Source organism: Excalfactoria chinensis, chromosome 1, assembly GCF_039878825.1.
Source record: "Excalfactoria chinensis isolate bCotChi1 chromosome 1, bCotChi1.hap2, whole genome shotgun sequence".
Taxonomy (NCBI): domain Eukaryota; kingdom Metazoa; phylum Chordata; class Aves; order Galliformes; family Phasianidae; genus Excalfactoria; species Excalfactoria chinensis.
Window position 1 is genome coordinate 175,550,445 of NC_092825.1, and position 144,179 is coordinate 175,694,623.

General features: G+C 39.6%; 3 protein-coding genes across 4 annotated transcripts; 1 reads left to right on the forward strand and 2 right to left on the reverse strand.

Moving 5' to 3' along the window:
• Positions 1-30,070: 30,070 nt before the first annotated feature.
• On the forward strand, positions 30,071-43,457 carry CHORDC1 (cysteine and histidine rich domain containing 1). Its single transcript, XM_072326831.1, has 11 exons — positions 30,071-30,301; positions 34,987-35,036; positions 36,771-36,827; positions 37,281-37,441; positions 37,933-38,033; positions 38,874-38,932; positions 39,973-40,043; positions 40,266-40,371; positions 41,516-41,635; positions 42,160-42,222; positions 42,741-43,457. Exons 1-11 carry the CDS (start codon positions 30,238-30,240, stop codon positions 42,882-42,884), a joined length of 996 nt encoding a protein of 331 aa, XP_072182932.1. The 5' UTR covers positions 30,071-30,237; the 3' UTR covers positions 42,885-43,457.
• A 9,343-nt stretch (positions 43,458-52,800) lies between these two features.
• NAALAD2 (N-acetylated alpha-linked acidic dipeptidase 2) lies at positions 52,801-83,847 on the reverse strand. Of its 2 annotated transcripts, none has more exons than XM_072338088.1 (19): positions 82,984-83,205; positions 81,964-82,075; positions 79,801-79,987; positions 78,393-78,494; positions 77,490-77,615; positions 75,228-75,414; positions 73,784-73,877; positions 73,406-73,504; positions 71,403-71,488; positions 70,266-70,385; positions 69,738-69,820; positions 67,292-67,355; positions 65,038-65,105; positions 61,888-61,979; positions 60,414-60,504; positions 59,497-59,761; positions 56,391-56,472; positions 55,152-55,244; positions 52,801-53,803 (listed from the first exon to the last, which is right to left on the reverse strand). In XM_072338088.1, the coding sequence occupies exons 1-19, from the start codon at positions 83,063-83,065 to the stop codon at positions 53,614-53,616; spliced, it is 2,223 nt and encodes a 740-aa protein (XP_072194189.1). In that variant the 5' UTR covers positions 83,066-83,205; the 3' UTR covers positions 52,801-53,613. The 2 variants fall into 2 exon arrangements, with proteins under 2 accessions (XP_072194189.1, XP_072194197.1); XM_072338096.1 differs by lacking the exon at positions 82,984-83,205 and adding an exon at positions 83,728-83,847 and having other exon boundaries at positions 52,816-53,803.
• Positions 83,848-87,724: 3,877 nt separating this feature from the next.
• LOC140247310 (putative N-acetylated-alpha-linked acidic dipeptidase) lies at positions 87,725-115,550 on the reverse strand. Its single transcript, XM_072326832.1, has 19 exons — positions 115,376-115,550; positions 113,561-113,669; positions 111,045-111,231; positions 110,130-110,231; positions 105,076-105,201; positions 103,935-104,121; positions 102,995-103,088; positions 101,699-101,797; positions 100,816-100,901; positions 98,497-98,616; positions 97,123-97,205; positions 96,795-96,858; positions 96,193-96,260; positions 94,815-94,906; positions 93,917-94,007; positions 92,858-93,122; positions 92,683-92,764; positions 90,217-90,309; positions 87,725-89,162 (listed from the first exon to the last, which is right to left on the reverse strand). The coding sequence occupies exons 1-19, from the start codon at positions 115,491-115,493 to the stop codon at positions 88,973-88,975; spliced, it is 2,256 nt and encodes a 751-aa protein (XP_072182933.1). The 5' UTR covers positions 115,494-115,550; the 3' UTR covers positions 87,725-88,972.
• Positions 115,551-144,179: the final 28,629 nt, after the last annotated feature.

Genomic DNA, 144,179 nt, shown 5'->3' on the forward strand with positions numbered 1-144,179 from the left:
GGGAGGATGAGGAGACAGCCAGTGCATCCAAGCCTTCAATAAACTGTTTTCTCCTGCTGACACAAGAGATATCAGGAAAGGAAATTGGGAAAAGCTCTGGGGGATCGTGTGAAAGAAGAGAGGCTTGCCCTGGGCATCACAGGAGGTTTCTGCCTTTCTCAGAATCTCCTCTGCAATGCTTCCTGCCTACTCTTCAAAGGTTGGTTTGGTAATTTTTTCTCAGGGGCTGTAATGGATGCTGTATTTCCCTCTGTTTCATAAGGGATGAGTAACTTGCTTCTTTACAGACCTTTCTTCCTTAAAGGGATTTTTCTCCCAAACCCAACAATACTATAAACTCAGAAGAATCAGAGCCAAGGTAACATGTCAAAAACATCAGCTCTGCTTAGGGAGATGCTGTAGAAAAAGGAGCTGTGAAATTTTAGGGTTCATGTTCTGAACTCAGTATCATAGAAACATTAAGGTTGGAAAAGACCACTAAGATCATCTAGCCCAAACATTCTCTTATCAGCAATTATTGCCCACTAAACCATGTTCCTAAGTACTACATCTTTCCTTTCCTTAAACACCTCCAGGGATGGTGACTCCACCCACTCCCTGGGCAGCCTGTGCCAATGCCTCACCACTCTTTCTGAGAATAAATTCTTCCTAATATCCAACCTGAGTCTCCTCTGGTGCAACATAAGGCTATTCCCTCTCATCCTATCACTGCTGCTTGGGAGAAGAGGCTGACCACCATCTCACCACAGCCTCCTTTCAGGGAGCAGTAGAGGGCAATAAGGACTCCCCTGAGCCTCCTCTTCTCCATACTGAAGATTCCAATTCTCTCAGCTGCACCTCTTAAGACTTATGCTCCAGACCCTCTGTTGGCATTCTCTGGACACAGTCCAGAGCCTTGATGTCTTTCTTGTAGTGAGTAATATGACTGTCTGTCTGTGCATATACAGATCTCTGCATAAACAAACATGTTAATACAAGCAATGATTCATAATAACTCCAGTTTCCCTTCTGGGACTAATCATGTATCCATTGACAGCAGAAGAATAGCTTCCATTTGATAGGAGTTTGTTCCAGTACTACATAAGGATTGCTCCTATTCCCCCTCTGTGAGAAATGCTGTGCTTGTGTGGTACCTTTTCTTTAGTGAATTAACCAGTAGTCTCTATGAGTTTGCATGTGAACGTTTCCAGTTTCTCTCACTGTGACATAGGACATTTGCATACATACAACAAGCAATGCAACATTATGAGTTTAAGACAGAAACTGCATGCTGTGCTTTTCAGTTCACCAGAAGCCATATCCTTTGGCAGGGATAAATCTCCTGATGCTTTTCCTCAAGAGCTCAGAATACTGAACAATAGAAAATTAGCAAGGTAACTTTCCCCAGATGACAGGTGAAGTTACATTCCTTAAGCTATTTTTTCCTTTCCAAACTCATATATTCAATGTGCAAGCATGCTATGAAGTAAACAGCGGTGCGGCTGAGCACTCATACAGTAAATTTAATGTTGCATGAACTGCTGTTTTCTGCATTTGTTTTGTAAACTGCCTGTGTTTAGTCCTTTTGCCCTTGTTTGGTGGGATTGACAAGCTGTGCACAGAAAGTATCCAGAACTAAAACAGCGCAGAAGCCAAAGGTCTACACTGAGAAAGAGCAGAGTGTGTGCATGGCTGCAATACACACTAAGCTGTGATTACTGCCCAAGACTTTCTTAACCAGTACCCACAACTCCTCTTTGGCACAGCTATACTCTATCCTTACATTCCCCAGCTTGTACTGACCATAGGTGTTGCTATCGCCCAGGTGCAAGACCTTGCTCTTAGATCTGTTGAATCTCATAAGGTTCTCATGGCCTGTTGCTCAGCCTGTCTAGGCCCCCCTGGATGAGGCCACTTCTCTCTGCTGTGCCTATACTACAAGATCCTACTCCAAAGTTTACTTAAATTGATTTAATAAACAAAACAAAAACAAAACAAAAAAACAACCCCACAACTATTGACTTAGTGGTCTTTGAACTTAGATCCAGGAATAAGCACACAGTTTATTCACAAATTTCACAAGCATCTACGAAAGGCAGCAAAAATACCTTACTAGTTTTATACTCATTAACTTCTTGTAACATGCTTGATTAATTAGTGTGTGTCTGGAGAATGCTGGCATTAATGAAGCTGACAACCTTTCACTCAGATCAGAGTGCTATGGATCTACTGGGGAACTGCCTGGGGGAGGCATGGGGACTTGTACCTTGTCAATATTTATTAAATATATTAAAAAAAAATGTATTTGAAAGCAGAAAAATCATGCTAGTGTGTTTTCCCTTCTTTGTATTCCTCCCCACTGCTTTCTCCATGGAAGATATTGTGCCCCTGGTCATTGCAGAAGTAACATAATCCTCTGTATCAGCAATGAAACTGGAGCCCTGAAAACAGCCTCACAGAGTTCTCCATTCTTCTAGGCAAGAGAAAGTTCATGCCCATGGTTTTGCTGCAAGCCACTCAACAAATGCATTAATAGTCCAGAAGTAGGTAATCAATCCCTGCAGGTCAGAGATGAGAGGGAATGGTATGAAGACTTAACCAGCAGCCCTGCAGCACCTCATCTGGGATTGGCTTTGGATTATGGTGATTCAGCTGTGAAGCTTAAAGCTGGGCTTTTTGTGTTCTGTCCACTCTTCATAATCCTTGGCTGTGATTTACTTTTTTTCTTTTTTCTTTTTTAATTTTTAAAGGAGAAGCTCCATAAAATGCAAAGAAGTACAATCAGATTCCTTCCGGAGGTAACTGGCACGTATCATGACAGAAGAAACACCTAACCTCTGACATGCAGGCAATGCTCGAAGCATCTGAATAAGATGTCAGTGGAGCACAAATCCCAGGGAAGGTAAAGGGCAGTGTAAAGTGCTTGATGATGTTTTCCATACTTGAAGGCCAGAAGTCCTCTTATTCCCAGAAAGCACAAAATCTTTTTTCTTGGAATGGGCAAGTGCTGAATGAAGCTTCAGTTTCCCTTAGCATTCTGTTTCACCAGCACTGACTGACATTAGCATCCACAGTGCCCTCTCCAGCATCAGCTGCGAGCACCCCACAGTAACGAACACTTGTAGCTGTAATAGGATAGCTCTTCCTTATGCACAAGGCACTGATTTAGTATACTGGAAGGCTGCATAAGAAAGTTCTGCTTACATTCTAGTAGATTTTTAGCATTACCTGTATTATGGCCAGTAGGGAAAGGAGATAGATTGTTGTTCCCTTCTGTTCTGCCCTCACGAAGCCCTGTCTGGAGTACTGTATCCTGGCCTAGGGCCCCTAACACAAGAAAGACATGGAGCTATTGGAGTGGGTCCCAGAGGGAGGCCATGAAGATGCTCAGAGGGCTGGAGCACCCCTCCTGTCAGGCTGAAGGAGTGGGGCTTGTTCAGCTTGGAGAAGAAAAGGCTTTGGAGAGGCCTCATTGTGGCCTTGCAGTACATGAGGAGAGCTTATAAACAAGAGGAGGACAAACTTTTTGCTTTGTACATAGTCTGATGGTGACAGGATAAGGGGAAAGGCTTTAAACTAAAGGATTGGAAATTTAGATTATATGTTAGGCAAAAATTCTCTGCTCAGAGAGCAGTGAGGCCCTGGCACAGCTGCCCAGCGATCTGTGGTGCTCCATCCCTGGACGTGCTCAAGAACAGGTTGGATGGGCCCTGGGCAGCCTGAGCTGGTGTGGGGCAACCAGCCCATAGCAGGGGCTGGGGCAGAGTGGGCTTTAAGCTCCCTTCCAACCTGAGCTATACTATGATTCTATGATTCTCTGGTTAATGATGGCTCTAGAATGGAGTCTTAAATTATTCTACTTACTGGTGAAAGGAAAACCAGCATGAATTACAGGATGTGGAGAATTTAACAGAAGAGGTATGCAGTGTCTAAGAGCATAATTTCTTTCCAAATAACTTGGTGCTGGTGGACCAAAGGAGTGACCCTCCCAGTTTTCAGAAAGCAGAGCCCAGGGCAGATGCTGTGGGAGGGAAGCGATACAACCCCAAACCTTTGGGGACAGCTGTGGCAGCGCTGAGTGGCTCTCAGTGCCATGACTTCCAGCACCTGCACATCTCTGTCCCACTAACAGCTGCCAAACAGAGGCAATAATGCTCTCCCCATTGCATAGATCTATGTGTAAAATCTCATATTTGGAGGCTGTGAACAAGAACATTTTTTCAAATGAAATGAACTTGTTTGTCCCAGCTTATTTCAAGGTAGAGAGAACTGCACATTCAAGGCATAGGTATCCATTTGGTTTTATTTTTCAGTTTTTAACCAAATCAGCAGAGAAAAAAAAGTTTTTTAAGAAGTCTCTTCTAAATGAATGGCATATGCCCACTGACTCATTGCATGTAGTGGTAGTACATGAGTAAATAAAAGCAGTAAAAAGGTTGAGTTAATTCAGCAATCAGATGCTCCAAGCAAAGCTGAGGCCATCAGACACAGAGAGAAAAAAAAAAATAGCTCCAAGATCCATAAATACTGTCCTGCATTTGCTGCAGAGCAAACAAGTGAAACAGACCGAGTGTCATTCTGCTAATCTGACACTACAGTAGCAAAGTGTAGAATCACAGGAGGAGATCAGGAATCTTTTATATGATTTAAGACTGCTTTATTATTATTATTATTATTACTATTATTATTATTATTATTATTTTGTCTTTTTAATATCTAGTGAAGATTTCAGAGCAGAACTCAGACAATAAACTGATCCATAGATTAAAATACGTGATAGTGCCATGAACACTGCTAATCTCAGTTTACAAGCTCACACAGCAACTAAATCCCATATCATCCCTTACAAAAATGAGTCAGGCAGATTAAATCTGACAGGACAGCATGGGGTAATTTGTGCTGTGGTAGCATGCAGTGTACTAGTTTTCAGATAATTTCTCATTTCCAGGGCATTTGAACATTTCGCTTTGAAACTCTGACACATAAAAGGGAGAAAGCATTAGAGAAAAATTGTTTTTTCCCTTTCCTCCTCACCTTTAAGTTCACTTTTAAAGAAGCAAATGGAAGTGAAGATAGATTGCCATCTATTGGTGTGACCGAGAAATGCCACCAGTGAAAACTTCCTGGACACGTTCAACTCAAGGACCTGTTTTCCAGTAATAGGGATCTCACACCCTCTAATGTAGCACTTCTGAAGCTATGACACGCTTACAGACTACTTTAATTAAAGGACACATTAAGATAAAGGTAGATTTCCTTCTTTTTCATCTTTTATTTCTCCCAACCAGTATACCTGGATTCCTCAACCTTAAAGTAATTAATAAGCTTAAGAGATTGTGTCCACTTTCTGTGGTGATTTATAGAGGCCTTCCAATCTGCATCCTGGCTTTACCAAAAAAGGAAAAGAGAAAGAAAAAAGAAATAAAAGAAGACTAGAACTAATTTAAAAACAAAGATCTAGCGCATGTTTAGCAGAGGAAATTTAGGTACACTGGGATGAGACTGGTTTCTTTGCCAGTGAAAATACTGGAGTAGAGTGGAGAAAGAGGAATTCATGGTTTTAAAGACACAGAAATGTTCTGGTTCACAGGAAAAGGAAAGATGTTATCACTTAGAGGGGTGAGAAAGGAAGGACAAAGGGAATGTGTGAGTAAAGGAGTAAGGAGAGTATACGTGGATATGCTGTGTTTGTAGCAGCTGTACCCCTCATCAGCCTTTCCGCCATGTAATATGCATTTTTTAGCTAACCTCTCAGTTTCCTTAATCTTCAGAGTGATGAACAGACAAGATTCCCCTTTGTGTGATGCTGCCTTTATTGCTGGTTTCCACACGCTGGAAATGTTACCCTCTCCATTCACCACTTGAGCAGTTTCTGTGGCATTTTTCAATTTCCTTCATGCTGATACTGTTGATCTACATAACATTGCATATTCTAGCTCAGCTAATGTTTCCCAGCTACAATTACTTCACAAGAGAAGAAATGCAAAAGCCACACTCACTAGCAATGGGAATGATGGTGATGATAACCTCTTCTATCTTGGGAATGGTGGTAGTGCTAACATCTACAATCACAGATGGATCTAGGGCAGAACCTGTGCTCTGGCATTAATGGCAAAGGCTCTCTATGTCCATGGCCCAGGGAAATGTGTCAGGTCTTAGTGGGGATATTCTTCCTCTTTCTTCTTGCTCCAAATATTCCATATATTTTCTGCATTCAACAGTACAGGTTAGGGGGTGACCTGCTGGAGATGAGCTCTGCAAAGAAGGACCTGGGTGTTCTGATGGACAGCAGCAGTGTACCCCTGTGGCCAAGTAGGCCAATGGGATCCTGGTGTTCATTAATAAGATCATGGCCAGAAGGTTGAAGGAGGTGATCCTCCCACTCTACTCTGCCCTGGTGAGGCCACATGTAGAATACTGTGTCCAGTTCTGGGCTTCCCAGTTCAAAAGAGACACAGATCTCCTAGAGAGAATCCAGTGGAGAACAACAAAGATGGTGAAGGGACTGGAGCACCTCACATTTGAGGAAAGACTGACTAACCTGGGTCTGTTCAGCCTGGGGAGAAGAAGACTTAGAGAAGATCAGTGTTTAGAACTACCTAAAGGGAGGTGGGAAGCAAACAAATGAGGCTAGGCTCTTCATAGTGCTATGTAGTGACAGGAAAAGGAGCAATGGCCTAAAACTTGAACATAGATAGTTCCATATAAACAGGTCTTTCTGGTAAGGGTGATGGAGCAATGGAACATGTAAGTCTCCTTCTGTGAAGATACTCAAGTCCCATCTGGATGCCTACCTATACAACCTACTGTGGGGAACCTGCTATAGCAGGGGAGTTGGGCTTGATGATCTCTTTATGTCCCTCCCAACCCCCACAGTTCTGTGATTCATTTTACAATACCTTTAAATGTCTTACTTTGTTTCATTTCCTCATTCATAAAAGGGATGTGTTGGTATAGCCAAGAAGCCCCATACTGGTGCTTTTTATGCTACTTGTAGCCATGAATCTTCATTTGCCTTTAGATGAGGTTTCTGTTCAACAATGACAACACCTTGACACAATATCCACTCCTTCCTACCATGTAGAGCATTTTTCCATCCAGCACTGCTATTACATGGAAGCTGAAGAGCTGTGCTCCCCAGATGCCTTGAGATACTTCTGCACTGAGCTGATCATGCTGAGTTAGGCTGCAGTGTTACATCCCTGAGATCTGGGTTATCACACTGCCTGAAGTAAGTCCACGTAGATGCTTTACATTTAATAGAGTTGTGATATATTTGTACTATTCAAGCACTATCCCATAGCTTCCAACACTACCACCGCTCCTGGGCACCAAACAATTCTCCAAAAGAACTGAAATGTAAACAGCTCTTCAGCACTTCTCTATTTCCAGGAAATAGACTTTCTGTAACTTATTTCCTCTGTCACTAGAAGGTTAAAAGAGGCTGGTGTTAGTATGGAAGTAAAGCAGAGTACCAGGGAGCTGGGCAATAAAGAATCTCAGAGCTGTTTACAAGGTGGATTGGTTGATGTTAATGCCTGTTAGATCAGCATGGAAACAGCCTCTGGGGGTATAAAATAAACAATACTATCAGAGCTGGAGTATGGGGAATATCAGATTCCATTGCTGACTGACAAAGTGAGAGATGGGTTTATTTACTATTAAGAAACCAATTTATAGTGCTGTGGGGTTGCTGAGTCTCTGTTTACTAAGAAATAATATATAGCTCTCATGTTCATTTGTTGTGTAAACATGTCTTTGTTACTTGATCCCCAAAAGGCAGACAGTGATACTGTTACTGTATGGGAAGACTTAGTTGCACAACAGCATTTGCTCACTGTGGTTCTGGGAAAAGTTTATATAAAGTATATTGCAGGTAAAAAGTGTAGTAATTCCTGTCTAAACCCTGAAATGAGTTTTTTAAAGTAAGAGAGTTTAATGCCCAGAGGAAGATTAAGAGCTAGATGTTGCCCAGAGGTGGTGGATGCTTGATCCCTGGAGACACAAAAGGCCAAGCTGGATGGGACTCTTAGCACCTGATCAAGTGGTAGATGTCCCTGTTCATTGCAGGGGAGTTGGACCAGGTGACATTTAAGCATGTCCTCCAACTCAAATAATGTTATGATTCCATGATTTCATGACCTCTTGAAATCCACCTTTAGATTTTGTTATTGTCAGTTATTTTCAAGGGTCCTGTTCAGACGGCCTAATCAAGGTGCTGAACTTGACAATGTAAGTACGACGGTGCCAGAGCACAAAAAGATTTGCAACTTTCCAAAAGTAGTGGCAATCTAGCAGGTGGCTAATTCACATCATAATCCACAAGCTCTAGTCCTTGAATCCATATACAGTGATGACAGAAACATACTCTGAGTGCCTTTTGGGCAAAGCATCCAATGCAAGAGTTAAAGACCCAAGACGCTTTCATGATGCTTAGCAATAAGAAATTGGTGAAATCATTACTGTGGAAAGACCTGTGAAAGGTGAGACATGTGGTAAACACTGTGACTGGCTATTGTTGATACCAGTTTAGAGTACAGAATGACTGGATTCAACACACGAGTACAACATTCATGCCAGTGTTACAGATTCAGCAATGTTTTGGATGAGTACCTATTTTGTGGACTCCTACAGAATATCCAAAGACTATTATAAAGCAATGCCTATAATAACATCAGAGTTAAGGTGCTTCCCTGTATCATCTAATGCCTTTGTGTAAATCATTCTATGCTTGTGTCAATTCCTATATTTAAACGCTTTGTCTTCCAAATCTCCACCATCTTGAGCATTCAAAAGCCTCGGTAATAACTTTGGATCACTACCGTATCATGTCAGCAGTGACAGCGCTCTCATTAACATTATTCAATAACTATCTTTGAGCACTTGAAAGAAATCATTTAAAAAATCATAATGAGTATAAGAACAGGGTCCTGAAAGTGTGCAGTGTGGAAGGCTGTGAGCAGTGACTTCTGAAACTTTGGATTCCTGGGAGCTAGTTTAAAAGTTTCTATGCTAGCATGAGATTAATCACATCCTGAATATAAAAGCAGACCATGATGATTTGTTCAGATTTGGTCTTTAAATGTATGTCCTTTCCAGTTAGGGCAGGTGAATTACCCCATTTTCCCCTCTGACATTCCACTGATTCCATAGGTTTTGGGTTGGATGAAACATTTCAGCTCCACTGCCATGTTTTAAGTTCCCATCCACAGTTTTAAAGTTCCACTTTAACAATGCTGGTAAAGTTCGTTATTCTATGAGGACAGCCAACAGAGCACCTCCAGTTATTTAAGTCATGCTGGTGGCACGGAGTAGTTTACATGATGCTCATAGCTTTTATTGGCCATTTGCAGAAATAATTCCCTCTCCACCCCTGCATATTTTCCAGCATTTCTGACATGAAATGCACAGCATAATAACATCTAGACATTTTCTTTCCACACATTGGACCATAAGAACATAATAATGTTATGAAATCCAGACAGGTCCTGATATACGACTACCGTATGGATCCTTACTCTGTTCTCTATCAATATGCACTGTAATATAGCTCAGATTAAGGTTGGAAGAGAGCCTGTGATACAGCTTCTAGACGAGATTTGTTGAAGTGAAGAAAAGTTTGCCCTTAGCACCAGTTCCACACTCAGTCTCAGAATGATGAAATAATTTAAAGCTACTAATGCCCTACTCCTTCTGGGACACTACTCCTTGTGTATAAAATACTGATGGCATTAAGTATTGCTTTATTCAAATTGCGCTATTCAGAGTTCTGGGTATGGATGGAAGAAACTGGGGGGTCAATAATGTCATTTTTAATGACTATAGATTTGGGAAAAGGTTGGTTTAAATTTCAGAGCTTGTTCTTTCAGCCAGTTACCATTTAGCCATTGGCACTAATGCACTGTGTACACAAAGAAAGCAAGACCTGACCACAGACTGGCAAAGTTTCAGTGTTGAATACAGTAGAAGGAAGATATTTACAAGTAACAAATATGTAGTAATATTGACATAAGAATACTGATGCATTGCAAAAGGACCTGTGTTCTGCATTGCAGCTAAAACCACAGTATTTGACTTAATAGTGCTGAACAAGAACCTAATCACCAAACGTATGTTGTCAGTGGTGGGGCTAATTAAAGCAATAAAGCCAACACAATGGGAAACTTAACTGAGAACAGAAGTTCAAGGTCTTTCTCCTTCACAGTTTTTGTTTCTAGTTTTTTTTGTCAGGGCTCCTACACAGCAGAAGCTGCAAGTTCTTCTCTAAAAAGAGAGAACTGAAAAAATCCATGCAATCCTAACAACTAAGTTAAACCACATTTCTTCATCTACATACGGCACCTTTGCACAATACTGCCTTGAGATGATGGTACATACAAGGGGCAAAGCCATGGCATAATCTTAGAATTTACAGAAAAGCTGAATAACAAGTAGTGAAAACAATTTCATGCAGTGATATTAGTAGCTCTTACAATTCTTCATAAGTTGAATGGTCTTTGCTGGGCCTGTCTCTCAAATATGCTTCACACTGCCAGCATCTTGCTCTTGGGTTTTTGTGCTGTAGTCCATTTCCTTTTACTTGGGTAGGAGTCCTTTCTGCAGCAGAGCTCTGGGACTGAGCATGTTTCCAGAAGCTTTATCCTATGGGTAGGTTTAACACTTCTCCCACGATTTTCTCTCCATTTCATTTCAAATGCCATACTGTACAATCACTCCTTTTGCTGTCAGCCCTTATTCTGAAGGAGCCATAATTTGTGATCCCCCCTTTTCTTTATCAGTTTCAGCAGAATTTCACAGGAATAGAGAAAAGACTCAAGGACTAATTGCAATTTTGTGCAGCAGACTGACTTTGTGTTGCTGTGCAACTGATTATTACTTATCATCTGTGGTTGTAAACCAGTAAATATTAACCACTGTTCCTGATCCTACACGCTTTTACAGAGAACTCAGTTTTATTCCTGTAGGCAAGCTCTTTGAACACCACAAGAGGATGACTTGCTAGGCTCTTTTGTATGAAGAAAATAACATTAGAAAATAACAGAGGAAAGAAAAAAAGAAAGAATCAGAATTGGTTTATTAACATGCGTCACAGTCAAAAAATGAATAATGACAGCATTTGCAGGGCAGCATGGGATGGGATGTATTTGTGACCATCTTCACTGCATTTCATTTTGCTGAAATGTTTCCACTGAGCTTCTAATAAGAGCTTGTTATTTCTTAACATCTGGATCAGATCTAACAATAATTACACATGTTGGGGCTTGGGGTTTTGGGTCCCGAGAGGGTGGAAGGGTGGTTTTTGGTAGGGGAATGAGCCTTGAGTCATTCAAAGAGAATTCCATTCATGACAATTTACTTTCTCCTTTACGTTAGTGAAATCAGGCTCAAAGAAAACCCACTTTGACTGTTATTTTTGCCCAACAGTTGCATTCAGTTACCCAAATTAAGGCATTCGCACCATTTGGGGCTCACTAATGTATTCTAATGCCCTTATGGAGCTGTCAGACACTGGTAAGATCTGTGCCATTCTGTGGTATGATGTGAAAGAATGCCCTAAATGCCAGACACATCTAGTAGTTGAGCCCCAGCAGATGCACACATTAGAGGCAACTGAGTTAAGCTCTATCACCTCGTAAACAGAAGTGGGAGTTAAACTGAAGTAGCTCATCTCTGGAAACATACAATATCTCAGGAGACACCTGTTAAGTATGTGGCTGAATCTGAATTTCACAACAAAGGTCTCCATTGATGAACACCAAAACAAATACTATGACTTAATGTACCTGATTTTCAGATAACACTAAATATAAAGTCTCATTCAAAGTATTTCAGAGTAAGTATTGAAAATTAATAGTCACATTTGCAATTCTTGGCCATAATGCCATAAACAGGACTTGTACAGCCATTACAACTTAACAGCAGTGACAACAACAGGGTATATAAGAAAGACGTTAATCAGTTATCTGGAAAAAAAGGGTAAAATCCAAGTCTCAAGATTAGCAAGGATAGCAGTAGTTCAAAACAATGGTAGTCACAACTGAAAACTGAAATGCTAGAAATATAGCAGCTACAATGCAATTGCTGTGATGGGTGCTAATCTCCATTTGCTAGAGGAGCTGAACAGGTTATTGATTTAGTTACTGCTAAGATGAAAATAGAACACAAAATTCTCTCATGAGCAATCAACATTTGATTGACTGTTATCATGTAAAAAAAAAAAAAAAAAAAAAAAGTGAGAGAGAAATTCTGCATAAAATCTCCTTGCATAAATGGATTTTGTTCCCTTCCACTAAATGGAAATAGATTTAATTGCACCCAAAAGGAATTCAATCCTTCTATCCTACATCCATGGAAAAGGCACTTTAGTTCAAATTCTTTATATTCCAGAAATGTTTCCTCCACTGATATGACTCTTCAGGGGGCAGCTGGCAAGTTTTATTTTGTCCACACCTGGTCACAGTGGTAGTCGTGGGGCCATTATTATAACAGCAGACATCTGCGGTAATAGTTACTGCTTAAATATAAACTTCTGCATTTGAACTACTCTCTCTAGGATTCTTTTATAATAGGTAGGAAAAAAAGTAAATATTTTTAGTTTCTGATTTTCTTATGTTAAAGTAGGTGCCTAAAACAGGTCGAAACAACAGTGCCCTAGAAATTTCTCTTTACTAATAACATAAAATTTCAGGTGGGCAGCTCAAAAGTAAATGTCATCTCTGCAGATGTCCATACTTAGATGAGATTAATTCTGTCCCTAGAACATGGAGAGACGCTGATTATGTTAATACTTCTTAGCAGTAATCGCCCACATTATGAGGTATACTCAATTGTGGATTAAGAAACAAGCTTAATGTACCTTCTCCTCAAGCCCATAACTGCCTTACTATTGCAATATTTCTTCTAGAGGAAAATAATATAGCAGTAATGACATACTGATATTTAATATGGCAATTTATGACAAGAATTGAATATCAGTTCTGTAATGCCCCTATTAATGTATCTTTCAGCATCACAGTTCAGCAGAAATGTCTACATTAAATACTGGAGGAACAGCATCTGTCTCATGCTGTAGAGAGTTGCAGTAGAGATGTTTAGATTGATAGGAATAATGATGTATGGGTATGGGAATACCAGAATAAGCAAAAGGCAAGAGAAGGGCTAGAATAACAATGTGTTGATGCCACTTAGATTGTGAGATCATCAAGATTGTAGCACATCCTTGTGATTCTTTCCAGGATATCCAACCTGGAAAGCAAAAGATAGCAATCAAAACCTAACAACTATTAGGTGGGACAGGAGGCAGAGACCAATACAAAAACTGTATCAAAAATCACCACTGTAAGTTGAACTCAGAGGACCTGAAGAGGAACTGGCCTGTTTCTTTTTGCCTACTGCGTCACCACAACGAATCTTGGTCTGCCTGTCTGTACACCAGCATCTTGGTGCTCCAATAGTAGATAGACTACCCGACATGCATCTTGGTGCTTGTATGTTCTTATGGAAATATATGGATGAGTGAATGAAACCAGTTTGATTTTGAGATATAATCACCTTTCTGCTGTAGTATCTCCCACTGAGATTTGCTACACTATTGATTCAATAATGCAACATTATTTCCTACAAGTACTTCTCTGTTCCTGTCAAAAACAAACTGAAAACAAACAAACAAACAAAAAACAACAACAACAACAAAAAAACAGCTCCTCATCGGTCTAAATCTGCTGGTTTTGCTTTCACGTCATGAAATATCCAAAGGCAGAAGTTATCTCAAGCTACTGTAACACTTATGGTTTCATGAGCATTACACCAGGCTTTCGTAGGCATACAGAAGACTACAGTTCTACGTAACTTTTGAAGTCAGAAAAGCAGTATGAATAAATTCACAATTATAATATTTAATCTGGATGACACAAGAGAAAAATGGACAATGACAAACCCTATCCTAGAAGGCTCTGAATTAAGTGAGACAGGGAATTTTAAAACTGCTTCTATTCCACGGCTTTGTGAATGATCAGGTTGAAATCTGGCACTTGTAATATGAAAAACAAAGAGTTTGTGTATATTATTCATTCTAATGAAAAAGTGCCAAGCCCTTTGCTGGCATAAATTGCCACAGCTCTATTGATTTCAAACAAGAGCTGATTTGCATCGGATGAACATCCAAGCCATATTTTATAACATGCCCAAATTTGATTAATTGTTTATACAGTCCTGAGCAGGATTTTTCATTGCTCAATTATTTTAGTACCATACATAAAAAGAAAACAAAAAGCCCTGCTGCTGAACATACCATACTCTCTACCATAGGAAAATTAATAATACTTTCTCCAAGCTGTGTGGTGTGGTGAACACATGCAAGGGACAGGATGCTGAGCAGAAAGACCTAGCTCAAGAGTGGGTCAAGGAGAACCTCATACAGTTCTATAAATCCAAGCGCAAGGTCTCCCACCTGGGTGGCAGCAGGCCCTGCTGTCAGTACAAGCTGGTAGACAAAAGGATAGGGCACAGCCCTGATGAAAGGACTGAAAGTAATGATGATAGGAAGCTGGACATGAGCCAGAAGTGTATCCTTATAGCCCAGAAAGCCAGCCATATCCTGGGCTGTACCAAAAGAAGTGCATTTAGCAGGGCAAGGGAGGTGATCCTGCCCCTCTGCTTTGCACTGTGTGACCTCACTTGGAGCACTGTGTCCAGAGGTGGAGTCCTCAGTAGAGGAGAGACATGGAGCTGTTGGAGTGTATCCAGAGGATGGCCACAAAAACGATCCAAGGGATGGAACATCTCTCCTATGAGAACAGACTGGGAGAGCTGGGGCTGTTCAGCCTGGAGAGGGCTCCATGGAGACCCAAGAGCAGACTTTCAATATCTAAAGGGGAGCTATCAGAAAGTACACACTCTTTAGCATGATCTGTGGTGATAGGGCAAAGGGGAATTGTTTCAAACGAGAAAAGGAGAGATTCAGATTGACTGTAAGAAAATTTTTTACAGTGAGGGTGGTGTAGCACTGGCACAGGCTGCCCAGAGTGATGATGTGGACTCAGTGCTGAGTGAATCATAGACCAAAGTCAAGAGCTAGTTTCTCTAATCAGTTCTTCCCTATGAAAGTCCTTGTGGATAACAAGCTTATCTACACCTAAAGTGCTTCTCTCTGATAAATCTCTGCCTTATTTTTGTTTGTTTAACATGTTTTTGTCAGTGGCTCCATCTGGAAAACATTAGCATACTTCATCTAATTCTTCATGGAGCAATATGCTCAACACTCCTTCCTCAATTTAAAAAACATTTAGAATTATCTCACAACTTATTTTTGTGCCACCTAACATTATGATCTTTTCAGACTCCATATGCTAATCAGTTTTGGGCTACTTTTATACTTAGATGGAAGATCTGAAAAATACATCTATAAAAAAGGCCAGTAGTTCTGATAGTTCAGAAAATAAGCTTATTCTCTGTGAGTAGATAAGCTCAACTCTACAGAAAAGTGCTATAGAATTTGATATAGGATTAAAAAGTGCCATATAATTCTAAAGCTAGACTGTAAGATTAATTGCCAGGGAATCTCTGCCCCATTACACTTTATGGTCCTGGCCCCTCATGTTGATAAACTCTGACTGATTAAATATACCAATGCATATCTGCTTCAGTAAGCTGCTTTAAAAAATGCTATGCTTCCAAAATCAGGCTCTATTTTTAACCATAAACATGTATAGATATTTGTAAATATGGTTCTGCTGTCTTGAACACAATCAGAAAATTCCATAATACATATTATGGAAGCAACTAATTGAACCAAATTAAATAAAAATCTATTCCCTTTTCTTTCACAAAGTTGTACAAACCTAGTATCATGCAATCACAGAATGGCTTGGGTTGGAAGGGATCATCAAGATTCAACTTCCCTTCCAAGGCAGGGTTATCAACCACTATATCAAGTACAAGGTCAGGTTGCCCAGGGCCCCATCCAATTTGGCCTTAATCACCTCCAAGGATGGGTGTTTAACCCATGGTTTAACCCATGACAATGGGGCATCAAAAGCCTCTCTGGGCAGCCTGTTCCAGCACCTCATCGCCATCTCAGTGTAAAACTTCCCTGATGTCTGATTGAAATTTTCACCTCTTTGCTTTAAAACCATTTCCCCTTGTGCTATCACTGTCTACCCATGTAAAATGTTTATTTCCCTCCTGTTTATAAACTCTCTATAAATATTGGATGGCCATAATGCTGCAAGTTTCCTTGAAAATTATACATACACACAAACACATCAAAAATAAAAATACAACAGCTCCATTACCTTGTTATCTAATTTAACAAAGCTGGATAAGTAAGAGAAACTGTAACAGCAGGTATCTTTAATACAGTTTAAACTGAATATGTGGGGCTTTATATGATAGAGTAATTATCTACCTGGAATTATAGGAAATGTTATATTACCTCAGCAAAGTGTTATGTCAGTATGCTAGCTTAGCCCACACATTTAAAGACAGAGATAGGCAAATAAATGAAAGCAAGATTGGAGACTGTGACATAAACACAGAGAAAACAGGAGTCTAATATATAGTGTCAGGTAAAAAGAGCCTGAAGGGAGATGATAAAAACAGTTTAAATACCTAGAAGGATGCAATATCAAGGAATGAAGAGAACTATTTATACTACTTAAGAGAGCTAAACCAACTTGTGTTTACCAGGGCCCGGAAGTTTAAAACAAGATATTAGGGCAAGACAATATAAGCATTTTAGGGGAGCAATTTTGCATGACTGAGATTCCAGCAGGGAGAATGCAACATTACTCAGGTTTTTTGAGAGCTTTGCAATCCTACTGGTCCCTTGAGCACAGTCACTGGGGCTCTATCCCCTCAGTTGTCCCCTTTCTCAATGGCAGAGCCCACCTGCCACCCACCTTCATCACCTTGGTTGGGTTGGCTAGAGATCAGTTCAGCAGAGCTGCTCTCACTGGCAACGAGGGTGTTAACTAGGGCCCACAGAGGTCTCACCTATGACAGAAAGCATCTATTTTAAAAGCATGAATGCTGCTGTGCATCTCCATATGAAGACTCTGGCCCATAGTCAATGTTTGAAGCCCACTGTGTCATGGTCTGTAAGTACAGACCATCAGGAAAGGATCAGTAGACCAAAAGGCATGTGCCAGGCCTTGAGGATGTAATAACAGAATCACAGTATTGTGGGGATTGAAAGGGACTTCAAGAGATGATCGAGTTGAATCTCCCTGTTAAAGGAAGCTCCTTAAAATAGGTTACACAAGTAGGTGTTCAAACTTGTCTTGAATATCTCCAGAGAAGGAAACTCCACAACCTCCCTGGGCAACCTGTCCCAGTGCTCTGCCACCCTCATAAAGAAGTTCTTCCACGTGTTTGGTAAGGAACTTCCTATGATCCAGTTTTAGGCCATTGCCCCTTGTCTTATCACTGCAAACCAATGAGCCTCATTCATTTGACTCTCACCTCCCTTTAGATATTTACAAACATTCATATCCTCTTAGTCTTCTTTTCCCCAGGCTGAACAGATCCAGGTTACTCGGCCTTTCCTCATATGGGAAATGCTCCAGGCCCTCCAATGGACTCTCTGGGAGATTCTTGTCTTTTCTGATCTGGGAAGCCCAGAACTGGACACAGTATTCTAAATGTGGCCTCACTGGGGCAGAATAGATGGGGAGAATCACCTCCCTTTACCTGCTTGTCATGCTCTTTTTAATTCACTCCATATCACAAGCATTTCAGGGGCTTTCTTCAGCCTCTTTCTAGTCCAGCCCCATCTCATGTGTTCTCATCACCATCAAAATGTGTTAGACATGCTACCAGACTCCCATCCTGTGCTGTGAATCAAAGCATGCCAACGGTTTGGAGATTCACTTCCAAAGTGCACTCTTGATCCAAATTAAAATGCTAATGGAGATGAATCCAGTTCCAGAATTGGCATTTTATCTCAAGCAATTTTCTCCTTAGCCTTCTTTAGCTAGGTCAAAAAAGTCTGGCTTCCTTCCCGCAAAACAGCGTGGAGATGTTTTGTTTTTGCATTTTTGCATTTGCATTGCTCACCACTGCACTTTGATTTTCTGAACAAAGCAACATTTAGAACAATGATTTTCAAATTTTCCTATTTTGTAGAATACTATTCTCTGTTTTTCATCGGAAATGACAGCCCTCTGTTTCACACTGAAACAATATACTTGCCATACTCTTTAAACCTTCTCCAAGACCAAAGGAAAAGGTACAAGGACCCTTAGAGCCCTAATTTCTGCTCATTGTTTTAGATTATCCACAGAAAAAGATAAGTGTCAACAGTGACAGAATCCCAGTACATGTTGTCTATGCCCTACTTCTGGAGAGGTAGCTGTGCTTTATCAAACGCTTTATTATTCCATTTCATTGCATCTTTCCCATATGGTTCAAGATTAAATCAGAATAATCATACAAGGGGAAGAGAATTCCATGTGTATTACAATTAGATGAAAATAAAAAAAAGGTCCTTTTCAAAGCTCAGCATCTCAGCTCAGAAGATAACTTTGATTATAAAGACATTTTATTAGTTACGATACCTCCATCTAGGCCAAAATCTATTGCTATAATATGTAAGGTGACAGCATAAGCAAAAAATAAAAAATAAAAGAAAATCAAGGTTGGCACTGTCTTTATTATTCCTTTATACTGTAATATCTTCTGCAGGATACATCAAGTGGATTATACAAGCAGTGTGTTACAGCACAGATTCATTTTTCATAGCTTTCATAGACATTTTCTGCATTACAAGCAAACAACTGTCAAATAAAGGCTAAACTGTGCTTTTGGAGTTGAGCCATTCCTTGAGCAGTTTTGCATGAATCCCATTGTGCTTACTGGTAGCCTCGGACAAACAAGCAGTAGCCCTCACAAATTTTTAACAACAAATGTAATAGAATAATTATTCTTCATTGCTTCTGGAAAAGAGGACATATGTAGTATAACCACATTCCTGCTCAATCTGCTGTTACACATGTGTTTCTGTCACTGCCAGACAGGGTAAACATCCATTCCCAAATTATTTCCTAAGGAGGGAGCATATGACCAACAGCAAGCAAACTAGGTATGACACAGGTTACCTGGATTTGTTTCCATACCTTGACAAAGACTTTCTGTCTGATTCAGACAAGTCATGTTTCTGTATCTCTGTTCCCATGCATGATGCATGGAAATATTTACTGACTTCAAAAAGTATTAAGAAAATGTATATTGTATGTTCCAAGAGTCCATAGAAAGAAGAGCCAGTCAATCCAAGATCTTTCCCACATGGGAACAGCCTAATTGTTTTGAGATGCTACATACAATGACAGTGATACAATAGAAGAAAATCCTGATTCATTATTGTAATTTTCATCCTAGGAATACATGGAAAAGATTATGTGAGTAATATTTCATATTATTTTTCTTTAGAGCTTCAGAAATCACTGTGATATTTGGGGGAAAAAAAAAACAAAAAAATTTTCAGTGTTCTTTTCCCACAGCAAGTCAGAATGCACTGGATACAGTGCAGTAGCACCACCTCTCAGCAAATTTGTTACAGTGTTATCTAAAAGCAAATAGAAAATTGCCAGTGTAGACCAAAAAATGAAATGCTGTGATGTGACCTACAAAGTATGTCCTCAAGTGTGCCATCTTACTGCCAAGATCCTCGTGTGCAACAAGATCCCACAAGGGGTAGCCATATTGCCAGTGCCACAGAGCTATTATTCCACACAAACCATTCACTTACTGGGAGCCACATTTTCATGAGGCAGAATCTCACATGCTAACCTTATTTAATTCTGCAGCAGCAAAGGTTGCCTAATTTGCACAAAAGCTTCAGATTAAAATAAGGGTAGTTTCCCAAAGTGAGTACGCACAGAAAAGAGTGTTCCTGGAAGAGGCAAAGCCATCATGAGTGGCAAACAGTTTATCAAGCTGTCAGCAGTGTCAGTTCTGGCTGTGAAATCCAAAAGAGCAGCAAATCTAAGGTTAACGAGTGATTATTACTTCAGGAAGGGTGGCATTCACATAACTGTGAACACAGGGAAATCTCACAGCTCCTACTGATGAGATCATTTTTCCAGTGTGGAATAGTAACTGAAATTACTAGGAGATTGTAAGGAAAATACACACCTCATCACCTTAATCTCAGAAACAGGCTGCAGTGTGTAGATAAATATTTTGATTGCTGCCATAGAGGTGATCTTAAGCAGTGATTGTGGCACATCATAACAGAGGCAAATGACATGGAAAGGAAACTGTCATCAACTGTAGAGATCAGGAATCCATCCTCAGGCAGGTGCTGCTGTGCTTAGACTACACAGTCTAGTTCATACAAATATTTGTGCACACACTGCCAGGCACTGTTTTAATTTACAGCTCAACTTATGGTGCTGAGATAATCCTAAAGCAGATGTGACCATCATATCAAAATGTTTTCCACCTGAGCATCCACCCGGAAGAGCTGTTCCACAGCTTCTGTGGTCTTCTATTATAAGCATTAAGTCATCTTTCAGTGCACTTACATCTGCTGGGATCTGTTTTCCAACAAGAATGTGAAGACAAGGACCTCCAGCTCATTTTATAGGAAAAATATTCATCACCAAATCACATCGTAATTTAGTTTTAAAAATACCTTCAAGATAGTCAACATGACCTACCAAGTCTCATGACTATACCATGTCCCTCAGGTCACATCCACACATCTCCCATCCTGTTCCAAAGCCTATCCACTCCCTCTGTGAAGAAATTCTCCTTGGCCACCACTGGAGACCATTTCCTTGTGTCCTGTCACTTGTCACATGAGGCGAGATTGACACTCTACTCACTGCAACCTCCTTTTAGGTAGTTTTACAGAGCAATGAGTTCTCCTCTCAGTCTCTTCTCCAGACTAAACAGCCCCAGTTCCCTCTGACACTCCTTGTAACTCTTCTTTCCTGGTACCTTCACCAGTTCTGTTGATTCGTTCTGTACACATTTCAGTAAATTCATATCCTTCTTGTAAGGAGGGGGGCAAATCTGAGCACGGTACTGGAGGCGCATATCAGCAGTGCCATGTACAAACAAGAGGATCATTCCTTCCCAAGCCCTGGGATCACACTATTTCAGATGCAGGCAAGGGTGACATCAGCCTTTTTGGCCATCTGGGGACACTGCTGACCTGTGTTCAGCCAGCTGTCAACCAGCACCTCCAGGCTCTTTTCTGCCAGTCTCTGTTCTCCAAGCCTGTAGCCCTGCTTGGGGTAGTTGAGATCTGAGAGCAGCAACAAGCATTTCCTGAATGCCATACAATTAGATTCAACCCATTGATGCAGTTTATCCACATCTCTATGCAAAGTCTTCCTACCCTCAAGCAGATCAACATTCCCACTTAATGTGGTATCATCCACAAATGGTACTTGGAATACTTTGTTCTAGATGTTTAGTACTCAACTGCCCACTCATATACTTTATGCAGTAATTCATTATTTTTGTTATGGATTTAGTCTTAACAAGAAAGACACAGGACTATTTGCATCTTGCTCTGGATAACTGTGAGTCCAGCCAGGCACCTTAAATTACACACACCTTGGTTTTGCCAGTCCTTGTAATTACTCATGCCTGACAACATGATTGGCATCAGCAGTTTCAGAGCTTACTTTCCCATACTTGTTACATATGATCAATTGCACAGCTTTCCTACTTCTTTTTAAAATTTCTCACTGACTGACACATCCATTTATTTACAGTTAAACAGATACAGGCTACAGATTTCACTTTCATCAGTGCTATAAGAGAAATAAGACCAGTGTGGAGTAAAAGTAGCTTTTGGGTTTTCTCATGCCTCGCTTGGTCTCTCACCATCAACAGCAGAGCAAAATTTCAAAGGGTTTGATACAGGCTTTGCCTTCCTGAGCATGTATCAAAACCAGATAGGAAAAATCATTATAAAAGTGCTGCTTCCTCCTTCCACAGACTACAAGGATAAGGGCTGGCTGGTATTATATGCCTAACCTTTTCATAACTAAAGATAGGTATAGTATTTATTTATTTATTTATTTATTTATTGCATGGTCTTTCCCACACTTTACAAGAATAGGGTTTTCAGTTCATCCCTAGGAATCTCACTCTACAGAAGGTTTCTGCGTTCCAACCTCGTTGCAAGACTAGCAGTGCTCCTTACTCTCCAGATGGAAGCATTAGCTGCAAATAACTGCACTGACATTTTCTCCTCTGCCCTCTTACTCTCTTGACACAGCCACATTAATAAGTCAGTAAGAGCAGGAAATACAGACCAAGATGTTTCAGATGACTAATAGAGTTCAGGTACCCCAATTAATTTGGTGTCTGACACAAAACATCTTAAAAGAATCTCCATTTTTCAGCAAGTAGTCATTCAGCCCTACATGAAGAGAAAATAACCTTCAAAAATCTCAGAGGAGATCCCAAGTATCAATTTAAGGAATTGGGAACGTCTTTGGGTTTCATTAACACTTCTCAAAGACTTGGAGATAAAGAAAATACATATTATTTCTATTATTTGCACCTATCTAGAAATCCTACTTTTGTATTCTGTACATTTGAGGGAAAGCTCAGTCACTGCACACTGCAGTATTATGCTGAACTCATTTGCAAAATACTTTTGATTAATGTGGTTTCTTTTCCACTACACCATAAAAAAACACAAGAGGATAATGCATTTCTTTTATCAGTTCTGATTAAAGAAAATAATTATAAAAAAACAAAACAAAAACAAAAACAAACAAAAAAAAAAAAACAGCAGAGCATTGCACCAACAGCATCTTTTCCTTCATATCATCCTTCCTCAGCTCATTCAGCTCTCTAAATAAGATTAAATCAAGTCCCTTTTTAATTATAACAGTATTTATTTTCACTGTCTGAGTTTTGTTTTGGTTTATCCCTGTACTAACTACAGAATCAACACAAAGAAATAAAATAATAATAATAAAAAAGGGTTCTTGGCAAAACTGCCATTAGTCTTTTCAATTGCTCAGGTGTTACCTGTCAATCTACAGCCTATTCTACCTCAGATAACACCCCCTGCCCTGTGAGTACACCTTCCCTGCATATGTACACAACAGATCTAAATACCTTTGTATGTTTTCCATGTTGCATATATACATGCTTGTTCTTTTTAACTATTCTTTGTATCTCTGTATCAATAACCAAATATCCATAGCTATATCTATCCATTACTTACAAGTCCTGCAATTGTTTGCTGCCTTCGTAATCAGCTCATCCAGTCTTTTTACCACTATAATCCAACACATTCTGCCCTATAGGCACTACCACAAACAGTCTCGTATTTATACTGTGAAGAACAGGAAATGAGGAGAGGAGCACAATGAAATAACACTCTGTTGCTGTAACCTTTGCTGAACGCTTTTCTCTGTCAGAACTTTGGCAGGAGGAAACAATGAAAGCTGCAGGCACTGTAAAAAGCATCCAATTCTAAAAGACTGCAAAATTTTAGCAGTGGCAGGACTTGCTTTGGGCTTCTTCTTCTTTGCTTTCCTCTACAGTTCGGCAGCTCTGAGCTGCTTGTCTTATAAGCCAGGTAGGGAGACTGATGCTCTCTTGAACTGCTATTTCAGTTTACTTATAAATTAGATCAAATACAGAATACTTTGTTTTTCCAGCTTATTTCATCACTGCATTCCCAGTGTCACATTAAAACTCTGTTCCCTCCATCTCCAAACTGTCCACTAAGTTGGAAAAAAAACCAAAAAAACAACAACAAAACAAAACACACACACATACGTAGTTACCATAGAAACTATATCTAAGATACAGAAGAATTTCTTAAAGAAGTCTGCACAGGAGGACTGAGCAGCACCAGAGCAGTGATATACTGCTTCAGAAGGAAATGAAGGGCAGGCTGTGTATCACATGAGTATCACAAGTCCATCACAAATCAATGAAACAACAGTAAGAGCTATACCTCACATCTTCCAAGTGTAATAGTTGTTAAGCACACTAAGAGCGTAGTGTAGCATCAGTCCCAGCTCATAAGGGATGCTCTCTGACTTTGTGCTGGTATCTGGAAGAATAGAAAGCTGGAAATGAGGAGAGAATTCCTCTGGGTGGAAATAATACACTATCTGGTCTTCTCATAGTATTGACATCTTCCAGTCTTGTAATACTAGGACATACAACACGTACCTTGTCACGTCAGCCTGTAAATGACTCCTTTTGGCATTAAAAAGTCTGTAAAAACCTTAATTACAATTGCAAAGAAAAAAAAAGAAAAAAATAAGAAAAAAGAAAAAAAAAAACAGACAAAAAACAAGTAACAGATCCCACATACATTCCCCATGCATGACATCTCAGGGATAAGAGCAGACACTTTTCTACTGAACAATGCTGCCAAATGAAAAAAAGTGTCAATGCTATTTGTTCCTGCCACTAGAAAAAATATATATATGTTTTCTGAACTGCATCTCAAAATCACTTTGTATTGAGAATGCCTGCTGGAACACAACTCAGAGCTGTTCAGAGAGGATTCTGCTACCACCTTCTGGCTGCCAGAAATACTTAGCACTTATTTAACCAGTGCACAACTGAGTTCATAGTGTGTCTACCGTTCCTTCAATCTGCACACTTCACACAGTACTGCCCCATTTTCTTGAATATATAAATAAGAAATATATATATTAAAAAAAAAAAAAAAAAGTAACACCTGTAGCAATAATTTTGATGATAAACAAAAAGAACTCAGTATTTCAATACTTTAAATGACCTTATTTCAAAACAGTGTTGGACCCGGGGAACTATCCAAGGGAGCACCTTGAATGTCTTCTGGCAATACTGACCAAATGGGAGGGAAAATATGAGCAAAGAGTACAGAGTAAAGATGCTAATTTTCCATAACGAAGACCAGGTCTCTTCATCTAATATAAGCCTCCCCTGTTGCTGAAATAGGTGGTTTGAACTCCCCATCATCATCCACAAAAGCACGAGTTGTACTCATTAGTTCCTTCTAGTAAAAAGAAGGGAAAAGGACAAATACGTGGAGGTAGTGGAAGCTCAACCATGCAGTTTGGTTATACTGAACATGTTGAAGCGAACACACAATATCTTAATTGTTGCGGCACTGTTTTGTTCTGCTTTCTCTCCCATAAGTATTCATCTAATCCAACACCTTTATTTTCAAATCCCTTTGGGTCACAGCATTAGCACACTATGTGTACTTACAAAGTACATGATTTATCTGAGTATTTTCTCCCATCTAGGGAGCTGTATTTTTCAAATATTCATAGGTCCCATTGTATTTCATCATTGTTTCAGCTGTGGGAATGATAAAAAAGATCATTATAATATATGTACCATTGCAAGTTATTACAAAGCACTATTCTGCATAACGGCTGTAAAGAAAGGTAGAGATTGCATCAAAGAGGTTTTACTCCGCAACTAAGGCTTAGAAAAAAACAGATGAAGCATCACTGCATTATTTGTACTTAACCCATATCTTAGTGAATTCGATAAAGAAATTTCCAGTCTCCTGAAAGCAGACCACTGAAAACTGATTAAAAAATAATGTTTTTTAGATTTCAAAGACCCCTTGAGAATTCAGCCATAACTGTCTAAGCGTCTCTCAAAATGAGATGCAGGCATCTAGGTTGCTTAGATCACACCTTTGAAAATTCCACCTTAAATGAATTCTTAAAATCAAAAGGCAAGCCAGCAAAGCCAGATATAAAAGGCAGGTGGCAAGCTTTAATGAAGCATCTACTCAAATTCAGGCCATCTTTTAGCAGCAAGTGTTCAGGTAGATTATTAGAAGTGGGTGCTCTTTAATCTCTTACCTCCCGGGAAATAACTAGTGTTTAAAAAATGTTAGCAACAGCAATCACAGAAGGGATGAAAAAAGTCTGAAAAGCCAGTTTTTCTCTGTGAGTTGTAACATTTTCAGATGTTCTGCCCATCATATCTGACTATGTTCATTTGAACTGGACAGTGTTGTGCAAGCTCTGCAGGCTTATGACACTGTTTTTTGGGATGTACATCTCATTTTAAGCCTCCCCTATGTTACCTGAAGAAAGGATTTTTTTGAATTGTTTTTAAGTTTTATATTTCCAGATCTGAAACAGAGCTCCCTGCCCTGACTGCCATCGACTCCTAAGATTCCCTTTAAATTTCCACAGTTCCTTGTATGTTCCAAGGAAGCTGAAGGAAGCCAAATCACCCACTGCCACTAATGAGAAGTTAGAACACTCATGTGCTACCCACAGCAGCAGCTCTATCGTAGAAGTATAGAATGGTTTGGGTTGGAAGAGACCTTTCAGATCATGTAGTTCCAACTCCCTGCAATAGGCAGGGACACCTCCCTCTAAACCAGGTTGCTCACAGCCCCATCCAGCCTGGCCTTGAATGCTTCAAGGGAGGGGTCATCCACAGCCTCACTGGGCAACCTGTGCCAGGGTCTCACCACTCTTGGTGAAGAGTTTCTTGCTAATATCTAGTCTAAATCTACTCTTTTCCAGTTTAAATCCATTTCCTCTTGCCCTGTCGCTATCTGGAGGTAAAGCCTTGACAATCATTCCCCTATTCTCTGTCAATTTTATTCAGAACTGGCTTAGTCTGCGGTTCGGGGAAATCCTGTGATTAGCAGTTCTGTGTGAAAGACGCCCTGGCTTGCAGATAGCGAGACTTGATGCTCTCCCAGAAAAAAAATAGTAAAATATCGCAGCAGCTTCTGCATTTTGAGAAGTTAAATATTCCTTTTCTTTACAGATTCACATTTGCAGTGAAATGATTTTGCTTCAAATGCAATTCTTGTATGAGTTCCATAAAGTGTGTGTGTGATGGGATGACTTTTGACTGTTAAGATATCCAGAGTGAATTTTGGCAGAGGAAATGCATCTGCTATTAGCCAGAAAACACATACAGCATGTCAGGCTACATGGAAAGCATTCAGTGTCCAAGGGATCAATGCAGGAAATACTGACATGCTACCTTGCAGAGGCAGCTGACAGAGGATAACTTTACATGATAGACCTAACGATGCATTTTCAAGCATCAAGCACAATAAATAGACATTTCTGTCTGCCTAAAGCTGTCTTTGACAAAGAACTGCTCAGCATTCTGTCCTTACACAATTTAACAGCATCTTCTGCTCATGGGTTCTGTTCATTTCACCCACCTGTTTGTTCTGAAGCAGCAAACACAGCAAACAACACAAACTTTTTCCACTGTGTCATCGTCTAGTTTGACCCCCACAGTAACAAAGCACAGGTTTTTCCTGGAGCAAATCCTAACTCAGTGATCCCCGATGGTCCCTTCCAACTCAGGATAGATAATCTGTGCTTGGAAGACACTCTGTCTCACACACGTACACACTGTACATATAAAACAAATACATATCATACAAAGCCAAATATTATTTCAAAATTTCCAGTGATGGAAAAATAGGAATCCTTGGAAACTTATTCCATAGATGAATAATCACTACTCTTAAGAATGCGCATTGTTTCTGGGTTGCAAATGATGTACAGCTTCCCTTCCCAGCCATTGATTTTTCATATAAATTTTCACTAATTTCAGTGACTCTGTATCAAGAACAGCATTTTTCCATGGAATTATACAACGATCAAGTATGACCCAATTCTAGAATCACTTCAGAAATCCCCACTATCAGAACAATTCCCATATTTTGCCATCAACTCCGATCAGCAAAAGAAGTTGTGTTCTCACTGTCAGTATGGACTGGCACTGACAGATTATTTCCCACCCACTTTAGAACCCTACTGAAATGCATAATTACAACTCCAGAGCAGCAGCACTTTCACATCTGTGTACCTTTTCGCTGTAGAACACTGCTTCCAATTTCTTTTTTTTAGTGTAAAATTTCTGAGGTGAGAAATATAAAGTATGTGTTTAACAGTAAAAAAAGAAAAAAGAATTATATTAACACTTGAATCATTCACTGCTCCTCTAGTAAGACTTCTCAGAAAAATAAAAGAATCGGTCATTAAAGACATCATAACAGTTTGGAAGACTTTGTAAATCAAAGGATAAAACTCATCACAAAATAATATATAGCCTTTGAATGTTTTAAATGCTGGGGATCCAAAAACAGTGAAAAGATGTTATCATTTCAAATCTGCTAAAAACAGAGGTTTCTACAAAATAAATATTCTACAGTCATAAAGAAAGCTTTAAAATGTATCACTATACACACAAGATGACAGTCTATATCCCATTTGATCAGTTTACTCTCTGAATTTTCTAAAAGTGGATTGAAAATCTCTTGCGCCTTCCTCTAAGCACTGAAATTGCCTTTTGAAGTCATACCCAGTTCTGAGAGATGATCACTGCTTGCTGCTAACTCCAGTGCTTCATGTAGGCAGGTGATAGGCAACTTCAAAAGACCCACTTAATTGCAAAACAGTATTCACTTGTATGCTGTCCTTGGAAACAGAAATGAGTCCCATTAACACCGTGTCTACAGGGAAGACAAATAAAGCTCGGTAACCTTCACAGATTAAGTGTATGTGAAATTCAGTAACAAGAAAAAAAATCATACTTTTTTAATGGGATAAACTACAAAAGCTTGAACCGTGAAACAAACAGATTTTCAGTGGATTTCCTTCTGGAAAATCTGTGAGCAGATTTCTATGCTGCTGACGTAGTAACTGAGTGTGGAGCAGCACCACATGATACTTCCGGGGAACTACGGATTTTCTACTTCATTTTTGTCCATCTTTTGTTTGTTAGTGTTCATAACAAACTCCATTACTGAGGCAATGACAATGCTTCTGCTTCATGCAGCAAACGTAACGTCAGAATAATAACATGTTTTTGAATTGTTCCCCAAGAATTCTCAGGACAGGAATCAAAGATCTTGGTTCTTTCTCAGACAGAAACATGATGCACACAGTGGTTAAAATACAACCCCAGACACAGGAAGAGCACAACACTTCTATTGCCGTTGTAGGTCAGATTTTTATTCTCACGTGGTACTTTTGTTGACGGTGTATAAAACGAATTTCAAGTTTTAAGAACAATTCTTGGCTCCAATACAACCATACAAACGCCCTTAATTTAATCCTGCCATATGTTCCCATCAATCTTCTCCTTACAAACTAAGCTATCCAACAAACAGAAACAATTGAAATGCTTCCTACATGAATAAGAAAACATAAGACAACTGTATTCTTACTCATTTCTTTGTAAATTGTTATTACCACACCCTAAATTAAAATATTCCTGCTAAATACCAAGAGTATTTCTTTTATCCTGCTTGTTTCAAAGCAGTATATCTTATGGCAAGCCTTCATGGGAGCTTTATTTTGAGTTAAGAGCTGAAGCAACCTCTTGGTTTTGATGGCTCTACCAAGTATCTGCTTCAGGTACGATATATAACAAAGTGAACGGAGCACTCTTGATATCAACTTCCAATTGGTAGATACATTGGAAGAAATCTCCTGATGGTCTTTTGCTCAGCTTGCACATCTGCTTTGGGATGTCATGCACCTAATGAACATCTCAGCATTTCCACTGTATAGCAGATATGAAGTTAGAAGAAGCCTATTTGTATTTGCCCATAGAAACGTAGGCAGTGATTACTGCTGTGAGACATTAAAGAAGCCAAAGGGCCATCAGCTGACAGCAGCACTCAGCACAGCTTCCAGGAACGCAGAACAGTCCTTCCAATAAGAACTGATGTGATTGTCCTCATTTCTGCACAAAGCAGATGCTCCCTACCACTTAGTGTTGTAAACTAAGTGCACACATACCAGACACCTAACAAGCCGAACACTAATTACCACATGTTCACACAGCCATATATTTCTGAGGTGACTACACAACCCTCCAACATAATTAAACCACCAGAGGCCGAGTCCCGTGACGGAATCAGCCTCAGCCCGTTCCTGGGTGTCTCCTGACCACAGATGAGCGCAGCCATTTGACAGCACCCCTAAGCTCTCACCACCTCCATCCCACAGCCCTGAGAAAAAAACGCAGCCGCCTCCTCACAGCACCTTCCCGCCCCAGCTCTGCGCATGCGCCACATCACCGCGCGCCGGCTCTTTGGCTTCCGCTCTGCCCTCACGGCTCCCGCGCCGCGCTGCGGAGCATGCGCAGTGTCCGCCGGCCGCTCTCCCCTTCCTCCGAAGCTTCGTGAAGTTTCCGGAAGGCTTCGGCCGGCTCCTTCCGCCGCGCCGTCCCCCCCCACACACACACACCCCGCGGCTTCCGGTTGCCGCATCCCGTTTCGCCGCCTTGCCGCTGCTTTCCTCAGCACCGCGGAACGCCGCCATGTCCTTGCTGTGCTACAACCGGGGCTGCGGTCAGCGCTTCGACCCCGAGACCAACACGGAGGGTGAGGAAAGGGGCAGGGAGTTCCGTCACGGCGCTCCGTGTAGCTCAGCTTCCGGCTCGGGGGGAGCAGCGCGGAGACCTGATGGAGCCGGGGTGCCGGCAGCGGGCGGTGACGGGGCAGGGCCCGGCCGCAGGTTACCTGTGCTGCAGGCTGCTGCTGCCTGCTGGGCTCTCGTTAGCCTGTGTTGCAGCACAAAGGGTAAAACGGCGCTGCGGGCCTGTGGTAGCTGGACAGCGAAGGCCGATGGAGCAGCAGCCGGGATTTCAGAGCACACAGTCCGGCTGTTCGCTTTGGGGGGTGGACAGCAAATGTCACCCGGCTTGGGTTGGAAGGGACCTTAAAGCCCATCCGGTTCCAGTGCCTTGTTGTGAACTGGCTGCCCATTAAACAGATCGGACTGCCCTGTCTGACCTGGTCGTCCTCGTGGTTCCACAGAGGCTACAGGGCGGGGGGGATCTGAGTTTTCAACAAGCTTTGCACTCATCTGACTTGTGCAGATTAACTTCTAGGATGGGCCTTCTGTATTAGCATAATTTCTAGTGATGCATGAGTTTAGAAGTAAGCTGATGCGATCTAACGTGTGTACCAAGAAATCACTGCAAAAAATGTTAAGTTTTCTGAGATAAATGCTTCCAAAGAAATAGGAGCACTTTCTATAAGGCTTGCACATGTTAGGAACAGCAAAAGTGGGCACAGTTTTGGAATGCTGCCATTCAGAAATCCTATCCCACCCTATCTGGCCTCCAAAGGCAAAGTAGATAGAATTTAGATAGGTTTTCTTGTATCAGGAGCTTTCAGTAGGCATTTATGACCTGTTCTTATTATTGTAACAGCAGTTTTTCGCTGTGTTTTATGATGTGTGTGATATAGGTTGGAGTGAGTGGATCAGGCCTGATGGACATGGCTTTATGCTACTGACTGTGTGATGCTTTGATTGTGAGAGACAGCTTTCTAAAATGAAGTTTCTTCAGTAAGTGACTGGATCTTGGAGTTCTTATGTCCTAGCCTAAGCAGTACTGATGACAAATGTGGTTTTCCAGGAGTACTTGAGAAGACGGAATCTAACACGTTTTGCTGAAGGAGAGTAATTAAAGCTTTCAGCATCATTAAACTTCATTAAGATCGATAGAGAAATAGCTTCTTAGACATCTCGGACCCTATTTAGCTGTGTTTAGCTGTCAGCTTCAAGTGTTTTAGAGCATTTAGGAGGACATTTAAGCCTAACATACCGTAGGGATTAAGTGAAACACATGTTAAACACCAAAATGAGTATTCCTGTGATCTTTGATAAGCTTTATATTGATATAATCTATCACTTAAGCTTAGGATCAGTAGTTGTTTGTTTAGGAGTTTGTTTGTTTGTTTGTTTTTCCCAACAGAAATAGAAGATGAGGCCCACCGGCCTCAAAGCTGCTTTGGATGTATCACAATTTCAGCCTGCAGAATAGATATCCCATAGCGATGATTGATATAAGAGACCTTTAATATTCTCTTTAGAATCAGAGTGTTGAAATAATGTGCATTTTCTTTAGAAACTGTCATTGTTTCCAAAAAATGATCAGGTGGCAACTGGCTGACACAAAAGGACTCAGTGCCTCTTAAAGAGAGGCAGAAAAAACAGCCCGAGGGAAAGCATTAAAGGTATGACTACACAGGTGTGACTGAATGCAGTTATGAAATCATTTGTAGCATGTCTAACAAGGTACAAATTTAACATGCATTTCAGATACAGTAACAACTAGCTAGATCCATACAGCTAGAGAGCTGTGCAGTGTTGGACGCAGAGCTTAGCTTTCAAAAGGGGCAGTAGAATTTATTTCTCTTAATTAATGACCATATGGACATTTCTAATCCATTTCAATACCAGGACAAATTTTGCAACTAATGCAATGGTGTAATGTAATACTTCTGTGTAGGTTTGTAATCAGTCCTGCTTATCTACAGTTGAAAAGGTGGTGCTCACAAAGAGGTTGAAGGCGTACACATATGTTTATCCCAGTTTCCTCCCTTTATTGCAACACTTTGGTTTAGGCCACAGTTAGGATCTTTGTTACTGCAGAAGGACTTACACTTTCATATTCATTTGTCAAGCATATTGGTGTTGTACCTGCAGGACCGACGTGATCATAGAGCTGAGAAAAAACTTACTTTACGTATTTCTGAGGTGGGATGAGGTAGAGATGAAAGCAATGGTAGCTTAGGTTTTTGGAGTTTGTTTGACCTTTCAACTTTGTTTAACCTTGATGTCTGCTATTCAGAGTCTGTTACTTTAAAGTGCACCTTCTGATCCATTGTTTTCCTCACAGCATTTGTTTCTCAGACTGAATCTGTTTTTGTGAACTGTTTATAAACTCTTTGCACACAATATTTTTCCTGTTATCTACGTTTTATTCCAACAATGAGAAAGTAAGAGGAATTAGCACCCTCCTGAATACATTGACTCTCCCAAGGAGCAGGATGAAGCTCATCAAGTTAGAATCATAGAATCATAGAATTACTCAGGTTGGAAAAGACCTTGAAGATCATCAAGTCCAACCGCAGCCTAACCAGTAGCCTATCTCTTAAAAAACAACCACAAAACAATACCACAACAACAAACCTCTGCTAAATCATATCATATCCCAGTTAAATGAATTTCCATTGCTTCTTGGCTGTAAAGCATAGCTTGTGGAGTATTGGAGTGCTTCCACAGGGCTGCAGATCAGTTTGTAAGTTATATGTAAACACACCTCACTTTGTCATCAAGATTTCAGCAGGACTGCATCGTAATATACCTTTAAGCTTGGACCACCTTTACTGTTTACTTTGCCATGTAACAGAAAGTGTAAGAATGAGTAAGCAGGGATGTAGCATTAAGGTAATAGCAGACAACAGTGTGTGCACTGTTATACTGGGATTGATTCAGGTATCAAATTTTCACTTAAAGAAAAATGACATTTTGTGGTACTTGCATCTACAGAAATGATTTGAGCAGGAGAGAAATAGTTTGCTTTGGAAAGTGTATTAGCAGCAGAGAGTTGAAAAGATGTTGAATAGCGCCCAAAGGCTGGAAGCTGAACTCATACAAATGAGAAATAGATCATGCTTTTACCTGTTCAAGTGACTGCTGATGAGTACCATGTTCCCTTCTTTGAGTTATCTGATTCAGGATATTTTTTGAGTGTAAACTTCACTTAGACAGGTGGTGCTGGGCTTGGTACAAATGGTAACAAGGGATGTTCTGTTCTCTGATGCACCGAATGGTTGGACTGCTTAGAGATAATGTGCCAGTGCCTCTTCTTGAAGCACTGTAGAGCTGCTTGCCTCTGCAGCTTCTGTTGTTGAGTATGCATGGCCCTTTTGAGATAGCAGCAGAGAGTGAGTAGTTATTTGCTGCATAATATACTGCCTACCAAGGGGGCTTAAGAAAGCAAGGAAAAAGATCTGGGCTTGGCCAGATGGACAAACAGGTGCTTGTCTGCATCTGAGGTGTAAGGGATAGCTGCCCCTGAATTGTTTCTAACATTGTCTCCAAGTCTTCAGAAAGGTAGTACTAATAGCTCCTCCGTCTTTTCAACTCACATACTTTTCAGGGGTCAGAAATAATAATTCAGGTCTTCTCATTCAGAAATAATCTGAGATGCAGACAACTTTGTTCTGCTTCTATATTGCTTGTGATGGCATACTTTCATTCCTTTGGAAACGAGCACCCTCTATTTTTTAAGTATAAGAAAACTAAACAGCAAAGCCCTGGGCTCTTTGTACAAAATAAATGTATTTTGTTTTATTCTTAGGAGTTTTTTTAGCATTATCTCTTCATCCTGAAGTTGAAAGTATTGGTGGTAGTTTGAGGGTATGCAAATAAGTTCTGCTGAAGGACTGATGTCCTAAAATGTGTTCCTTTCAACTGAGGTAAGAAATGGTCATGTTAAGGCAATGTGTCTATCTGAACACATTAGTGCTTGAGACTTAAGCATTGAGTATACGATAAAAAGATACTAAGCAAAGAGGAAAAAGTTCTTCAAAATCCATGTGTTTATATATGTGTACATAGTGATTCATTTATAGCCCACTTAAAACCTTTGGGCAGAGTATTAGTAAAGTTGTGTATTGCTTATCTTATTATTTGAAATGTGGTATTATGCACACTTGTGTTCTATAGAGGCTTATAAAAAATGTTACTCTTTGTGTCATTTTTAATTTTAGCTGTTTTTACAAAACATAGAAATAAAAAAAGCAAACTGCTACAAAGGTTAGAAGGTAGCTGGTATTTCCCATCTTGTTTTTAATTCATATAATTAAACTATCCATACAGTAGATGTCAGAAATGTTATATAATGAAGGCAATTATATTACGCTTGAAAAATACACATATTAAGTAAAAAGGAACGGTTGCTACATAAAAAACTGTAAAGTTGATAAAAATCTGTGAGTATCCATAGTTCAGCTAATGGATGTGGTATTTTAGCTTAGTGTTTGTACAGAACCTGATAGCAATTGATAGTATTGACAGGACTAAATTGCGCGTGTTGAAGATTGGCCTTTGACCTCATGGCCTCAGACAACCTAGGAGACCACAAGCAGTGATGTATGAACAAGATAATTATTGTTGATTTCAGTGAACTCACAGTGCTTATACATTTGTGATCAAACAGATAAGAATTCTTGGTATGCCTAAATAATAAATAATAACCATTTTCTTCTAGATTCATGCACGTATCATCCAGGTGTGCCGGTCTTTCATGATGCTCTCAAAGTGAGTATGCAAATGTCTTTTTAAGTCTTACCTTTTTTCCATGTGTGTTAAACAGTGCACTTCTTTTATTCCTTCTCTTTTCAAAGGCTGTCAGTCTGTCTGTCCAGTCTACCATTTGTGAAATTCCACAAAGCTCCAGAAGAAGCTTAAAATTGTACCCATAAGGCTTAAATGTCATATAAGTCCACATGCTTTGTGTTTGTATTATTTGACTTTAGGTGTCTCAACAATTTAATTAGGTCCTGTGAATAGATCTCTGGATGTATTGAGAGGTATCTTACTCTCTGTTAATTAACCTGCTTGGAATTTAGACCAGCTGCATGCACTCTTATATCACTAGAGCCCTAACATGAATGTGACATTTGTCTAGTGTAGAAAATAATTGCATTGTGTTAATCTGATAACGTGATACATTGGTTAAGTTGGGACTGCTCACTCATGCTCCTGATGTAACCATCTAGTATTCTTAGGATAAATCTTCAGTAATGAATTAAATACATATGTGACTGGCGTGCATGCTTTGGCCAACTGCGTAGCCCACATTCATTCTATTGAACTGTTTTCCTGCTTCAGGGTCTACTCAGTATATGCTGAGTGCCTGTTGGGAACTATTTGACAGAGAACTGCTTAGGTAGGCCAAAACAGTACTGAAAATACTTCTTAACCATTCAGCAGGTCAGGAATTTGGTGTCCGGGACCCAGCGCTATTCAGAGTACTAATAGAGATGAACCATAAGTTGCCTTTCTTAGGATTTGGAATTGCTGTTTAACTGTTGGGGCAAGCAGTTTTTCATGGTATTTAGAAACTGCTTCTGCTCGCAGTATATCTCATCCATGTCCAGCCATGAGGTGGTTTGGAGTATGTGGAGGTATTTGTGTGCTGGTTGGCACATTTTCTGTGAGCTGATGATGATTTTGCTGTGCAATACAATACAGCTGTAGAAAATAAATTGCCATAGTCTAAATAAGCTTATAACTGTACTCATAATACAGTCTTAAGACTTGCAAGGACAAAAAATATGAAGATACCTCAAAGGACTTTGTTTGCTTTCTCTTACATGAGCATGGTTTAACTACTTCCCTCTCACCCCTGCTTTCCTAACTCTAGGCCTAATTAAGTATATCATAATTTTCTAGGTTTTCTTCCTAATGTGGATTGCAGGTAATCCAAGTGAGCAGGGGTTAACGTTTTACCTCTTGAACGGTGTAAATAGTGAATAATTTAAGGATATTTTCAAACTGTCTACTTAAAATCCAGTGCCTCACTGCTTCAGCTCTCTGTGTGGTGGGAGAGTATATCTGCAGTGCAAATCTCTAGAATTGTAGAGGGAAATGAGCGCTTGAGAGATCTGACTAATGCTCAAGGAAAGAAAAAGTCTCTTCGTTTTGTAAAGGGTACTAAAGTACCTTTTGCCACAGGTGAGTGTAGTCTGAAGAACAGTGTTTGCTCTTCTCAGATGTTAACTTAAGGGTTAAAATAACATTTCTACTTTCTCTCATATGGAGTTGGCACCTAACTTCTCATGGAAATGTTGCTTCATGTTCAGTGAATTCTCTTATTAAGGCAACATGAGTGAACTAGAAACAGCAGATGGAACAGCTATCTTTGCTTCTAAAAATGCAGGGGATTGACAATATTGTACCGTCTTCTAAAAGAATAGAACTGGGCTTTCAGAAGCTGCAGCTAAATAGAGTAGTCACACTTGTTCTATTTTTGTTCCAAACTGTTTATAGGGTTGGTCATGCTGTAAGAGAAGAACAACAGACTTCTCTGACTTCTTAAGCATTGTGGTATGTATTCATGTTTATTTACGGTTATTACACTTGTCAAATCACAGTGATGAATATTAAGTGGCACATCTGCTTACATGTTTAAAGTTTGCTTACTTGTTTTACAGCTATCTTAAATCTTGGATACACTGCTTTTCTTGCTCTAAAGTTGTAGCTGTGTCTTATGTTTCAGGCTTGAGTAGACATGCTTCGTGTTTTCAAAACTTATTTTCACTTGTTAGGAATGAAGGACAAATATTTTTTTTCCTTAATTGTGAAAAATACACATTTTTCTTCAAAGTACATCCAAATGAAGGTATTGTCTGTTATATGTGTAGGGTTACCATTAAAGCCAATGTTATGTGTGGGCTAAAGTGAAGATAAATCTGAAGATGTACTTGCTGCATTTTTTTTATAAATGTGCACAAAAAATAATGTATGTATAAGCATAAAAACATATGTTTTCCCTGATAGGGCTGTACAAAGGGTCTCCATAATAGTGAGAAACCTCCTGAGCCTGTTAAACCAGATGTCAAAAGTACCACTGAGCGAAAAGAGCTAGCTGAACTGAAACCCAAATTTCAGGAACACATCATTCAAGCACCAAAACCACTGGAAACAATTAAAAGACCAAGGTATTGTATATGTTTGTTTGATTATTAAGTGTTACTCAACTCATACAGTGTAAAAGTTCCCAAAGAGTTTGGTTTTGGCAGCAGTGATTATGTTATCTCTAACTTGAAAGTGAACTAAAAGAATCCTACTTAAGACAAGGTACTGATTGCTGAGCGTTCAGCTTCATGGCAAACTAAAATTGAAGTGTAAAGCTCTGAAGCTTAGAAAGTGCTTTGTAGTAGTGTTTATGGTTTCATATATTCTTAACACATGTGCAGGTGTTTGTATGTGGATTCCTTAATCTCTCTGAATGTTGTTATTGTACAGCACTTAGAATTTCTTGTTGTAAGGCATTTGAAATATTTCATCTGTTAGAATGAACACCTAGGAATCTGGTTTGTTGTAAGAGAGATTATAAAGGAAGGGCCTTATCTCAAGATGAAGTTACTACTGTCATCTTTTGCAAGTTATTTTCCGTGAAGTTGACATGAATACATGGACTTTTTTTTAGCCCAGATGAACCAATGACAAATTTGCAGCTGAAAGTTTCAGCTTCCTTGAAGCAAGCATTAGATAAACTGAAACTGTCGTCAGAAAATGAAGAGAAAAAAGGTAAGGATAAAAGAAAGTTAAGTAGGTATGTGATACTTTTTTTGATTACTTTTTTTGTTGTTGTTGTCTCTTTCTGAGGCAATAATTTGACAAGATTATTCATGTTCTCAGTAATCTGGGAAGTAACTTTCCATCTGTAGAATTATAATCCAAGTTAAATGTGGACAGTGTGGGAATTTGGATAGTAGAATCAATATGTTCCCACTGCAGTTATTGGAGCTGCTTATTCCTAACAGGTGACATTCCCCTGAAAACTGGTTGGTTCTCCTTTGTCTGCTTTTCCTCTTTTTATCCCACTGATCACTTCAAATTTAATTCCTTTAGAGACACTAGAAATATTGAATTCAATTTATGTGCATTTATGGCAAATTTATACCGCTTATTTAGCAAAAACTGTCATTTAGCTTTTCTTTGTACATCGTATTCAGAGTCTTTGCTTGTGTCTATTTATAGGCAGCAATTGGAACCTTGCATAGTCTTAGTCTTTTAAAACCAAACATAATGAGTGATTAGCGTCTTCTGATTGTTTCTCCTTGAGTATGATTGTAGTAATCCTTTTTATCCTTATTTTTTTATTCCACTTAAAACAGTGTAAATGTATAGAAACTAAAATCTGAGGCAGAAATAATGAAGTTACTGGAATATAAGCATAATTTCTGTTTCTTTGTGCCTTTCTTGAGGACTTCAATAACATGCAGAAATTACTTGTTTTGTTGTTGTTGTTTTGTTTTGTTTTTTTTTAACCTACTCCTTCATTCCTTTAAATTCTCAATAACAGCACAATGTTTTGTACTTTGTAAACATCAGCTGCATTTTTCTATAATGTGATTTTCTTTACAGAGGAGGACAGTGATGAAATCAAGATAGGGACGCCATGTAAAAATGCAGGCTGTTCAAAGGTAAATCATTCAGTTGCACCTTTATGCCCTGTTCCTAAACTATTACATGTGGAGTTCTCTTCGGTTTTTGTTTGTTCTTTTTATTTCCTTTGTTTGATTCTTCTACGAATTGACTGGAAATAGGATAAAGTCCACTGGGCTTAACAATTATATGGTTGTTAACATATGTTAGTATTGACACGTGGGCTGTTCTGTATTGTGAATGCAGTAGGTCTAAGATTTCTTTCTTTTGTTATCCATCCTGAAATTCTAATTAGTAAGATTAGCAAATGTACAATACTGAAGGGTTTACCTTAAAATGCTAAATAAAATATTGGTAAGAAGTGACTTATTGTTAACTCTTGAATTGCTTTTATATACTTAAATAGCAGTATATTCTTCAGAAGCATTTCCAGAGATTGTCACTCAGTGCTTCCTGCCTGAAGAATCTCCAAAGAAAATATTTTAACACTTTCTTTGAACACTGAAATGAGCCTTTTTATTACATTCTCATTGAAACAGACAGTTACGGAGTTTTCTTGCTGCCAAAGTAGAATTTAAGTTGATAATTCACTGTATGTCTGACAAATGTGGGCTCTTGGCCGAAACTCTGGTGGGAGAGGAATTCATGTAATTCACTTGTTTGAGTTAGGAAGAGCTGATGTGCTGTTCAGTGTCAGAGATGTATGTTTCATTTACTTTCTTTTGACAATCCGTGGTTTTTATGAATTGCAACTTTATTTTAAGAACTTCCTCAGATTTTTTAGAGTATTTTTCAAGTGGCCTCTGTGAACATAAATGGTAACACTAGTATTATATTCTATTGAGGCAATACAAAGCATAGCTTGTAAGAATAGTGTGCCAGGAAAGCATTTGTGAATGGAAATAGCTTTTCAAAAGTATAATTCCAGTTGGACTTGGATTAACTGCTGGAAAGCTTTGTCTTATTTTGTTCAATGTTCTTTTTGTGGGTTGATTTTTCTTTTTTGTTGTTTTCTATTTTCTTTTTTATTCAACTTTGGACCACATTGCTCTAATAGTAAAATACTTTGTTTTGCTAGACATACCAAGGACCACACAGCACTGAAGAAATATGTCAGTACCATTCTGGTGTGCCTATATTTCATGAAGGGTTAGTGGTCAATTTAATTTTTTAATTAGTCTTTAATCTGCTGCTACTGATCTTGTCATAGATATTGTCTTGTATTCATTTTGTATTTCTTTGAGCAATCAAAAATAGTAATGACTGTAACAGGTCTACTAAATTAATGGTAATTCTACTTAAAGGAATGATAGCATTCACAACAGTGTCCTACAGATTGCTTTTTAATTACTTTCTTTGCAAACTTTAAAGGATGAAGTACTGGAGCTGCTGTAAAAGGAAAACATCTGACTTCAATACTTTTTTAGCCCAAGAGGGCTGCACAACAGGAACACATGTATGGACTAAAAAGGATGCAGTGAGTACCATTAGCATTACCTTATGCAGCTAGTTCTAAACTTTCTGTACTGAAATGTAGTTCATAGTTTGTTTGAGCTTTTCCCATTGTTGAGCTGCTTTATATCACTACCTATGAAATAATATGTAGGATATTGTGCACAGCATGGCAGGACAGAAAAGGAGTTTGAAATGAACTGTGGTAGCACTCTTATCACAAGTATGCTTTCTGTCTTCCTTTGCCTTAATGCATGTATAAATGTAAAAGTGTTCTTGGCAAATTTAGCTTTAATAGAAAGACTTACTGTTGGATGCAGCTTAACACACATTTCTTATTAATACATTTATAATTGCTGAGGAAAATTCAGTTTGATGCAGCAAACGTGTCACTTAACAAAAGAAAATCAAAGATTTATTACAGAAGATGTGATTGTTGCCTCATTTTATAATGACTGCTTTCCAGGTGCTTTACTTCCTCACTCACAAATTTGCTCATTGCTTTTAAGATTTGCTTGTGTTTAAGCAACGGTTTCAGGTACATACATAACAAACAGAAAATTAGAATTGATAAACCTAAAGCAAGGAAGTAACTTTGTCAAGTAGCTACTCAAATGTTAAGAAATACATTAAATGTGTTTGTATTCAGATAGAAGACTTCAAGTTGACTGTTGTTTGACTGCGGATTTGTTTTCTTTTTGAATTTATCTTTTTGTTCATTTGGATTTTGTGGTTTCTTTTTGGTTGTTTTTTTACTATTTCATTTTTTCATGCATTAGGGAACAGAGAGGAAAGCTTGATTTTTTGCAGTGATATGAAAATTTCTTGGAGTCCTGGCTTTTTTGTTTCTTTATGTTCTATAATGCTGAGTGCTGGGTAACTCCAGTCTCAGAAAGGAGGCTGGTCCAACAGAAAATACTTTTATTACATTTCATCACAGTACCCCTCTTTTATTCCCATAATCTCTGTCATGAACATATATTTATTATAATTATATACACATATGCGTGTATAGTGTATATACAAGTATTTTGCACTCTCATCTGAGCACATAGTCATATCCTAGCTATGATTATTGGCTGTTGAATAGCCCTAGGATTTTATCCTACTATTGTAAAAAAAAAAACACCTCTGAATTCATTTTTTCCCATGACCTTTTCTTTATATAGGGAAAGAAAGTAGTTCCATGCAGACATGATTGGCATCAGACTGGAGGAGAAGTGACTGTTTCTATTTATGCTAAGAACTCTGTTCCTGATCTGAGCTATGTAGAAGCAAATAGCACAGTGGTGAGTATCTGCCTTAAGATGTCATTCTTGACCCTTATGTTTAATTATATATGGTTTGGGTTGTTTTCCCTTCATCTTGGGACATCTGTACTTTGATACTTTTTTTTAAAAAGGCTGCAAAAAATCTTTAGAACTCTGCAATTAAATCCTGAGTGTAACTTCCATTGGCATGTGTGTAAATAATTACAGATTTGTAATTTCATTGTGTTTGACTTAAAAGAACTGAATATTGTTCTTGATAGTATGCGATTTCACGGGCAGTAATATTTAGGGAGTGCTAAAATGATGTTTCTGTGATTTCTTTTGGAGAAAATGCAACAATTTCCAGTATATTACACACTCTGGTACTCTATCTCAGTCTTTTAGAATGTATTTCCACTTCTGTGTATGAGTGACAATTTGAGCACTTTTCATGTAGGGACTGATTCCGAATGTAATTCATTTTACTTAAGCATACTTAAACATAGTTGAGGTGCCTTGCATTCTTAATCTGACTAAATTTTTCTGCTGCTTTTCCTCTTAAGTTAAATATCCATATTGTATTTGAAGGAGAAAAGGAATTTCATCGCAATGTGAAATTATGGGGAGTAAGTATAAGACTCATTTTTCTACTAAAAAAAACAAATACGGCAGAGCACACAAACTCTCAGCTGCTTCTTTTTAAAAGCTGTTTATTTTTCCTGCTTTCTTTGCTTATTGAAAGAAATTCAATTGCATATCATTCAATAATGGAATTCAGATCTAAAGCTATTGCCCTGAGTGACTATTTGACTCAGAGCAGCGGGTGGGATTAGGTGACATCTTGAAATCCCTTCTAATTCAGTTTATCCTAAGATCTTATCCTGAATATGACAGTGTTGTTACAGAAAACTCTTGACATGATATATTGTATGCACGTTGTGCAATAGTCACGTGTGTGTATTGTATGCCCAGACACACATTTATAGCTTGAGAATGGGAGAAAGCTCTTTTTGTCTAGAAACAGGGAATTTCACTTGCCTAAATATTTGCTGATGTCTAATGATAAAATACTCTTTCTAACTTGATTCCAGACATCTGAATTCTGTTTCTAGAGGTGAAGTGTGAAATACGTTTTCTGTTTCAGGTAATTGATGTAAAGAGGAGCTACGTGAACATGACAGCTACAAAGATTGAGGTTACTATGCGAAAAGCAGAGCCTCTATTATGGGCAAGTCTTGAATTACCAGTATCCAACACCCAACAAACAAATGAGAATTCAGATCAATAATAATTCCAAGAGACAAGATTTCCTCTTGTGAAGTGGTGACTTGCTACTGTAATCAAGTATTTAATTTTTATATAGTTTTTTTAATGTTAGATCTTCTTCCATTCTACAACAAAGTTCTAATGCACAGCGAATGAGTGTCAACTTCAAGAGTAATAGCTATTTCTTCTGCTCTTGCTCCCATGAGAATATTTATGCTAGTTGGAGCGTCTCCATGAGGATTTATAATAAAAGAGCTATTGCCTTCTGCTTACAACCCTACATACTATGCACTGACCATGCAAGCAGATGTGCTGTCAGTCTGCAGTGTGTGTTAATTTTCCAAGTGCTGTGTTTAGACTGGGTCTCTTTGTTAGTACACGTTAGAATTCTTCATTGTGAAGCACACAATTCTAAAGGGAAAAAAGCCTGACTTTTTTAAATGTTGAACATGCAATTCCACATCTACATTAAAAATACACATGGGATTAAATGCTAAAAAGCACTTGTAGGCTTCTGCTTTTGTCTGCTGGAACTGATGTTTGTTTCAAAACCTGTTGGCTGTAAAGGGATGGAATAAAAGGTATTTTGATAAGAGTTTCAGTACTTCCTGATTTGGAGAATCAGATTCAAATAAAAACAAAGGTGGTAAGAGAGGATATTTCTTACTCTTGTACCTTCGCTGTTTGATTTGATAAACCTGAAAGTCAGGGGGTGGTAAAATGAGTAACAGTACCACAACTTTGGAAAATGTACAGACTGCAAAATATTGTAAAACTGCCAAACTACTGTGTATATTTCACAGCATCTTTAGAATGTATGCCCTGTACTGTCCCACAACATTCAACATCTTGAATATTTTCTGTCTGGATGTCTGTAGTAGGAGAGGGCAGTACACAGTGTAATGTGTCTCAGGAAAATTATTTTGATACAGATAGGTGTTCCCTGAGGACATTGATTTGAGAACTAAATTTACCAAGCAAGTCTTAGGAGAAACAAATAACAAGCGTTAAGACGTCTGTCTCAAATCATAAGTGTACCACTGAAATAGACTATTACAAAAGTTCCTTTTCTTTTGAAGAAGCATAAGCAAAACTATAATTAGAAATCCAGGCCTTACGTTTGTTTCCAGTTTTCTGCAGCATTTAGGATTTGTGGCTGAAAGCAGGATAGTTTTACAGATGAGGCTTTTACCTAAGCAAAAACTCATGCAGTAATTTTGCCTTATCTTTCTGCCTGCAAAAGCAATTTTGGGTTGCAGCTGAAAGAGGGGGGAAAAAAACACAACGTTTCCATGTATAAGTTAAGCAAAATACATGTAACATTATTATGCTAAAACTTAAGCAGTTCTGTTGATCACAAGGTGTGCTGGTGTTCATCTACCTACCTGATATCCAAAAGAAATGTAGATCACAGCAAAAGCCTTCTGAAATTAAGTAGGGATTTCTAAGACTCCTACTGTTCTCCAGCAGGTATAATTTGAAGTGAGTCCAGAGTTTTTAGCATTATTTAAATCCCTGAAGTAAAAGCGAACGCTTTACCAAATAAACTGCCCCTCACAGCGATGTTAAAATCTGTTTTGGTGTTTTTTTTACCCATTTCCTCATCAACTTGGAGGAACTGTGGTTGCTTGGCCCTAGTTAAAAGTTCCATATCAAAACTATGTGACACGTTCAACCAAATTCTAATAATGCCTTTTTCAAAATTGCTTTTGTTTAAGGGTCAGGTGCTGTGAAGTGGTAGGGTACAAGCTTATGGAAACATAGGCCTGCAAGTGGGCCTCTAAATATTGTTCCAGTTTTCCTCCATGTGTTCTGAGCCAACAACTGGAGCTCATATTAGTCCAGTGCTAAGAAAAATTGCTTAAGTGGATGAAGAATTCTAAACAGCTGTAGCTATCAGCATACTATCTATGTTCCTGCATGCAGAAGTCTGAACTTGGGCAATATTTAACCATCAGGATAAAAATTCTAACACAGTAAGCAGGTTAAAATGTCTGTCTATGCGTGAAGATGTAAATGCTGTAAATATCTTTTCTGCATTTTATTTTATAGATGTTCAATATAATTGCAGCATCATATGCTGTGAGTTACATGGTAAAAATCCTTTTAAAAGGACTACAAGGGAAAATGAATTTCATCAGGAAAAAAAAAACACCTCTTTTTAAGCAACTCACGTGGCCTGAGTGCATTTAAACCTTAATTCATGAAAATCTGGGTGAACGGACTTTCTGCTGTTAATGCTGTTAGCTTTTAAGACCCTGTAACTAGTTGTCTCTTTGAGACTACATTCTGCTGGGAGCTGGATCAGCTTGGTAGGAATGGATGAAAGCTCCTTCATTTGTGCTTTAGTGTTTTCATGGATTCCTTCCGCTCTTTCTCTGTTGTTCGTACTCATCAGGGAACTCTACGAATGCTTCAGGAGTTACGTGATGATTTTTTTTTTCCACATCAGTGATGATGTAAATGCTTTTCAATAGCACCTGTTGAAAAATGCAAGCAAACAAAAAAAAGTCCCAGCTTAGATGAGGCAAGAAGGTCTAGGTTTTACCCATCATAGCCCAATTCTCCATGGCTGATGGCATTCAAAACAGGACAGTATGGATTGTACTGAGTTTCTTGTTTAACTGCATTCTTTGCAGCTTTTAAAATTCATTTGTGTTTAACCATCATAAAGGTACAAAAGCTGGCTGAATTTACTCGCTGAATATCAGTGCTTTGAGCCAAGTATTGTGGTTGCTCATAATAGTCTTTAGCACACAAGATGTCTGAAATCTTTATATGGCTGCTGGGAGCTGACACTGCAATGGTATATGGGTTTAACTGTGACTTTTATTAGTAAATGAGGGGGGAAAAAAAAAGGTGTGTAAGCCAAACGAATCATTATACCTCTCCAAAGCACGATTTGAAAGCTAAGCTAAGCATTTTTTGCTTACATAGACTTTATCCTATTTAATAATGGTGAAATTCAGTAATGCAAACAAGCATATACTGGGTTATTTGCAGTTTCATTTACTGTCTTTTCCATGTTCTTGGACGCTGTGCTGTATTTAACAAGTTGGTTAATGGTCTAGCTATAATTTTCTAATTTGTACGACTTCAAGCCCATACTGTAGTACGCTGTACCTTAGATAACACAGTGTTACATGTCTCAGATATAACTGCACAGCCGCATGTAAAGCTTTTTCTTCATAATGTGTTATTATTTAATAAGAAAAGCAGGATATGTTTGTACCAATCTATGGCAAATTCTAATCTTTTCCTTTATGTTTAGGTCCATTTTCCTAACTACTGTTACTCTGCATATCTAAAACAGAACATTCCTTGGATGTATTTTACTTCTAATGCTAGCACTGTTAAGCACTGAGCTGTTCAGCTGCTCTAACATTTTACATGGCACTGATGTACCTTCACAAAAAACCTTCCATCTGATGGTCTTCTGGAGCACTTGCACTATCAAGTCACCATTTCAGTAATTTAGGGACTAGTTCTATTTTGAATAGAATTTTGCCTTGGAAAAAAAACAGCTACATATTCTATGTAACAATGCATTTTTTTGCTTGCATTCTTTAAAAATGGCATGATTATTGGTTAAATACTGTATCCATTGATCGATGATTTTTCCCTATTGCAACTGGGTTTGTTTTATTTTGTTTTACTTTCTTGTCTCTGTTCAGGAAAGAGAGAGATCCTATTTAAAGTAATGAGTTACGTGTCTGGAACACTGTTTGGAGGCGCTGATAATTTTGTCATTATAAATAAGAGTCTTGAATTACGGTTGGGGGAGGGTGGAAAAACACGTCCTTTTGCATGGTTATTTGATTCTGCACATTCATAAAACTTTCATGCAGAAATTAATTTCATGTATTTGTTTTCTTTTTTTTTTTTTCCTGAGTTTATTCAATAAAATTCTTATGCTGGTTAAATTTGGATTTTTTTTTTTACTTACTTTGTTGAAGGAAAGAACTTCTCTTTGGGTTTGTAACACAGTTGTTAACATGATGTGGGCATTATCCGCAGGCTGGTCTGTCTGTGAGGGGTGCAGTGGCCACGGGGTGCAAACATCCAGTGGTGTTTGTAGAATCAACATTTGCAGTTGAACTGCTGACCATTTTATTTTCTTAGTAGCATGAGCAGGAAGGATGACGCTGCTGTCCATGAGTGCCATCAAGCGTGCATTTGCAGTCAGTCTTTTGAGCCCAAGAGGAAAGGGGTTTTAGAAACAGATGCCTATGATGTAGAGGTATGTGAAATGCTTGATTGTGTTTTTAATTCAGCTGAACTCATCATGCAGTTGATCAGTCACAGAATCACAGAATGGCATGGGTTGGAAGGGACCCCAAGGATCATCAAGTTCCAACTCCCTTCCACAGCCAGGGCATCCAACCTCCATATCTAATTCTAGACCAGGCTGCCCAGGATCCCATCTAACCTGGTCTTGAGGAGCATCCACAGCCTCCCTGGGCAGCCTGTTCCAGCACCTTACCACTCTCCCTGTGAAGAGCTTCACCTAATGCCCAATCTAATCCTTCCTTCCTTCCTTGAGGCTGTATTCTGAGTTAAGTATCATCCACTGTACGATGACCAATTCTGGCTGTCCAGAATGTGTGCAATTTATTTTGACAACTAGTGCTCCTGTATGAGAGGAAGCATCCTCTTGTATGGAGTATTTGAAAAATTCACTCTTAGTTAAATATTAATAAAAGCTGCAGTGCAACCAAAAACCATTGAAAGCTGGCTGGAGGCAGAGCTGCACCTTACAGCCATCTCTGGAATATTTGTAGTCCAAAAACCTTGTTCTCTGAAATGTTTGTTTTAAATTTGACATAAATATTGATACTGCAGTACTATAACAGAATTCACTGCTTAAGGTAAAGCTGACTGTGCTTCAAACTCAATATACTTCATCTCATTTGTTCTTCCTTTATTGATAATCAGATCTGTGTGTTGGAAGCACTCCTGCTCTGCACTTCCAGACCCTGAGGGACTTCTTAATTTTTCAGGGAGCTCCTTGTAATCAGGTAGTACTGTATACATAAACATGAGCTCGAACTTCAGAACTTCCTTTACTTGTGGATGCTGTTAACGTTTGGATTGTTTACTCGTGAATACAACCTAAACAGGGGTGTTCTGTTCAGAATTACTCTTTGATATTAGCTCTGAAAATCAGAAGCCTGACAGCACTTCTGTGACAGAACTTTTACTTCAATGGATTTATAAATTAAATGGAATGCTTACGCTTGCCAAGAGCCATGGCTTAACAATGGAAAGAAGATAAAGGAGGTAAAAGTAAGTGCAGCATATTCAATGTAGTTGAAAAGTAATTTTTAAGAGACAGGTTTTCAGATGTCTGTAGGAAGAGACAATATGAATGTTGTAGAAAATGCACCAAGACTGAGGGTTAACATAAAGCAATGGCACTCAGTGCGAATGATCTGAAGGACTGAACTGAAATCACGGTGCTTTGTAATATTTCCTTTTATCTTCATAGAGGTTCACCCTGTTGCTGTGTGGATGTGAGCACAGAGGCACAAAAACATTTCTTTTTACTTCTATTTCTCCCCAGTGATATTTTCCTTAAATCACTGCTACACTCATTGCACCATTAATATTGATCCACTGCCTAAAAACTGCAGTGAGGTTGGGGTTTGCCCAACAAAAACTGGCATACGCTTTGGTATGGTTGAGTGGCAGTACCAAGACATTGAATATATACTTCTTAAGCTAAGCAGTACCATTTGCGTGTTTCCATTTCACAGTTGCATTATTAACTAAATTGCATGTTTGTATTGTGGCAGTGTTGAGCGCCCTCATTTCTATGAGGAGAGATTTAGACTGTATGTAGGGAATCAGGTTTTTTTACAATACTGGCAGTGTGGAACTGGAACAGGTTGCCCAGAGAGGTGTTGGGTGCTCTATCCCTGGAGATATCCGAGGTCAAGTTGAGCAGGGCTCTGAGCATCTGATCTACCTCTTGGTGTCCCTGTTGATTGCAGGGGAGTTGGGCTGGATGACCTTTAGAAGTCCCATTCAACTTAAACATTTCATTATTATTCCCCCATACATTCTAGCTGTTTGAAAAATGTTGAATGTGGTTGTTTGTAGAATGAGTGCTAGCTCTGAGTGAGCTGGTATTTTGTCACTGAGTGAGGGCTTGCTTACATGTCATGGCTTCTCCATCATCTGATAATTGCTCTTTGGTACAAAGCTGAATGCAGTACTGACTGAGAAGCAAGTACTCAGTTCTGCAGTTACACTTTCAGTCCCATATCATCCCATATAGCCCTCCAACAAGAAACTATTGCAGGTGGCTAGAAATGATAGATGTTTGTAAAATTAGAGCATTTTCAGGCAGAATTACATGAAAAGAGAAAAGCTAAGTCCATTTCATCTGTTCCTCAGCTGTTCCAAAACTGGATGTGTCTTTAGATAGTGTTCAGATAGATAACTGTCCCTGTTGATGGTTTGTGAAATGTTTGGGCCCAAGCATTCCTTGAGTGCAGATCCACACAGACAGCTCCATGAGTGCAGTATTGCCATGGCTGGCAACAAGGCTTCATTGCAGTGCTGCAGGCTCCTGGGACTTGCTGGGTCTGCTTGATTTGAGCTGCTCCCCACCTTCCTGGTGGGTTGTTTTAGCTTGTTTGGCTAATGGATGGTGTTTCGTTTGGCAAATGGACAATGCGATGAAGAAAAAGAAGCACACACAGAATCATTAATGGTTAAGAGGGGAGGGCACCTCTTTGTCCACCTGGTCCAACCCTGCTCCAGCAGGGACACCCAGAGCAGAGTGCCCAGGGCTGTGTCAGGCAGCTTCTGGGGGAAGTGGGGGAATGGTTTACAAGGGGGAATGGCTTTAAACTGAGACAGGGGAGGTTTTGGTTAGAGATTAGGAGGATGTTTTTCACACAGAAGGTGGTGACACACTGGAACAGGTTGCCCAAGGAGGCTGTGGATGCCCCATCTGTGGAGGCATTCAAGGCCAGGCTCTGGGCATCCTGGTCTGGTGGTTGGTGACCCTGCACATAGCAGGGGGTTGAAACTGGATGATCCTTGTGGCCCTTTTCAACCCAGGCCATTCTATGATTCTGTGATACTAACAGTAAACTTGGCTTTAATTGTGAAGTGTGCTTCTTCCTGCACATAGAAAGAGTGGGAGGATGCTTCAGCTTTGTCCTGCAGCTGTGGCAATGGGTGGTAGCAGTGGCTGCACTTGTGCAGGGCCAGGTGCCACAGCTCTAAGCAGTGGGCTGCAGGCGGTCTTTCAGGGCATGTAGGAAGTGCCAGAGGACTGAAGCTCAGCTGGGGAAGCAGAACCAGCGCTGCTTTGTTCAGCAGGGAGGTGCTGGCTCCAGGAATATCAGAAGGGAAAAGTGATCTCAGAGGGAGCAAAAGCTTTCTGTGCTCTGTTTGCAGCTGACCCTGTGTCCCCAGGCCGACATCCTGCTGCATGTGGATTACCTAAGGATGTGTTGCTACAACAGTCGCTGCATCCAGCAACCGTGGCTTGTCTCCTTCTAAAAATACAGCCAAGTTCGGAGGTGATGGGGATGGCAGAGTCAGGAGTGCGTCAGCAGCTTTGTGTCAGCGAGCAGCCTAGCAGAACACATCTGGGGAAGCTGCCATGTAAACACAGCAAGTCTATTCTTATCTGCTGCCCTCCTGTGAAATGCTTTTCCTATTATCACCTTTCTTGTTCTTTCCCCTTATGGAAGGCTGTAACACATGCTTACTTGAACCAGGTCCAGCCCCTCCTGCATCCTCAAATCCAGTCCTCCACTTAGGAAGCTCCTTGGGTCAGATCCATAAGGACACTGTCATGAGCTGCCTCAGCTTCATGGATTATATCTGGCACTAGCAAGTGTAGAAACAATCCATTGCAAGCCTGTCTATGTTTCTCCTAACAATTGCCACCAGAAACTGATGTCTGTTGCACTTCTCTTAGAGCTCAGGTCTAGCACACTGTATGCTTACAGCTGAGTTACAGGGTTGAACAGGAGCCACGTGTTAGTGATACTTTTTAGTACAACTGTTCTCAACCCACATGCCTTGAATTCAGACATGGGAGCCGGAAAGTACAGTAGTGTTTATTAGTGATACTTTAGGTCTCGGGCATGTAATGGCAATGCTCTGGCCTCATTACAGCTAATTCAGCTCCTATTGGTTGTTGCATGGCATGTGTTGTTCATCAAAGAGCACGTTGTTTTGGTTTGGGTCAGAACAGCACAGCAGACACAAGGTTTCTGTACTTCACTTTACTTTTGCATTCAGTGCTGTAGTGTAATCTATGATGTTCACCTTCATCCAGGTCTGGTAATGGCACACTTAACTGTACGGCATTAAAATCTCATGGCTGAAAACAGGAATTTAGAGTAAGAGGAATCTAACAGGTCGTGGTGAGTACGCCCCATTCCTCCCCACTCAGGGCAGCTCTCCAGTTGCTTTTAATGCCTGGAGATTCCAGTCTGCTTCCTTGTATTCTCTTTCAGAGTATAGAGGTTATTTTCCCAGTAACCTCATGATCAGATTCCTAAAGCAAAGCAAAGGCACAAAGCAGGTATGTTTAATCTACCAGAGGGGTTTGATCCTCTGCTGCATCAAAATCATGGGCAGCCCACACAGTTGGCACTTAAAAACATGCCGAGATGTTACAGGCTGTCTATAGGAGAAGCAGTGAATCATATAAATTGGGTTGGTACAAAAGTGGGATGGGGAAACCTCAGTCTCATTACCCCACAGAAATAGTCTCTTGAAGCATGACTGTGCTGGGAAGGGTTGCTAAACCAAAGCATTACAGGTGTTGAGAGAAGCAATGGTCTCACTTAACAACAAATGCTTCATCCCCAAAGGTACCACATCAGCTTCTGTCTTCATTAAGCTTAAGATCTGCAAGGTGTTTTTGGAGGTTATCCTGGAAATCTGTGAGCATAAGCCATCTATAAATCAGTGTTTGGGTATCACCATCCCTCTATAACATAGCAGAGGAAGGGAAAGAGTCCTAAGCTCCACAGAGTTTTCAGGACATAGCAGGTCATAATGACTCATTCATTCATACATAATTATCAGTGAAGTTGAGAAGGGGAAGGAAGCAATAGATTCCAGCTGGGCGGTCTTTGTACTGCTTCAAATAGTGCATGGAAACCACATGAGATGATAATTTATTTTGCAGTGACAAGGTAATAACACAGAGCTTCACAAACATGCATTGGGAGTGCATGTGTCCTGGTGGAGCGTTTGTTCACTTAAATGAGAGGTGGCTTATTTTATTATGAAGATTTCTGCCAATTATGAAGAAATCATGCTACTCCACGTATTTCTTTTTCCTCTGGACACTCTATTTGCCACATCCTCTGACAGGCTCTATGCAGCGACCACCAACAGCTGTTCACAAGGAAGAGGCACCGGTGGCATTTCTTCCACCATCCAAGCATTGGAACCCCCCCCTGGGGAACACTCAGTTACTGTCTTCTGTGGGTAACATACGTCCATGGGGGAGGAATTGCTACCCAAGAAAAAGGAACAGTGACCAGCCAGGTTATGGACCAGTCACTGTTCTTGGTAGCACATTCCCCTGAAACCAATCCCCCCAAGGGACTGAACTACTGTACTTTCTGGCTCCCGTGTCTGAATTCAAGGCATTTGGGTTGAAAACAGTTGAGAACACCTCTTGCTGAAGCCTAGTAACGGTTGTGTCTGCTGCCCTGTTTGCAGTTCTGTTTTAGCACCACATCTGTTCTACTCCCCATAAAACAGGAAGCATTTCATTCCCTGCACCAATTTATGGTTGTTAGAAAAGCTGTATCCTACTTTATACAAGAGGGGGAAAAAAAAGAAGGTTGTTATCAGTTTTTACTATCAGCTCCCTCACAAACAGGAATGAGATTTAATGAGAGGTACATTTAGGGGCAAATAAAACTTCTTCATTTATGTATTTATGTATTTATTTATTTATTTGAAGATTAAACAGTTTTGAACAGTTCAGACTTTGAACATCTTAAGGGGATCTATGGGAAGGAAGGGGACAGCCTCTTTAGCCAGGTTCGTAGTGATAGAGCAAGGAGAAATGGCTTCTAGCTTAAAGAGGGTAGATTTAGGTTAGATATAAGAAGTATTTTATAGTGAGGGTGGTGAAGCACTGGAACAGGTTGCCCAGAGATGTGGTTGATGCCCCATCCCTGGAGACTTGCAAAGAGAGGCTGTAACAGGCCCTGAGCACCTGATCTAGCTGTAGATAACCCCGTTTATTGCAGGGGAGTTGGACTAGACGACCATTAAAGGTCCCTTCTAATTCTAAGGACTCTATGATTCTGTATACAGATCCTGATGGGAAACTCTCAGATCTTATCAGAAGGCCGCATTACTCCATACACTCCAGCCCTACACCAATAGTGGCAATGCTGTCATCCACCACCTTCAACTAGAAGGAGACATCACTGTGTGACAGAGCTCTTCCAGGTAAAAAAGAAAAAAAGAAAGAAAAAGAGCAAAAGATGTTACTGGTTTGGGACTGGCGAGAGCATCAACAGGAGCAGAGAGGTCAGTTCTCAGTTATCGCACAATCTCTGTTTTCCAAAATGCAGCTACAGGATGGAGGTACGCAGTCACTGCCAGAGCGATGGATCCTCACTGTTCACCAGTCTCTGTAAACCTCCAAGAAAATGCTTTTGTAAGTTGGGAGCTCAGACAGCATGCAGTGAGCTGAGGATGGGTCACTGCAGTAGCCAGAGTACAGTGCGTTTTTTGAAGCCATCATCCTATGCTACTTCTTTCAGTGTCTCTGCAGCTGCCTGCACAGTGAAGGCTGCAATGGAAATCTGCCTCTTGACTTCTTCCCAGGCTCCGTGACGGTCTGTTTTGCTGTCAATATCAAACATGGCATCATAGATACCTGGGAAGGACTCTCCAGCATACTTGTTGTGGTTGCTTGGAGCGAAAATGATGTGTCTGTGGGGGAAAAAAAAGTGCAGGTATACTAAGTAAAAAGAATCATGTGCATTCATTGGGGGAAACTATTAAAATGCGTGCTACAAAAAGCAACTAAGAATGACAAGAAGACTAGAATTCACTGAATATACAGACCGTCTAGCTGGAACTGTGTTTAGAATGGCAGAACAGACCAGCCCATAGGACAAACTCTACAGGGAAGGGATCAGATTTAGCACAGGGAGCCTTCTCCTTGGGAAAACCCAGTGCATTGGTCTAATTAGGAATGAAACCACATTAGGAACTTCTGTAAGTGAGAGCTCAACGAGTATACTGAACTAATGTGACAGTGCAGAACATGGAATAAAACGGAGGACATCAAGTACAAGAGTCCCAAAAAATAATGCAGCAAATGACAGGTAATTGTGAGATCTGGGAAAGGAATGTGGAAAACTATGGGAGAATTGGTAAGAAAGGCATGGACTCTTTAGAGAAGCAGTAACTATAAGGGAACCGAAGTGGATAAAACTGTAACTTACATTATTTTTTACAATGAATAGTTTCAGTCCTACCTTTAAATTCATTTTGTTCATAAAAGGCAATAAAGTGTATGTGTAGTATGTGAAGGATGCCCCCCAACTGGAAATGAACACTAAAGCAATGTTCCCAAGAAGAACTGCAGAAAACAACCATTTCAATGTTACTAAAGTGTGAACAACGCTTTATCCTTGGAGGATGGAAGTTGCTCTGCCTGAGGGACTTCTGGCTTAGTGTGAAAACCATCAGCCAGTGAGTCAGGTGCATCCAGCCATCAGATGTATCCAGCCCTTGGGAAAAGGGGGATATTGTGAGCAAAGCAAGGCAGTTGCATACCTGACACTGGGAGTCAGCTTCTGGCAACAGGAACTAAGAAATACATTGGACTTCTACAGAGGTTATGGTGGTGAATCAAGCACTGCCATCCTCCAGGCCCACAGGCTTTTACAGAGAAAACTTCATTAGCAGCTAGTTAAGGATTAAAGACAATGGCAAACAGCAAGGTTGGATGGACGGGACCTGGCTGAATAGCTCATGGGCCTTTATCTGTATAAAAACTTCACAGAGTATCCTGGCTAATAGAGTGTGCCAGAACTGGGAAGATCAATTAGGGTGGTGCAGACAAGGAATTCTCCTTGCAGGTTATCAACAAAGTCTCTACTTCATGAATTATACCTAAAATGGTGTCTTTTGAGCTATAATGCCTACATACAGCCTACACAGGAGATAAACTGGTTGGCTTATTAGAGTGGACAGCTAAAAACTTAAGAGTCAGAGGACTTAACTTAGGCAGTTAAGGAACTTGGCCAAGTTAAGAAACTTGTTGTCTCACCTGTAAAACTTCCTTCCTGGTAAACCAAGAGGATCAATGAAAGCTCTTTCTATAAACATCAGCTGATCGTTCATGATTCGCACTGCAATTGGGCTGCAGAGAATGGGAAGAAGATGCATTTCACATGGCGAGGAAACAACTGCTCCTTTTCATTCAATTACCACTCATCTTCTTTGGATAGAAGGCCAGGTTTTGCAAATAGTGATAGGACATGTGAGTCCCATAGAATCATTACGATTCTAAGGTCCTGCCCAAACATCAGCCCACCCCCACCATGACTACTAACCATCCCTCGGTGCCACAGCTCCACATTTCTTGACTCCACCACCTCCCCGGCAGCCTGTGCCAATTCCTCAACGTTCTTTCTGAGCAGAAGTGTTTCCTAATATCCAACCTGAACCTCTGGTGCAACTTAAGGCCGTAGGGCTGCCCCCTAGTTTTTTAAGCACCGCATGAATGTCTTATATACTCTCAAGCATCACTCTATCTCCTTTAGGTATGCTAAAAGTATAAATATTTGTGTCACCTACAGCATTCAAGCACAGTTGTCTAAATACAGAGCTAAGTCCACCGCTATCTGCTTTTCCATTTATTACAATAATTGTAATGACAAGCTGATATTTATAAGCTCTACAGCTGATACCATTCATCACTGAAAGCAGAATTAATCCTGGCAGATATTGCCTGTCTCAGAGTTCAAGGGCTCTGGTCCATACTAATCAGACAGACTCCCTGTGCAGTCAGTGCCCTCGCTGCCCTAAGCAGATGTGATTAACTGCCCTTCAAAATACTAATTTTGCTCCATGAAATATAAAGGGAATCAAGACAAGTAATTATATCGTTAAGGTGGCTAAAAACTGAGCAAGATAAATATCACCCCAAGGAGAGAAAGAAATGCAGGCTGCACTAGGAGCAAATCCAAAACTGTTCAGCTGGTCTGCATTTCATAGTATCATAGTATCATAGTATCGTGCGAGTTGGAAGGGACCTTAGAGATCATCGAGTCCAACTCCCGGGTTTCGAGCCCTCTGTGTAGCGAAGCGGCACTTCTACCCCTGCGCCACAGGGGGGATTCGAACCCGGGCCCTCCAGTGCCGCAGGCAGCAGCTTAAACCACTGTAACTTTCTCCAACCAAAATCTGATGGAGGGCTTCAGGAATACCCTGGGACAGATAAGGGAAAATCCAGAGATGAGTTTTTACCAAAATGGAGATAGATACGTATGTCCTTATGACTTACTCCTTCCTGTCCACTTGCTCAAGCCTCCTGTGAAATTCAGCAGCAGCCTCTGAGAAGTTCCCCACGGCGGAAAAAAGAGGATCTGGAACGGGAAGGATTTAAACAACTTCAGACAATCTGCAGAGCCCAGTACACCTTTCAGTTGCCCAAGGGGAGCGCAACTACATGTGTTTGGTTGTGCTGCTTGCATCAGTTTTCCTGTCTCTCCCAGAATTTATTACCTTCCTCAGTGCAGGCTTGGAAGAGCTGCACTGCCAGCAGAGAAAAAGCTTTTCCCTATGTCTAGTCTAAACCTCATCTGATACAACCTGTGGCCATTTCCTCGGGTCCTGTTTGTTGCCTGGCAGAAGAGGCCAAGCCCCTCCTCATCACAACCTCCCTTCAGGAAGCTGTAGAATGCAATGAGGTCTCCCCTGAGCCTCCTCTTCTCCAGGCTAAACAATCCCAGCTCCCTGAGCCGCTCCTCATAAGACTTGTGCTCCAGACCCCTCACCAGTTTCGTTACCCTTCTCCGGACACATTTCAGGGCCTCAATGTCTTTCTTGTAGTGAGGGGCCCAAAACTGAACACAGTACTTGAGGTGCAGCCTCACAAGTGTTGAGTACAGGAACATGGATGAGGTCAGCACCTAAATCCAGCCCCTCGTGGCCATCTCCAGCCCATCTATGCTCATAAATTCATCACACTACTATAGAAAGTGCATAGGCTTTCTTTTCCCAGGACTGCTATTGAAACCTGTTCTGCAGTTTCTATTTCCAGCAAACTCATTTATTCATCACCAGCCCACACTTATTCTTGCATTAATATTTCTCCTTAGTTTACATAAGTAGAAGCACAGATTTTGCTCCTGCAGCCTGTTTATGGACTGTGGCACAGAGTCACCTTGCTGGGGAGGATTTGCACTTGTCCACGACTGCACTTCCCTGGGGCGATAGTTATCAGCTTGCCAGAGGACAGAGCTCTGTCCCGCTGACATCATGGCTGTATCAAGGCAGCAGATTGTATTTCAGAAGCAGTAGGAAGGGATTTAAGAAAAAAAAAGGGAAGGTCATCTGAAAATATATGTAAGAGAAATTGTGCTCATGTTCATGAGCTACTCTGTGCTGCCAATTTTTGGTTATTTTAAGAAATATTATCACTTTTCTTCTTTTCGTCCACCCACCCCACCCCACCCCCCACCCCCGCAGGCCTTATTTCCAATAGCTCATTATTACAAGTAAATATTTCATGAAGAAAAGGCTTCCAGCGTTCATTGTTGCAGAGGAACAGCTGAAATGGATGCACGAAGGCAAATTAAAAACTTCATCAACTGTTTTGAAGGACAATTACGCGATTTATTCAGCTTTAATTAACAGCTTTCTGACATTGGGGGATGTCAGTGAGCAGCTCTATAGAAATGTTGGGTGAAATGAATTTTGATTTTCATAATATTGTAAAGACTACATCTTTATTGTAATGCACTCCGGTGCCACTGAATAGACATAAGATGAGAATCATAGTTTTATCTGAGAAATGTTTTAAAACTGATCAGGCATCAGAGGAGAGAAATAAAAGTAATGAGAAATAATGAAAAGGCTGGAAAACATGCCTTGTCAGAGTGCCCCATCTGCAAAGTTCTTAAGGAGACAGGTCAATGATAGCGACAAAAAAGACTTCTAGAGCCTAGCTGACATAGGAACAAATATGCATTGTTTGGAAGTTAATTTGGGCAAGTTCTAATGTGAAATGAGAAAGTAACGCAAACAACAAAAATAAAAGACTTAATAGAAATCTTGGGAGATGTTCCAATAGTGGAAAAAGAAAGTCCAGTCTTGATGTTCCCTTATAAGATACACTGCAGTTCATTGAAAGGGTAGTTAAGCACTGGAATAGGGTCCTCAGGGAGGTGGTTGAGTCACCCTCCCTGGATGTGTTTAAGAGCCATTTGGATGTGGTGCTCAAGGATATGATTTAGCAGAAGGTTGTTAGTGTTAGGGTACTATGGTTAGGCTGCGGTTGGACTTGATGATCTTCAAGGTCTTTTCCAACCTGGGTAATTCTATGATTCTATGAATTAAATCTTCCTGTTAGGTAAACTCTCAGCCTGGGCAACCCATCACAAAAGGCTTCCTTTGTGGACCCATTGCAAAAACCAGCATCAGTCCAAAATGGTCAAGAGTTTTCCACCTAGGTCACTAGACAATCTCTGCCCTTCCAGACAACCCAAAATAGTATTGTGTTAAAGCTAATTCATGTCTTCTAACCTATGAGTTCATCAAATACCAAATGGGTAAAGGGACAGACAAAAATCCTCCTTGGTACAGGAACACAAGGGGTGAAAAAGGCAAGAAGAAAGAAAGAAGAGAAAGGGAGAGAAAGGTGAATGACTGTGAAAACAATAGAGAGGTCTGCCCAGAGAGATTGTAGATGCCCCATCCCTGGAGGCGTTCAGAGCCAGGCTGGATGTGGCTCTGGGCAATTTGGTCTGGTGGTTGGTGACCCTGCACATAGCAGGGGGGTTGAAACTGGATGATCATTGTGGTCCTTTTCAACCCAAGCCATTCTATGATTCTATCCAAGCTTGTGATCACAGCACTCTGCGTCTCTCGTTGTTACGTGCCTCATTACAATGAGCTCACACGCTCAGTAAATGCACTTATGCAGCAATTAAAGGATTCTGTTGCCTAAAAGTGGCACCCAGGCATTGATATACATGGGAAGCAGGTTTCCCAAGGTCACACTAAGCCTTTGACCTGTGTCTCAAATTATAGGCAGCTGCCACCAATATTTAATCCGTCTTCTTTTTTTAAGGAAAATAATCTGGGTGTGGGTGAAAACCAGGGCGGTACCATCAATTTGTTCTGCCTTTGATTCTGGTTCATGGCTGCTCATCAGTACTGTGATAACACACCTAATAATATGAGTGAACATTATTATAACTCACTCATCACTAAACAATAATGTGTTAATCCCAGTTAGGTTCAGAAAGATCTTTTTTTAGAGGATCTTAACATGATAGTAGGTTGGAAACAGAAAAGGAACTCAGTTTCAGAGGGAGAACAGACACATCATGTCTGCATAACTCCAGTTGGCCCACTCAACTAATTCTGCCTTGGCTGTTACTCACCAAATGACACTCTGTATGTTTTCAGCTGTTCTTCATGTTTCTTGGCCAATTTATAGATTCTGTCACTGTATCCTTTTAAGGCCTCTCCATAGTCTCTACAGTCGAATGGAATGACCTGGGAATCTGCAAGTTCATAAACCAGTTTGCCTCGCAGCTTGGCAATTGCTAGCTGTTTCTTGAAGGTGGGGTCATAAAATTTCTCCACTAACTCGAAGGTCTCATACACAGTGTGATAAAGAGGATAATTGCTGAATTTATCTGTTTTCTGAAGTAAAAAAGAGAAAGTAAATTTGTCAGTGACTGCATTAAGGCTGTGCTGCTGCCATGATGTTCTGCACAGCTTCCAAATCAAAAAAGCTACTTCTTACAAAACACAATTTACTCCCCTTCTTTTTGTGTGCTTATCTTCAGAAAATAAAGGAACCCAAATCCATGACTGTCACACAGGAAAAAGGGGGCAGTTTTCCTTCTGTCCACCTACACAGACCTGACTTCAGTTCCCTTGTACAGACGTGGCCTTGAATGATTTGGAAATCAGTCTGAAGTCTGGGAGCACAGGAATCCTCAGCCGTGGCCCCTCTGAATAATATTTCCTGAACATACTCCATGGGGATGTATATATTAAGGGCACTACTAATAGTACAGCGGAATGAAATCCACCCTCCCAATCAGATACTATAAATATACTCCTGAGAACCTGATAGCCCATAAAATGTACGCATTACAGTAACGTTTTATTCTCCACGCCATTAGGTTCCTTGTTAAATTCTAAAATAGTACCGATGAGTCAAAAACGAGCCAAAAATTCATCGAAGCTTTTTTTTTAATTATTATTATTATTATTAACTATGAATAAACGCTTTTAAAAGATGACAGTTCATCACCACTGATCCCCTCAGAGCAATCTGTTGGCTCACCCTGTTCTTGGTGTAGCGGACCCTGCCAGATGCAATTCCCAATCGCTGGAAGTAAGCTTCAAAATCACTGCCTGATCCCAGTTTGTTTATTCTGCATGTAGGAAACAGAAGACGCCAGAGAGGCAGTGCTTATATTATAAAATGGTGGTAATGTATGCAAAATGCAGATTTTCAGAGAAATGGAGGTCAAGGCTTCTGAAGGGCACACCAGGGACACCAGGCAGTTCAGAGAGTAGATGAGCAGCAAGCTTAATTACCCGAACTGATTTTATTCCAGCACACTAATCCAGTATCCAGTATTACTACAAGGACCTTTTAAAGGTAGCATCCCTGATTGTGACCACATTAGGAAAAAAATGAACGTGGCACACACAAGAACTTTAGCTTTGCATCAGATCTGCAGTCTTAAAATATTAAATGCCTATTCCCAAATTAAAAGGAATTGCGAGGCAATATACGTAAAGACAGATGTGCTTACATACTTAGTGTATCCCACAGTACAAAAACGGCAAATAATTTCCACAGCACAACAGATTAGCATTTGTTACTTACAAGTAAATATTGCCATCTGCTGGGTAGGTGTGGCAAGACAGAGGAAAAGCAAAATAATAGCAGTAAAGATGCTGTATTCTAAGTATTTTTGAATATTGATTTGATTTGATATTAAGTTTTAGGGTTAAGTGTCTGGCCAGGAGAATAGGTGGATAGCTGGCATTTCCTGGTAAAAAAAAAATAAAGAAAAATAACCCAGCTTCTTCTGTTAGCATGTATTTCTGAAAGAAAACAGATCAGTATCAGCTAAGAGAGATTAGATCTAGTAGGCTTTTCAAAAGGAAGAAATCTTGTGTGAGCTTAATGTGTCTAAAAGAACATTACCAAGGCTCAAAAGTTGATAGGGTCATCCACGCAGAACGCTGGGTCAAATGATACGGGGGCAGTTCTATTTGCCTCATGAGAATGTAAGATTTAACCTTAGCAGTCACGGGCTTAAACGACGTACTGAGGTTTTAATATCTTCAAATATAGATTTTTAATGTATAACATCTACATCCATTGTATAAACAAAGAATAATTATCATGAGAGCTTTTAAATTACAGCCTGAGGCAGTTTCTTTCCACAAAGCACTTGTTTAGCATAATAGTTTTGATATTACCTCATAGAGAAGAGTAACTAAATTATACTTTGACTTTTTTCCCCAGCCTGCACTTCCATGTTGGCTTTCCAAAGTATTTTTTCTGTTCAAAACAGACTTTTGAAGAGTGTGAGGTTTTCTCTTGCAGCGGACGTAGAAGTCACAATCATCCAAAAAACAAAGTCAAGATATTTTATTCTATTTTAGATATTGTTAAGAGACTTCAAGTACAAAAAGATTTTTGCAGCGCTGTCAACAACGCATCCTGAAGAATTCCAGAGAGGAGCCATGCTATGTTACAATGAAAATATTGGGAAAGGGAAAACAGAGTAATTACTTACCTGGGGTAACTGTTATTTTCAGGCGCAGGGTCTTTCTCAAGCCAACTGTCATAAAGAGATTTATTTTCATAACCTTCATCAGGGCTTGAAATCTGGAGAAAAATAGATTATAATCTCATTGGAAGTACCTCACAGTCAAGCTGGTATCAAGAGACCTTAACCGATAGCACTGCTGTGTGCAAGGAGGCACACATACCCTACTTACTGCTATATACAACTAAATAGCATCTCACAGGCACCTGGAGCCAACCACAGGCAGAAGGTAGAGCAAGATAAAAGCTGAAAGACAGAAAATTGAACACATCTGGTTTTGGAAGAAAGTAGAAGCATACTTGGGGTTTCACAGAATCATAGAATAGCCTGGGTTGAAAAGGGCCACAACGATCATCCAGTTTCAACCCCCTGCTATGTTTAGGGTCACCATACACCAGACCAGGCTGCCCAGAACCACATCCAGCCTGGCCCTGAATACCTCCAGGGATGGGGCATCCACATCCTCCTTCGGCAACCTGTTCCAGTGCGTCACCACCCTTTGTGTGAAAAACTTCCTCCTAATCTCTAACCCAAACCTCCCCTGTCTCAGTTTAAAACCATTCCCCTTGTCTGATTACTATCCAGCCTTGTAATCAGCCATTCCCGCCCCTGTCTATATGCTCCCTTCAAGTACTGCAATCACATCCCCTCAGAGCCTTCTCTTCTCCAAGCTAAGCAAGCCCAGTTCCCTCAACACTTGAAGGACTTTTTGCCAACTTACTGTAGCACCATGTATGCATATGTACAAGTGAACAGGACAGCACCGTGGAGCTGCTCCAGCTCTTCACCTCTAATCTGGCAAGGGGAGAAGACAACCCTAAGCCATCAAAACTTTGCACCACAAAACAATGACGTTGTCTCAACAGGTTGAGCCTGAAATTGGCTTTCTTACAGGGAGCTTATAAAGGAATTGTGGTCTAAAGCAGTGTCAGTGGAACACAGCCAAGATTGGAGCCCTATTGTGCAAGACACACCTTAAAAAAGGATAGTTACATATCCATGATGGAAAATTATGAAGCTAGGAAATTGACTGTCCAAAGCTGCTAGAAGAACTATGGCAGAGTTCCACATAAATCAAAACCCTGGTCCTTGTCTCCAGCAATGCTTACCTGTCTGTGACAGCTATGGCTGAAGTTACCATTGTCCAAATGTAAAATTGTTTACAAAGTGCACAAGATTGGGATTTTTCTCTTTATTTATTTGTTTATTTATTTAGCTTTTACTATTATTATTATTATTATTTTTAATGCAAAGCATAAATGTGCATGGCTAGGTGCATAACACTGTTGAGTCTTAAGACAGAATTGAAAAATACACAAACTCCAAGTTGAAAATCCTAGGAGCTCTGACCTCTAAAATTATGGCAACAGTTAGCAGAAAAAATAGCAACTTTGTGAAGCAGTCATTTGACTGCTGTCATTTTCAGGGCATTTCAGCAAAATTCTAAGGCTAAATTGGAAATGGCATAACAGGAGCAAGCTGAACTCTTGACATAGGCAAGTGAAAGTGCTTCATGCTCTGGCGGAGATGCTATTCTAACAGTTCTGGTCATATCAAAACCATTGGCCAGCCTTTTCATACAGTGCTAAGAACACTGTAAGATGTACTATTCACTCTAACTTAGATTTACATCTGGAATCAGATCCCAGGAGAACAAAGATGTTTGAATCCTTATATAAATTTTATTCACAGAATCACAGAATCACCAAGGTTGGAAAAGACCTACAAGATCACCCAGTCCAACCATCCACCCATCACCAATAGCTCCCACTAAACCATGTCCTTCAACACAACATCCAAACATTCCTTGAACACCTCCAGGGTCAGTGATTCCACCACCTCCCTGGGCAGCCCATTCCAGTGCCTGACCACTCTCAGAGAAGAAGTATTTCCTAACATCCAGCCTAAATCTCCCTGGCACAGCTTAAAGCCATTCCCTCTAGTGATTCCCTCTAGATTCTGTGATACTAGAATAGGTGAAATGAGGAAAGACATATCAGAGCTCTACAGTGATATCAATCACGTGAACGTACATTTCTATACTACCAGAAATGGTGGCCTTGGTAGAAGTGAACTTTCAACGCACTGCCCTTGGTATCTCTGATTTCTCTTCTACAGTCCATAAAAACATCATTTTCCTTGGGGAAATCCCCAAAACGTCTATTAATGATCTTACAGGGAAGGTCAAAGGAGTGTGAAAGAAAGGTTTCACAAGAGATATACGGTCACTGGAGGCCACTTGGGACACATCGACACTGGTAAATAAATTAGAGATGGTTTGGAACTGAAAACTACAAAATTGAAGCGCTGTAAAAACTGAACCATTTTATCTTCCAGACTGATGGGAAGCAGTCACAGGCTGAGCAGTAAGAAATGCAAAAATTACTCTCTAGAAAACTGTGGCATAAAACTGAAAAGAAAAAAAGAGCGTATAGAGAAAATGCATTGTAGATGAGATTCTTCAGAGAGAGAAAGTAAGTCCTTCAGCCTTGTGATAATTTGTGCTGAGAGTTAAAAAAGCAAAGGAGACGTGATCTGACCACTTGTAGTAAAGCAAATCCATACATCTGGCTCACTACAAAGACAATTCAGTACTCAGATATTTATTATAGTGTTTCGGAAGTGCAGTGAGATCTGGAGGTGATTCAAGGGCATCTGAGAAAAACTGGTATCGAGCCAACGTGAAAAGAAATAGGTTTTAGATTTTAATAATTGCATTTGAATGTGAAATGCAGTTTATTTCCTTGCATGCTTACAAGAATTGATCTTGCTTAAGTGTTTTCTTAACTTATTTATTTATATAATTATTTATATTCCAAGTTTTATACATAAATATATATATACAGTTATCTCTACATACAATTATTTCACTATATATTGCAAATAATATTCCAGTTACATCAGGGATACATTTCAGCCTTGCTACGAGTGCTAAAGAACTGTGAGCCAGGACCATGCATGTACCAGTGAGAGAACGATTTGCCACTGATTTTAGTAGGATCAAGATTCATCCAACACTGCTATAAGACAAAAGCAATATTACTCAGTAGTCCCGTCTTCTCCAGTAAATTTGCACATTCTTAGAAAATCAAGAACAACAAACACTCTGATTCATACCTCTTTCGTTAGGTTGTATATCAGTCTGTAGAGAAGAGGGGTGCAGTCAACTCGCAATGTGTAGTTGCCTGAAAATGAAGCACAGACATGGAAATCTTCCCTCCACATCCATTGCCATAATCTTCCTAATGAATTAAGCCCTGCAGTGCTTTCTTAGACAAACTCCTTATTGACTCCAAGGCAAAGAATTTAGATCTTTCCTCAGAACAGATACAGAAACACTGTTTATTTGGTCACACTTTGTAAGCTCCTGTTTCTACTTAACAAGAATGCACTGTGTATTGAACATGCAAAGTAATGTAATAAAGCTTCCCCATAGTTCTAGAATACGTGCAACTATCCTTCATCAGCTACTTGTCACTCATTGGCCCCTGTCACTTGTGTGCTCCCCAAAGCTTGCATTAAACAGCAGGCAGTGCTAAGTTGGTGAGTATCTCATAGGGAAGCTGTCAGTCATAGCAGCAGGAGCATCACTGCTGAGGGAGGCACGACTGCAAAGCAATCCTTTCTGTAGACACCCAACAGCAGGTGGGCAGACATCTTTTCCCCATCAGATGTGGACAACTAGAAGGGTGAGAAGGTTTTGACATAATGAATCCTCAGAAAACACTGTTATTAGGTGGTGTCATTGCTTTAGAGCTGGGGTCATCCACTGCACGCTCATAAGAGTAAGTGCTGGACTAACAATTAAAGAAAACACAAGGACGTAAAAATTTCTAGATAATGTTAAAATTACTTGATAACATTAATAATGTTTCCAACAAGAGTCTCTATTTGAGAATTGGAAATGAAAGACACGAAGATACTCAAAAGGATGACTTGCTATTCCTTTTTATGGATTCTCAAGTCTCCAGGCCAATGAATAGAAAGTGTTTGCTGTTCAAAACATGGCACAAGAAGCACTGTAGAAAATGCATGATAAAAAAATTAATTCCTAGAGTATACAGATGCTTTGGCTCTACAGGGGATGCTCAGAGGAAAGTGGAAGATGCCCATGTACTTAAAACAACCCACTGATGATGATGCTTTTTTTGCCTTATTATGTGTCTTTCCCACTGGTTTTACTTCCACACTTTCTTTATTCACATTGCAAGAGACATGTTTGAGTAAGGAGGATTTGGAAGCAAATAGTTAATGCAGCAGCGTGTTGGCTGCAGATCAGCTGAAAAAAATAAACGTGTTACAATCCATGCTGAGAATATGAAGCAGTTGTAAAGCTATTATTTCATCCATGAGATCTAAGTGTGAACTTCTGCTCCACTTTTTCCACAGCATGCACGTTGTATAATTGAAGGAACAGCTCTACTGTCCTTACACCCAACCTCCAACACAGGATTTAGAAACTGGGTTTGGCTTTTCTTTTCTTCCAGTTCTTTTGTGAGAGACAGAATTTTCATCTGAGAGGAGTAAAAAGAGTTGTTAAATGTGTCTATTGATATCCATTTTAGTCACACAGAGTAAGCGCAAAATGGTTGGGTTTAACATGGGAAAAGCAATACCCAAAAGAACTGAGAATACGGTGCTGAACAGATTCAGGGGGCTCTGGCTGGGGCTGTTCAGCCTGGAGAGAAGGCTCTGGGGAGACCTGAGAGAGGCCTTTCAGTAACTAAAGGGGGGCTGTAAGAATGAAGACGCTCTTTATCAGGGTCTATTGTGATAGCACATGGGGAAATGGTTTCAAACAAAAAGAGGGGTGATTTAAACTGGGTATTAGGAAGAAGGTTTTTACAATGAGGTTTCTATGACAGCCCTGGCATAATCTGCAAGGAACTCTGCACAGCCTCCGTCTTCACAGCACTGCACAAAGGTGTGAGCCCCATCCCAAAGCAACAAAACGATTCCCCACACCTACAATACGTAAGCCCGAGGTTTTGATACTAATTGTCTTGTGACTCTAAATAAGTGTCCCAAGATGCTACACATCCACAGGAAAAGGAGCTGGAGCTGTACGTACGGTCTGTACATCCTAACTGTAATTGTATAATAACTCCTAAGCAGTTAAGAGAAATTTAAAAGCCCTCCTGGCTTCCAGATATGTGGACTGCAGCTCATGGATGGCACTATGTGCAACAAGAAAGCAACACGAGGGTTTGAATTGCCCTCTCCCTCCACCTCATTCTGTACTGGCTACAATTGCACTGAATATTACATAATCAATAATCAGAGTTTGCTAGCTCTGGATGCAATAACAACACACAGTGAACTACTGAAACTGACATCCATAAAGTAAAGTGAGTATAAAAGGAAGACACACCTTCTATAGAAGAATCTGTGTTGATGTACGCCACTGCCCGTTCCTGGAGGACTCTGGAATTTTCCTGGGGTTGTAAAAGTGTAGTTATTATTTTCCTTTAGTGACATTTACTCGAGAGCATAATAAATGTACCAGCCTTTTTGTTTTGCTTTTGTTTTTTAACCACACTGCCTTTAAAAAACAAGTCAGAATAAGTAGCACAATGCACTTTACAGATCATAGTGATGTTTGAGGATGGGTCAATGATCTGAGCATACAACATTCACTCTTCTGGGACTCATTTTTTTTCCTGGAAACCACCCACAAAATGTGGGTGCTGCCTGCTGCAAGAAGGGACAGGAAAGTTGATGCAGATGGTATGAAGCTGCAGGGAGTGGATGGCTCACCAGATAACTGTGCAGCCAACCAGAGGGACCTGGACAGGCCGGAGAGGGACTGACAGGAACCTCATGGAGTTCAGTGAGAAGTGTAGTGTCCTGAACCTGGGGAAGGACAGCCCCAGGCACCAGCACAGGCTGGGAGCACCCAGATGGAAAGCAGTTCTGAAGAAATGGTCCTGAGAGCCCACTGAGCATGAGACAGCAGCGTGCACTTGCTGCTAACAAGGCTGACAGTGCTCCTGTCTGCATGAGGCCACCAGCAGGCCAAAAGAGGTGATATTTCATCTATTCAATGCTTGTGAGCCTACAACTGGAGTTCACTGTCCAGTTCTTGGTCCCCCAGTATGAGAGGGCTATGGACATACTGGAGAGAGTCCAGATGGGTTTTTTAATATCTCTACAGAAGGAGACTAAAAATCTTCTCTGGGCAACCTCTTTCCTGAGCTCCATCGCCCTTACCATAAAGAAGCACTTCCACATGTTTCTATGGAACTTTCTGTGTTGAAGTTTCAGGCCACCGCTCCTTGTCCTGTCACTACACATCACCGAGTAGAGCCTGGCATCATTCATTTGCCTTCCACCTCCCTTTATATATTTACAAACATTAATCTGATGCCTCCTCAATTTTCTTCTCCTCAGGCTGAACAGACCCAGGTTACTCAGCCTTTCCTCATACAGGAGATGCTCCCTATAATCTTTGTGGCCCTCCACTGTAGGAGACCCCTGTCCTTTTTAAACCAGAGAGCACAGAACTGGACATGGTATCCTAAATGTGGCCTCACCAGTTCAGCTACTGATATCACGTTCCAGTATTTAACTGAATTTTAACAATGATAAAGTGGGTATTGCTGTAATTTCCACACTTGCTTATTACTAAAAAAGATGAATCAAAGCTGTTTTGAGTCAACTAAGCATTGCTTTCATGATAAATATTTATACACGCATGCTTAATTTTTTTGCAAACCAGTAATTATTTTTGGAATTGATATTCTAATCAGGAAGTGGTATGTTACTCAATCCTGTCTTTGTAATGGATATTCTAATTAGGTCAGTAATTGATACTTGATTCATTCAATTCATAAACAACTAATTATTTTTAAATCATGTGAACTACAAATTAGCTGGATGATTGATAACTCCAGAATGCACCCACTATCTTCACAACAAACACTAGAGAAGATTCTGCAGGAGAATACGAAGGAAGAAAGCAATCTTGTATGTGCAGACACATGGCCATGCGTATGTTGAAAAGCATATCTGCAGCATAAATTCCTTCAAGATGTCTTTATGTAACAAAGAGATGTTGCCACACTTGCAGAGTCTTTGTTACAGAGAAGACAGTACATACAATGGGTTAATTTTCCCCAAGATTTAGTAGATGGCAGATCTGGCAGCTGCAGGAAAATGAATGTAAGCTGCGAGGAACGTCTCCAGAGAAACTGAAATCTAATTTTGGTGTCAAAGAGGAGGAATGCACACCACTGAGACAAAGCAGGAAAACAATAACAGAAAAACATCAAGGTTCAGATATGAGAGGTGCTTAGAAGCTTCTAATCTACTACAGCTGCCACGGCATGAAATAGTGGGTGATAGATTACTGGCTATTAAATTATTAAGCAAACAACATTACAGAGCAGCAGAAGTAATATGAGAACAAGAGTACAAAGCACTAATCTATTCATTACTTGCTCAAGAGAAATAGATCTTTTAAGAATCATGCTTTCATGCACCTCATACTTAAAACAATTGTTCTTTTTTCTCTTCATAGCATCTAAACGTGCCCAGATATTAATCATAAATAAAAGGTTAACATACACTATGCTTTTGTTACCACTGGAATACAGGAGAGGTGAAGCTTTAGTACCAACTCCCTCCACTCAATAAGTAACTTTAAAGGTAATTTATATTATGTTTTCTTTGTCTAACGTCCCATAAAACAACAAAAAGGGGCGGAGTGCCTGTTTCGAAAGCAAAATCCAAGTTCTATAAATACAGCCTCATAAATAAAATTTTAACAGCAAAATAATCTGTTAAAAATTTCAGTGCTAATGAACTGTGTGATTTACCTCAGCCCATTCTGTGGAACCCAGCAACCCAAACTCCTCTGCATCCCAGCTGGCAAAAATGATAGTTCGCTTAGGTCTCCAACCTGCAGTCACATAGTTAAGCTTGAAAATCCAGCTCATCTTAGGAAGTCGAGTGACAGATTGCCACAGTTAACTGAATCGCTCTAAGAAAATAGACTTGATTGATACAGCAGTAAAATATATATATATATATTAATACTAAGTTATTTAGAGAAACAGATTACTGCAAAGACATTTCTTCTTAATGCAAAATTTCCATTCCATACAACTAAAATGGTAATATTACACTGACGAGAAAGATGAGGGAATAAATTCAGCCAACTAAGATGCAGTGCTGCATATGCATCTCTTCAACGAATCTGTATGTTTCATAATGGAATGTACACCCAACGTTCTGTAAAGGTAAAGCTTAAATCAAAACAGCTGCTACTGAGGAGTATTCATCACAGTCTCTCAAAGCTGTTCTTCTCGTTATGCACCACTTCAAGCCCATAAAAAGTAAGTTACCTTCCATCTTCATTTTACCAAAACTTCGAACAACCTCTTGAAGAACAGCTGCACCCGTACTTGGATCAATACCGCCAAACACCCAGGAGTCTCTATGACCTCCAAAAATAACGTATCTATCTGCAAACAAGCACACAATATCAATCCTGACTTAAAAATGCATTTGTCATTTGCGTTTCCATTGATTCCATCATTATTATTCAACATATTTGTCAGTAATGTGGACAGCGGGATTTAGTGCATCCTCAACTGCTTTGACGGGTCTGAGGTCTCCAATAAAAGAAACACAAGGATCTCTTAGAGTAGGTCTAAAGGACCATAAAAGTGATCAGGACTGCAACATGCCTCCTATGAAGAAAGGCTAAGGCATCTGGGGATGTTCAGCCTGGAGAACTGAAGGCTCTGGGGAGAACTTACTGCAGCCCTTCAGTACTAAAAGAGGGCTTATATGAAAGATGAAAGACTTTTCCCAAGAGCATGCAGTGATAGGATAACAGGTTCAAGTTTTAAACTAAAAAAGGGGAGATTTAGATTAGATGTAGGGAAGAAAAGTTTTATTTAGGGCAGTGAGGCTCTGGCACTGCTGCCCAAAGAGCTGTGGTGCCACATCCCTGGAGGTACTCAAGGCCAGGTTGGACAGGCCCTGGGCAGCATGAGCTGGTGGGGAGCAACCAACCCATGATTGGGGGTTGGAACAGGGTGGGTTTTACCATTCCTTCCAATGCAAGCAATTCTATTCCACACACTTTTTGAATTAACATTCTTTTATGCATGTCCTGTTATTCAGTCCCAACAATAGGATGTTAAGGTCCTAAATCATAACCAGTTTTCTGCACTTTGCATTCTGTCAAAATTTGCAAGACAAAGCATATTAATTATATAAGCAGAATCCCATGGTAAAAGGACAGGCATGTAAAGAATTATATTTATCATTCTAGCATTATAATTCAGTTACATTCTTGAGAATGCCTGTGTAGTGTAGGGTGTAGTGGAGGGATGGGACAAGCTATTAAAGATTTCTCAGATTCCAGTACTATCTGGCTAACTTAGAAAGTAACTTTTTCTTGCAACACAATGACAATTTCAGCAAACACAAAATAAATAAGGAATTTAAATCCTCAGGCACCTTGTGCTCACCTGGTTCCACAGCTCCTCTGATGATACCAACAACGTTGTAAATTCGAGCAACTCTATTGTTTGTGTGAACGTGCATTCTGACTTTTCTGAAATGAAAAGCAGTTGGTGTAACCATCCCTGAGAAGCCTGTAAGTAAGAAAGTTTCTGTTTCTGTTTTGCTTTGTGCGTTCATCACTTATCTAATCCATCACGCTGCATCAGTGTCCCATTTCTTATTTCAAGTTAAACTGTTGGCAGAAAGGGGACTACACAGGCCATCCTCTAAAGCTTCAAACCTTTACAGAGAGATGTAAGTTGGAGAGATGGTCATTATAAACAGTTATGCTTGTGCATGTATTTGTATACATTGAAATCTCTGTTTAGGAGAGCAGATCAAAGTGATCAAGATTTGTCAAAGCAAAATAATATATTAAAAAAAATAATAATAATTCTCATGAAATTTTATAAAAAGAAAGGAAATTCAGATATTAGAAGAACTAAAAATAATGTAGTATTCAGCCCCTTTTAACCTATAGAAGACATAAAGAATGAAACAACACTAATTTGGGGTCTGGCAAAACCCCAAGAGCTTCACATCTTTTCGGCAGCAAATCTGCATGGCTGTCAGAATGCAGACCCATTTCCCAAGACAGCTACTGGATCACTGCCCAGAAAATAAGTGGCACCTGTGGCTTGAACATGCTTATACTTGCACATTTCCACGCACAAGTGTCTGTCTACCTAGACTAAAAAGTCTCATTTTGATATAGAATTACTCTGATAGAAAAGTATAGGCAGGATTAGCCTCTATTTACAAATATTAATTCCCCTATCAAGTGGGAAGATGTTAAAAAGTGCGTTCAAAAATATTTTCTTTGCATACGTGTTCACAATGAATCATGGTAGTTCTTTCCTAACTGTTGGTTTTGTTACTCTTGAAGACATTCAAAATGGCACATTGATTGTGCTTTCCTATTTTTTCCCTACTTTGTTCATTTTCAGATGATATTAGTACAGAGAAGAAAAAAGATAAATGAAGTCCTTCCAAAATTATATAGTGTCAAAATAATATCTTGCTCTGCAGGAGTTCGGACAGTGATAATGACACACCATTTTCACATACTGTTCATTACTACTGGCCAGTCCTCATAGTGTAAAATTTCATGTAAACTGGAATTATATTTACGTGATGTATTCCCTTAGGAAATCAATCCTTAGCTTTTTTAACATAGTTTATCATTTATCAGGTATCAGGAATTCAATGACAGTCCCTGACAGCCAGTCAAATCATTGACATCCAACCAGAACTGTTATAGGGCTTGGTGTGCTTGAAAGTGATGCTTAGTGCTGGAGACATGGCCAGTTTTATTTCTCTGTTACAGATGAATAAAGGTAAAGAGCAAAATACTATTGCTAATCCAACAGTTCCAAGTCCAATTGCCCCCTAATCCACTTAGTAAGACATTGTGCTTCATTTTTTTATATCCTGTTATTTTTACAGACTTTCAACCATGGGAACCAGCTTTGGGAAACAGATGGTGGACTCATGAACCATTTCCACATTCTTACGTTCAAAGAAACACTGGGAGGCTTCCACTGGACGATGGAAAACTATGTAGAAGACTACTACTGAATTGGTAGTGCTTTCCTTTTGGACATCTACAAAGTGGCTTAACTAATTTTCCCTTGGTCATTAGAAACATGAAAGAAAAACTAATGGACTGGATATGTATATTCTTGGCATCCATCTATCCATTTACATTGGGGAACACTGAGCAACACCGTAGTTTTGATCATTTACTTTCAAATTTTAATATTTATCGTTGAGTGTTGTTCACTAAGAATGAAGTTAATTTATCCAGGGCAGGGTGGTTGGAACTAGATTCGACTTCAAAGACCCTTTCATCCAAAACCATTCTATGATTGTATGTCTCTATTAGAACACCTCTGGTTGTATTATTTCACAGTCTTTTTCTTGTGGACATTTTTTCCATTTTAATAAACAGTTGAGTATTAAAACAGACCTTGTTGAAAAGCTGTGCACAAATCCTGGCCCTATGTTATAAGACACATTGAGAGCTCCCTTCCAGGTGCTGTCTGGAGCTGCAGGTCCTCCCATTGCACTGTTAAGTAAATACCAAGAAAAGCATAGTTGAGCAGTGGGCTAAAACCAGAAATTCCTGCAATAGCTGCTGCACCAAAACCAAAGTGGGCTTACAGAATTCTTAAAAGCATCATGCCAGAAACAGATTGCTCTGAATCTGAAATTTCTGAAGCACGTGCTACTACAAAATAACAGGAAATACAAGGAACTCTACAGATTTTACCATCTTAGAATAAAAACATCTCAGAGTCCCTTTGTGAATACTAAGTTGTGGCAAAGAGGACTGACGTATACTCACCGTAATAACACTTCTGCATCGTGGTATCCAATGGGATGAACTGGGATTTTTGGAATCCCTGTACCTTCATTAACTTTGTATCGGAAAATGTACTCTAAAAAAACAGAGCAAATATCCATTGTATAGCATTCTTATCAGATGCCAACAAACTAAACTGAGATTTTTTTATCGATGCAGCCATGTAACAGCCTCAAGCATCCATCAATTCCTTAATCATTTCTTACATCATTTCTTAGATATTGCTTGTAGAAAACCAAAACATAATAAGAGAATCACAAATCCAATGGTGTTTCTGCACAACTCCCAGAAGAGGTCTAAAGAGGATTCTTAAGGAGACTGACTGCATCACATTCAGAGAACACTCAAGCTGAAAACATCTAGACACGGGAAGAATTGTGCATATCAGACATATTTCTTTGTTTCTAAACTCGCCTGGGTATCCACTTAAAGTTGTTTGTAGAAAGAGATTATTGGTGTGGATATATCCCTAATCTGAATGCATACTTGACTGAAGACTAGACTTGCTGTCCATCTACATTATTGTGTCTCTTCAAAGCTGAATGTGGAATAACCAATCTGGCATTTGGCTTTTACACGCTTCAGAAGACATCCACAGCTGCATTTGGGGGTTGGACTCGATGATCTCTAGAGGTCTCTTCCAGCCCCTACAATTCTGTGATTCTGTGATTTACCTAAGTTGCAGGTATTCACTGGCCCTCTGGATCTAGTGAGCCAGGTGCACACACCCTGCCCTGCTACGTTTGTTTTTCTTTTCTATATGGTGTTGTGTTATGCCCCCAGTAATAATCACAAGCCAGTGAGCTCCCCAGAAGCGCCCTTTTGTTGCCATCCCATTGGCAGACAGGACTGGTAGGCACCTTAATTCAGGCTGCCAATAGGGACAAGAAAAGCATTTGGTGCCAAGTGTCAAAAGTCTCTAGGCCACTGTTATTTTTATTACAGAAATCTACACCCCGTATAGAGAATTTTAAACTGTTTTTCTATTTGGAATTTAGGATGAGAAAGAAAGCATACCTCCAAGCAAAGCTATTACTCCTCTTTGATGATAGACTATAATGCAGTTTAAACTTGTCCTCTTGCGAAACACAGAGATTTAAAAACAGCTGTAAATTTTCACTCATTTTCAACTACTTTGCAGTCTGTAAACCTGAAATCATTCACCTGAGAGTTATAAGGCTGAGAAAATGCAAAGAGATTTTCCAAAAAACGCAACCTTCCCTACCTAACTCAAAAGCAACCCGTCGAAATGACATACAGGCAGAATCTAATGTGCAACAGGAAAATGAATGACTGCTAAAAGTCATTCTAAGTAGCTTTTCTTTTTGCATCTGTACCAAAACCAGATGAATTTCTAGAGCTACGGTAACTTTCAGTAGCATTTTAGAAAGTACTCGATGGTCCAGGGTACGGATCTGTCACTCACCTTTTGCAGGATAACCAGGTGTTAGAGGGTCCCCAGCTCCATTCAGATTCAGCACATTCCCACGCTGGACTCCTCTGCCTGGAAGGTTCCAGCCATCTGGATAAGGATCTACTCCTGGGGCACAGTAGTCAGCAGGGTCTGAATAAAGTATGATTCCTATGGCTCCAGCTAAAATGGCATTTTTAACCTGTAAAATGATTTGGCATTATGAAATATAAAGTTTCTTAAGTGCAATAATAACTTTTGAATGTTGACTCCCACGGGGACACAGTTTTAGATGATGTACATGTACAAAAGTAAAAATGATCGCAGACTCAGCAGACCAAACCACAACAAAAGACATTAAGTTCATTACTTGTCTCACACCTTTAAATCACACCTCAGAGCTATGAGATAAAGCACAAGGCATAACACTGAGGGAAAAGAACTAACTACTACCCTCCTTTTTCCTCCATCCTCACTTTTATTGGTGTTGATGTCCACAGTGAGAGGAGTAGTTACTCAGTGTCTGTACATCAGAATCCTTGTTGAATCCTACAAAATACTGCAGCTCTTTAGATGAAAAGTAGCAAAAACCTTGGCTCTGCAAACTACTCTGTTCCCCAAACTAATCTCTTGCAAGAACTGCCTAAAGATTTTGCAGTCATATCACTCTCAGGAGATTAGTACGCTCAACATTTTTTCTTCTTTTACGAGTTATTGTAAAGAAGGCAGATATGTTGGATGCATTACCAGGACTCTTCAACATCTTTATCAGTGACACAGATGATAGGACCGAGTGCACCCTCAACAAGCTTGATGACACCAAGCTGATCGCTGCAGTTAATATGCAGAAGGACGAGATGTTATCCAGAAAGACCTTGATAAACTCAAGAGGAGGGCCTATGTCAACCTAATGAGGTTCAACAATTTTAGTCTGAGGAAGAGGAGGCTGAGGGGAGACCTTATTGCTGTCTTCCAGTACCTGAAAGGTTCTTACAGTGAGAGTGGGGCAGGTCTATTCTCACTACTGACTTGTGACAGGACGAGGGGAAATGGCCTCAAGTTGCGCCAGGGCAAGTTTAGGTTGGATATTAGAAAGAACTTCTTTACAGAAAGGGTGGTTAGGTACTGGAATGGGCTCCCCAAGGAGGTGGTTGAATCGCCATCCCTGGATGTGTTTAAGAGCCGCTTGGATGTGGTACTCAGGGATATGACTTAGAAGAGGTTTGTTGTTGTGGTATTGTTTTGTGGTTGTTTTTTAAGAGATAGGCTACTGGTTAGGCTGCGGTTGGACTTGATGATCTTCAAGGTCTTTTCCAACCTGAGTAATTCTATGATTCTATGATTCTATGAACAAAGGAAAGTGCAGAATCCTGCACTTGGGTCGGGATAACTCCAGACATATATACAGAATGAGAGAAGAAATCCTTGAGAGTAGCCTTGCTGAGAAGGACTTAGAGTCCTGATAGATAGAAAACTTAACACAAGCCAGCAGTGTGCTCTAACAGCCTGGAAGGCCAACAGTATCCTGGGCTGCATCAGAAGAGGGGTGGCAGCAGCGCAAGGGAGATGACTGTCTCTCTCTACTCTGCCATCATGAAGTCAGATCTGGAGTACTGCATTCAGTTCTGGGGGCCCCAGCACAGGAAAGATGCAGAGCTGTTACAGAGCATCCAGAGGAGGGCCATTAAGATGGCAAGGGGGCTGGAGCACCTCCCCTATGAAGACAGGCTGAGGGAGCTGGGCTTGTTCAGCCTGGAGAAGCAAAGGCTGAGTGGGGTGACCTCATCAAGGCCTTTCTGTATTTGAACGGAGATTATAAACAGAAGGAAAATAAACATTTTACATGGATAACACAACAGTGATAACACAAGGGGAAATGGTTTTAAATCTAAGGCAGGGAGATTTAGATTAGATGTAAGAAGGAAGTTTTTCACTGAGATGGAAGAAATGTACTGGAAAAGGCTGCCCAGAGAGTCTGTGGTTGCTCTATCCCTGGGAGTTTTTACGGCCAGGCTGGATGGGGCCCTGGGCAACCTGATCTTATGCTTGATCTAGCAGTTGGCAACCATGTCTGTGTCAGGGTGTCAGGGAGGTTGAAACTTGATGAACATTAAAGTCCCTTCCAACCCAAGCTATTTTATGATTCTGTGATTCTTCTCATATATTGCAACTTACATTCGTCATTAACTCCTGCTGGCTTTACTGTGAGCAGTATTAGACACAGCTACCCACCAATAAAAAAGAAAAAAACAAGAAAAAATTAAGAACAGCACTTACTTTGTTTCCTCTGAAGATCTTCCCATATCTGGCTATGACAATCTTTCCTGTACAGTTAATTCCCATTTCACGCTCCAGTTTAAAAAAATCTTCAGTGCGGCCATAATTCACATATACCAGATCTCCCTGCACAGTAAAGAGCATCAATTTGTTGGTAATTGGTCATCGAACAAACAAAATACCTCCTCAGTTTTCTTCATGTGTGATATATTTTGCATTTCCACATATGAGTTCCAGCCGCGATAAAACTAATAGCAAAATATTTCCATCATATCTACAGGAAATCTTGTGTCAGACAGCTGACCTTCTTATATAATTCTTCACTTAAATGCTGCCCAGCAGCCATACAAACCAGGGCCACAAACAAAAACAACACAGTCTGCTAAACTGACAAAGTTCTGTGGCATGGATAGATAGTGCTATTGCTTGTATACACAGACAGTTGCTATTATATAATTATATTTATATATATCTATAAAACAGTGTTGCTCCTGACTGATCTAGCCACAGAGAATTATTAGTTTGAGTGATTTTTTAACCTTTGAAGACATATACTCAATCCAACATGTCTTTCAAAATGATTTCTATAGTTATTTCCACTTAAGACTCAAGGAAATCCTTTACACATGACTGAGAGGAGTAACCCACAATGTGTCCAATTTTCCAAAGAAACAGAAGCTCTTTACTTGTTTCATGAACCACATTTCTAGCACTTTCAAAAAGGTTTCTTTCTAATAGCCTTCTAATCTTCACACAGTACGTGGCCTAGCTGTCTTTTTCTTCCCTTGTAGTAATGGTTAAAGTTTCTACAAGAAGTATTTTGGAATGTTGAAGCAATCCATTCCATCAAGCATTCCTCAAAACACAATTTCAGTCAACAATTCTCTTGCTTATCTTTCTTACCTCTGGTGTTCCTGGAGCTGAAAAAGCATTATATGGTGGCAATATATCAGTAACATTTTCATATCCCTGAGGAGGTGGTTCAAATGATGAAGTATTGAAAATCTATCAATAAATAACATAAGCTTTTGGTCAAGCAATGTACCTCAAGGTATAAGTTTGATTAATGCAAATGATATGCTAATTTCCTTAAACTATCAGCAAAAAAGATGGAATGCTAAACATCAAGCACAACTTCAAAGAAAAGTCAGCTGAGGATACATAGGTGAATTTTTATAACATAATGCTGCTATGAATACCAACCACTTGTCAGAAGATGCTCATCAGTCACTTAAGTAAAGAAGCAGCTGAAAAATGCCAAGAGGTAATGACAATATAAAGACACGTAGTTCATCCATGCCATCACAGGCATTTCTTGTGATAACTCCCACCTACTCTGTTATTCATTTCTTCACCTCTCTGAAGTAGTTATGCCCCAGTTAAACACACAGCCTCTCACCACTATTTATCTGTATCACTCATGTTGTCTCAAGGTTTACCTTTATTCTTTGTGAGTCTCTATCAGAGGCTGTGTTAAGGAGTTTCTGGAAGGTTTTCTCCATTCTTTTACCTCTAAGTTCATTCCTTCCTGAGCACATATTCCTCAGATCCTACCAGGGGTCTCCATTCCTTCCAATGTGCTATGGTTCTTCCCTAGCAGCTGCATCTTCCCTCTTCATTTCTACCTATTAATTCCTCTGGGTGTAAAAAATGTAGAAGGTGACTACATATGAGTTATAACCTCCAACACCCCAGAAAGGCATTAAGTTCACATTCAGAGCAATTGAAAAGAGGCAGTACTTAAAACAGTGGCAGCACTGCATGGCATACCTCAGCAATGTGTGGAAACAGCAATTGTACAGATGTTCAAGCAGACCCTGGATAGGCACTTGGATCAGAGAGATAATGAGGGTACTGTCCAACTAAATACTTGGAGAAGGGGTCTAATAAAGATTCTTAAAGATGTTCTCTGAATGTGATGCAACCACGAATTATGCACACTAAACATGTTTCTTTTTCCTTAACTTGCCTGGGTATCTACTTAAAGCTGTTTGCAGAAAGAGGATATTGGTCTAGATGTATCCCTAACATGAACCAGTATGGTCATTCTTACACGTTATGGCATACATGTGTTGAGTCCCTGCCTATCCTCATGTACTTTCTCTTCTGTATGAGGCACTGAGATCTAAGCCACACTATTCTGTTCTACTGCACAGACTGGAAAATCATTTCTACATTTGAGTTCTCTTTCCACTGGGTTTTTTATGATTATCAAGCCCAGTGCTGGGATGAGGGAGTGGGAAGATAGAGGAAGACACTGTTTCTTAAAAGAGATCTTACATAAATATAGCTTAATCATTAAAAATATCACCTCATTCCCTCGATCATCAATTACTGAGATGTAGTTTGACTGCGTTTCACTTGGGTAGGAAAGCAGCACATCATAATGAACAAGTTCTGCTGAATCCAATCCAAATTCCTTCCATTGGCCTTGAATTTGTTTGGCAAGAAGAAAATTCTGCTCAGTTCCTGCAAGATGAGGCAACTTGGTAAAGGAGCTAGAATAAAACAAAAAGTCACCAGTGAACACTAACTGCAGGAGAACACAGCAGCCAACTCAGACTGGTGCATTAAAGCTCATCTCCAATCCATGTGTACAGAAAGCAAGTTCCCATGGTAAAAATGTAGGCTGAATACTGTAATTGCTTATCAGTCTGCATCAGGATAAGCACAACGTGGAGTCAGAACAGAGGATCTTTCCTGAGACCTTAAGATAAATCAGTTATGAGGAATGCAGACATTCACCAGTGGGGTGCCAAGCAGTATGGACTTCCAACAGGCCACCTGTTAATGGCTAACTCATGGATGCCAGGTACAGTTAATCACCATTAACAAATGGCCCCAAATACCTTTGATAAGTACCCCTTGAACATGTCAGTTCAGATAATTTTCCACCCACCCAACAGCTTGTTCTTCAGTACGCTCCTCCTCAGCTTTCACATGAGAACGCTGCAGGAGAAAATGCCCAGAACTTTCTTAGAGTCAAAGATGTGACATCCACTGCAGCATCTCCATTAGCCACATTGTCAGTTAGTCATTTCCTTAGAGAATGCAATCATGCTTATTGGGTTGATCATTTAAATAAACTAGACTCTCACTGGGACATAACCTTCAGGAACTTTCCTATCCATGAAGAGCAACAAATACAAAACAAATAAAGCCTACAGCCTTAGAAAACTTACTGATATTAGAATTAAACCTCTTGCCTTGCGAGTATTTGTACAGAAATCAAATGTGCCAATAACCCTTTGATGCTTATAATGCAGGTGCAGACTTAGATTCTGAATACCAACATACTATTAACCTGAGGTTATACTTGTTGACTTTGTGAGAATTTATCTCTTCCTCCGCAGCAGATAAAAACATACACAGGAATGTTTTTATTTTTAATTTCAAGTGAAATATAAAGCAATGCAAGAGATTATTTCTACATCCTTAGCATTTTTAGATGTTTTCAGAGAGCTGCATTTATGTGTTATGATGAGAAAAAGTATATTTAATAACAATTTGCAACATGCAAGACTTAACCAAGCATGCACACACACTGTGCTCAAGGACCTTTGCCTCCTCAGAAAGACAAGATGGTCTGATGAAAGTCTCAGGCACTCAGATAACAAGACATTATCCAGTCTTTCCAGACTGAAGTAGTTATCATTTCACTGAATCAACGAATCATAGAATCATCATTAAGGTTGGGAAAGAACTCTAAAATCCTTGTTTGCAACCATTGGTCCATCCCCACCATGCCCACTAACCATATCCCTCAATGCCACATCTCCACAGTTCCTAAACACCTCCAGGGATGGTGACTACAACCTCTCCCTGGACAGCTTGTGCCAATACTTCACTCTATCTGAGGTGATGTTTTTCCTAATATCAAACCTGAACCACCCCTCTTCATCATCTCTTGTTCCAAGTTGTAACTATACACATTCCTCAATGGCATGCAAGCTTTGTAACCTTTTGAATGCATAGATTTTCTATTTGGACTAACTGGATTAGCTGTTTATACTGAAAATTCAAGGACAGATTGGACAGATATCAATGAAATTTAATTAATAGCCATCAGTCTTTACCACATAAAGTAAAATGATCCCTGAGAGCAAAGAACAAAATTCTTCACTTCTCTGATGCTGGAGATTCAGAGAGTCATGAAGAAAAGAGCAGTTATACTACTTTAGATGAAGACAATAGAGAATCTTCATAGTGAAATCTTATGATGAGCACTGAAAGCAACACAGCTTGAGGGAAGTACCTGTGTGCCGAAAAGGCAGACTCAAAAATGGGAAGGGAAGAAGCAGAAGGGTTGTGGGTCTCTCCCTCCCGTCCTCCCCAGACAGCCTGCACAAACCAGGCATTTTCAATGCATCTTAACCGATCTGATTGCAGGGACTGTTTCTCAGAGCTGATGTTATCACTTCCTGGCTTTCATGGCTGATGCAATTAATCACAAGGCAAGATGAGCAGGGCTTACCGAAGGAATCGCTTGATGCTTTCGGCTTTCATTTCATCCACAAGTTTCTGTCTCACATTCTGATAGACATGTGAAGAGTTGTTGTTTTTCTCACTCGGCTTTGTAAACCAACCTGAAACACATTTTGAAAAGCTGTTTATGAATACGTCGTTATTACTGAAAAGATCCTACTCAGCAAGAGCCCCCGATCTCACATCTATGAGCCCACGTGGAACCTACAAGTGCTGAGCAGTCACTTCAAAGTCAAGAGGATGATTGGGGCTTGGAGTGCCCTCTGTCGGTGTCTGCTGACTCAAACAGAGGAGTGAAACAGAAGCAAAAAATATTTCACTGACTGAATTGCAGAAGCTTAGGACACAAAAATCCCCATAGCACAACCACCAGAAATTTGCTGTTCAGCGATCTCCTAAATGAAATCAACGATGTTTGTATTTCATAGCCTTCCTTCAAGCTGCAGCCCTTTGCTACTGTTGCAACACAAGTTTAGACAGAACTGTTAGACATAAAATCAAATGTTGCATGTGACTGCAGAAAAGAATCTGAAGTTGTAGCGCAGCGCATTGAACGGGATGGAAAATTCAGCAGCTCCACTCCTGGCTGTTCTACAGAACTAAACTCCTCCTTGGCTACATTCCTTCAACAGAATGGGAGCATTTCAATAGACCTTCACAAGGAATCACAAAATAAGAATTAAAAGAGAAAAAAAACCATCCCGGAGGTTTTGCAGTCACGTAAACCTCAGACTCTTCAGTTAACCTCTCCTCTCTGGACTGCCTGTTACAGGGAGCTGTCAGTTCATTGCAGCTCCTCTTCTGCTGAAGTGTGACTGCTGTATTCCCCTCCCTCCCAAAAGACACAAATCAGAGAGATGAACAAGTGAGCGTTTTCAAGTGAGTGTTTTCTGAAGTCCCAGAACAGCAGCACAAGCTCCTCGATGGGAAGTTAATCACAACACGGGTCGCATAGAAGTGTCTGTGGAGAACAAGGTCTGCAGACTGAGTCTCAGAGCTCTGTACTCACCCATGAGAAAGCCCAGCACGAAGCAGCCCAGCAGCGCGGGGCAGCCCAGCCATGTGCAGAGGGTGGCCCTGCTCCTGGCCATACGGGCAGCTCTGTGGGAGGCAAGAAGGGCACGCAAGCTGCTGCTGTCCTTTTCCTCCTTTCTTTCCTCCTCCCCCACTCAGCACCACGGCTGCCCCCAGCTTCCGTGATCCTCAGCTCGTGTCCTGCTTAGGAATCTGCGACCCTGCGATGAGGATGGGAGGATTTTCTGAGCGCAGTAAACCGCCCCACAAGGCAGCCTGTGTATCAGAACAAAGGCTGTGCAGCAAGCAGTGCTTAACTGTCACTTTTAAAACTATTTTCTATTAATTATCCTGATTATTAATTATCAGGACTTTCTGCTTTTGAAAGTTCCTGTTTCAAGCTGAACCACAATCAGTGGAAGTGACCACGAGGTGAAACAGAGGAAGGGAAAATTGCTTTCTTTTTACTGAGGAAGCACTGAATTGCTCCTCTTTGTAATCTGTGGTTATGTTGGCAAGCAATAAATACCTAGACTAGTTCAAGCTATGATTTAGCTTAGCCAGTGGGGACACTTCCAGATGTCACTTTCCAAAGCTGCCAAAGGATTTCCTACATCCTCCAGCTTTTTACATTTTGGACTACAAGGTTCTTAGGATCTAGTTTTGCCAGTCTAATTCCACCAAATCCATCAGTATTTTGTGGGAAAGGACACAGCCAAGGCTTTTTGTGGAAACTTACCCTGGCTCTGCATCTCTCTGTCCGCCACTGAAGCCAAGGCAGATCTTTCTGGAGCTGTGGGCTTGCCCATGAGACCGCTTCTCAGGATGAAGGCAGGAAAGCTTTTCTGGGAACCCAGATATATGCACGCTGCTCTTACTGCTCGATCCCAAAGGCCCAAAGGAGATAGACAGATCCTGTGAAAGCAATGGCAGAGCTCCAAGTATCAAGTATCCGAGTGCTTCAAGTGTCTCAGACTGTACCGAGAGGAAAATAATCAGAAATAGCTGGAAAGGCTGCTTAGTGTCACAGTCACTTTGAAAAAGGCCAGAGACAAAAGAAGAGCTGCAAGACTTGGGGATTCTATTCCGGTCAAAGCCATGAGCTTGAGCGTACGACCACCTGGCTGGATGTCTTTGTTCAAACAATAATCAGGAATGAAAAGCAAGTCCAGTTTTCTTATTATTCTTTTTTTCTCAACTGCTGATAAACCACCACAAATCCTAAACAGCAAGGCCTTTTCGCACCATCTCACTTGACATACACAAACCAGATGGAATCCCACCTACAGAAAATATAGCAAATGAGCATATTGGTGTATTATTAGCATTTATATAGCACCACAGGTGTGGGATTGGCACATAACAGACAGCGAAGTGACAAAGACTTTTGGAGATTAATGCCTAAATTAGAGCTCACATGATGATAGCATCAGTGGAGGAAGAAGGTAGGAATAGCAACTATGAGACAGTACAAAGTGTATTTATTCTGTACCTTTCTGTATCTTCACAGTATCACCATACAGAGACTGAACCAGGCATCTCATGTTTAATACAGCAGTAACTAAGTGGCTTCTACAGTTTAAGACAAAGTTCTAATACCGTTAGTTGTTACCTGTGGCATGTTCTTAGCCTCCTTGGTTTGGCCACAAGCAGAGTACATGGTACTTCATTTAAATGCAAACCCAGCATAGTATGAATCTATGCCTCCAATAATCTTGGTGTGCCATGGAGGCCAGTTCAAGGGGTGGCATTACTGCCTAACATTTTTTGCTGACTCTCCTGGATCATATCTATTACATATAGAACTGAAATTGCTTGCTGATACGCTGCAGGAGTATACATTAGTTATCTCATCTACACACTAGGTAGGAAGATGAGAAAAACAACATTTAAAGGCTAAATAAAATCCATTCATCTAAGAGAAACAGGAGTTTAGGCCTGATAACAGAATTTATAGCTGCTGCTGGAAGGGGGAACAGGGTGCAGAAAAGCTGATGATTCTTACAGAGTGTGCAGAACTGTTTTTCAAGAGAAGGGAACGATACCTCTTGTACCCACTTTCATTTTCCTCACTGCCTAAGCTGGAAGAGGGGGTTCTCTTTAGTATTTTTTGTAGCTCATTTTTTTATCCCCCCCATCCCCATCATTTTCTGTTTTTTTTTTTTGTGTTTTTTTTTTTCTTATTTTTTGTTTGTTTGTTTTAATTCCCTTACTTTCTCTTCCTTGCTCATACTACCAATTCTAAAGTATGCAGCATAAGAAATGCAGTCTGCGTCCTCCACATTTGCTGTTTTCTGATACATGCCCTGAGTAGCTCACAAGAGACATTACTAAATCACAAAGCCAAAGTTGTACTGGCTGGTCTTAACTATGCTAAAACATCTAAGAATAACTGAAGCCAGAGAAAAATGAGCCTGACACGATGAGAGCTGAAGTACAGCATGCCTGGAATGGAAAATCGCATCTGTGAGGAGGTAGAAGAAGCTGCATAGATCTCACTGAGCATCTTACTTAGCAGTCAAGGAATGCTCAACTGCAATTTCAAGTCAACAGATCCCTTCTGACTCTGCCAGTTTCAGTCTCCTCAGAGCTCTCTCTCTCTCATGGACCTCTGCAGTCTGTCTGACTGCTAGATTAAAAGGGCAGCAGATTTTGATGCCTTGAGTTGGAGACTGCTATCTTGAACTTCAGAAGTCCCTTATCAGATTCCAGATAAAATAAAGTTTACATTACTGGCAGCTAAGTTCAGCTTGCAGACTTTGACCCTTTCTTCTACAAGAGGAATGTACCCGGTGAGGTAGAAAGAGTAAAGAACTGCACATTAAGCATAAACCAAAAGAAACCTAACAGTGTCTACAAAACGTCTCTCAAGAAAGAACATGAAAAAGAGTAGGCATCAACTGAAACAAAAGGTTTTCCTTCATTAGGCAATGAAGCATTGGTGCACATTGCACAGACTGGTTACGCAGTCTCTGTCCTTGGAGCTCTTCAAGATCAGACAAGGTGAAGTCCTGTGCAATCTTATCTACCCTCAAAGCTGACCCTGCTTTGAACAGCAGTTTGGGCTACAGACCTCTGATTTATCTTCAGGCCTGAATTACCCTACAGTCCTCTGATTGAATGATATTGCTCTATGTATTGAAGTCCCCCACCCTCAGGACCTGCTGTGAGTCACATGAAAGAATGACACACACTTTAACTGAAACTGTTAGACTTGGCTACTCTGCTCTACTACGCTATTATTTGTGGTCCAGCTGCAAATTTCAAACAGCTTGCATACAGAGAGACAAGCACAGGTCCCATCTCAAAGATCTTGACTACCAGCGACTGCTCTGTCCCTGGTATAGGTTCTACTTTTCCAATACATTCATTTCAGTTGATGTACAGTGTACAGTATTGGCCATATGCAGTTATTTGGAAAACTTTACAGCATTCAATTTAATGACATATGATAAGATGTACTTTCAAAAATATATCTTTTTGTTTGTTTGTTTCTCTTATTAATGCCAGCTGGGTTCCTCCCTCTGCTTAATGAACACTTTTAAAACTCCTGACTTCTATTTAAGTCAGCTGCTGCTGTATATAAATCAGTGACATAATGAATTTGTCTGCTGTAACCATCAAATGAGTGTTTGCAAGTACCATGCAAGTACCATGCAAGGAAGTACAATGTTAGCTCTTCCCAGTAGTCATTACAGCATACTTAGAGAACAAAAGCTCAGAGCTCTGGGTATAGTAAGCAATTCCCCTATTGGTCATCTGTAGCTGAAAACATCTGTAGTTGCATGAACAACTTGTGCATGTTAGACAATCAGTATACTAACTGTAAATTCAACACATTCAGTCATTTTCCTATCTTATTGCTATTTACAACCAGTTTAAAAAAAAAAAATTAACTCAGTAGTCCTTCTTGGCCAATTATTGTGGATTAATATCAAAGCTTAAGAGTTAAAAAGATTAATCTGGTCAACAGCAGTTGGTAGCATTACAAGTTTGACTCGCTGTAGAAGTGTCATGGTTTTTGAACTCTAAGAATCACTGAACTGGAAATATTTGTCAGTAAAGTTACCAAGTTCTCAAGAACATATTAACAGACAGGGCTTAGAGTGCTTAAATATTATTTATTTAACCAATGTTTTGACACTAGTCTGATAGGAACTGAATGGTTCATTTGCTGGCACATGCTAGTTGGCTTGACTTCATTCATAAATGTCATGTGATCTGTGCTTCTTACTGTCCTCCTAGTAAATGATTAATGTGAAATGCCATTTCTCAGTGCGCACTGAACTCTTCCACTATTTGCTCATTCACTGTAACTCATAATCCAGAACATAATAGAATAAAATGGAGAGGAGAGGAGAGGAGAGGAGAGGAGAGGAGAGGAGAGGAGAGGAGAGGAGAGGAGAGGAGAGGAGAGGAGAGGAGAGGAGAGGAGAGGAGAGGAGAGGAGAGGAGAGGAGAGGAGAGGAGAGGAGAGGAGAGGAGAGGAGAGGAGAGGAGAGGAGAGGAGAGGAGAGGAGAGGAGAGGAGAGGAGAGGAGAGGAGAGTTCAATTGGAAGAGATCTTCAGACACAAAATCCTATAGGTTAACTTAATTGATGACCTAAACCAACCTCACTAATTTTGCAAGAATTGGACCATAAAACATCACAATTCACTGCTTCATCAACAAAAGGAGCAGTGAAGCAGACAGCAGTGATAAAACAGTGACAGCAATGCCTCCAACCCACATGACTAGATTTGGGAGAACATGTCTTTATTCCAGCTTTAATCAATTCCATAATAATGTGTAAGTAATTGGGTAATAACTGTGGTTGCAAGAGCACTTCCCATTACCTGATAAACTGGGTTATTTTGAGAAAGACCAACTGCCAAGTAAAATGATTTAACAATAAAGGGCTTTAAAGAATTTTTAAGAATTAATTAATTGTTATGGAAAATAAAAAAAATCTTCGACACTGAAATCCACCAGATGACAGATGAATCTTCTAAGAAATGGTGGAGGACTCAGATGAAATAGCAAATCAAATTTCACAGAATTATTTGCCATCAAAGAGCTTATTAATTCCTGCAGTGGCAGACTGTCAGATAAACTGACCTGGTTTTCTGAGTCTTCTCCATCTGATTTCAGTTGTCCCATCTAGCAGCTTGGTGTAAGAGTAAGCTGCATGCCCAAATCAGAAACACAGGTTCTATGGTGCTTTTAATAATTTAGTAAATTTTAACATAAAGGACATGATGAATTTGGTTTTCTTCTGATTGTCTTCATATTAATAATGCTGTGATATGGTCAAAATATAAGTATGTTTGGAATGAAAGTATAAAACCAGGTCTTCATCTTGAAGGACATGTTTTGTGAGATCATTAACTTTCTCATAAGATATATCACCTAATTTTCACTCCAGTGACTAAAAAACGTCTTCTTAAATCTATTTGCAAACAGCTGAAAGACTTAGCATGTGAAGAAAAGGACATCATAGATGAGTATTCTGGGCTGGCAGTCCAAGATTTGTTATGATCATAATACATTCCTCACACTATATGTGACAGTTTTCCCATCTTCATATGTAAAAGAATCTTCCATCTTCATGTAAAAGAAAAGTGAAAACACTATCACGGAGTACAAATATGCAACTCAAAGATAAAAAATATAAAGTAAAAAAATTAATGAAGCAAGAAGATTTCAGAGCTCTTAAAATAAATCCAGTGGTTAGAGATCCTTAAAATATGAAGCAGAGAAAATACGTTCTTTTGTTATGTAGACTCTCACTTCAGTATTTATCTAAAGCCTGAGCGTGTGCAATGAAAATCATCATTACCTTGTTACAGTGCTAAATGCATTCCATTTTGTTGTATAAATTGCAAGTGACAAGACCGTTTGGGTTTTGTGGCACTTCTAGTATTTGTCTTAATGTTTTCATGTTCTGATATTGATGCATCTGCACACTGTCATCAATAGTCTTCATTGACAATAACGTTGATATTTATGCTACTTCTTTCAGTGTTCCTGCTGCTGCCTGCACAGTGAAGGCTGCAATGGAGATCTGCCTCTTAACTTCTTTCCAGGCTTCATCTTGATCAGCTTTGTTTTCAATGTCAAACATGGCATCATAGATCCCTGGGAATGATTCTCCTGCATACTTGTTATGGCTGCTTGGAGCAAAGATAACATGTCTGTAATTAAAGGAAAAAAATATTCTGTGTTAGGAAAATATTTTTTTTCTGAATAAATGTGATGTTTCTACATTCTTTGTCAAATTGACACTGAAGTTGTAAACAAATATTGTCACTGTAGCAACAATGCCTACAGTCTATGAAGAAAGAAAATTAAATGAGCTATATTATTCCATGCAAACTCTACAACTTAGTAGCTAAGCATTTAACTTTCTCTCATTTCAGAAGGGAAAGATTAAAATAAAAAAGGCAGCATCTTTTCTCACAGATATACACAATCTTTGACAGATACAGACATGCTTTGAGGTAGGGAAGTTGATGTTCTAATAACACGGAGTTCTCAAGAGAATTTTAATCAGAAGTCATGAGAGTCATAGGACTACAGATCTTATATTCTCTTTCTACAGTTACAGAATCACAGAATCACAGAATTGTAGGGGTTGGAAGGGACCTCTAGAGATCATCGAGTCCAACCCCCCTGCCAAAGCAGGCTCCCTACACCACAGTTACTTTTTCTTGGAAAGATTACTATTCAGAACGTAGAGTAGAAGGACAAAAAAGCTAAGCTTGATTTGACTATTCTGCCTCTCAAACAAAATTTATTTCTTGAACTGGAAGAAAGAATTCACTGCTGCCAAAGGACTGCCCTCTATAACCTATTTGCTACCTTGCCTGATCTGCTACGATGGGTCAAATTTTAGATGTTTCAAGTATACCCTATGTCACTTCCGAAACACAGCTTCCTAAAGATCCTTAATCAGAGAACATGCACTGGGACCAGGGCCAAACTTTTTGATCTGATTAGAAGCACACTAAGATCAATGGAAATTGATTTATTGATCTGAATACTCTTACAGCAAGACTCTCACTCTGTCTAGAGTCTCTCAGTGAAGTTTTCCCTAGCACCGTTTCCCTTTCAATCTTATTTGTCCTATTTGATATACTTTTACTATGTTCAATAAAGTCATTACAAATTCATTCAGAGATCCATAAATTACAAATAAATTCTCATATAATACTCCAGCCAGAAAGTGGAAAAATAACTGTTTCTTACCTATAGAATGGCCTTCCAGGTAATCCAAGTGGATCGATGAAAGCCCTTTCTAGAAACATGAGCTGATCATTTAACGTTCTGACAGCAAGTAGGCTGAAAAGAGAACAACACAAGAATACACCAGCTACAGATTTTTGCTTACTCTTTCCATGCCATGATGCACGCAGCTTTGGATACATGAAGAACAGTAGATCCAGGATGCTGAACTTGAACCACAGTCCACAGAAGACAGATCACGACAACTAACCTGCACAAGCAAATTACACTGTCCTATACTGTGAGACAGTCTGGTGTATAAATCATAGAATCATAGAATGGCCTGGGTTGAAAAGGAACACAGTGATCATCTAGTTTTAACCCCCTGCTATGTGCAAGCTCATCAACCACCAGACCAAGCTGCCCAGAGCCACATCCAGCCTGGCCTTGAATGCACCCAGGGATGGAGCATCCATAGTCTCATTAGGCAACCTGTTCCAGTGCGTCACCACCCTCTGTGTGAAAAAATTCCTCCTAATCTCTAACCTAAACCTCCCCTGTCTCAGTTTAAAGCCATTCTCCCTCGTCCCATCATTATTTACCCTTGTAAACAGCCATTGCCCCTCCCATTTATATGCTCCCTTCAATTATCAGAACACCACAGTGAGGTATCCCCAGAGGAGAGCTTTAAAAGACCCGTAGATCTTTTAAAGGTTCTACAGACCAAGGAATACTGTCAAAGAAGACAGACTTTCAGGTATTTTCTTTCATGTTTTATTTTATTCCCATATCTCCTTTTTCTTAGGATGCTTAGATAGACCATTCCCTTCTTTTGTAGAAAGCTCCATTTTCCAAAAAGCCAGTCAGCACCCAATTACTTCAATAAAATCACATTAATGTTTATATAAAATCACATCTGAGAAACAGGAACATTAGAATCATCTTTTGAGTCATCCAAGAATTTTGTTTTTCAGATAGCAGCCTGCAAATTCCCTGGAGCAGAAACCATCTGTTTTTGTGTGCTTTGAATAGCTCTGAGCATAGTAGTGATGCTTAACAAATAGAAGAACTGTGAACAAGAATATGCTGACTATATGTCGGTTTGATAGTTCACATACAAAGTAACTTACTTACTGTAAATCTTCAAAAGTACTTACCAAGAAAAAGCAGTAAAATTTGTATCACTGTAAGCCTTCAATAATTCTACAGCTGTCATTGAAATTGCTTCAAATTTTCACTTATATAGATGGAAACTGACTTTGGCTGGCTGAATTCATATTTAGATTCAGGTTAACCATCAGTAAAATCATTTTGGACTGAACTTTCTTATTTGCTACTGTGCTGCAGAATTATCAAGTTGTTACTGAGTCACAGAGATTAACAGCGAAGTGTTTTTTTCTATATCTATTTTGAAACTTCAGCTATGTTTGCTGACACATTTTAGTGATTTACGAAAACAAATACATTGAAATTCATAAATGTGTAAGCCTGGTAACTGACAGGAGTTACAAAATCAAAATAACTAAGGCAGAACAGATCTGATAGGGTTGGGAGGGAAGTTATGATTTGTAAATGGAGTGCAAAACAGAAAGTGAAATTACATTCTAGCTTAAAAGTCACTTTTTCTGTTTATGCAAATTAGCCTTTATTCAAATAACATGATGTAAGCACCATAGAAACATGAAGCCCACAAAAGTGTAATATATATGACATATGCCATAAATTTAATATCTTACATACAAAATAAACTCTATATTTATTTCTCTTGAAAGTTGCCACCATTAAAAATACGGCTTTTATTCTTAATATTTTTGATAAGGGCAAACCCCTGGCTAAGCTTGACTCTTCCCATGAAATGTAACATAATTCTACATATATATAAAAGGAAGTATAGTTTCTTGTTCTTACAATGGCCTACAAAAAACAAATTAAAAATCATGCCCGGTATAAATAATGGCATTGGTGCTACACAGAATTTTTGGAAAGCTTATCAAAAAGCTTTCCGTATCTATGATCATGGTACAGTTTGTTTTTTTTTCATTAAGTGGGACTGGTGTCTTGAAAACTACAGTGGCTGGCAAACACAGGCTACAAGGTAACATTTGCTCTTTAATGATAATCCAGTAACAAAATCCTACAATGTTTGCACTTGGAAGTGTCTCTCTTGTGCTGGCTCTGCTTGTGCTATGCACCAGTCTAGTCACAACCATGCACTATCCAAGTGCTGCTCCTGAGCAGAACAGACATTCATTACCTTCGACACTTTTCAAAGCGAAAATGGCTAGATTTCCAGGCTCTCCAGTGTCTCTGATGTCTGCTAGTTCAAAACTTCCATATTCTGTTTCTTAGAATAATCAGATCCTTAAAGACAAGAGCCCATAAGGACTTCAAATGAACACCAGCCATTTGTCATCAAGCAAGTAAAGACAATGCCCTCTGAGCCCAGAAGACTATGAAGACTTGGCTGGAAGAAAAAACAGTTAAACTTACTTGTTGACATCTATTTGTTGCAGTCTGTCATGAAAGCTATCAGCAACTTCTGTAAAATTCTTCACAGCTGAAAAGAGAGCATCTGGAGGGAGCAGAAAGGAAGGAATTGGAAGGCTTTATAAATTAAAATAAGGCATCACTACTATTAACAGAGAAATTAAAAGTCTGTACCTACCAAAGGATACATTGTATGTTGCCAGTTCTTCCTCATGATTCCTTGACATATTATAGATGATATGAACATAGTTGCTCAGAGCTGATGCATAATCTCTACAGTCAAAAGGAAGTAGAACAGAGTTGGCCAATTCAAACACCAGTCCTCCCCGTACCTGAGCTACCGTCAGATGATTCTTGAAGGAGGGATCATAAAATCTTTCCACAATTTCATAGGTTTCATACACACTGTGGTAAACTGGGTAGCTGCTGTATTTTTCTACATTCTGAAACAAACAAAATCAAACAAATTCATTATTCAAATCAGCTACAGATACTTTATGTTTGTTTGAAAACCTTGGCTGCAGGATTTAAGGCACAGTAAAGTTAAGTATTCAGGTCACACTACTTCTCCATAGCCTCTATGGACAATCACGTGGGAAGAACTGCTCAATGGTGAAGCTCTTAGACATCAGCTTATGCTGAAATAGTTACCTGGAAGTGCTCTCTCCAGTGACCTGGTACTGGGCCTAAAGAATGTAGCCAAGAACTGACACAACTTCTAGTTGTCTACACTAATGTGAAATTGCCCTTCTTCCCTTTGGATCTCAGTAGTTATTTTTCTTTCCGTCTTTGGCTATGCTTTTTCACAGGAAAAGACTGAATTTAATAGACTGCTTCTCAAACACTTCTTAGTTGTTTTCATACAATGAATCAAAGCCGACCCTATATTCTTCACAAAGCATGAATAATTTCTGAATTCAAAGCTTCATAAACCACCAAAATTCATTTAAAAGACATCATAAACATCTGAACCCTTTCTGAACCCTAAATAATTTTAAGTGCATCCACTTACTCTGAATAAAATTCCTCTTCTCTTGTCTGATTGACACCAAGTTGACAATTTCTTTTTATTAAATATTTGTTGTGTAGTAGCAAATAGAGTTCTAGTTAGGAACTGAGACTCCACTTTGACACACTAAACTGAACTATTCCAAAAAGCTGCCACTGTGAATGGCTCATTTACAGTTATTATTTAAGCAACTGCAAGGAAGATATAATTACTAAGATGAAGACTTACCCAGTTTTTACTGTAACGTGCTCTGCCTGAAGCGATGCCAAGACGTTGAAAAAAGACCTCAAAGTCATTGCCAGAACCCAGTTTATTTATTCTTTTAACAAGAAAGAAGGAAAAAAAGTCATTGCCTTGAGTGACAATACTTAAAATACATTTTATAGTTTGTTTCCAAGTACTAAGATGGTAGCTATTTATTCTCCAATTACAGTCACTTCATAATCTTTCCCTCGCATGTTCTTTCTTTCAGTACACCACAAACTCCCTGGAAGCCCTGAATTGTATTCACCTCTTACCAATAAATGCATTCTCAAGAGGATAGAACCAGTACAGAGAAAACACTAAAGGGGAAAATTTACCTCACTGCCTTTAATAATTGAGAAGACCCAAATACCTTCTTTCTGTTAAACTTTCACTATTTCCAGTCTCTCATCTGAGAGGAAACACAACAGTACCAGCATGGCTTCACATAAGAGAATCAGTTTCTTAGATTCAGTAAATCTGTAAAGGACAGTGTTGCAAAAACCTGATTGGTGCGCTCTGTAGCCACAGAAATTCAGAGGCCTGCCAAGAAACTGGAAGCAACTGCAAGGGAATGCTATTGTGTTACCGTCTATTGCTCCTGCCACTGGCTTTCACATCCTACCTTTTTATATGTCTGCATCTCTATAAACTACACCAACACTACTTTTAACTCACAAAGCCTCCTTTTGATGCTACAAGTTCAAGTACATGTAAGTGTTGTACAATACATCAGCTGCAATCAAACTCTGAAATCTGTATCTGTTGAAAATCACACTGTTTCATTCAAGTGCTCAGTTTTTCAAGAGGGTGTTTCTTTAAAACTCACATCGACAAGCTGCAGTAAGTTCTGGCATTATCTTCATTTTCTTTTGTCACTTACCTTGGGACCTCCTTATATTCTGTTGATGGATTTTTTTTATACCAGCTCTCATAAAGCGATTTTCCTTCAAACCCTTCATCAGGACTTGGTATCTAGAAAATATATATTGAAAAAAAAAAAAAAAAAAAGACAAAAGGTACAGTGTTAAATATTACCAGTCAGTGAAACTAAAACTGAGCATTACTTGATGCCTATGGCTTAGGATAATGAATAAATAAAAGTCTTAATCCCTCAGCCTTTCTACATTTCCAATTCAAACTTTTAAATGCACATTTTTCAAAGGAATAATTTATTTGCTAAAAATAAGTAACTTTAGATGAAAGAAAACACAAGGAAAGCAGAACATTTCACGCCAAAATTTACTTTCTGATGCTTTTAATGAGATGTTCAGTCATTTAATTTAAATACGAAACACACAAGAAATATTGGGGAAAAAAAAAGAAGCTTCTTGCTTCAGTCTGGCAGGAAATTTCAAACAGTTCTGTCTTGGTTTAATTTAAAATTGTTCTTTTCCTTGTTTTAGTTCAAAGCAAGGATTTCCATGGAAGCAGCAGTGACCTTAGAAGGATCAAGTGTGCAGCACTGAGTGCTTCCATCATTATTACTGCTACAGAAGTATAGAAGTATTATCTAGTTCATTCCTATCACTATTTTCAGACTACTTCCCAGATTACTGAGCACAATAACACTGTATATTTTTCATCTTTCTTTTCACTGATGGGCAGATGAGGTTTCATTTCTTTTACTGTATTAAATTTTTTTGCTATCTATTTTTGTTTTACTACATTTCTAAGGATGACTCAACAACAGCAGTAAAAATAAAATATGCTTGGCTATACGGACATGGAGCTAACTGCTTAAAGGAGCATGTAAACATTTTCTGCCACAGATTAATTTTGGATGGGGTTACAGAACCTCCTTCCTGATCAGTGATTTCTTCAGACACCAGCTACCAACAGGGTGCAGTAACATGTATTAATCAGCCTTTGTTGCTGCCCTCCAGCTCAAGGAAGGGTTATGCAACCATGTTTACTGGTATTTAGGTCAACAGTTTAATGATGGCTTTGGTGTCCAAAGTGAGGCTCTAATGACCTGATTTTCTGCAGTTCTGAACACCCACATTTAGCACATGTTACCATGGGAACTGCAGGTGATCTTCCACAGTTCCAGACAGAAATATCTTTAACTGGGCGTCTAATTTTAACAGAGTTAAATTGCATTTGTTGTCTTTCAATTGCCAGAAAATGTCTACGTTGAGTTACTATACTTTCTTTACCTTGGCAGAAAAGAAAGTAACATGACATCATATTTTATGCACCAAGCCCCATCCAGTAAATGAACAGTGAATGTTGTGGCTAAATATTCAAAGCAATGTTACCTCTTTGGTTACACTGTACACCAGTCTGTACATCAGTGGTGTGCAATCCACCCTTAGCGTATAGTTTCCTGAAAAACAGAAATATTCATATGAAGAAGGAAGTTCTACTCAACTGAGTCCTTGTGTCATTATTAGTTAAAAAGGAAGACATTAGAAAACTACACACTTTACAAGGAACAAACTGATTCTTCCTATAGAGGGGTTCTTCTCCTGTGACCTAGTTAGGATGAATTATAGACCAACATCTGAAGCAACTACAAGAGCTTTTCTTATGCCCCTATGCTGATTACAAACATTATGAGAGGGGATGTAGACCCTACTGAGTTGATACAGAACTGCTGACAGAGGCACAACACTTGTTGCTCACCGTGACTCCCCAAATAATGTAGCTGCTATAAGGCACTTCTTCCCTAAAGCAACAAGAATGGAATATCTGAAGGATGCTTTACAATTCTGGGTCACTATTTCCTTCCACATCCACTATTAGATTAACTCAACAACATTATCCTGTTAAGGTTTTCACAGATTTATAAGTCAAACTGCCTCCTAGTCATCCGTACATACCATCTCTATTCCAATAAAATACAAGCAAAACAATATACCTTCAATGGAGGAATCTGCATTGATATAAGCCACTCCTCGTGACTGCAATAGTTTGGCATTTTCCTGAGAAGGAAAAGAGAAAGAAAATGCTAATAAACTTTTTCCTCAGAACAATTTTTCTGATCACAGAAGTAACAGCTGTTTCAGGTAAAGTCAATCTACTGCACTGAGTAGATCTACCTTGAGGATTCTGTAAGAAAAACAGACTGTAAGAAAAACTCTGTAAGACAGAGAGAGAGCAACTGAGAGAAGCAGTGCTGCTTTCTTATACAGATTTCTTGAAGATTTTCCATTGTGAAAACTTGTCTTGTAGCAACATCGGTTTACCTCAGCCCACTCCGTTGAACCTAACAAGCCAAATTCCTCTGCATCCCAGCTTGCAAATATCACTGTTCTCCGTGGCCTCCATCCTGCAATAAAAGACCATAGAAGTGAATTACCAAAATAAAAACTGCTCATGTCGTTTTTGAGGTGTTCATCTTTTATCCTGATTTGTGGAAAAACATGACCATTAAATTTAACTTTCTGTAACCTAATCTAACAATGCTTTATTAATTCTTAGCAATCTCATTTCCACTACTTTAATATTGTGCCAAAAATGTACACTTCTTCTCAGCTCAACAGAATTTTCTAAAATTGAGAAGTGAACAAGAAAAAAGAATGTATTTGCTTAAATTCTTGAAAGCTTTCATTTTTGCTCATTTCAACTTAGTGCACGCTGTAAATCAATTGCACTTCAACAAAAAAGTTGAATTTGGAAAGTTGTCATATCTACTCTCAGTTTCTTTGACCTCTTTTACAAATACCAGATTTCTATTCTAGATCACCTTCAAAACAAAGATTTGAAGTCCTACAGTTCATTCAAACCCAGGCTGAATGCAGCAGGCTCTATTGCCTCGCCTCTGTATCTTTGCACAAAGTTGTAGGATACTGGAATCTTTTGGTCGTTTGCCACCTTACAACTTCCCTTTTTAATTTTAAACTTGCACTGAAAAGAGTGTCCCCTGACATTCAATAATTGCAAGGGAGTGGGGAGAAAATGGAATGCTAATAGGTTTATAATGCAGTAGCAAGACAAAGGAAGTTCCTATAGTGTACCACTTGAGTTATATCCGAGCTTCTTTGCATGAGATACCAAGGAGGGTGATAGCATTTTCTCTGACAACAACAGAAATTTGGTACATTCAATATTATTCTCCTATTATAATATAACTAGGCAAAATGTATTTTTAAAACCACTACCTACTACTATATTTGTATAGCTCATTCTTTGCATTACACAGACTTTATTCATATTTGGGTCTGTCTCCAGACCAGTCAAGCGAGTGGAAGACTTTCAGTGCTGCCGTGCTTAAGTATTTATTGATCAGTTCACCACGGCATCATTCAAACACCCAGTATGATCAATGTCAAATGAACAGCAATCATCTTTATCTGAATGACATATTTATTTTACTATCCTTCTCATAACTTATGGTTTGATTTTTGCTTTTCTTCAGGTATATTTTCTCTTGAGTAGATGTAATACAGAGATACTGACATTGTAAGTGTGATTAATTAAGAGCTGCAGAGCAATATGCTTCTTTGAAAGATCAGAGAGAAAAAAACCTAAATTTAAACACATGCTTGAATCTCAGAGACATCAACAGACACTGCTGAAAGCAGTATTTTTGGTATGCTTTATTCCTTCATGACAATTACCTTCTTTTTTCAGTTTTCCAAAGCTCCTCACAATCTCATGAACCACAGCTGCTCCACTCTGAGGATCAATGCCACCAAATACCCACGAGTCACGGTGGCCTCCCAGGATGACATATCTATCTAGAAAAATATGGAAGTTTACTCAGAAAAAAACTTTTTTACTACCATAGTGTGGTTAATCACACACAGAATTATAGAACTGTAGTGGCTGGAAGGCAACTTTAGAGATCATAGATCCCCTGCTAAAGCAGGTACCCTACGTAACAGGTGACACAGAAAGGTGTCCAGATAGGTCTTGAGTATCTTCAAACCAGGAGACTTCACAGCTTTTCTCGATAGCCTACTCCAGTGCTCATCACTGTCACACTGAATTCTTCCTTTTGTTTATATGGAAATTCCTTCAGGTTGGGGGATGACCTGCTGGAGAGGAGCTCTGCAGGGAGGGACCTGGGTGTCCTGCTGGATGACAGGTTGGCCATGAGCCAGCAGTGTGCCCTCGTGGCCAAAAAGGCCAATGGCTTTCTGGGGTGCATTAAAAAGAGTGTGGTCAGCAGGTCGAGGGAGGTGATCCTCCCCCTCTTCTCTGCCCTTGTAAGTCCTCAACTGAATGACTGTACCCAGTTCTGGGCTCCCCAGTATAAAAAAGACAGGGATCTCTTGGCAAGAGTTCAACAGAGGGACACAGAGATAGTGAAGGGCCTGAGGCATCTCCCCTGTGAAGAAAGGCTAAGTGAACTGGGTCTGTCTAGCCTTGAGAAAAGGACTGAGAGGGGAGCTGATCCAGGTCTATAAATATGTAAGGTGTGGGAGGCAAAGTGGCAAGGCCAGACTTTTCAGCAGTGTGTGGAGACAGGACAAGGGCAAAAAGGTCAGAAACTGGAGCATAGGAAGTTCTGCATGAATGTGCGCAAGAACTTCTTTACGGTGAGGGTGATGGAGCACTGGAACAGGCTGCCATGGGCAGTTGTGGAGTCTCCTTCCCTGGAGATATTCGAGACCCGCCTGGACGCCTACCTGTGCAACCTGGTGTAGGGAACCTGCTTTAGCAGGGGAGTTGGACTCGATGATCTCTGGAGGTCACTTCCAACCCCTATGATTCTGTGATTCCTGTGTTTCAGTTTCTTGCCCATTGCCCCCACTTCTATTGCTGCATGCCACGAAGAACAGCCTGCCCCCATCAACTTCATTCCAACACTTTAGATATTTATCAACAGTGATGAGATCCACTCTCAGCCTTCTCTTCCCTAGACTGAAGAGGTGTAGGTCTTTCAGCCTTTCCTCATATGGGAGATGTTCCAGACTCCTAATCATCTCTGTGTCCCTCCCATTGGACCTTTACTAGAAGATCTCTGCTCTTTTTGAACTGAGGAACTCAGAACTGGACATAGTGTGATTGGAACTTATTTCCAGTTTTTCATGTAGATATCAGGTAACAAAGCTTACTAGTTCGTATCACACATAATGTAAAGCTAAAGGATATTTTTAATATCTAGACATTTTTCTGCATTGTCAGACAGCACTAAAAAGCTTGCAAAATAATTCAATCTCATAGGACATAAGATCTAAATTTCTTAATATTACTTCCACTATTAGAAATACTGTGGTTTGCCTCTGAAAATAGATGTATCTTTTCACATTTTACAATAGTGCGCTTATTTCTGTACATCATGCTGACTGCCAGCACTGAAGTATGTATTTCCATGAGTATGTATATAGTCAATCATAAAAAGGTGTTCAATGTGATGGAAATGCAATTAATATGATCAAAGTCAGACTAGATAGCTGTGATACTATAATATGGTTAGCAGTCATGTTTCAGAGTACAGGAAAGGGCTGCAGTTGCAGATTAAATGAATATATCATTCTAGGGATGTCTCTATTTATGCTTTTTTATAGTGTAAATATAACATTGGCTGGAGGACACTAGGAGACAGGCAATAAGGCAACAGTGGTGGATACGATGGAATGGAAAATCTGCTTTTGAACCACTTCCACTTGGTTTTGAACTCTTTCAACTGGCATTATCATTCCCTCGTTAATAGGCAAAAATATCCACCTCAGAGCATTCCTTCAGTTGCAAAACTACTTGTTCGAAGACAAATATTTCTGTCTAGTGTATGACTCCCCCTTTTGAACTCAGCATTTATACCCTTAACCGTATGAAATCTGTTGCAGTAAGTATTTCAACACCAAGTATCACATAAAGCAACAACAATAAAGCAAATTCAACACCAAGTGTCACATAAAAGTTTTCAGAGAAAACTATTGTCTTCCTCATTTCCCCTTTCTAGTTAGTCCACTGAAGACAAATGACTTTACCTGGTTCCACGGAGCCTCTGATGGTACCAATCACATTGTAAATTCTTGTTACTTCGTTGTTGCTATGAATGTGCATTTTTACCTTTCTGGTGCATTGGGAAGAAAATCCAAGGGAAAAATATATATATATATCCAGATTACATAATAAGGCATCAACACCTTTAAAAAGCATGCAGAACAAACTGCAGTGAATTCAGCACAGTTTATGTGTTTGTACTGATGTGGCACTTCAGACATCAGAAAATCAGATGAACTGAGTTGTGTCATAGAGATTCTGTTTATCCACAACACAGATGGAGGTACAACTGCTCATCCTCAAAGACACCTATATATTTTTTCTGGAAGAGGTTGGACTAAAAGACAAAAGGTCAAATGGTTCATATGAAATCAATACAGTAGTTCAGTCAATAGTGAAATGCCTGGAATTAATCCTAAACTGAAATTATTTACTTAAATCAAATCTGAGGTAATAAAAATGACACTGCACTTCCAGTGTTTTTTCTGGAAATCTTAAAAATGCAGGTTAATATGGTTTTATGCATGGAAATAGGTAAGATCAAAAGCAAGATCAACAAGAATTTCAAATATATGGTTTCTGCTCTCAAAAAGTCAGCTGTCTAATCTAATAGCTTGCCAAAAGCTAGATGGCAGTCAAATGAAATTGGTTCAAGATTAGCTTGAAACTAAAGCAATTCAGTCATATGTGCCCAATTAGATGTGAATCTATTGAAGCTTTGCACAAAAAGCATGTTCAGCCCAGGAAATGGTCAAAATCAAAGGAACAGTGCAGATAACCTCAATTGCTATACCTTCAGTAAATTTTATTGCTCTACCAATTTTTTCTTCAATCCCAAGCATGTTTCTCTTATGAAACAGAACTTACCTTGTAGAATAATTTGTTGTGAAACCAGGACCAACATTATAAGACACATTCAAATTTCCTTTCCAGCTACTATGCGGTGGTGCAAATCCTCCCATATTACTATTACGAAAAGAAATACACAGTATTACTATTAGAATCATCTTGCGATAGCACCAAACACAAACAAGGAATCAGAAACCAACACATTTTGCTCAGAACCATTCAAATATAGACCACAGTGATGGTCACTGTCTTAAACATTTAGTACCATAAGGTTTCATGGGTAACTAATCTTCATTTTTAACTACATTAATACTAGTATTTTAACAAGAAGACCTGTTCCTTGGCATTGAAGACAGTTTAGAGTGGAAAATAGTCTTTGCTTTCAAGGGTTTTGCATATAAACTGTTCATTGTAAATGGTCCTTGGAACTTTCTACTGCTCTGAACTGCATTTGCCGTTTATTCAGGAGATTGTTATTAGGACCATTCTAACAGTTTAACAGCACAGACAATTGTCTTTCAGTGCCTGTCTCTGGGCAACATTTAATATGGCGGCATAGACGTAGCTGAAGTGTTTTTAAGATGCCTAAAATTGAACAAATATGATGCGACCAAGTCATCTTTTCTTGTTCCAAGCTGAATGTGCAAGGGCAATGCTGCACCTGCAAACTCTACTGCATCTTAGTTTTTTCAGTGTGTATGTTTTGTTAATGTAAATATGAATGTTAATACCATCCTCTGCAAAGCTAGGAGCCTGCGTTCAGATCACTTGAATACTTAGTATGCAAACACATATAGATATCTATTAAATACTTTTCATCACTCCAGAGTTTTTCTAGTATCTGTACATTAGTTTGCTAGCATCGTTTCACATTTATGCAATATAATACAAATAAGGAGAGAAAACATATTGCTTCATATAACTACAAGAGAGTACATATACTGTCCCATCAAAGACATATAGTTAACTATTCACCTGGACACTCAAATTACATTATTTTTGGTCTTTTTCACAAAACAAGCAGACCCACAAGTTCTTTTCTCTACAGTTACACTGTAACTTCAGTGTACCTGATTGCTAATCACTGTTACTTCAGTTAATACCTGATGTATTAAAAACAGCCCCTTCCAAAATGCTTTGCATGAAGCTGGTACATAGCAATATATGTAAATCTACAGATCCCTAATCACAAACAGGATTTCAAAAACTACAGAAGTCATTGAGTGAAAAAACCTTTTCCCTTTCCTTCCAAACACTCTTCTCATTGTCACTGAACTGTCTCTTTAAACTTCTTTATGTCTCCCAAATACTTACCGCAGTAATGACTCAGCATCGTGATAGCCAATGGGATGAACTGGAATTTTTGGGAGACCTACACCACTGGCTTTGTCTAACCGGTAGGTGTATTCTGAAAGGCAAAGATGAGGATTTCTGTATTTAGAAGACTCTGAAGGAATCTGTACATTTCACAGCACCGTCTTAACACAGGACTCAAAGAGAATCATTTAACTTCCCTCTAACTTGAGCTGACATCTCCTCGGTGACTTCACTATTTATGCTCCATCTGCACATTTTCAAAACAACACTAAAAAATATTCTCCCACAACATCTACAGTTACACATTCAGAATTGGATGGAGATTTAAAAATTATTTATTAATCCTTTTTTTTTTTTTTTTTTTTTTCATTGAAATGATACAGAAATACTTCTATTCATGGGAAGCAACTTCAGAAAAAAAGCCAAAAACAGCTATAAAACAAGACTAAAGTGCGAGCCCATAGGCTAATGTCTGGAACACTGAGTGACTGAAGTTTGAGTACATAGCCTAATGTCTGGAACATTGAGCTGGGCATCTGCCAGAGGTTCAGATACAGTCTTACACTCTAGACTAATGAATATTTCGTTTTGCTGTTTTCATTAAAAAAACAAACAAACAAAAAAAAAAACAACAACAACAAAAAAAGGAGGTCTAGATTTTGTTCAGACAAGACACAATTCAAATACAATTATTATTGTTTCCAGAAATCAGAGTCTAAATTTTCACAGTGTAGACAAACATGAACATTTGGAAGCCATTTTTTTTAGTAGGTTATGGAACAGGATGGAATTTTGTCCTTAATACAGCATTCACAGGGCCCTTTGTTGAGGAAGGCTTTCTTCTTAGTAACTGTTCTGGAAACATACAAATGTTGAGCTCCACAGTAACTTTCAGCACCCATTTAGGGAGCACGTGAACACTGAACAGACATCTCACCTTTTGCAGGATAGCCTGGTGTCAGAGGATCTCCTGCACCATTCAAGTTTAATACATTTCCACGCTGGGCTCCTCCACCTGGAAGGTTCCAGCCATTTGGATATGGATCTACTCCTGGAGCACAGTAGTCCGCAGGGTCTGAGTAGAGAATAATTCCCTTGGCACCTGCCAGTTCAGCATTCTTCACCTGCAAAGCACATCTCTGGTTTCTATCCAGACCTTTATAGCTTGACATAAGCATTCAAGGGGCAAAAGAAAGTATTATAAATCACAATGATTATAACTTGGAACCTTTCACACTGCTTTAGTTAAGTAAAGGTCCCATACTTGTCTTGTGTCAAAAAGATCATTTAGATACACAAATAGAGAAGCAGGAGACTTGCAGACCAATATAAACAGCTGTTAGAAACACCACCTTAAGAGTGAACGTATCGTGCCTTTATGTCAGTGAGGACATATCAGTTCCAAACTAAATGGCAACTGCCTGTACCTCTGGTTATAAGTAATTCTGACATGTATTTCATTTTAATAAATGATTCACATTCTTCTATAATGTTTAAGTCTTTTCCATTCAGATAGTATCTTTAAGAGTGGCAGCCTATAAAAATTCAACAGTGTTACCTGACCTAGAGTTAAGAGCTACAATTCACTTTTCACTGGTGAAGATAGCATACACGTAAACCAGTGAGTTCTTCTGCCAGAAGATTACTTAAGACTGTATAATAAATTCTGCTATTCCAATGAAGATATTCAGCGTTTGACACTCAGATGTAACTGAGAGATTCAAAATATAGCTGTTCCCAAATTATGTTAAGGTACATTTGAACAAATTGGGAAGAACGAACTATTTCGTAGTTAGAGCGTATTACTGGAGCATGTTTGTTAGCTACATTTTGGAACAATTTATAGTAAGCAGATACATTTTAAAACATGTAACATTTTCCAACTCACTTTTATTCTTTAGATGTATTATATACATGTCAAGTACATATTTTATATCTCCTATTAAATAATTTTCTTTGAACGCACCTCTATGAAAACCTCAATGACACTACAAGCTTGAGGAGACTTTGGTTAAGAGTTTCAGTTTCTAGAAATCAACTAAAGGATGGCACAAATAACATTTTTATATAGTCATTACCTTATTTCCTCTGAAGATCTTCCCATATCTGGCAATAACAATCTTTCCTGTACAGTTAATTCCCATTTCACGTTCTAGCTTAAAGAAGTCCTCAGTGCGGCCATAATTGACATACACTAACTCACCCTGACGGAAGGAAATAGAATTTGAATGTCAATGAGCATAACAGGAAAATGGGATCTAGCAAGACAATAGGCTAGGAACAATAAGCTTCAAGACTGGTTCTTATATGAATTCTTCTCTGATAGAGACAACTAGGTAATTAAGTGACTACTCATTAATTCACAATAATATAAAAAGCTGTGTGACCTCAAGCCTCTATAGAGAGCATAAGATATGACTCAGAAACTGGAAGTAAACGCTCAGAGCATTGGCCTTTCTTCTCTCCTGCTTAAGCTTAGTCTGTTTAAGCTCTAGTCAGTCAGCCTTGGACAGCTAGAGGTATCCCAAAACCATCTTAGGAAGAAACATGTTGCCCACTTCAGAATAAATGCCTATGGTGAGACTGAAGGACCAGTTTAATGTTCTTGCCAGTTTAATGTTCTTGCCATTTCAGACAGCTAAACAACTTAGGTGACAAATGACTCTTCCCAAAGTGCATTTCTCTGTATGACCACACACTTCCAGAGAGATCTTCAATTTAATTTCAAAACCGAATAAGCTTAAATCTCCTATACACTCTGTTACCAAATGTTCAGGTGGCCTAGAAATACAGCACACAGCATGTCCTCACAAACTGAGGTATAGTCCTTTTAACCGTACTGACTTCATCAGCATTCTGCTCAAAATGCAATTTCTGATTAAATTAGGGGAAATGAACTCAGTTAGGTTAAATTATTGAAATAAGAGGGACTGTATTTAAATAAAGCAGTTTCAGAGCTGCTAAAATTATACAACTTCCTATTCAGATAATAACTCATAAGCAAAAGGATTATTCTTGGGTATTTTCTTCTGAATTTATGGACAAGATTTCCTTCTCAGTAAAATCCAAGTATCATCCCACTGAAGTCAAGACCACTTCTATAGAGTATTTAGATCATGCAAAAGTGGAATTTGGTCCTCTGTTTCAACATAAGTTATTTCAGAATATCTCATATATAATACCTTAATTTGAAGACTATTAGGTGTTGTTTTTGTTTTTGTTTTTTTCTGACAAATGAAAAAATGTAAAATGGCTTACATAATTCTTAGAAGGAATTCTAACAACTGTCATAAAATCATAGAATGTTTTGGGTTGGAAGGCATCGTAAAGATCACCTGGTCCAATGCCCTTACCATGGGCAGGGACACCTTCTACTAGACCAGGCTGCCCAGGGTTTCATCCAATCTGGCCTTGAACACCTCCAGGGTCAGGGATCCACAGCTTCTTTGGGCAACCTGCTCCAGTGCCTCACCACCACAGCAGTGACAATTAGTCACTGCTTAATTTCCTACTAATCTGATGAAATCTCTCATGTTTTAAAGCTGCTATCTAAAAAGTATTTCAAAATGAAAGCTACGAGAATGTAGTGGAGACTCATAAAATGTCTTGTCCGGACCTTCAGTTCTCAAGCACAGACCTTATTTGTGACAATCATTAACTAGATGGAGGCATTTTTCCAGTCACTTAAAAAGAAAAGAAGGAAGGAACGAAATTTTACTGCTATATATGATGCTAATGTTCCAAACCAACATTACTGCATGTAAGAACATGGCTTCATGTCACCACTGTGTAAGCTTTCTACTAAATATTTCTATGAAAAGAAATTTCTACTCAAAACTTTACTTCTTTCCTCTGTTTATTGGAATCAAGTTGAAATAGACCACAAAGAAGAAACATATATTCTATCTGAGACCAGGGTACACTTGTCATAGTTTTATGATTTTTGTTATTGGTATTCCACATCATCACATCACGTAAAGCTCAGCCTATTAAAGACTGACTTCTGGATACCTGGTCAAAATATATGAAGAACTACGTAACCTGGAAGACAGTGCATTCAGAGGGAAAAGAAAGACCCGTAAATCACAGGACTCTCTCTCTCTCACTGTCCGCAGTATGTGGGTGAGCTCACCAGCCATTCCACCTTTAATTCAAAGTAAGGCCTTCAGTTTCAGATACTGTCTCTCTCATTTTATTTAACAGCCTCAATTCCAACTGTACTGTATTATACTGTATTATCTTGCATTCTGATACTGTATTTAGTAAATTAACTTTCCTCCTCAGATCGTTGCTGCTATTCTGTATTTCGGTCCATCTCCCCACCCCACCCCTTTCCCCTTTCCCAGGGTGTGGATCCATGGGTCTCCTGCCCCATTAGTCACAGAACCAGACAGAAGCAGCCTATAAACCTCTGAGACCCCTCCCTCCCCTTTTTGGGCCAGTGGACCTGCGTAAGAGATTGTTCTGTTATGCTATTGACTCAAAGCTTGCTGAAGGACACAGATGGAACAAGTCCTAGCAAGTCCTGGACAAGGATTGAGAAATCCTTGGTCTGGAGAGCACTGATGGACAAGTCGTGAGCAAGGGTTGCAAAATCCTTTGTTTAAGGGACAAAGATGGACAAGGCCAGGGGCAAGAGAGAGAGAAAAGCCACAGCTTAATGGTTGTGAAGAGGTCTTTTTTTGTGTGGACTTATCTCAAGGAAGATGGCCATCTAAGGTGGTACTCACATGACATTTGCTCAAGCCAAGAGATGTCACATAGGCAGGGAAAAAAGAGGATAAAAGAGGGATTAACAGCCATGAGTTTTGGTGTCTGCCATCGGATCCCTCACTGCAGAATTCCTGCTCGCTGACAGACTCTCCCAGACATGCTACCTGAATCCTGCTGCCTGCTCCTGGACTTACCCTGTGGCTTCTTCCTGCTACTCGCTTGCTGCCCAAGACTGGCCGCTGCTCATGTCTCACAATGGGACTGCTGCTGGATCCTGGTGGTGACTATCTCTGCTTTATGCAATTCTTGCCTTTTTCTGTCTTTTCTATCACCTGCCTTTCCTTCCCCAGTGCCCTAAATCATCCATCCTCCCCTTCCCCATCTCCCTGATTAAGGTTTGTAATAAACTGTTCGGACCAACATTTGAACCACTGTTTCTTAATCTCACACCGGGTATACATATATCAAAGCACCTCTTCTCCCTCCTATAAATTGGAGCGAGACAGCCTGCTGTCTTCCTGTCATGAAGACAGATAAATCCAGATAACCCTGTGACAATACTACGTCTACTGAGAACCAGAAATGAGCAGCAGATATTTCTAAATCTCTGCAGGGTTTCACTCTAGCAGGTAAGAAGCTACCATCCCACTCCAACAGGATATAACCTTCAAAATCAGTCACTACCACTTATTACTGCAGGAAGCAGTAATGTTGCTAGCAGTGTCTAACTATACCTCTGCAGCTCCCTGATTAGAGCTTTCACACAGAAAATAAGAAAGCTGAACTCCTGGCTGCTCTCAGCATGAAGAACTTTGATCCATTTCTTCCCACTTCCCAGAAGGTGTCCTACTCTTGAGACTACAGTTACCCAGACATGCAGGTTCTTGACAGCCTTCTCCCTTCACCGAACTTTGAGCTTTATGCAGGAAGTGTTCCAAAATTCAGAGCAGAAGGCCTAAGACTGATGAATGCAACTGGCAGGTTCCAAACCTCTCTCCACAGCCTAGTTCTGTTTTTAATGAAATGGCTTTTAACATAAAGAACATAAAAAGATATGGGAAAACTCAGATGAGCCCAGAATGCAGAAAACATTCCCACTGCAGAGCTTTATTCGTGCTCCCTCCTGCTATTTGCAGTAGAGCTGCAACAACTATTTACTGAAGAATGCTGCGGCTAACAGCACCAGTATCTGGAGCTTTGATCAAACTATTACACATTAAGGGAAACATAAGCAATATATTTTGAAAAGACAATCTGACTGTTAGGTATTGTTTCTTTCAGAAACAATGTTCTCCTATTTAATTCAAATAAAACCGTTTTCTAAAGAAGGCAGCTGCATCTTTTAAAACTTGTTTTTATTGTTATTTCCTGTATCCCATCATTTACTGTAGCTCACTAGAAATCAAATAAAACAGTGAAGTTATTCTGTCTTTCTGTGGAGATATTAAAACAGAAAGACAGAATCTATGGATTTTACCTTATACTGCCTTCCAAAATTCCCACTGTGATACTTGAAACTCATAGTTCTCATATCCTAGGAGACAGGTTATCTGCCTGGCTCTCCAGCTTCTTTCGAGTATGAATATAGGATATCTTTTGCTTTCTGGGCTTGCACAGCTTATTAACAAACTTAAGAAAGTATATGAATTTAATACTGCTAGCAGATTCTAAAGTCAGCTCCAACTTTAGAGGACAGCTTGGATGAGATGACCTCCAGAGGGCTCTCCCCACCTTAGTTATTCTATGTACAGACATGGAAGGGACAGCAAGAAAAAAAAATATTTCCTATTCTTACAAATTATGTATTGAAACAATTAATGATCACAGAATAGAAAACAGTTACACAGGCCAGCTTCAGAACAGACAGCTTGTCAGCTGGTGCCATCTGTGCAAGAGAGAAAAAATAAATGCCAGCAATAGCCATTTGCAATAGCCACGGCACACTGCACAGCTACACCTGTATGGCAGCCTATGGAAAACAGCACTTTGAAAATGAGTTTGTTTAATTGGCTATTTAAATATGTCATATTTTGATCACCAAGATGGGAAAGAACAGTGACTATTCACATGATATCTGGAGAAGTTAAAGAAGTGGATAAAATGAAAGATTTATTTTTACATTTTTAGGAAAATGCAAAACAATTCAATTTTAAGTCAAACTAGAGGGGAAAAAAATAACATGTATGCATTATGGTTCAGTTTCAACACTGCTCCATTGTAAAACTCCCTACAACATCAGGACTGGCTCATTTTTCTTACTGGTACTATGTCAGGGTCTGTACACACACAGCCTAAGACCCAGGAATTTTACATTATCCTATTCCATACTATACCATTCTATTTTACACTACATTATGCTCCAGTATACTATCTTCTTTCTGTTTCTATGTCTGCCTCTTTTACTATTCTACTTTTTTACCTCAGGCATTCCTTGGGCCGAAAATGCACTGTAGGGTGGCACCACATCTCCAACAGCCTCATACCCTGCAGGAGGTGGCTCTGATAATGATGTGTTGAATACCTAGTGGGAAAGAAGAAACAAAAAACAAAACCAGGAAATATGAAAAAAAAAAGTACTGTTTATGCAGGCACATTTCACAGGCATTTATGTTTAAATGACTCGAGGTTGTTTTTTTTTTAACTCAAAATGAGGTGTGACCAAAACTTTAATAAGCAACAGTTAACGCTTTCTGTATGCAAGTTAGGTATGTGATCTTGATAGTCTCACTGGCACTCTTAGCACAGTTTATGTGCTAAAAGCCTGTTTATGTGAACACAGTTTCCTTTAAAGAGGTCTCAATATAGCAAGTAAGAGAAGGTTAGATCACAATAATAAAAAAAATGTTTGCATTCTGCTCATCCCTGGACCTTCAGTGAGCAGTAGAGCTGCTCTGTAATGAACTGATTTTGTGTCAGTGTATCATGAGGCATAAACTCTGCAGTCTTCAAGGAACTGAATTTAGCACAATCACTGATACTGTAAAATGACTCAATGCAAGTAATGATGCTAGCCATGGTTGATTTCCTCTTCCTAAATAACAGCAATTTTAGAACAACTGAATTATATAACATAGCTCTAATACATACTTTTCCTTTCATCCATGTGTTTCAGTAAGCTGTGTGAAGCAGGGTAGTTATTAGTATTCCTGGCATGAAAATGAAGAAACAAATATATATAAATTAAGAAAAAAAAAAAGCTGAACCACTGATTTTCATGAACTTTGGATCAGGTGCCACACCATGAACAGAGCAGAGCATAGCTTTCCCTCCCAGTCTTCCCAGGTGTATGAAGGTGATTTTTTGCACTGTTGGCAAAAACAGGTGTTTTCAGTACCTCATTTCCATGCTCATCGGTTATTGAAACATAATTGGGTTTATTTTCATTGGGATAAGAGAGCAGGACATCGTAATGAACCAACTGAACAGAATCCAAACCAAACTCCTTCCACTCAGCTTGAACCTGCTGTGCCAGATGGAGATTCTCCTTTGTTCCTGCAAGGTGAGGACGCTGTGTAAAATTGCTAGAAGAAACAGAAGAAATTGGTCAGGATCAGACATTGCTACACATAATCTTAACCCTGCTGGAAACATCACCTGGATATAACTAGATGTACCCAAACTGAATCAAGACCAAGATTCTTCAGCACATATATTTTTGTCTGCCATACACATAACTTGAGGCAAAGGGTTTCAGTCATAGGTTTACTTCTTGTTAGCAATCCAGCCTAGCAAGAATGGTACAAAATCAGTCATGGGGTCTTGTTCTTGCTATATTCCTTGTCTTCTGGGCAACCAAAGGCCAGTCATTTCTCTTCGTAAGACTGGCCCTCCTTGTAAAGCAGTAAAATAGTGGAGCATAATTACTTCTAGGTGTTCAGTTTAGAAATGTGCATAATTACTGTGATCCCTACATTTAATTAGCTGGGTAGTCTTCTCAGATCCCACTGTTTTAATTAATTTTAGCAAAAATACTGATTTATCTAAAAGTTGACTCTGAGCATGTTTTGTTGGCAGATAAGAGTGTGAGTTCATAGCAGCTTACAAACAAAGAACAGAAAAACTCAGCAGCTTGTGACTTAAGAGATATGTGCACTGAATAACAAATAGTGTACGATACCAGGAATGCTGAGCAACTCATAGTCTGGAAATGAAATTTGGCCAGATTACTGAGAAAAACCAGTAGTGAACTGACTTAAAGAAGCCTCCATTGAATGAGATTGTCATCATTATGTCCTCATCCTGTTCTATGGCCATGCCATCAGCACGCCACATGAACCAAGTGGTGTTAAGTGAAGGAAAGGAGACCTCAGATAAGAACGAGGTATAAAGTTGGGAAAATTTTACTTAAGTTCCAGTGAGTGTTACCAAAAACAGCAAAGTACTTTGGAAGAATGATATACTTCTGATTTTTACGCAGCTATGTTCTTCTGACAGTATCAACAGCTTCTATCAGCTCTGTACTGCACTGTTCATCATACAGTCAAGGCACCATTTTTTGGGTTTCATTACAATTTGAGTTATGCAATAGTATTCTCCTGTGTTATACCCCCATTTAATAGAACTTTGTTTTTCTTAGTTTCCTCTCCAATCTGTTGACTGTCTGTACTAATAGTTCTGAGTAGTGATTAAGCACTTGTGTATTCCACCACAGAACTGGCTGCAAATCAGTAAATGCGGTACAATGTTTCCTGTTGGCACAGAGATAGAAAGTTTGGAGGGCAGAGAGCTGCTTCTACAAAGCTGCTGAGCAACAGTTGGTGTTATAGGAGCCAAAACACAGGTTGAAAAGTGCAAAAATCTTAAGTTTTCAATGTTACATAGCTCCGGATATGGCTGTTACGCAGTAAAGAGAATGCACTTTCCAGCTAGCTTATTTGCAATAGTTTGTGGAAGTGCACTTAAAGTGAAATACGTGGGTCTGATACAATAAGCCAAACATGGGTGGGTTTTTTTTTGTAATTTGGTTTTACAGTAACATATAACTTCCTGCTACTTAATCAGGATGGGAATTAAAGGCAAATCCAGAACTACTGTCTACTTCTAAAAGCACTGCTACTTTAATATTTTCTTTACATAGGAAGTCAGTTTCTACCAACAAACTACAACTCCTAGCTTGAATAAATGCATTATTTTAACAAATATCACACCTTCCTAGTAGAAAATCTGCTTACAAGGTCCCTAAAACAAATGATTAATAACAGCTTCCTAGTAGCTAAGGCTTCTAAGCTTTAAGAAATCAAGAAATTAACTACAGTAACTCAACAGGTTTTAAAAATCTACAGGGCTATTTTTTACCACTTGAATTTTCAGGAACAAAAGTTAGCACTGTTGTTTGTAGGAGGAAGTAGAATCAGAATAATGCTAAAATCACATAACTTAATTACTAAAAAGTAGATGAGATGTATAATTTCTTGGGGGAAAAAACATGGTCTTGAAAATGCCTTTACAGCTTTAAAGATAACCATTCTAGCTGTTCACTGTGCAGAGAGGGAGTGCTTGGGACTATCTTTCTTCATGGAAGTGTGAACATGACAGAATGCTGCCAAGTAGCACAAACATGGTCACAAATCTGGGAGAACTACAAGCATTCACCAGCTGCTGAGCAAGAATTTGGCCAGCTCTTAATTACTTTTAAGTACTGAGTTTGCTGACAGTGACTCCAAGTGTTTGCAACACAAACAAGAATGAGAGGAGTCAAGATGGACTGTAGTATCTCTCATCTTACTGGGAAACATTAGTTGAAACCTATGAACCTACACATATGATCTGTTTAGTGGCATCTTTGGGCTGGTTCCTGATTTTATGTATTTGTTTATTTATTTTTGACAGATAAGCCTACGCATTGCTTACAAAAGAAAGCGCTTGATGTTTTCAGCTTTCATCTCAGCCATAAATGCGGCCTTCATCTTCACATGAGTTTTCAAAGGTGTCTTCTCTTCTACAGGTTTTGCAAACCAGCCTATACAACACATTAAAATACATTTTTCTTCAATATCACAAGATTTTCAATGTGTATTTTACCATCATTCTTCATCGTAGCACAAAGCCACAACTTGATACAAAGTGCAGTAATGGCAGTGATAGTCCTGCACCACAGTACTTGTTAGCTAGGACACTGAGGCAAATACAGTGCTATACCAATCACAGTTGTTTTACTGCAGATCTTCCATCACAGAATCATTAAGGTTGGAAAAGACCACTAAAATCACTTAGTCCAACTGTCAGCCTACTCTCACAATGTTCACAATGTCCCTCAGTGCCACATCTCTGTGGTTCTTGAACACCTACAGGGATAGTGACTCCACCACCTCCCTGAGCAGCCTGTGCCAATGCATCACCACACTTTCTGAAAAGAAATTCTTCCTAAAATCTAACCTGAACCTCTCCTGCCACAACTTAAGGCCATTACCTCTCATCCAATCCTTGTTGCCTGAGACAAAGAGGCTGATCCCCCACTTAGCAACAACCTCCTTTCGGAGAGTCATAAAGAGCAAGCCTCCTCTCCTCCAAATGAAGAGATGTTGAGGACTCCTATATTCCCTGAGCGCCAGAACATGATGCTGTCAGTCATTTCAGAAAGATGGAAGCTTTAAAAAAAAATGAAGGAAACAGTGCCCCTTTTTAAGGAACAGATGTCTTTTAACTATTTTCTCTGTCTCTGGTTCTTATTCCGGAAACCCTCCCTTACTACACAGGCATTATTAGAGTAAGAGATGAGAGAAACACCTGGCTACAAAGTTTCTGACATATGTTTTTTATTTTTAAGTCAGAGACAAGACATTGAATCATAGAATCTTTAGAGTTGGAAGGGACCTTTAAAGGCCATGTAGTTCAACTCCCAGGGACACCTACAGCTCTATCAGGTACTCAGAGCCCCATCCTGTCTGACCTCAAGTGTCTCCACAGATAAGGTATCCACCACCTCTCTGGGCAACCTGCCCCAGTGCTTCACTACTCTTACAATACAAAACCTCTTTCTTATACCCAATTTAAATCTCTTTCAGTTTGAAACCATTTCCCCTTGTCCTATTACCACAGGCCCTGCTAAAAGATTCTGCCCCTTTCTTTCTCCTAGCTCTCTTTAGATACTGAAAGGCCACCCTCAGGTCTCCCTAAAGCCTTCCCCAGGCTGAACAGCCCCAGCTCTCAGCCTGTCCTCATAAGGGAGTTGTCCCACCCCTTGGATCACTTCTGTGGCCCCCCTCTGGACATGCTCCAATAGCTCCATGTCCCTCCAGCACTGAGGACTCCACACATTCAGTACAACGCAGTAGCAGTTGCACAGATGGGAGGCAAAGCAGAGGAAGGTTGAGGAGCAGAGCGCAGCCCACAGGCTGCACCGCACGGGGCTTTTTCTACATCAGACTCACTGCCCTTCCAGGATCCCCCAGCATATACCAAATGCCATTTCAAAGTACAAGTGGCTCTTTTGTTTTCTTCCCTTTCCCCTTCCCCACCCCGATCCTGATCCATCTGTGGACGAAAAGGGAGTGAGGGAGGGGAAAGGTTTTCCGTCAGCAACCTGCAGTCGCTCCTGCTTGAGCCCAGTGGGAGAAGGAGCATTCAATTAAAGAGCGCTTCCCCCCACACCCGCACCCTCCCCCCTCGACCCGGCCACCGCTCAGCCCGGCTCCGCTCCAAAGACGGGTGAAGTCCGCACTGTACCGATGAGGAACCCGAGGAGGAAAAGCCCAACCGCTGCCCCCAGGGTGACGGCCCAGAAGCGGCCGCTCGCCGCTCTGGGGCCGGCAGGTTCCGTGACGGCGCCGAGCGAGGTCCACATCGCTGCCGGCCGCTCCCGGCCCAATGGCCGAAGTGCCCCCGCCGTGGGGGAGGGCGGGAGGGCGCGGCTGTTGGTTCCCGCCTCAGCCTGGGCCGCGCGTCGGGTTGTTTCACACAGGGATCGGACTTTGATTGACTTCGCACGGCAGTAAAGAATAGGAACATATGGTGTTCCTAAGAAGACTAACATGGCCTGGGTACCTTTAGGGCTAGAAATCTGGAATCCTTGATCAGTTAATTTCTGCTGGGGGCATTTGGAACTTGAGTTAATGAAGCACCGTGGGACTAGGCACTGAACCAAAATATATTTTGTGTCTAGACTAATATCCCAGGGAGATTTTATCCCGATGGGTTATGGCCACACTTAGTAAATGGGGTGAGCCTGCTGTGAATTTACTGAGGTTTTGTAAGGTTTTGGGAGGAGGTGGGGATAAGATCTCTCAGTGTCAGTTTTTTACCATATAATTACATTCCTGTGTGTCACATAGCTAGTTTGATGGGTGATTAAGACAACTTCCAACGTTTTGATTAGAGCAGAAGGCTAAGAAGGTGAAACCAGTCATTCCACTTACTACCCCCTGGAGAAGCACCTAGTCTAGAGGGGAGATTCAAGTTATTCTGTAATGTCTGAGAAGAACTTTTCCAGGTTGTCAGATAAAAATGAGTTATCTAGAGAAAAAGGTTGCTGGTCTTTGTTACGGTTTTAATCATCAGAGAGAGGATGCAAAGCAGATGCTCAAATACAGGGAGATCTGCTTTGGAAACGATGACAGGGTTATGTGTCAGAATTTGGAAGGGAGGCCAACAAGGGGGCCTTCATGTTGTCTGCCTGCAACTGGCTGCTGTCTCAAGACAAGAAAGAGAATGAAACCTTTTGTAAACAACTGAAAGAGGTCTCGACATTGCAGCACCTTCAACATGGGAGTGGGTAAGCAGTGGAACAGGCTTCTCAAAGATGAAGCATATGAACTCCTGGTCTGTTTCAAAACACTGCACAAAGCTCCATGCAACCTGATCTAACTTTGAAGTTAGCACAGCTTTGAGAAGGAATTTGGTCCAGATTGACCTCCTGGGGGTCCATTCTAACATTTTTTTCCCTGTGATTTTAATGGAGACTTGTTTGTGGATTAATATGCTGTCTGCTTTCTAAATATTAAATATCCCTACTTCTCTGTTACATATTTGCCATACAGATAGTGAAATAAAAAGACTGGCCTAGCTCCCAAGGGTTCTGTAGGATTAAATCATTTATTTAGAAAAAGCGAAGAAATTCATGAGTTCCAAGTCTCTATTATGCAATGGAACCACTCACTAATTAAATCTGAAGTGTTTCTGATAGAAATTATTGTTGAATGTTTCATGAGAGAACTAAATGAGGTGTATTGTTGTAAAATGTCAGTAGAATACAAGGGAAGTGAAACCTAGGTTCTTTCACCTGGAAAACTTTTATTATATTATTATTTATTTAAATATCATTTATATTATTACATTATTTATTCTACTTTTTTATTTTCAAACTGTATAAAATACCAGCTTCCCACTTTTTACTCATAGGTGGGATAGAACTAATAAGTAAATTTATAGCATACGTTTTCCCTTCTATATACTCTTCTGGTTGAATGACATTTGTATGGATATGATCTTTCACAGGTGTTCACAAACCATACTGCTTTTGATTTTCACAAAGCACTACAGCGCTTCTCAAATATCCCGTTCTGCAAGGTGCCACATCTGCCTGTGTATTAAAATAAAACTTGTGCTTTCTTAGCATTTTTATCCCTGTAGATCTCCGTATAAAGAAGGGCGGTGTGTATGTGCCTACGTAAGTCACTAAGCAGTGATAGAAAGGCAAACAGCATTTCTCTAATGATAATTTTTGGTAGTCAAGTTCTTTAACTTTCTTTGTTGAGTTGGTGCTTTGTCCCTTTGCTGTTTGCTTAGAGATTTCTGTAGTATTTGCACTGCTGTGTTAATATTCCTTCTGCTGAGATTCTCATGATTGTTAAAAAAAAAGTAGCAGTGACAAGGCTGGGATTTTGCTTTCCTGTGGTAAGTGCTCAGTCAGTTTTTATTCCTGCTCACATCTGAGTTCCTTTTGTTACTGCTTTCCTTTTTAGGGATTTCCTCTCACAGACAGTAAAACTCTGTAAGGGGATTGATTCTGCCCTAGTGAAAATGGAAATGAATTGACTGTGGTAACTACGTTCTCATGTGTGTTCTTTAGACCAACCTCCATCCTGAATTATGACATTTATAACTGTCAGAAATAACTGTGTCCCCATCTTCTCAGTCTTGCTAATGGAATGCTGGAACGCTTTAGCTTTTACAGATTTCACAGGAATCTGTCTTCAGTCCAGTTATTCAAACAGTAAAGCATTTTGGAGTAGCACATTGTGAAAGAAGGAAGAGAAAGTTACTGTAAACTAGTGCAAAGGCCTCTGAGGATCAGTTCCATGCATGCAAAGACATGAGATAATTCTGAATTATACCACTGTCCTTGTTCTAGTGTTGGAAGATAGAGAAAGAAAGTTAAGAAAGATGATCAGCTTGCCATACCAGTTGAAGGGCTTTTGCTGTTCTCTCCTGCTCTTGGCTTCACAGGTCAGTCATCTCCCAGTTTCAGTGCTCAGTGTGCTACATATAATTAATTAGGTTTTGTCACCATTCAGTTTGCTGCTGGATTAGAATGGTTTGAGTTGGAAGAGGCTAAAAACTATCTACTTTCAAGTCCACTGCTGCGGGCAGGAACAACATCCAGTATGTAAGGTTGCCACCCAACCTGGCTGGAGGGATGAGGCATCCACGGCTTCTTTGGACAACCTGTCCAAGTGCCTCACAAACAGCACAATGAAGAATTTCTTCCTAATCTTAATCCTAATCTAATCTTAATCTACATTCTTTTAGTTAAAGACCATTACCCCTTGTGCTATAACTACATATCATGATAAAGAATCCCTCTCCAACTTCCTTGCAGATCCACTTCAGAAGCTGGAAGGCCACAGTAAAGCCTCTCTGGAGCTTTTTTTCTCCAGGATGATCAACTCAAGCTCTCTCAGCCTGTCTCTGTAGGAGAGATGCTCCATTCTTTTGATCATCTCCGTGGTACTCCTGTGGACTCACTGTCCTGCTGGGGCCTCAGCTCATGAGGTCAGAGTAGGTAGGGAGGATCGCCTCCCTTGACATGCAAAAGGATTGGCCCATGAAGAAGCTGGACAGCAAAATGTTAAATCATCTCTGGCTTCCCTATGTTGATGTTGCCATGAGAACAGAAATGGCTTGTAAGTAATGCAGAATTAACTCTACCATGCTGAAGTGGAATCTTGCTATTGGTTGAAAATGATTTCTTATAGAAAGACAGTTTCTTCTGTAGATATTTGCAGCTATTTTTTTTTCTCAGGGCATTGGTCTGTCAGAAAGCATGTGTTCTTCCAGTTGTTCTTCTGACTTCACTGGCAACGAACAAGATGCCAATGTGGAATACACAGATAATGGAGCAAATTAACGATGTACACTTGGAAAATTTCTCTGTATTTAGGGCATAATTGATGTCAAAATATGTGTCTTTCTGGACAGGGAAATCAATAAGCTCCAATTTAGTTGTGTTACAACTGCTTCAGGATGAGCATCCTAACAGTTTATGCTTTTCTCACAGCTGTACTGGAGTGCCCCAGAGCTTACTGATTCCCTGGCTTTTACATGCTGAAGAAGTGAGAATATATTTTTTCCTGTGATTTCCTGAACAGACTGACATTGTTCTGCCTCTTAAATATCCCCTTCTTTGGGACTTGTAGTTAGCCAAGACCTACTCTTTTGAATGTTACAAACAGCGGTGTTGCTGTGATTATCACTGTTACATGTGCTTTGGCAATTTTGTCTGCTCCTAGCTGTTTACTCTTTCTAATCTCCTGTTGCAGCTGGAAGAGATTTAGTGTTTGTAGTCAGAAGCAGGAAACCATTTCAATTCTGTTGGTGGACAGGACTCTGTGGCTTAAAATTTTAAAAACAAGTTAAAAATAGGCACCACTGTCATGGACATTTTTGTTTGAAGTGTAATTGCATCATAATGCAAAGTATGAAGCTTATTTTTTTGATAGTTTCCTGTTCTGAATTTCATCTCAGAAATAAGGAGCTAATAATTCCCAGCAGGATTTTTTGTGGTCAGACATAAGACATAATATTTGCTCCAGAAATTTTCAGTGTCTGCTTCATTTTTCGGTCAATTCGGGATAATCCTGTAATTGAAGATTTTATCTTATTGTATTTTCTTTTAGTATCTAATTATTCAGAAAAAAATAGAACATATGGCTGCAGGTAACACCATTTCTCCTCGTTCATCTGAAACATTTTATCTTTTGTAAGTATGATATTTATTGTATTCCTCACTGAATCTGTAGTTTATGGGACTTGTCTGATGTTACTCTGGTAGACAGGAAGGTCTCTCATTTTTCAGCACTGCATCCTGATCACAAGACTTCCCTGAATCTGAAGTCTATGGTACTTACGTCTTAAGTAGTTAAGTCTGTGCTTGACTTTTAGACGATGATCTGACTAGCTTTTGGTCCTTACTGTAGTAAGATTAGTTGTTAGTTCAAAGGCAAGTTGTTTTTACAGAGGTAGTTAAGTACCATGTGCATGAAGAACAAAACGCTATCAGGTAAAGTTCCACTTCTATGGTCATAATTTCTGCCATCAGCAGAAAGTAAGGAAATATTTTTCCTCTTTTTCTGCATATTTCATGCCATGTGTTTCTTCAAAAAAATATCCCAATGGCTCAAATGAGCTTTCTTCCAAAGACGTATCTAAATACTTCTATGATATTCAGTCCTGTATACAAATCTGTGCTGTAGGCCTGAATCACAGGAGTCTTGTGCTTGTCTCTTCAAGAATAATCTCTGCTGGTGTGAAACTGGCCTGGTACACATGTAGATCAGACTCCTGAACTTTGTGTGGTCGCTATCTGTAGGACAAATTGAACTACACTCAATCTCCTGATAAAAGCAATTGAGAGGGCAATAAAAGGATATACAGCTATGGAAAAAATATATATAAAGAAAGGACAGAGTTCAGATTAAAGGGAGAAGCTGAAGAAAGGCAAGACAGGAAAATAAACAACATTAAAATAACTCTTGTGAAAGTCCTGCAGTGTAAGGGGAAAAATGTTTTCTCCTGCCCTGACCTCTAAACAGAAGTCATCAGTTGTCTGAAGGTCTATGTGAAAAGGAAGTGCTAACATCTGTTGACTATATTTTCAATTAGTGGTTGATGTTGCCTGAAGAAAAAAAACTGCTTCAAGAATTCAGTCATTTTATCTGTTCTACCCAGCAGTGAAAAGAAGCCATCTTCTGCTGAACCCTTTTGTGCTGAAAATGCATTGCTCAAGGAGCTTGAAACAAGTGCTAACCTAAATTGACTGAAATGAGGGTCTGGGAGATAGCAGGGTAAATGAAATGGAATCAGTGGGGTCCACTTCTTTCCTCAGTCTCTACAAGATTATTTATTCCAGCTGTAAATGGCTTTCTTTCTTCTACTGTTAGGTGGTATCTTAATAATTCCAACACTGCAGTGGTTCAGTTAAAATTACCATCTGCCTTTTAGCTTTCAAATATGAGGTCAATGAAATTAGTGACTCTGAGGAGACCTGCTGTATCTACTGTCATTTTTTCTTTGCATGTGAATAGCAGGAATGAGAGGGCAGCTCTCATCCATGTCCTGATCTATTTTCATTGTTGAATATCATTATCACTAAACTAGATCTCCTTACAGGTGGTTTAATTGCTGAGCAAGAAGAGCAAACCAAGCAGATTTTGTGCACCTCCACAGTGAAAGAGTAAAGTGAAAGGGTGCTCAACAACAGGTATGTGTGGATCAGCTGAGTTTATCATATGTGAATCCTTATGGTGACACAGGATTTAGCTCTGTCTCAGCATTTGGAGTTATGGCATTTAACTTGTAGGTTCCTGCTCTCAAGCGAGTGTAGATAGAGAAACTGATTTAGATGTTAGGCTTTGTTACTGAAAGACTATTAAAGCAAACCTTGGTTCTTCCTGGTGAGAACTTACAGTGTACTTTATTGGATGCTGAAAAGGTCTGAAATGCTATTCTGCACCCAAACTGTAGACATGAACAGCTGTATAAAACCATATGTGTTTTTTGCATAATGTATCCAGTATTTCATTACTTTGTGTTATATGAGCACTTACAGCATCAGATGGGATTGATGCAGTGCCTGTGCAGGTATCTTTGTAAAATACGTCATTGTATCGATCCTTGGAGAATACATACTGGGTTGAAGGGCTTATTGGAGTGTTTTACCAAAAGGTGCAATCATTTCTTCCTCACCAGAAGAACTTAAATAAAGATGGTCTGACATATTACAGCATTTCTTTCAGTCCTTGGAGAAACTGTGCTTTCTGTTTTGAAGCCACAGGGTGAATCCCTTGGATGGTGCTGCACAGGGGGCTATAAAAAGAAATGTTGCAAATAGCAACTTCTTTTTCTCTTGGAACAAGACAGAGTTATTTGAAATAAATAAATAAATAGATATAGGGAAGCCAAGGGTGAATGGAAAGCTTGTGTATTGATGTTTTGAACTTACAGGTAAAACAGCTTTACATTTCAGGGATTTTGACAGGAAAATGAAAGTGAACAAACTCACTACTGAATTTTTGGCCCTCTACTGAATCCTTGATCGCAAGCCTCTCTGACAGTGCCCGTATCATCAGTGCTGCTGATGATGCTCCTCGCCACCTAAATGTCAGCGTACTGAACTTCACAGTCAGTGACCACCGTTGTGGTGACAAAGAGGTGATGGGAGTGGCAACATCTGTAAGGTTGGCATTCTAAGCAAATGATAAAGACCACATAGGAATCTCTTGTTTACCTACATGCCTTACATGCCTTACCTACCATGTACAATACACTTGATTCTTTGGAGAGCTACTCTGCAAAGAGTAAGTTACATAAGGAGAATGAGGGTGAACTGAGTGATAGAGAGATTTATGAAAGAGAAAGGACTTACATTACTGAGAACTTGCATATATAAGTAATGAACATATATATAACTATTATGTGCATGTATATATAAAAATATTCATGTTGCTCATCCTGAAGGAGTTAAAAATAGTGAGAATATAGAACACATTCTTTAAAAACGCTGTTAAGGTACGATCAAAGGATGGGTAATTTCCTGCTTTTCCTGTACTTTTCTTAGTAGACCGCCAGATGGCAACCACAGACTGCCCACCAACGTGAGCCTATTCCCCGCATGTTTATTTAAGGTCTGAGACATGGGACCATAGCTTGGCAGGGCTGGTTTGCTTTCAAAGAAGCAAGGAAAAAGAAATACAGCTGTAAAATGAACATTGCAGGTTTGGTTTTGCTTTACACTTATTCTTGCTTTATATCAGTGCTGCTACAGCATTTCCAACTTAGGAATCAGGCCAGCTGAATCTGTGTGTATGCAACGGATGTGACCATGTAATGCATTTAAATCTAGTAGAATACATTTGCTAATGGAGGCTGTAGTTACTACATTCTTCTCACAGCTTTTTCTGTACTCAGTAGGTAAGGTCAGGTCAGGTCAGGTCTTCAGCTTGTGGAAAGAGACAATGAAATACATTCAGTCGAGTTACATTGGCCTAAGCCAGTGAAAACAATAGTCCTAGTTTTACAGCATCTGGTGTGATGCAACCTATCAACTACACTGAAACATTAAATCTCATGCATTCAGTGTGAAAGCCTCTTTCTTTCATTCGCATTCATTCTTTTGGTCTTTCCTATGCTTGCTTTCACCCCTGTCACTTGTACTAAGTAGGAGGTAGGGCAGTATTGCAGCTTACTTAGGGTGTGCTTTCCACAGGGAGCCAGCTTGGATGCCAGCTGCTTGTTCTTACCCAATATTTTGATCCTGTATACTAACGTTAAAAACACTTCTGTCCTTCTGCTCTGACATCATCAAAAGAATGAAAGTCTTAACTTTCATGAACTGAAAGCAAATGCTTAAAGTCTTTATTTGAGGAGATGTTTGTCATTGGTTTGCAGGTGTGGAGTTCTGCTGGCTTGGGCTCCATGCAAATTTGTCATAGGATGTTCATAATAGAGGATTTACCATGGATATTCAACCACTTGGCTTACCCAGGCTGCATTGATTTATGAGGAACTGTCTTGGGCCTCTTAAAAAATATATGATAAATCATATAAATAACAAAACTTTTATTATTATAATGTACAAAGAGGGCAAGAAAAGCATAGAACTGTTGGGTTAAACATGTATGGTGTACAGTACGAGGGAATTACCACTGGGATGAGTAGGGACATCTCTCAGTTCACAGAGCTTGTCAACACAGAACTGAGAGATATCCCAGGTGTTCCAGGTTATTCATGCTGTGGTGTTCACTGAGCAATGTCACTTCAACCTATTGCTGTCTTAAGTTCTTAGAACTGTTTTTGTACACCGGTAGCTACTCAATTTGGAAACTACTGTCCAAGGAGGACCCAAGAATAGTAGCACTAGAAGCTGAGTTTTCCTGTGAGCTATCAGAGATGTGCTTTGCATTTGGCTTTTGTTTTGCCTGGCTGCTGTGAGTTTTTCTGAGCTGGCAGGCTTTGAGAAACATACAGTAAGACAACATTTTATTACCCTTGCTGTTCCAGTAGATAATTTGAGTAGGCAGCCTAGGAGGAACTATACCTGACAGACATGTGTGAAACAAAATGAATCCTAATGACAAAACTGATTTATAAGGTAGGATCATGCTGGGTAGGTTGTTTCTTTTCTACATGGAAAAAAATAAAAAACAAAAACAAAAAACATGAAACTTTTTGTAAGGTTTGGGATTAGGATGTGATAATGACTGCAGAATCTTACATATGTTAAGGCTGTGGAAGTAATACGCGAAGTGCCATTATTTTCTTTACTGACACAGATGTGCAAAGAGAGAGAGAGGTTCCTCCTCAGCACAGAACTGCTTTTGCATAGGTAGGTCTCCAGCACAGCATCCTGGCTTTCAGCAAGCCCATTTCTCTGCAGGATCAAGTGCCACTCTGAGGCTGCTTGAGGCTGATGGAAATCAAGTTGTACGAGAGTTAATGGAAGATTACATTTGGGTACAGTAATTACAATATCTCACAGAAGGGACAGTGTGCTATTTAAAGGAATCCTGATGGATTATAGTAGAAGTGCAGGGCCACAGCCTCTTCTCTCACTCCATTTACCTGATGGAGAGGTGCAGCATGTTTGTGGGACACAGAACAGGTCTTCCAATTGCAGCCAAGATCCTAAATCAGATAGTAAGAGGGAAGCTGTGTTGGTGTACCTTGATGTATCTTGTGAGGAGGAAGCAAAAAGTCAAAGCTACTTGCGTGATTCTCTCATACTTACACCTTTTTTTTACACACAAGCTGAAGAAGGCTGCAAGGGGCTAAAGCAGGCTACAGTACTGGGTCTGCAAGCAGCTATTTCATCTTTCTTGACCTTGGTTTTGATTTGACAGGAGAAACATGGCTGTGAATTTGATTCCCAAGTAGCGTCTTATCTCAGTTCTACCTTAAACAGCAGCCTACACATTTAGAATGCTGCATGGATGAGAAATCACAGGCCCACTTGTTTCCTTCCCACGTGTTTCATTCGCTGGTGGCTTTTCTGAAAGGCTTTACCATTGACTGCTTCCTGACCTACTTTATTTTACATGTAGAAATTGGAAAGGATTTCAGCAGTTACTGTTCCTTCTCTTCTGCAAGGAAAATCTGGCAATCCGATTTTTATTTTCATCTTAGAAAGAAAATGAGAATTACTCATGTCTTAAATCAAGGTCATCATTTGCCTTCAGTGTAGGTAATGTGAGAGAACACAGCATTAGAGCTTTTCCTTTGAGTATTAACTGCCAGTGGTATGGTAAAGGATGCTGCATCCTTGTATTATTAGAATGTTTTCAAATATGGACACTCAGAGTTGCTGTGTTTCCAGTCTTGAAATGTTCAAGGTTGAAAAGCTAAGCTAATGTTAATTTCTGCTGGAACTTTTGACAGTTCTTGCTGTGTTTAAAAACAACGACAAAAGCTATTTCATACAGCTGAGAATATAAAGCTGACTCTTGCTGCTATGCAACATCATGATTCATAATTTAAAAAAAAAAATAAAAATTCAAGTTAATATTGCATTGTAGCAGTGTTAAAACCTGACCTCCTAAAATATAGGTTGTCTAATTTATGGATCTCTACTAGCTGCTTCATTGTAGACTTCTTCACTTTCTGCAGACAGATACAAAGGAAACAGCATATGTGTTATATTGCTATTACTTAAGAGGGATACAGACTGTATTGCGCTGCAGGAACTGTGAATTACTTGTCAGAGTCCTCTATGCTGCAACACCAGAGTTATTCTTTAAAAAATGCATTTGCAATGGCACTGTCTATGGAATGTTTATATTCTGAAATATCCTTCAGGTTGCCAAGTGCTTTGGCTGGAGGTATGAGAGTTTTTGTTATTATTATTATTTTTCATGTTAGATAAAATGCTCTAGGAAATTCCTTTATCTGGGCTTTGGGGATACTTCATTTTGTGAATGGAGTCATTAGTAAGGATGATGCTATGGTGCTTAGGCAGCCAGCTGCTTCTAACAGAAGAAATGTTTGTGAAGCTCAGTGTGACCATTGGTTTTCGCCCTGATGTTACTCCTTCAGGAACTGGTTGTGTAAGGACCGTACTTGTGGGCCGTTTTGATGTGTTCTGCACTGCATGGAAGCTGAAGGACTCAGTAGTTATTTTTACCAGATGTTATACATAAGGAAATTCCATCTTACATATTTGTGTTTTTTTTTCAGAATAGAAACATCTTGAACTTTTATTATTATTACAGAAGATATCTGTTTATATTGCAGTGAGCGATGCTGGTACTAGTTCAGGGATCACATGAAAATGTCTCTGCCTTTACATCCCTATCAGCTATCATTTATAGGATATGCTTCTACATCTTATGCCTACTTGTCATATGCCACATTGGAATGCATGCTGTGGGGAGTGTTATCTAATGACTGCAACAGAAACCTGCGCTAAGGCTGTCAGAAATGGCAAGTTATTACAAATATTCAATTTAAGAGAAAGGAAAATATATCTTTTGTTGTTGCTGTGCATTTAATTTTGAAGACAGACATGAGAATTTACTTTACTAAAATCAAATCTGTGAAGGTTTACTTTTGAGATCCTGTCGTTATACTGGCTCTGCCCCTCTGTGTGAACTTGAAAATATTCTCCTGGTGTTATTTTGGATATTCACTTTTCTATAGAATAAAACAAACTCAATTTTATTCAATTTTCAGTTTCACTTGTGTAAACATATGAAGTCAGTACTCAGATTAAATTTGTTACAGTGAAACAGATCTGATTTTTTCTCTTTTACATTTACTTTTCTGTATAGAGCAAAGGGATGATGTGATCAAGCTAGAAAAGAAAGTCTGCTTCTGCAATCATAGCAACAGCATAGGAATTGTACCTACAATGTTCTTATTCTGTAATTATATTAGTCATTGCAACAAAGGGAGGAAGAAGAAAATGAGATGGGCATTGCTGAGAAGGGCTGTTGAGTAGCCTAAGCCAAGAAGCCACATGCTGCTCTGGGGCTAGAAATGAGCACTGTAGTTGGGCCAAGGAATGTTGTACTATTGCTTATACCTGTTTCCTGACTACTGTGTGTGTTTGGTTTCTAACACACTGTAGGATATGGATTTCTGAGAGCAAAGGAATATCAAATCAGAATTTTGCCCACTATTCTGTGATCCTCTTTTTTCTAATGCATGGTCTACATATCCCATTCCCACCACCACCTCACTCAGATAACCCAGCTAGTTCCCTGACATCAGGCTCCAATAAATGAGATCCTCTTCTGTTCTAGATCTGCAGATCTACCCAGGCTGAGGCAATTGTTCTTCAATTGCTCCATGCTCCCATAGAAGTAACTATTAGAAGTCTTTAGTTGAAAGAATGAGGACTTGCTTACTTTGTGGCCAAAAAACTTCACCGTAAGTATTTTAAAGAGCTTTGAAGAGTTTTGTTAATTTTTTGGATGATTCAAGCAATAAACAAAAGTGTTTGACTTTTAGTTCTGTTTATATTCTTTTGCTACCCTTGTTCCTATATTGTCTGACTTGCTTTTAATTAAAACTATGACTACAGCCTGTTGTGTCTGTGAGTCCCTGTTTTCTTTCCTTGGTGAAATTTGCCATTGTATATTTTAGCTACTTGGCCATCAGGGCAAATATAGTATTCCTGAATTTAATCTTTTTTTACATACTGCCTTGGTAATTTCTAGTAGTGTTGTGTTGCTGCTGCATCAAAACAGCTTTTTCTTTTCTTTTCTTTTCTTTTCTTTTCTTTTCTTTTCTTTTCTTTTCTTTTCTTTTCTTTTCTTTTCTTTTCTTTTCTTTTCTTTTCTTTTCTTTTCTTTTCTTTTCTTTTCTTTTCTTTTCTTTTCTTTTCTTTTCTTTTCTTTTCTTTTCTTTTCTTTTCTTTTCTTTTCTTTTCTTTTCTTTTCTCTTCTCTTCTTTTCTCTTCTCTTCTTTTCTCTTCTCTTCTTTTCTCTTCTCTTCTTTTCTCTTCTTTTCTTTTCTTTTCTTTTCTTTTCTTTTCTTTTCTTTTCTTTTCTTTTCTTTTCTTTTCTTTTCTTTTCTTTTCTTTTCTTTTCTTTTCTTTTCTTTTCTTTTCTTTTCTTTTCTTTTTTCCCTAACATCTTTCTCTCATCCTTTAAATGTAATAGGTAATTATGAATTGATAAACCTATCCTCAAAATTGCTGCTTAGAGTACCATCCATAGTGAATTTCTGATGACTTTTGGGCATTTATTTATGGGTATTTTTCACGAAGATTTCCAGAGCAATGATATTTGGATAAGAAACCCTTTGAACTGCAATTTCAAATAAGGGTATGAAGACAGATGATGCTTAGTTTCTTAGCTATATAGCATTTAGAAGAGATGAGTTGGTTTATATGGTTAGATGCCTGTCTTCTTGCATATTCGTAGTTGGATAGTGTTTATAGACCATGAGTCTAAAGTTAGTGTCAAAACTGACTGTAATGAAAGTAAAGCTGCACCTCTTTACACGAGAGCTACTTTAGGATGGCTGCCAAAGCCTGCTGACTGTATTACATGAAGTGGTCTTAAGATGGAATGGTCAGATGCTACAGTATAAATTCAGCTTTCAACTTTGTTGTATACATCACATGCATGCATTTTCCTGGTAGTTTTTAAATAATTATAATGGCAAAAGTATTTGTTTCATTTACAGTGAAACTTTCCAGGGGAGTGTTTCCAGCCTGAGTATTGCGGTTCTGTTTTAGGATAAGAGCCAAAAAGTAAACCTAGTAAGGAACAAATGAGCAATTCATCACTAACAACAATGCTGCTTCAAATGTAGAATTGGATAATTGGAATAAAATCAGTTACTTCTTGACAAACTAAGACATCTATGTGGGATTAGTTATCTAAGTTAGGAAATTCACATGTTTTCCTGTAAATCTTAGTCTGGAGTCTGGATGGAGTTATCTTTCCTTTAATTAAGATTGGTTAGGTAATAGTAGAATCAGATTTAGTAGCTTTTCAAAAGCAGGACTAATGACCTACAGGGTCATTAGGATTAATGTATGTGTTTTATGTGGAATTTAAGTTTGAAGACTGTTACAAAGCCTCCATCATGTTTAAAGCTTTCACTAACTGAAAGCCAGGTCAATCTCAAAATGATTTTCAAAAATAGTATATCATGCTGCCAACATCCTTTTCTTGTATGACATTTATGCTTGTTACAGTAGTCATCTGAAATGCATTGCTATGCACATGGACTGAACAAGGGATGTAGGCAGCAGATGATTATTTTGTTCGTGAGAGACCAAGGATCTGAGATCTGTCTTCATTGTCTGAAATAGACGCAGCCCTTTCCTCATCAGTGTCTGCTGCTGAAGGGCATGTCCAGAACCTTACTGCCAGTTTGTTTAATGTAAACTGGATAATTTGAAGCAGGAATCCGAAGGTCTGGCCATCCCTTCTTAGGCTTAGAAAGAGTGTAAAGGAAAAATTTCAGACCATGTAATCCTCTGCTGCACATTTGATTGATATTGTCAGACAGAGGAGGGTAGAAAAACAGTATGGTAGCAGTGAGCTCACAGAAGTGTAGAGAGCAGAACTGACAATGAGCTTAGATAAACCCAAGACAGATCTGCTTATCTGACTTGAATATTGATACTTGGTATGCTGTGTGCTCTTTCTGTAACTGGAATGCCAAAGATGCTGTCTTGGTGTGTTTGTTTTTGTTGCAAGTATAATTCATTATGACACTGCTCTTTTTTCCTCTCAGTGTGGGAGAAGGAACAGTCATCATATTGTTAGTGCATATACGAGCTACTCTGGGGGGATATCTCTCTGCAGTGACAAACTGGCTGTGCAGCCAGCACTATATTAGAGGCTTGCAGGACTTTGGAGTCTGGTGCATCAATCTTGCACACATAGGACATGGCCAGATTTGCATTTTCACTGTGCAGCCAATTCCTGTGTCTTGCACAGCCATTAAAAGCTATTTTGGACTGAGCCCCATTCATGTGAAAAGTCAGGGACTGACATGATCATAGAAAGGAAAGAAACAGAAAATATACAAAGTAGGTTAAAACAACTTTTCAGAACTCACCTTATAACTTGGCTTGGATACCATCTCTCAGCCCAGAGCATTCCAAAATTTGGACTGATATTTCATTCACTTGTATATTTTGCAAAGTGAAAAAATGACAGTTTTCTTTTAATTTCTCATTTGTCACTTTAAGTGAATCAGCACTTTAAGCAATTGTCTATGTTATGCATGCCTCTATCACAGGTCCCCAAACGGATCTCATGAGCCCAGATTTGAAAATGCATTAGTATCTATATTGTGTCCATTGTATTCAACATTTTTCATGTCAAGGTAATACATTTAGTAAATTAACAGTAGGCCAGCTGTGCTAAATTGGTAGTATTCCATTACTGTATCTTTAGTTGCTTCAGCTAACAAGTAAAACTGTGATACCACTTTAACACCTTCAAGAGTGTATTGCAGAGATGCTCCAAAATCTGAGAGCTGTTCTTGATGTGCACAAATCTTTATTCTGAAGCTAAACAAACATGCTGATGGATCGCCTAGCCTATCTGAGATATTCTAGCTTCTTGTTTGCTGCAGAATAAAGCCATCTGAAGTGGTTCATCTTTAAAAGAGGCAGGGATTAATCAGGCAAATCAAAATAGAAAAGAAAATCATGAGTTTAATGAGATGCTCATCCACAAAATGGAGACATGAGATCAATGTTAATTAAAGAACCATTTTTAAAAGGCAACCAAGTGATATTTCTAATAAATGCAATGTGATTTTTCATGCCTTTGTCACCTGTTTTATTTGTGTACTGCTTTTAGGTTACAGTTTGTGAAACAAAGGAGAGGAACAGAAACATTTTGAAGTGCATCCCATTATAAAAACTTCTAGTTTACTCTTAGTTTACTACTGACAGCCAAACTTACGAAAGACCAAAAGTTAGGGTTTGAATGTTTTCCTGAGCCCAGCACACTGAAGTCTAATAGAGGCCAGAGGACGTGCTAATGCTGGAGATAGGTGAAATGGAACATAAAATCTTAAACTTAATTGATTAACTTGGAAGAATTTTAGCTGATAATCACTATGATATGCTTTGCAAGACTGAATCTTGTACAGTGAGGCTGTATAATTCTTGATTATAGACTTTCTGTATTCTGCATATAATCTATCCCTTGCAGGTGAATTTTAGGTTGTGAAGAAGAATGCTGGCTCAGTGACTTCCTAAGCCAGAATTCATCACAGAGAGTGAACGTGGTCTGAAGAATTACTGTTGTGTGTTTGTCTTTTTATTCCTTTCTTCTGTTTATAACTGTTGGAAGTAAAGTCCTGGACTGCAGGTGCCCTTGAGCTGACCTGGTATGGCCTTATTTGGCAGCTCACAAGTGAAAAACAGGAGCAGACTACTCACAGGGAGGGCTTATTATCATTTCTGAAGACTTTTAAGAGCAAATGACATAAATTTATGTGACTTTTGGGGAGAGAGGTGAGAGGGATTGAATGTGCAAGGAGATGAGTTCTGTCTTTTTGTTGTGTTTGATAAATACAGTGTCAAAGTCAGAGAATTCTGCCAGGAAAACAGAAGTGTGCTGTTAGAAAGGAGCAAATAGGTTAATCTGAAGCATTTTTTTTCCAGTCCCTTGTGCAAGTGACGTACGTGAACAACCCAACAACCAGGGATAATCTGATAACGGCAGTGCCATTATGGAATGCATTTGTCACATTTGTCCACTGCTTATGGCCCTTCTCCACATCAGAGAGAGTGGGTGAGATATGCTTCCAGCTAGTCTAGTAATGCTCTGTCAAGCAAGTAAGCTTCATCACTCACTGAATAAGCAATAATATATTGACGTTTCTGGAAACATCCTCTGTAGAGCTGCTTGCCCTGGAAAATCAATCCTTGACTAATTGGTGCAATTCATAGAATCAGAATCTATAACAAATTTTTAATAGTTTGTGTTTCACTTTATGTACATCTAAATGGGTATCTTCCTTTTGCTTAAGATGTGTAAGTACTTGTTCCAAGTTCACTATCTCATGTTAAAAAAATAAATAAAAAAAATATTAATGACATTTTTCTTAGATTTTCAGTGGCCTCAGACTTTGGAAAAGGATAGAACTTAATTATGTAATCTTCCACTCTACTTCCATGATACTAAGAGAACTCAGATTCCATTGTTGAAGAGACAGGGTATTAGAAGTGCTAAATTATTGAGTATTCAGAAAACTCTGTAATGACAGGAGGACTGACACGCTGGGATAAGCTATGTAAGATACAGCAGAATGTGCTCTTTTTTATAATGGAGCATTCTTCTGCCCTTTAGCAAAAATATACTTTGACTAACATTCATCAGTGAGATAGATGATGGCATCGGGTGCGCCCTCAGCAAGTTTGCAGATGACACCACGCTGAGCAGTGCAGTTGATACACTGAAATGGAAGGGAAGCCATCCAGAGGGACCTGGATAGGCTGGAGAAGTGGGCCCATGAAAACCTACTGAGGTTCAATAAGGTACAAAGTGCAGGGTGCTGTACCTGGGGTTGGGGCAATCCCAAGTATTTATACAAATTGGGGGAAGATCTCCTTGAGAGCAGCCCTGCAGAGAAGGACTTGGTTGTCCTGGTGGACGAGACACTGGACGTGAGCCAGCAGTATGTGCTTACAGCCCGGAAGGCCAGCTGTGTTCTGGGCTGCATTAAAAAAGGGGTGACCAGCAGGGAGAGGGAGGTGATTGTCCCTCTCTACTCAGCACTTGTGAGGCCCCATCTGTAGTACTGCGATCAGGCCTGGGGCCCCCAGTATAGGAAGGATGTGGAGCTCTTGGAGCAGATCCAGAGGAGGCCACTAAGATGATCAGAGGGCTGGAGCACCTCTCCTGTGAGGAAAGATTGAAGGAACTGGGTTTGTTCAGCTTGGAGAAGAGAAGACTCTGGGGAGACCTCATTGTGGCCTTCCAGTACTTGAAGGGAACACATAAACAGGAGGAGGAATGGCTGATTACAAGGGTGGGTAGTGATAGGACAAGGTGGAATGACTTTAAACTGGCTAATTAATGGGAGGTTTCAGTTAGATATTAGGAGGAAGTTTTTCACACAGTGGCTGGTGACACACTGGAAAGGGTTGCCTAAGGAGGCTGTGAATGCCCCATCCCTGGAGGCATTCAAGGCCAGGCTGGATGTAGCTCTGGGCAGCCTGGTCTGGTGGTTGGCGACCCTGCATATAGCAGGAGGGTTGAAACTGGATGATGATTGTGGTTCTTTTCAATCCAGTCCATTCTATGATTGTATGATTCTATGATGGAGCTAGTGGCTGATGGCACTTTACAGCCATAATTTCAGTGGCTAGAGCAAATTGTTATGTTAATGAAATGCTACCAAGTGAACTAGGAAAATATATCATTTCAGCCTTATTCATGGCAGTTGGGATTTTTTATATCAGAGAAGTCCATAAACAGTTATTCATTTTTCTATCAGTATTATCCCTCAAAAGAACTTTAGTAGAGATATATCTGAATCTTGTGCATCAAAAGAATCAGGCAAGCCAGATAAGCATAAGAAACACCATGAGAATAATCAAAGTCTTGTGGCTTGACTGCTAAAATCTAATTGCCACACAACTCTTCCTCAATTTGATATATATATAGCAAAATAGGGTCATTAGCTGCCACTCCATAGCTATCTTTTCCAACCCAATCAATGGAGATATCTAGAGAGATAAAAAATAAAAATTAGTAAAAAAGTAACAGAGAGGCTGCAATTGCATTTCAGAGCCGTAGAAAAATCTATGATTTAAACATCAAACAATGAATCATCAACTGAAATGCCTTTTTATTATTTGAGAATGTTGAAGCTGGAAGTATATTAGAATTCACAGGCAGATGTCTAAGTGCCTTCTGAAATGGAGAGAGCTGCATCTCTCAACCTAAAGGGAGGACTAGATCATAAAAAATGTATTTGGTATGAAGCAGATTTAGAAGATTTAGGTATACCTGAAGTGAATATTTCTTTTCCTAAAAGATCCCTACCTAACAAATCCTCCATTCTGTGATGGAGCTCCCAACAGCTTTTACTAAAAACTAATTCCTTGCTTCATAGAATGATAGAATGGCTTGGATTGCGAAAGTCCTTTAAAGTTCCAATCCTCCTGCCATGGTCAGGGACAGCTTCTAGTAGACCTGCTTGCCCAGAGCCCCATCGAACTTGCCCTTGAACACTTCGAGGAATGGGATATCCACAATTTCTCTGAACAATCTCTTTCAGTGCCTCACCATTCTCACTGTGAAAAGCTTCCTTTTGATATCTAATCCAAATCTACCCCCTTTTAGTTTAATGTTGCTATCTCTTGTCCTGCCACTGCACTCTCTGATAATGAGTCCCTCTGTAGCTTTTCTACAGGCACTTTGAGTACTGGAAGGCATCTTTAAGTTCTCTGAGCTTTCTCTAGCCTGTACAATCCTAGCTCTCCTACCCTGCCATCATAGAAGAGGAGCTCTAGGCCTTTGATCATCCTCACAGCCTCCTCTGGCTCCATTCCAACAGGTCCATGTCCCTCTTGCGTTGGGAGCCCCAGAACTAAACACAGCACTGCAGGTGCGGTTTCAAAATAGCCAAGTTTACAGGGAGAATCACCTCCCTTGACCTTCTGGCCACTCTTCTATTGATGCAGCCCGAGATATGGTTGGCTTTCTGGGCTGCAAGCGTACATTGCCAGATCACACCGGGTCTCTCATCAACCAGTACCTCCACATTATTCTCGTCAGGGCTGCTCCCAATTCACTCATCCCCAAACTTTCATTTGTGCTTGAAACTCCCCCAGTCTTGGTGCAGGACACTGCATTTGGCTTTATTGAACTTAAGGAGATTGACATGGACCCGCCTGTGAGCCTTACTTTTCCTTAGTAAACTATCCATACTGATGCTGAAATCTCTATTGCTGTAATGTAACACACTAATACTGGTTTTACTGTCAGCATGCATGGAGATTATCTTTTTCTGGCAATCTCTTATGTTTTCAAAAAGCCAATGTACTTCAATTCATTGAGATGTCAGTATACCTTATTTTTCCCTCTCTGAAGAAATCATCTCATTTTTTTCCCCCTTTATTCTAGTAAATTCTGATTGCCTTTTTTCTACCCCTATTCTTTGAACTTTCTCCAGTAGATCCACATCCTTACTGGATTGCCGTGTGGAAAATTAAGTGACTTTACATACCAGACATGTAGAGAGGTGTCCTGGAAGAGATACAGCTGGTAGAATATAGTCTTTAGTCTGACAGAATGGAATGCTCTCAGATTCATGCATGTGGAAAATTGAAATGCAAGCATAGGTGAAGCTGTGCTTAATCAGTCAAACCAACTGCCACCGAATTTCATCAAAATCTGATGCTCCAGATAAGGCTGTCAGTCATTCCTTGATGATGTATCAATTACCTTACAAATTCGATGTATCTGGAGTCAGGTTCTTCTGCACCACACCCTTGTGAAGCTGAGACTTCTGTGTGTCAGAAGATAGTAAGTGAAGCATGAAGTATCTGCCGTTTTCTTTTAAACAAGCTGTTAGCATCAATCATCAGGATTACTGTGCTTGGGTGTGCTTGACCAAGGTAGCCACTCTAAAAGACAGATACCCTGTGTGATTGGTGATACACCGATTTTATCATTGGTTCCCTTAAGATAGATTTGATATTTTGAATGAAACAAAACACCGATGTTGAGTTCAACAGCACAGGATTTTGCTGGAAAGCAAAAATTTTATCTGATGCATCTTAGAAACGCTTGGCGTTTGCTTGGGCATTTATAGAAGATTCGATGCTGTGCTTGAGAAACATCGATGTCGAAAAAGAATGATTATTTGACAAATCAGAGGAGATAGAAAGGCATCTCTTCTTTTGTACATGAGATCCTTTATTCTTTTACTCTGTAAACAATTATGTACATAAGATTAAAAAAACTGACAAACTTTATTAAATCATTGTCTGTCATATAAAATATTTATAAAAACCAGTTAGATGCTTAATTCACACCAAATAGAAGAAGATGTAATGGAATTCAGTAGTTAGAATAACCTTTCTGGAGGGTATCTGATGTATATAATATAAACTCTTGTGAAGAAAGGAGCAATCTCGAAAGAAAGAATCAATCCATATTTAGAAGTGTAGAGAATGGGTTAGAAAATTGATGGAAATGCTGTAAACCAGGAAACCGCCCTTGTTTGTCTTCATCCCTTATATTCAGGAAGGTTTAGGTGCTTATAAAGCAGCAGTAGCAGCATCAAACACACACTGTCACTTAGAGTTTTCATTATTTCAACTTCTCTTTCTGGTGAGGGAGATAACCTTGGTGCTAGTGACAAAGATATTTTATGAGCTTGGACTCACCTATAGTAATGCCAAACAAATAGTCAATAAACACTCATGCAATGCAAAGTTCATCATATCTTTGTTACTGTAATGAACAGGGGAAAAAAAAAAAAATGACATTCTGTTTCTGTTGAACAACTTTTCTGTAACAATGAGTGCAAAATGGCTATGCAAGCTCAAAAGCAGAGTTACAAAATTCTTCTCCGTCATGGTAAGACAGCTTAGGCAGAGGGCCATTTGGGCAGAGGCCAGGATGTCCCAACTTAGTGGAAAAGCTGTAAAGACAGCTTGTTGCTTAGTTCAGCATTGTAACACAGATAGATGACTGGGGTGAAAGCACATTTTAACAGCCAGACTAAGACAACCAAGCCTAATAAAAGTGAAGGAAACAGATTGTTCTGGAAATGATGCAAGTCCTGGACATGCAGTGGAAAGTCAACTGGCCAAAGTATGCCAACAGCTAGATACTGAGGAAAGAGTCAGCTGATGGATAGGTGGAGACCTGATAGATATGCCAAGGGCTGCAAAGCTAAACTGGCAAAATTTATGAATATTGAAGTGGAATTAAACTTAAATTACAACAGCTTAAAGAATGTCAAATATATGAGCCAGCCATATGCCCTTGCCACACTGAAAGCTAATATTCTGGGCAAATCAGTACTATCAGATTGAGGGAGGTGATCCTTGCCTTCTGCATTTGAAGACACATCTGGAGCTCTCATTATTAGTGCAGAAGTGGTTAGCTGAGAGCATCATATATCTCCAAGGAAAGTCCCTTTCCTGGACTGAGAAAACACCTGACTAAATGTACAGATTTGGAAGTGCACAGCTGAATAGTAGCATTTGGTCTTTGAGATGGTAAAAGGAAGTGGGGAATGCACAGGGTAATTGTTTTACTTGTTTAACAACCACTCATGGAAAAGGTGTTCTTAAAAATGTGGGAAGTGTGTTTAAAGCAAAACCACTCTAAATGAAGTCAACCATTTGGGAAAGTGCAGTCATCCAAAAATGGAATACAGCTATCTCAAAGAACTAATAGGAAGTTTTGGTCATGGTACTACTCTACTAAAGGAGAAGGACGCTGTTAGAACCTCTACGTTATGTGAGCTTTCCGCAGCTAAATGAAAGGCAATCAAGATGCAAAAGCAATGGAAGTCTGAGCATTCATAGTTTCCTAGCAATGATAGGAAAGAAAAACCCTGCTTATAGAATATAGGTGTCGAAAAATCTATTGATGTGTTGAACACTGGTAGGGAAGAAAATAGAAATGGAAAGGATGAAAAACAAAGTTTCAGGAAATTTGGTTTTGTGCAAAGCCATATGATACAACGAGGAACAGCAAAACAGAATTTCTGTTTAAAAATTACAGTTTTGATTCAAGGATCTGTGTCAGTGGTCCAGCTTAACACTGATACAGGACAACCTAACTCGTAATTCATAGTTGTACTGGTAGGAATGAGATGCACTTGCTCATTGAAGAAAATACCGTGGTGATTTCAGTGAGCTTTTAGTCCAAAGTTCTGGTTAACAGAAGCACAGAATTGCTCTTTGCACAGACTCTGCACAGAATGAGATGAAGTATTTTTAAACACTTCTTGACTGTAAAAGAGATGATACCCTGGAGGATGTGACAGGTCATTGTATGCTTGTCACACAATGTTAAGATTGAACATTAGGAAGTACTCCAAATATAGTTTCCATAGCAGATAACTTCAGAGGTGAATTCGGGACTGTGTGCCTACCTGATGTGGGGCTTTGTAGCTGTACTCTGTGCTGTGTTGCTGGTCTTACACGTCTGTTACCATTGATGTGTCAAAAAAAATCACAGGTCAGACTTTTGTGATCAGCCCTTTGGATCAGCACAGATCAGTAGTAGCAGTTCACTGCTATAAGTAGAAGGGTTTAGTCCATGTGGCATGTATAAAACTCCCCAAAAGAAATAACAAAGCTGGTGCATTTGTAGAGTTGCAGTGTGTGGAGCTGAAAACCGATAATGTAAGAAAAGATGAAACTGAGTTCAGTCAGAAAGAAGAGGGAAGATACTCGTTCTAACATGGAGCACAGCCTCCCATAGGCTTTCACAGTTCTTCTATTAGAAAGTCTGGATTTTTAGTTTGAATTTTTTTAAGCTTTTTTTTTCTTTTTTTTTTCTTTTTTTTTTTTTTCTTTTTTTTTTCCCCTCCCTTTGGGCAGTTTTGTTGTTATTCCTGTTCTGCTGCACGGGCCAAACAAATCACTGCAGCAATTGAGCTGATCTCACTCAGTATTTTTCAGTTTTGAGGGCTCTGCTCACTGTGCTCACTGTTTCTTTACTTGGCTAGCTGTGTTTTAAAAAACTCCTGATGTAGGAACATTAATTATTAAATAAAGAAATGACTTCCAACATTAAAAGTCTGATTTCCCCTGACAGGGAGCACTGAAGCAGACCAGAATTCCTAGAGATGGTTAATGATTAGCAATGAACTCTTCAATCATCAATTATCTGGGATTGGTTTATGAGTGGAGTCCCTGTAGCACATCCTTAGCATTCAATAGGGCAGTTTGCCAAATGGTTGAAGAAGAGGTAATGCTACTCTTCCAGTCAAAAGTGGGCTTAGATGCAAAGTGATAATTCTGATGCCTTCCTTAATTACTGGAGAGGACAAGAAAAGAATTCATTGTTCAAGGACATGAGCATACTCAGCAGGAGAATTACCTTTTCCTTGTTTTCCTTATTATGCAGAGGTGCAAATGGTGCTGGCCTGTTTGCTAAGGCAGCCATTATGAGGCTGCCAGAATAGACTGCAGTAATAAAAGCTTAACAGAGGTAAAAATAAGTTAGTATCCCAAGTCTGCCATAATGGGGATGCTTCTATATTGCTGCTTGTGGAGCTGTAATTTGCAAAAAGGAGGTAATGCAGTGAGTTTGCATATTGTCATATAAGTTTAGAGTTTCTGATGTTAAAATGTCTGAAACTGGGTTATGCTTTTAACCTGGCTCTTTCCTGCCTCCAGCAATTCTTCTGTTTGCCTTTCTTCTGTTTTGTTTTGTTTTGTTCATAGACCTGCAGTATTTTTCTTCCTCTTTTATAGTTCATGTACCTGTTGCCATTTCCATGGGATCTATGGAAAACCAATCGACATTCACAATCACCCCAAGACCAGCCTGTTAGAAAGAGTTGATGAAGAATGGCTGATGAATTCCCAGTACCAGATGTTCTGTCCAACTGCTAACAGCTGAATGAGAGCTCTGCAACAGTACACTGCTCAGCCATCATCACGTTCTAACAACATCTGGTTCATTTGCAGGTGCCCTCTGCTTCAGTAGCATTATATTAAACTCCGTGCACTATATTACAAAGGTAAGCAAAGCATTTTCTATGAAGAAGAATAACTGTAGGGATAATGTCAGCAAATCAGTCTTCTGCAAACTGTTGAAATAAAATGACTGGAAATAAATGAGTTTATTTGCAATGTTTAGATTCCCAACTTCCAGATAATCCAGAAATTGAAATGGCTGTTTTCTGTTTTTTTCTTCACAATTATGCAGGAAAGAAAAAAAAAGAAAGAGAGAAAGGGAGAACAAAATAAAGAGAGAAAGAGAGAGAAAAGAAAGAGAAAAAGAAAGTGAGAGAGAAAGAAATAATATACTTTTTTCTTAGTTACTTTTATTATTTCTGGAAATACCATCACAAGTTTTTGATGTTAATGTTAAAATTCATAGCTCAGGGATTCATGAAGTTATGTTTTTGGAAGATTAGATAATTAGTAGAATGTCAAGCTGGGACAAAATCTATCTGCAGTGCAGTACTTCAGTGGAGTGTTAGGATATTGCTTTGTCTTGTATGATGCTACAAATGGAAAAACTGAGCACTGGGATGTGTACAGGTGATTTCCATTGCTGACACCTGGAGTCAGTTTATATTCCATACTGCACAATGCTCGGTGAAGATTCTCAAGTCAGTTGTGGTCTCAACATGGTGTCTTCTCAAACAAGTGCACTGCTGAACAGTTTGCTTCTTCTTAACTCCATAGGCCTATGCTGATTTTCTCTCTAATGGAGAATAAAGGAATATTAGGGAATAAGGCAATCAAATAAGGGAATTACATTGCTGCCACTGATGTGGTTGTTCCCTAGACCTAGGCAGTGCAAAACCTTTTTGGCCCTACAAATCAATGGGGAAAGCAGAGACAGCTTCAGGGCTGTAGCTGTGAAGATCTCTGGCCCAAATGGGAAGCGCATTCCTACTGGTGTGGGAAAAAAGACTCCTTTGAAGTCTGATAGAAGGCATTGCAGCCTCAACAATCAGCAGTTTCTGCTAAAAATGATCACAAAGATAGCAATTCTCTTGCAGAAATTTTACAAGTACTTTTGACTCTAAATAGTCCTTCCTTTGAGAGCTGAAAAAATCTGAAACAAATCTGCTACTGCATACAAGAGACCATACACATCTAATCAAAGATGTGTGGCTCATCCACAGCTTTTTTTTTCTCTCCATTCTGTATCCTGTGGAATCATAGAATTGCTCAGAATTGCTGTTAGAATCTCCTCATGTTTGTCATGATTTAAAGACCTTTTCTGGGACTCTGCTTTAATTTAATTTGTCAATGAAGCTTCCAGATTAGTAGAACACAGGGTATTTGTATGAAGGAACACGTTTCTTCCTGCCTCTACAGTAGAATTTCAGTAGTCTATCCTTACTTACTTTCAGTGTTAATTCAAATATTTAGAACTTCTAAGGGTAGCACAGTTTGTCAGCTAAGCACTGCCCAAGTAGTCCAAAGAAAATCTTGCTTTGGAAGTCTAATTTTATAATTGGTTGCATAGATACAGTTACACGGATAAAGTTTCCAGCAACTGCAGTGGGAGCTGCACATACAGCCGAAGATTTGAACCAGTTCCATCCTGGGGGCTGTGAATACTGCTAGGAAATATGAGCCATAATACCCTCTTTGGATGGCATAAATCTGGTGTAAATGTGAGCTACGCTTGGCCAGCATGCCTTTTGACCCAGACATCTCCTCATTGATCATTTGGTAACTGCAGAAGAAATTCTTGGTCTTGCCCTATTCCTCATTTTCTGTCTAGGTACTTACTGTTAATGCTCTTAGTCCAGCCTGCTGTGGTGTGGTTACAGCAGCTCTGACTGTTGTTCTTCAGTTCAAACACCAAATGTGAGATGCTTCTGTGTTATTAAGTCTTTCAGCTCGGCAGTGAATATTAAGACTGCAGAACAGTACTTGACATTTATGGTTCCAGCTTTTCTGCCTTTTTTAATGTATTCTCAGAGCAGTATTGAAGATATTTCTCCCAAACAATCAATTTAAAATGCACTGCTGTATTTTGCTTTTGAAGTCCTTACTGACATCTTCACAGTAACGCAATGCACTCATTGTAAATTAATTCACAAATACTGCAGTGAAAACACAGAATTCTTTTTCTCTCTGCTTCCTAGAATTGATCTCAACTAGATCACAGGCTCTGTTGAGATGACAGAGAAATTTTGGTGTTTACAGTGCCGAATGGCTGCTGTTAACAGCTTTACAAAGAGCTGAGGTATAAAAATACGTATCTTATTTGCCAGTATTGACCTATAGGAAAGAGCAGACTTCAATTCTTAGAAATAATAGACCAAAGCCACACTGAAATGATCTGATAGGAAAATCCCTGAGCTTTGATCGGTGACTTTCAGATGAAGGACTTGGCTTATGTATATATAGTATATAAAGCATCTCCCCATTTGGGCACCGTTCAATGTGCCCTTTTTCTCTTGGCACAGAGATTTCTTTTATCAGTATCGGTGATAGTATGACTGACACTTGTATTCTCTTTCTTTCCGGGCTGAGTTTCATGTTCTGTGAGGAAGCAACACTAATAAGACAATAAGACAACACCAAGCATATTGCAAAATCAAGACCCATCACTGAGCTCTTAAAGTAGGAGGATATGGGTCTGAGAATCTCCATATGTTGTTCTCCCCATAAAATAGTTTCAAAGAAGACATGGAGATGTTCTAGTGTCTTACATTATTAAATCTTCCCTCAGAGATGCAGCTTTGGTTGAATTTAGCAGCATGTTTATTTTTGCTGCATTCCACCCCTTGCAGCTCGCTGCACCCTGTGCAGCAGTTCAAGGGTTGAGATACGGACAGAGAGATCTCTCGTCAATTACCATCTTGGGCAACACAGGCTCAGCTTGGCAAAGATTCTTTTCTTGCCATTACTTAGCATTTTCTTGCCATGTGGCTCTGGGCAGCCTGACCTGCTGGTTGTCAACTCTGCACGTGGCAGAGTTGTAACCAGATGATCTTTGAGGTCATTCTGTGATTCTATGATCATTTAATTGACTAGAGCAGTGAGAACTAAAAGCCAACTACAAGCACCTAGATTTCTTTTAGATACTATTGCTCTGAGATTTTGAGTTCTTATAACATGGTTTCACTAGTTCTAGCATTAAACTTCATGGCATATTAGATTGTATGATTACTATTGATTTTTCTTCCTGTTTTTCCAAAGATTTCATGATTCTAAAAGTCTTGCTTGTTCACTAGCATTTGTGACTGAAGCACTACAACCTTTTCTCTTTAAAATCTCAGTGTGGTTGCTTTCTCCCTTTGATTTCTGCACTGGCTTGTTAGTCAAGAGTTTGGACATATTCCCTCATAAACGAGACACCTCTTTTGTAAAGAAAGGCTTTCAGTTTCAGTTACTCCATGTTACTGCACATCTATTGCTCACTTATTTGTGTTTCTTTGTGGCAGCCAAATTGCTGCCTTCTCTATTTTTCTAAACATTTTCTCCCATGTAAGTTTGTTATTTATTGCATTAACATAGAAGACTGCAAATCAGAAGTAAGTACTTCAGGGTTCTCTGGAACAACCTATTTCCTGAACAAGTCCCTGATGTTTCACTGAGATTCTGATTTCTTTTATAAAAAATATTGCTGTAGTCATCAATTCCTTTATACTTTGTTGTTCTGCTTTTCTTCTTGACCTGATGGTTGGCTTGGTGATTGAGATTGTGAGGATGAATACTGAGGTTTGAAGCAAGCCTCACACAACCCTAAAATAGTCAATGCAGGCACATTGTTCCAGCCTTAATTCTCTTCTTCAAGGGATGATGTTAACAGCTGTTTTGTGATGGTATACTCTGTAAGTGAAAGAAAACATGCATTAGTATCGCAGATGTATACTAGATTGTATTTCAGCATGGATTGATGTGAATAAATAGCATGATGCAACTTTCCTAGACAAGTAAGTCAAAACCAGAATGACAGAAAATAAAACTTGTATGATGTTTCATGCCTAATAACTTGGGGCCTTAGCTGAAGCACATGCTGCAGCAAGTACAAACGAAATGAAAAATGATTTGCCTATGCCATATACCATTGATACAGTGAGAGTGGGGCAGGTCTATTCTCACTACTGACTTGTGACAGGACGAGGGGAAATGGCCTCAAGTTGCGCCAGGGCAAGTTTAGGTTGGATATTAGAAAGAACTTCTTTACAGAAAGGGTGGTTAGGTACTGGAATGGGCTCCCCAAGGAGGTGGTTGAATCGCCATCCCTGGATGTGTTTAAGAGCCGCTTGAATGTGGTACTCAGGGATATGATTTAGCAGAGGTTTGTTGTTGTGGTATTGTTTTGTGGTTGTTTTTTAAGAGATAGGCTACTGGTTAGGCTGCGGTTGGACTTGATGATCTTCAAGGTCTTTTCCAACCTGAGTAATTCTAATTCTATGATTGATATCCAATGTT

Excerpts from the sequence above, each read along its gene's own strand:
- CHORDC1 (XM_072326831.1), top strand. The coding sequence starts at position 30,238 with ATGTCCTTGCTGTGCTACAACCGGGGCTGCGGTCAGCGCTTCGACCCC. Across the intron at positions 36,828-37,280 it reads CTGACTTCTTAAGCATTGTG|GGCTGTACAAAGGGTCTCCA; the intron begins GTATGTATTCAT and ends TTTCCCTGATAG. Across the intron at positions 38,933-39,972 it reads AAAATGCAGGCTGTTCAAAG|ACATACCAAGGACCACACAG; the intron begins GTAAATCATTCA and ends TTGTTTTGCTAG.
- NAALAD2 (XM_072338088.1), bottom strand. The coding sequence starts at position 83,065 with ATGGCCAGGAGCAGGGCCACCCTCTGCACATGGCTGGGCTGCCCCGCG. Across the intron at positions 82,076-82,983 it reads CGTGCTGGGCTTTCTCATGG|GTTGGTTTACAAAGCCGAGT; the intron begins GTGAGTACAGAG and ends AATGTGTTTCAG. Across the intron at positions 60,505-61,887 it reads GAAAATAACAGTTACCCCAG|AATAAACAAACTGGGATCAG; the intron begins GTAAGTAATTAC and ends TCCTACATGCAG.
- LOC140247310 (XM_072326832.1), bottom strand. The coding sequence starts at position 115,493 with ATGTGGACCTCGCTCGGCGCCGTCACGGAACCTGCCGGCCCCAGAGCG. Across the intron at positions 105,202-110,129 it reads CGGCCCAAGGAATGCCTGAG|GGTGAGTTAGTGTATGTCAA; the intron begins GTAAAAAAGTAG and ends TCCTTCCGTCAG. Across the intron at positions 94,008-94,814 it reads GAATATAAGGAGGTCCCAAG|AATAAATAAACTGGGTTCTG; the intron begins GTAAGTGACAAA and ends TCTTGTTAAAAG.